The 144,179-nt window shown below is 43.1% G+C and overlaps 1 protein-coding gene across 2 annotated transcripts; it reads right to left on the bottom strand.

Moving 5' to 3' along the window:
* Window positions 1–46,900: 46,900 nt before the first annotated feature.
* On the bottom strand, window positions 46,901–119,156 carry ralba (v-ral simian leukemia viral oncogene homolog Ba (ras related)). 2 transcript variants are annotated; one of them, XM_078227921.1, is made up of 6 exons: window positions 80,805–80,867; window positions 80,232–80,266; window positions 79,608–79,772; window positions 73,716–73,924; window positions 50,989–51,166; window positions 46,901–48,901 (listed from the first exon to the last, which is right to left on the bottom strand). In XM_078227921.1, exons 3-6 carry the CDS (start codon window positions 79,719–79,721, stop codon window positions 48,782–48,784), a joined length of 621 nt encoding a protein of 206 aa, XP_078084047.1. In that variant the 5' UTR covers window positions 79,722–79,772; window positions 80,232–80,266; window positions 80,805–80,867; the 3' UTR covers window positions 46,901–48,781. The 2 variants fall into 2 exon arrangements, with proteins under 2 accessions (XP_078084047.1, XP_078084046.1); XM_078227920.1 differs by lacking the exons at window positions 80,232–80,266; window positions 80,805–80,867 and adding an exon at window positions 119,020–119,156.
* Between the last annotated feature and the right edge of the window lie 25,023 nt (window positions 119,157–144,179).

Genomic DNA, 144,179 nt, shown 5'->3' with positions numbered 1-144,179 from the left:
GTGGCAACACAGGTGTGAGATGTGGTTGGGACACAATTCACCCCAATTCAAATTCGTCACCTTCACACAATCCCACAAACAGCACCCGTTCTCAGCAAAAGTTTATTGATTTTCTTGAATCACCTGGAAGCATTTGAAGCTTTTTAATGTTGACAAAAAAAACTAAAACTCTCCTGTCCACTCTCTGTCAGTGTTGGAGTGTAAGAAATGTTCCGATGTTGGAGTGCGGAGCACAGAACCGTGCGGCAATACAAGCATGCATATGTCAAGCACCAGTTTACTGACCAGGGAATGATAGCGAGTACCTCTAGTCACTCAATTGAACTCTCATTCTTTGAATGTGTCACTCATTGACGGGGTATGTGTTGTTAAACAGTGCCATCATTTTTATTCTTTGGCATTGGTGTAAGGTGTGTTGTACTCGCTGAGCCAAATCTGAACAAGTGCATTTCCGACACTACAAGTGTCCAGGGTGCTTGAATTTCTACACTGTCAGGGAGCTACGATGCTCCCTTTTGGCTGCTTTTGGGATGTGCAGTGTGTGGCAGCCAGCTTGTGCATGGCAGACTTCCATGGACAGATAGTTTGTGATGTTGATTGAGGGAGAGATGTTGGCCAGGACTGTGGGGATAACTCCACTCCCCACCCTCCGCACCACCACCCCTACTCTTGTATAAGGTGCCCTGTAAGGTCTTTCGTGTCTACTGGCATGCAGACGGGGCATCCAATCCACAGTGGGTGGCAACGCTGCACGCCCTCAGTGGACTTTTGTGACAGTTTTGATTTTGCACTTGAAAGTCCTGGTGTAGAAATTGAAACCACAAATCTTCGATGCGAAAAATTCACTCCCCCAACCTATCGTAGAATGATTGCAACACAGAAGAAGGCCATTTAGCCCACCTTATCTGTGACAGATCTCTGTGAAAGCAACACAGCGAGTTCCACTTCCCTGCTTTTTCCCTGAAGGCCTGAAAACCACGATCATAGAATCCCTACAGTGCAGAAGGAGGCCATTCGGCCCATCGAGTCTGCACCAACCACAATCCCACCCAGGCCCTATTCCCGTAACCTTACTTATTTACCCTGCTAATCCCCCCGACAGTAGGGTCAATTTATCATGGCCAATCAACCTAACCCACAACATCTTTGGACTGTGGGAGGAAACCAGAGCACCCGGAGGAAACCCACACATACACAGGAAGAACATGCAAACTCCACACAGACAGTGACCCAAGCCTGGAATTGAACCCAGGTCCCTGGTGCTGTGAGGCAGCAGTGCTAATCACTGTGCCGCAGTGCCGCCCAGATGGAATCTGCCTGCAATGTACTTTCAGGTAGTGCATTCCTGTTCCTAAACACTTAAAAATCTTAAAACTCTGGTACTTTGATTCTGTTGGTTCTTTGATAAGATCAACTGTTTAGTTGGGTTAATTTGAAGGGTAAACATTTAAGTATCTTTCAAGCGTAAGGAGAGTAAAAGCAAACTCTCCTAGGGGGAGAAGCTGCTGTAGTCTGGGTTGCTAATTAAGACAGCCAGTTAAATAAACTGGCTATGACTGGTTCCTGAAGCAGGAAAGGCAAAGAGTATTAAAAACAAGGCCCAAATATTTAGCTTGGAGGGGTCAAACCATGATCAGGCAGGGGACAAGGCTAGCCCATTGCACTGGGGGTATGCTACACCTGCGATCATGGTTTGCCTAAGCTAGGGTAGAGTAAAGGATCAGGGTAGCCAATGAGGTTAAACCAAGGTTTGACCTGATCCAATTTTTCAAAGCCATCTCGGCCTTTTGGCTAAGATGAAGCATTAGATCAAATCCAGGAGGAGGTGCAATACCTCGTCCTGTCAGCTTGGGTCTTGTTCAATAAAGGGATATTTGGAAAGTCAAAACGCAATCCATCAGAGTCAGCATGGTTTTATAAAGGGTAAACCATGTTTGACTAATTTGCTAGCGTTCTTTGAAGATGTAGCTAGTAAAGTGGATAATGAGGACCCTGCAGATGTAGTGTATCTTGTGACAATACTGTGCCTTTAAGAAATGTATTTTAATCATGTTTCTCTACAGGATGTTTCGAGCAGTCCCTGGCATTTTGTCGGAGTTGTTTTGTCTGCAGCCGGTGTCCTCTATTGTTACTGAAGATCCTAGAATCCCTACAGTGCAGAAGGAGCCCACTCAGACCACTGAGCCTGCACTGACAACAATCCCACCTAGGACCCATCCCCGCAGCCCCCCATATTTACCCTGCTTGTCCCCTTGACACTAAGGGGCAATTTAGCATGGCTAATCCACCTAACCTTTCAAGATTATTTATCAGTGTCACATTAACACTGCAATGAAGTTACTGTGAAAATCCCCTGTTCGCCACACTCCAGCGTCTGTTCGGGTACACTGAGGGAGAATTTAGCAAGGCCAATGCACCTAACCAGCACATCTTTCGGACTTGTGGGAGGAAACCGGAGCATCCAGAGGAAACCCACACAGACACAGGGAGAATGTGTAGACTCTGCACAGACAGTGACCCAAGCCAGGAATCGAGCCTGGGTCCCTGGCGCTGTGAGGCAGCAGTGCTAACCACTGTGCCACCGTGCCGCCCAGTATAACTGATACCATGTTTATTTTAATCTGAACTAATGCAGTGTTCTGTTGTTTTACTGTTCCTTTGGGATTGCAGAGTAGAGCTTGATTAGGATAACTGATAGGTCAGGTAAAATGACTGGGGACAGCTAGGCTTTCACAGCCTCATGCTGTTTTCAGATGCAGTGTGGAGTTGAGAGAGAGAAATGTCTCTTTCTTTCCCCTCTGTGGAGTTGGAGATTCTGCTGTTGGAGTGTTGCCGTTCTGAAAGCTGCAGAGAGAGAGGTATCCTTTCCTGTCTCTAACGTCTGAAGACTGGAAACTGTTAGAGTGTAGGTTTACTTCTCTTTTTCACTGCCTTGAGGATATATCCTTCTCTGAAAACTGCTGGTTGGATTTCTGTCCATAGGTGTTAAAATCTGGAAACCTAGTATCATGTGAACTCGTTTATTTTAGTGTTAACTAATTCTGAAGAAGAGCGCATATCTATGGGGTATTGCTTTTAAATTGGAACAACAGAGATAGCTAGCTGTTAAGGATTATAATGTATCATGTTTAAGTCTTGTAATTGGTACAAGTTATGCTAATTATTTTTGATATATTTTCACTGTGTTCTTAAATAAACTTTGTTTGATGAAAGCTTCCTAGTAGGTCACTTGAACAGTACCTAGAGTGGAACAACTTATGCCCACCAATGCCAAACTCAACTGTAAGCCAGGTCTAGGCTAACTTCATAAAACACCTTGGAGTTTCTGGCATTATCAACCTGGACTTCCAGAAGGCATTTGATAAGATGCCACACAAAAGGTTAGTACACAAGGTAAGATTCCATGGGGCTGGGGTTAATGTAGTAGCTTGGATAGAAGATTGGCTGACCAACAGAAAGAAGAGAGTGGGGATAAGTAGTCTTCTGGTTGCAAGCTGTAACTAGTAATTACATGGTTAATTTATATTAATTACTTGGATGCAGGGATACAAGGTATTATAGCAACATTTGAAGATCACACTAAAATAGGTGGGAAAGCAAGTTGCAAGAAGAAATAAGAAATTTACAAATTAATATGGATAAGTTAGGTGAGTGGGTCAAAATTTGGCAGATGGAATTTAATGTGGATAAGTGTGAGGTTACCCATTTTGGTTGGAGGAATAAAAAGGCAACATATTATCTAAATAGAGAGAAACTTAAAATTGCTTCAGTGCAGAGGGATCTGGGTGTCTTTGTGCATTAATCGCTAAAAGTTAGTATGCAGGTGCAGCAGGTAATACCGAAGGCAAATGGAATTTTGGCTTTCATTGCTAATGGAATAGAGTACAAAGTAAGGAAGTGTAGTTACAACTATATAGGGCATTGGTGAGACCACATCTGGAGCACTGCAAAGTGTTGATCCCTTACTTGAGGAAGGATATAGAGGCAGTTCAGAGAAGGTTCACTCGATTAATTTCAGGGATGAAGGACTTGTCTTATGAAGAGAGATTGAGCAGTTGTGCTGGAGTTTAGAAGAATGAGAAGAGATCTAATTGCGGTATATAAGATGCTAAAGGAAATTGACAGGGTAGACATGGAGCGGATGTTTCCCCTTGTTGGACACTCTAGAATGAGAGGCCATAGTTTTAGGCTAAGGGGTGGCAGATTCAAAACAGAAATGAGGAGGAATTACTTTACTCAAAGGGTTGTGAATCTGTGGAATTCTTTACTCCAGAGTGGACACCTGAACACTAAATAAATTTAAGGAGGAGATAGATAGGTTTTTAATTAGTAGCAGGATGAAGGGTATGGAGAACTGATAGGAAGGTGGCAATGAGGCCGAGATGAGATCAGCCATGATCGTATTGAATGGCAGAATAGGCTCGAGGGGATAGATTGCCAACTCCTGCTTCGAGTTCTTATGTCCTTGCTGGGTAAAAAATGATTTTCCTCAGGCTACCTTTGATGCTTTTACTGGTCACTTTAAAATAGTGTCCTCTGGTTTTCAACCTTTCTGCCAATGGGAACAACTTTTCCCTATCAACTCTGTCCAAAGCCCCCTGTGCAATGGGCTAGCCTCGTCCTTTTGGGCTTTTGAACATTGCCATCAAGTCTCCTTTCCTCAGGGGAAGAGTCCCAGCTTCTCCAATCTATCCATTCTTATAAATGGCTGCTGCACTCGCTCTGATGCTGTCACATCATAAAGTCAGATGCCCAGAGTTGGACAGAATACTTCAGTCGAGGCCAAACCAGCGCTTAATAAAGTTTTACCTCTGATGTCTGATAATCCAGCTGGAATCTTTGAAGTGGTAGTTGGTGGAAGTTCAAGGATGAACTGGCTCAGCGTGTCTCGCTATCCACCCATCTCACTCAGCCTGCGGTGAATCAAATAAACCATCAACTTCCAGTTTCAAGTAAGGATTATTCACCCGACAGGCATTCTGTGTTGGAGGATATCACAGCGAAGACTGATCCAATATTAATCTGATGCCTACACACATGTGTTTCTGGCAGGGCCATGTGGTCCTGAGGTGCAACAACTCAGACTCATTTTTCCACTTGGCCCAGATTGGCCAACTTCACAGAGCCCAAGAGTGAAACGCTCCTTTATATCGCTCAGTGGCGGGATTTTATGCACTGTCTGTTGTAAGAGCTGACAGGCAGGTTCTGGAATGAGTTCCAAATTCTGTGCCTTAAACAAAACTTGGATTTTTATGCAGAAACCGGAATTGGCCACTTTGTACTGTGGCATGTTGTACAGAATGTAACTAAAGGGGGTAATTTATCTCTCTTCCTGTATGATTCAAAATTGATCAGGATATTAATTTAAATTTATTCTTATAAACATTGTATTCATACCTTTCGGGCCCAGATCAAAAATTCCAATGTATATAATGAAGTTAGCCTGGACCCCAACTTTATTTTGATTTTTGCATCAATGCGCGCATAAGGTGTTTCGCTCCAGGTGCGACTCACTAGGAAGCTTTTATTAAAACAAACTTTATTTAATCACATTTATAATATAGCAAAAATAATTAACATAATTTTTACCAATTGAGATATTTAAGCATAACAAGGTATAATTTTTGACTGCTAGCTATCTCTATAGTTCCAATTTAAGCAATATCCCCACAGACATAAATCCCTCTTCAGAATCAGTTAGCACAAAACATGTAGGCTTACATGACTGGTAGACTTACAGCCTTTTAGCACCTCTGGACAGAAATACAGAAAGACACATGTCTTCTGACCCCCATGCAGCAGCCTCCAGAGGAAGATCTATCTTCAAACATCAGAACTTCAGAGAAAGAGACCTATTTTCTGGCAGACCCCAATCACCAGAGAAAGAAAGGGAGAGACAGAGAGTTACTTCTCTGTAAAGAATGCTTGTTTCTATCTGTGAGCCTATCCCCATCCAGTCGCATGGTTTTCCCTGTCAATCAACATAATCAAACCCCACTCAGTAAAATCCTAGGGGAAAACACAATAAAAACCAAACTGCATTGACCTAAATTGAAGCAAACACTCCAACAATTAGGATCAATTATGCTTCTGCAGTATCAACATTTGGGATGCTGGTTATAAACAAAGCAGCACTGGGTAAATAGAACTGACTTCTCAAAACAATTCTGCATAAGAAACATGACACAAACACATTTCTTAAAGGCACAGTATCGTTGCAATATATAAAACCCAAAGTAATAAATGTTATTAAGGTTTCAACCATTTTATTCATTGACGATATTCTCTTTTAGGTATTCTGAACCCATATCAATGTGCTGTTGATGGATATACCCTGAACTATTGCACTTGTCTCACTGGGAATTGATGCTGCTATATATTCTTTATAAGGTGAATTCCTTGTGCTACTATCTAAATGAATTGTATCATAATGTGTAAAGCTATGGTTGCTGAATGGCTGGGATTGTTCTGGAGGCTCCAGGAATTAAATATGAATCCCTAGATCACTAGTACGATTAGGCCACGAGATAATAAATGTTTTTTTTCATGAGTTAGAACAATATTGGAGACAGGTACAAAGGCTGTTTGACCCGACAGTCAAGTGTCATTCAGTTGGGTAATGGAGCATTTATTCACTTCCCGATGGGTATGGGCTGAGTGTCTGGTTTCAGGATGGGTGTGCCAAGCAAACAATGGCGGGGAGGTTGGAGGTGAGAGATCAAGTGATGAAACCTCTTGGAATACATCTAATCAGAGTAGATAATTTATGTAACACAGGTAAATGTAGTGAGCTGCACCTTATTTGATTTGATTTATTATTGCCACATGTATTGGGATATAATGAAAAATATTGTTTCTTGCGTGCTATGCAGACAAAACATACCATTCATAGAGTATATAGAGGAGAAGGAAAAGAGTGAGTGCAGAATGTAGTGTTACAGTCATAGCTAGGATGTAGAAAAAGATCAACCTAATATAAGGTAGGTCCATTCAAAAGTCTGATGACAGCAGGGAAGAAACTGTTCTTGAGTCGGTTGGTACGTGATCTCAGACTTCTGTGTCTTTTTCCTGACGGAAGATGGTGGAAGAGAGTATGTCCAGGTATGTGGGGTCCTTGATTATGCTGGCTGTTTTTCCGAGGCAGCGGGAAGTGTAGACAGAGTCAATGGATGGGAAGCTGGTTTGCATGATGGACTTGATTGGAATTAATCATGTATTTCACTGTTGATTGGTGCATTGTTGCCTAATCATAGTTAGTGTATGTTATTTTGCTTCAACATATAGACAAGTACAAATCACTGCAGTCAGCTGATGTGCACCTCCACCTCATAATATTTGACTCAAACCTATAAACTGGTCCAAATCAAATTGAACTACTTCCATAAAATCTATCCATTTTACTGAAAAATACAGGTAGAAATGCGTTTTGAGGTAATAATATTTCAGGTTTAATTAACATTGAATGTCACCAACAACACTTATGGCACCAACCTGTTACATGGTGTAAAGCCTCGAAGGAATTCTTGATAACAGTCCATTTACCGCAGTGTTAGGATTATCTAAAAAAAAAGCACAGATGTCCTATCAAGATAAAATTACTAAACAACCTATGCCTCAGGTGGTCTCGCTTGATAAGAAGTTTGCTCCATCTGTCTTAGTAGATTAAGTTGCTTCCTGTAAACCAGCCAATCTTCTATCCACGCCAATATATTACCCCCTAAATCATATTTTTCATATTTATTATACTGCACCTTTCACGGTGGCACAGTGGTTAGCACTGCTGCCTCACAGTGCCAGGGACCCAGGTTCAATTCCCGGCTTGGGTCACTGTCTGTGTGGAGTCTGCATGTTCTCCCTGTGTCTGTGTGGGTTTCCTCCGGGTGCTCTAGTTTCCTCCTACAGTCCAAAGATGTGCAGGTTAGGTGCATTGGCCATGCTAAATTCTCCCTCAGTGTACCCGAACAGGTGCCGGAGTGTGGCGACTGGGGGATTTTCACAGTAACTTCATTGCAGCATTAATGTAAGCCTTACTAATAAATAAGCTTTAAAAATCTTTAGTGTCATTTTTGCATCATGCTGAAATTATCGGGTAGCCCCAGAGTTCAGACCCATTCCAACTCCAGAGAGAAACAGTTTTGAGACTCCCTGAAGAAGATTAGCCTGGCATTGCACCAGTTTGTCACCATACAAACTGAGACTCCAGTGTGGGGTCAAACTGCGTTTAAAATCTCTCAAACCTGAGTGGCACTAGTTGAACTTGTTACCATTGTAGTTGCACTCTGCAAACGTTTAAGTTTAAACTACTGGAAGAGCTCCACGCAGACTGGTAGCTGCAGTATAAGTGCACCCTTAGAGCTACAAATTATAACCTTTACTCACTACTGATATGGAAAGTGTAACCCGGCTCCTGATGGAAAAAAAAAGTATTTCTACCATCGCAGTCACCTTTCTTTCCTGCTGTGTCTCACCTGCTCCTTAGCTATTGAGTCAGCAGCAGCAAGATGATTCCTGAATTACTTCAAACTCGTAAGCTCAGCACATTGTTTTAGTTATTTCTGTCTCTGTACCAGTATGAAGCACATTGAAATATTCATTATAACCATAATAATAATTGTGAATGAGATTATGACCATTCAGTTTATCCAGTGTAATTTGTCTTCAGTGTCAACCCTGGCTCAATGTCTAGCACATTCACCTCTGAGCCATAAGAACATAGGAAATAACCAGCAGTAGAACCATGAGGCCCCTTAAGCCTGATCTGTCATTCAGCTTGGTCATAGCTGAGCGTCTGCCTCAGCTGCTAGTCGAGTGAGATAGTTGTTTCACTGGGTTTAGTTTTCCAAAGTTGGTGGGGCTTTCTTAACAATTGTGTCGGCGTGGAGGGACCAGGACAGGTTGTTGGTGATCTGGACACCTAGAAACTTGAAGTTCTCGACTATTTTCACTTCAGCACCATTGAGGTAGACAGGGGCATGTCCTCCACTACGCTTTCCGAAATCGACGACTATCTCCTTCATTTAACTGACATTGAGGGAAAGATTATTGTTGTTGTACCAGTTCACCAGATTCTCTATCTCTTTCCTATACTCCACCTCGTCATTGTTTGAGATCCGACCCACTACAACGGTGTCATCAGCAAACTTGGAAGTGGAGTTGGAGATGTTCTGAGACTGTTGAAGGGAGGGCAAGAAGCTCTTCTTGGCCAATAGATTTGATAGAGGCACTCAAAATCATGAGGTGTCCACACAGAGTAGGTCGGGAAAAATGTTCCCGTTGGTGGAAGGATTGAGAAAAGGAGGGCACAGATTTAAGCTAATTGGAAAAAAAAGTAATGGCATCATGAGGTAACACATATTTTATGCAGCAAGTGGTGAGGATCTGGAGTGCACTGCCTGAGAGTGTATTTGGAGGCAAGTTCAGTTGAGGCATTTAAGAGGAAATGTGATTGTTATCTGAAAAGGAAGAATGTGCAGGGCACAGGGAGAAGGTGGAAGAGAGCCACTGGGTAGAATTTTTCCCTATCTACTCTCCAGGTCTGTCATGTATTTAAATATCTCTATCAAATCTCATCTCAGCTTTCTCTCCTCCAAGGTAAACACACCCAACTCCTCTAACCTATCTACATAACTGAAGTTCCTCACCCTGAAACCATCCTCATGAATTGTTTCTGCACTCTCTAATGCCTTCATATCCTTCCTAAAGTGTGGTGCCCAGAACTGGATGCATTCCTCCAGCTGAAGTTGAAACAGTGTTCTACACAAGTTTAATATAACTTCTTGCTTTTATTCTCAATGTCCCTATTAATAAAGATGTGGAGATGCCGGCGTTGGACTGGGGTTAATAAAGCCCAGGATGCTGCATGCTCTATTAACCTCCTTTTCAACTTATCCTGCCACCTTCAAGGATTCATGCACAAATACAGCCAGGTCCCTCTTCTCCTGCAAGCGCTTGTACTCTTTCTTTTATACTGTCTCTCCACATTCTTCCTACTAAAACAAATCACCTCATACTTCATTGCATTAGACCTCATCGTCCACTTGTCTGTCCATTCCACCAACTTGTCCAAGTCCTTCTGTTGTTCGATGCTATCCTCCTTAAATTTTGCAATACTTCAAGCTTTTGTATTGTCTACAATTTTTGAAATTTTCCCTTGTACATCAAGATCGAGGTCATTAATATATATTGGGAAGTGCTGGTAGCCTAAAACCAATTCCACTACAAACCTTCCTCCAGTTTGGTAAACATTTATTAATCACTACCCTGCTTCCTGCCATTTAGCCAATTTTGTATCCAAGTTACTGCTGTTCCTTTAATTCCATGAGCTCTAACTTTGCTCACAAGTCTGTTGTTTAGCGCTGTATCAAATGCTTTTTGGGAGTCATAGAAACCTAGAAACATAGAAAACTACAGCACAAAACAGGCCTTCGGCCCCACAAGTTGTGCCGAACATATCCCTACAGATCCATATACATCAGATCAATTACATTCAACCCTCTCTGTTACCTTATCGAAAAACCCAGCAAATTCATAGAATCATAGAATCCCTACAGTACAGAAGGAGGCCATTTGGCCCTTCGAGATCTGTACTGACCACATCCCACGCAGGCCCCATTTCCCGCAACCCCACATATTGACCCCGCTAATCCCCCTCAAACTAGGGTCAATTTAGCATGTCCAATCGACCTAACCCGCACATCTTTGGATTGTGGGAGGAAACCAGAGCACCCGGAGGAAACCCACCCAGACACGGGGAGAATGCACAAACTCCGCACAGACAGTGACGCAAGGCCAGAATTGAACCCAGGTCCCTGGTGCTGTGAAGCAGCAGTGCTAACCACTGTGCCCCCGTGCCGCTCACATAAATTTGCTTTCTCTGACTGGGAATCGAACCCGGGCCACGGTGGGTGAGAGCGCCGAATCCTAACCACTAGACCACCAGGGAAGTTAAAATTTGTTAAACATAATTTGCCCTTAACAACTCCATGCTAGCTTTCCTTAATGGACCCGCATTTGCCAAAGTGACTATTAATCCTGTCTTGAATTTCTAGAAGCTTTAACAGAGGTTAAACTGGGTGGCCTGTAGTTGCTGGGCTTATCTTTACACCTTTTTTGAACAAGGGAGTAACTTTTAAATTTCTCCAATCCTCTGGCACCACCTCTGAGTCTGAGGCAAACTGGAAAATTATGGCCTTGACCTGCAACACATTGCATTCCTTGGTAAAGACAGATAAAAAGTTTTTACTAACTTAGCCATGTCCTCCCAACCCGTACAGCCACCCACACAGCCCCCCCCCCACCCACACCCCCGCCTCCATTCATAAATCCCCTTTTTCATTGCCAATCACTCCCACACTTCCTTTTACCACCCTTCTATTATTTATGTGCCTACAGAGGACTTTTGATTCCCTTTCATGTTAGCTGCCAGTCTCTTCTCATACTCTATCTTTACTTCCCATATTGGATTTTCAATTCTCCTCTGAACCTTCGATATTCAGCATTATCTACCTGACATCTGTCATAAGGACACTTCTTTACTGCTTCATCTTAATCTCTACCTCCTTCGCCATCCATAGAAAATTATTAATTTGCATTTTTGATGTATAAATACCCTAAGAACTTTTGTGGTGCTGTTTCGTGCGTGCTCCCATAACCTTTGCTCATTCAAAATGCAAACTCACAAGTTTAAGATGGGTTCCAAGATGATGAATAATAATTTAATTAATACTTTTCTTCCAGCCTAATACATGTATGGAAAAAATGAATGAAATCAGTAGGTTGCTTTAATGACACCCTTCATGTATTATTTAAAAGTGTAGCTTTGAAAAAAAAATTAGTGTGGTTGAAATGTGTTGTTAGCTGATAATCTTGTGGTTGGACGTGACTTTAGAACCTGGTCTAAAACATTTTGAAATCTGTTTCAAGATCAAAGTGTGACACAGGTAATGTACATGAAAAGCATATTTTAAACCCTGTGGTGGTTCACATTATGAAAGCTCAGAAGACTGTAGCTTCTTCTGTATTTTTCAAAGAAAGTCAACACTGGGAATCGTTGTAGCCCCAAATTTCCTAAACGGCTGGAAGCCTGGACTTGTGTTGTCATTGAAATTATTCAATATTTAATAGCGTGAAAGGGTAAGCTTGAGGAAACACTATCCAGTTCATTTCATCGTGCGATTTCTTTTCCATGTCCCAATGTAATCCCAGGGAATTTGGCCCTCAACGTATGGGTGGCACAGTGGTTAGCATTGCTGCCTCACAGCACCAGGGGCCTGGGTTCGATTCCCGGCTTGGGTCACCGTCTGTGTGAAGTCTGCACCTTCTCCCCGTGTCTGCGTGGGTTTCCTCCGGGGTGCTCCGGTTTCCTCCCACAGTCCGAAAGACGTGCTGGCTAGCTGCATTTGGTTGTACTAAATTCTCCCTCAGTGTACCCGAATAGGTCCCAGAGTGTGGCGACTAGGGGATTTTCACAGTAACTTCATTGCAGTGTTAATGTAAACCTACTTGTGACACTAAGAAATAAACTGAACTAAAACTAGTCTGTCTTCTATTTGATGAATGAAATGATTATGGTACAGAATTTTTTAATCATTATTGATTGGGATATGGGCGTGATTAGCAAGTCCATTATTTGTTACCCATCCCTAATTGCCCTTCAATTGAGTGGCTTGCTAGATGGCAGTTAAGGATCAACCATATTGCTGTGGGTCTGGAGTCATTTGCCAGTAACACCAGGTTAAAGTCCAACAGGTTTATTTGGTAGCACAAGCTTTCGGAGTGTCGTTTCTTCTTCAGCTGAGTAAGATTTTCTTCCTTATAGGTACAATAAATCAAATTGGGTTTGTTTTTAACAACAATCAGTGATAGTTTCATGGCCACCGACTAGTTTTAAATCCCATATTTGCTAATTTAATTTAATTTTCACCAGCTGCCATTGAAAACGTGTCACCAGACCATTAACCTGGGCTTCTGGATTAATATTCCAGTGACATGACCACCATCATTGCATAAAGAATCAGCAAATTAAACCATGGCAAGTTAAGAACTTTACAGCACAAAAACTGGCCCATTTTCCCCATTGGGTTATGCTTTGCACAAGCTCTCTCCCACTCTCCTTCATCTATCCCCATTGACAAAACATTTTAAAGTTTTAAAGTTTATTTAATAGTGTCACAAGTAGGTTTACATTAACGCTGCAATTAAGTCACTGTGAAAATCTCCTAGTCGCCACACTCCGGCACCTGTTCAGATACACTGAGGGAGAATTTAGCATGACCAATGCACCTAACCAGCACGTCTTTTGGACTGTGGGATGAAACCAGAGCACCTGAAGGAAACCCACGTCGATACAGGGAGAGCATGCAGACTCCGCACAGACAGTAAGCCAAGGTCAGAATTGAACCCGGGTCCCTGGCACTGTGAGGCAGTAGTGCTAACCATTGTGCCACCGTGCCACCCTATCTCTTTCTCTCACATATATGCATCTAGTGCTCTCTTAAATGTATTTATGCTTTCACCTTAACTCGTCCTTGTGGTGGCTAGTTTCATGTTCTAACCACTCTCTGAGTGTAGAACTTAAGTCAACATATCTGCCGATTTTGTAGGCTGGCACCATAAAATCTGGTAAGAAGTTTAACAACACCAAGTTAAAGTCCAACAGGTTTATTTGGTAGCAAAAGCCACATAAGCTTTCGGAGCTCCAAGCCCCTTCTTCAGGTGAGTGGGAATTCTGTTCACAAACAGGGCATATAAAGACACAGACTCAATTTACATGAATAATGGTTGGAATGCGAATACTTACAGCTAATCAAGTCTTTAAGATACAAACAACGTGAGTGGAGAGAGCATCAAGACAGGCTAAAAAGATGTGTATTGACACATCTTTTTAGCCTGTCTTGATGCTCTCTCCACTCACGTTGTTTGTATCTTAAAGACTTGATTAGCTGTAAGTATTCGCATTCCAACCATTATTCATGTAAATTGAGTCTGTGTCTTTATATGCCCTGTTTGTGAACAGAATTCCCTCTCACCTGAAGAAGGGGCTTGGAGCTCCGAAAGCTTGTGTGGCTTTTGCTACCAAATAAACCTGTTGGACTTTAACCTGGTGTTGTTCAACTTCTTACTGTGTTTACCCCAGTCCAACGCCGGCATCTCCACATCATGACTACCATAAAATCTACCATGAAAGCTGCTGTGAAACAGGTTCACGACTGTCTTTCAGGGATAGGGCCAGTTGTCATTATCCAATTTGACCTAAATGTGATTCCAGTCCCATCCTGTATAGCTGACTCTTAATATCCTCAGGAGAACTGGGTAATGGGTGATAAATGCTGGTCCATCAGTCCATGTCCCAAGAACAAATGCAAATGCAAATCAAAATATCTTTCTCACAATTCATAAAGTTAGCATCTGTGAAGATGGGCTTTATCAAGTAGCTCGTGATGTGCTATTAACTTATGGCCCCAGGCATTCTTTAATGCTCATCTTCACAAATTTGGATTGTACTTCTTTCATAATTCCAAAAATCAGAGTTAAACACAAGTCTTGCGTCTCTGTTCTGGCTACTGGAATGGCAAAACCGCTGAAGTAAGCATTGGGAGGAGACCTCAGATACTTCTGACTGTTAATAAGTAGAGATTATACATGGGATATTGCTCACAGTCTAATCTTGGCATGATCAATCTTCAGTGGTGTATAATTTGGTTAAGGATTGTAATACCATATTGGCAGTGAGCATGCTAAGTGTCGTGAGCTGTTAGACATACAAGGGTAGATCTTACACAAAAGCAAAAAATGCTGGAAATACTCCAGCAGGTCTAACAGTATCTGTGAAGAAAAAACAGAGTTAGCATTTCAGATAGGTGACTTTTCATCGGAACATTTCTAACAAAAGGTCATTGGCCTGCAAGGTTAGCTCTGCTTTTCAAACCTAATCAATGCAACTAGTTCTTCTAATTTAACTCTTCTAGCCCTGACATATTCAAGTGAGATCATGTTACATCCCCTCCAAAGACAATATATCCTTCCTGAGAATTAATGTCCAGAAATGAATGCTCCAGATAGGATCTAACCTGTGATTTATATATCCACAGTACACCCGCACTGCACCATGAGGGCAGAAATGGCCACCAGGACAATCTGAGAGGAAATTTAGGCTTCTGCACTGAATGAGTGAAAGCTTGATGCAGTGACCATGCCACCCATCGAAAGCTGACAGGTTCATGCCACTTTCCAGTTCAGACATCCTTTTAACCCTGTGGCATCACACTGAAGCTCACTGGCTGTGGGAGGGTAGGAGATCATCTGGCTGCCATATTGAGCTGGTTGGCAGATCAGAGAGATGGAGAGGGACTGTTCACAGAGAAGAGGAGCTGATCAGAGAGCAGTTCAGACATAGGTTATTACTGAACTGCTGTATTTATGTGTAGCCAGAAGGAGGACTGCTGCACACTCAGTGGTATAGCTGGCATTGATTGAGGTGCTGTAGCCAATAACATGAGATGTTGCTGAAAAGAAAGACATGTTGCCAAAGCTTTCAAGACATCGCCAGCTGAAAATTTGGCATTCTTGTGTTTGTCCTAATGGGTACAAGATGAACAGCTTCCACCACCATGTCTCTCTTTTCAGCAATATTGATGTTTTGTACAGCCCACGTGACTGTTTTAACATGTGTGATGCCCAGAAGACGTGATGGAAAATGGATATATATATATGTATATATATGTGTATATATATATATGTTTATATCATTCTGGCTACTTTATAAAATTATTATTTTTTAACGGACAGAAGTTTTGCATTGACTGAAGCCTGACTAGCTATGACTCACACAAAAGGGATTTCTAGCCTTCATAGAACATAGAACATTACAGTGCAGTACAGGCCCTTCGGCCCTCGATGTTGCGCCAACCAGTGGTACCAATCTAAAGCCCCTCTCATCTACACTATTCCAATATCATCCATATGTTTATCCAATAACCACTTGAACGCTCTCAACGTTGATGAGTCCACCACTGCTGCAGGCAGGGCATTCCACGCCCTTACTACTCTCTGAGTAAAGAACCTACCTCTAACATCTGTCCTATATCTCTCACCCCTCAATTTAAAGCTATGTCCCCTCGTGCTAGCCAACACCATCCGAGGAAAAAGGCTCTCACTATCCACCCTATCTAATCCTCTGATCATCTTGTATGCCTCTATTAAGTCACCTCTTAACCTTCTTCTCTCTAACAAAAACAACCTCAAGCCCCTCAGCCTTTCCTCATACGATTTTCCCACCATACCAGGCAACATCCTGGTAAATCTCCTCTGCACCATTTCCAACACTTCCACATCTTTCCTACAATACGGCGACCAGAACTGTACGCAATACTCCAAATGCGGCCGCACCAGAGTTTTGTACAGTTGCAGCATGACCTCCTGGCTCCGAAACTCAATACCTCTACCAATAAAAGCTAACACACCGTACGCCTTCTTAACAACCCTATCAACCTGGGTGCCAACTTTCAGGCATCTATGCACATGGACACAGACAGGAAACAGGAAAGACATTTTTATCCCTAAGGAGGCACTAAGGCCCCCTGTGATTGCAGAAATCAAATTCCAAGGAAATACACAAAGACCCTTTCCATTTCTAAGGCAGAGCTCTGGTCAACAGAGATGATGTGGAGATGCCAGCGTTGGATTGGGGTAAACACAGTAATAAGTCTCACAACACCAGGTTAAAGTCCAACAGGTTTATTTGGTAGCAAAAGCCACTGGCTTTCGAAGCGCTGCTCCTTCAAGAGGTGGGTCAGATCATTCTCTGGTGGGGGGGGGAGAGAGGAGGAGGTGGATCAGATGTACCTTTGGGGTGGGGGAGGGGAGTGAGGCCAGATCATTCTCCAGGTTGGGGGGGGGGGGGGAGTGATCATTCTCTGGGGAGCGGGGGGGGAGTGAGGCCAGATTGTTCTCTGGGGGGGGAAGGGGGGAGTGAGGCCAGATCGTTCTCTGGTTTGAAGGGGGGGAGGGAGGCAGGTAAAATGTATCTCTGGTGGGAGTGCAGGGGGGTCCGCTGCCACTCTGCGGGCGATCGGTGGGGGGAAGGGGGCAGGGGGCCGCCATCGGTCTGGGTAGTGCGTGAGGGGCTGGATAAGGGGGACAGTGACGTCTGTGGGGACCATCTCTCCTGATTTTCGCTCCTGGGCCGCTTTCTCCGCTGTCTGCGGCCCGGGAGCGATCTGACATGGGCGCGCTTTTCCAATTTCTTTTCTAACTGCGCATGCGCAGTTCAGAGCTCCGATCATTTCGGGCGCGCTAAGCCCTGCCCACAGCACGATTCGGACTGGCGATTTTCTTTCCAGGCTGAGTGCGTATGGGAGCGCCTGAAAGCAGATTTCAAAATCGGATTTGAATTGCGCCCAGATTCAGCACTTAGAATGAAAATGGTAAAATCAGGCCCTATGTCACATGGCTACCACCCCATCTCTAAAACTGCAAGAACCTGTAATATTGCCTCGTGGAGCTGCACATAAACAGTCTGCTATCTTCCGTCATCAGAGCAGTAGCAGAACAGAGCTCTATCCAGGTTTCCAATTGACTGGCCCTCATCTACACTGCTTTCCACTGGAATGTCTGAACCTCTGTACCAGTACCTACCACAAGACTAATTCAGCTCGACATGGATCCATTGACTCTGTCTACACTTCCCGCTGCCTCGGAAAAGCAGTCAGCATAATCAAGGACCCCACACACCCTGGACATTCTCTCTTCCGTCTTTTTCCTTCGGGAAAAAGATACAAAGGTCTGAGGTCACATACCAACTGACTCAAGAAAGCTTTTTCCCTGCTGCCGTCAGACTTTTGAATGGACCTACCATGGCCAAAATTCGTTGTGTTTAACTTGTTTCTGGAACACACTGCTCAGTTTTATACCACACTAAATGAAGGTGAGAAGCAAAAGTGAATACATGCTTTATAATTTGCAAAACACTCAGGTTCGGTAATTTATAAATAAACTGAATAAAACCTCAATTGAAACTATAGCCTGAAATCACCATTAAAGCAAACTTAGACATAAATCTAATAGAGATGTGAAATATTCCGTGGAAATGCATAGCAAGGGGAACAAGTCAAACTCCTCCCATGTGAAAGTTAGTGTACCTTGAAGAAATTTTTTTTAAATCATGTTCTCTGCAGCTATAAGCTATTTTGGTTTCATTGCTGCCGGGCCATCTGCTAGAAGTCTTTTTATTGCTCCTCCAGTGGTTCAAATGGGGTTATTTATTTTTACTCTGGGGTCTTTTATGACCTGAAATGTTAGGAGGAAGGTCATGTACTTTGGACAGATTTTTTCTTTCTAGTGAATTTTCTGTTTGGCTAGCAGTGTGAGTTTTAGAAGGGACATCAGGCGGATAAGAACTGTTTCTCTCTCTCTCCCTGGTTTTGGAAATTCTGTTTGTTCAATGAAAGCAAGGTTTCTTGCCTTCCTGGAGTAGAATATCTGCTGTCGGTGGCTTGACTCTCCCTGGTGTTCTGGGAAGCTGTTCTGACTTTGAATTGTTCTGGGTGAGTTCAAGGGCTGCTAGAAGTTACAAGGCTGAGAAGTCAGGATTTTCAATTCTCCAACTAAGGGACTCAGTTCCAGTATCACGTGAGCATTAGCCCTTGCTGTGTTAAACCTGTGGAAATGATTTTTTGTCTATGGGAATTTTTTGTTTGATTGGAACATCTTAGATATATTTATTAAGAGTTATACATTATTGTGGTGGTTTTTGTCTGTAACTGATAAAAGCTATTGCCAGTTTTCTTGCTTCACATGTTAATTATATTCTTAAATAAATTTTGTTTGATAAATTTTCCCTAGTAGGTCATTTAACATAGAAACATAGAAACATCGAAAATAGAAGAAGGAGTAGGCTATTCGGCCCTTCAAGCCTGTTCCAGCATTCATTTTGATAATGGCTGATCATCAAATTAAATATCCTGATTTCCCCCCCTTCCTCCCGTATCTTTTGCTCCCTTTAGCCCCAAGAGCTATATTTAATTCCTTCTTGAAATCATTTGAATCATCCCTGAAGTGAAACATGTCATGCTTATCCTCGCCGAATTCAAGATGCAAAACTTATGATTCAGGTGGGCTTCATAAAACACTTTGGAGTTTGTGACCTGAATTATAACACATGATTTATGGTATTGCAGAGGTATTCCTGTTACCTTACCACTACCACTTGTCAAACCCTAAGTAGACTGTAGCAGCATTTTCCTTATGTTCTGCAACTCAACCCTGAATTGCAGGATGTGGGTGGTACAATGTCAACTTGGGGCAGGCTAGCTTTCATACATGTCACGCCATGTAGCCTGAGGACTAGTTGGAGAGAGATGAAACACTTCAAGGGGTTGATCTTTCACCCTTTCAAAATGTATTAAATAATCTTTAGTAAAAGAAAGCTAGAAGCAATGAGGATTAAGTAAAATTTAATTTGAATGCAGCAATCCAGATCCTTTAAGGGAGGGAAAAACTTGCATATATGTACCAGCAATCAGGTCTCCAGTGATAATGAACTTTCAAATGCAGTGACCTAACATATGTAGGGAGATAGAAACCACTTTGTTTATAACAAGATTTCTCAAACAACAATGGTTGAAATTATTGGTTGATTACTTTTTGTGGCGTGAATTGCAAAAGGGATTTTGACTAAGACATCAGGAGAAGCACAAGACCAGCAGATACATGGGAACACCACCACCTGGATGTTCCTCTCCAAGTCACTCACCATCCTGGCTTGGAAACATGTCACCGTTCCTTCATTGGCTCAAAATCCTGGAACTCCCCCCCCTAATGGCACTGTGAGTGCACCTACACCTCATGGACTGCAGTGGTTCAAGAAGCCAACTCACCACCACCTTCTTAAGGGCAATTAGGGATGGACAATAAATGTTGATCTGGCCAGCGACGCCCACCATAGCACAAATGATTAAAAGAAAAAACTCTCCACACTTTCTTAAATATAGGCATGGGTTCAAAACAGGCAGGTGGTCTCTGAGTCTGCCAGCTCACCTGAAGGATGACAGCTTGCAAAATGCAATGCTTAATACTGCATCAAAGTGTCAGCCTAGATTACATACACAGACCTACAGTGGGACTTGAACACACAAACTCCTGTCTCAGAGGTGAGGGCATTGTTCTCCTTGCTGGGCTCAGCACAGAATCATAACGTTCTATTGTTAGCCTCAAGTTTCAAGACATCTTTTGCCAATTTGATTCCTCTCCACCAGATCGCTTCTTCCTTGCCTCTTCTGTGTTCCAGGTTGAGGTCTTGTACGAAATTCCAGGTGGTTTATTGCTATAGTAGTCATGTGACTTGCATTAATTATAAAACTAGGACATAATGAGAGTCTTTAAGAACTTAAAGAACATAAGTAAGGCCTTTCACAAGGTCCCTCATGGCAGACTGGTGCAGAAGGTGAAGTCACATGGGATCAGAGGTGAGCTGGCTGGGTGGATACAAAACTGGCTCAGTCAAAGAAGACAGAGGGTAACAGAGGAAGGGTGCATTTCTGAATGGAGGGCTGTGACAAGTGACATTCCTCAGGGATCAGTGCTGGGACCTTTGCTGTTTGTAATATATATATAAATGATTTGGAGGAAAATGTAACTGGTTTGATGACTAAGTTTGCGGACGACACAAAGGTTGGTGGATTTGCAGACAGCGATGAGGACCATCAGAGGATATAGCAGAATATAGATCAGTTGGAGACTTGGGCGGAGAGATGGCAGATGGAGTTTAATCCGGACAAGTGTGAGGTAATGCATTTTGGAAAGTATAATACAGATAGGAAATATACAGTAAATGACAGAACCCTTAAGAGTATTGATAGGCAAAGGGATCTGGGTGTACAGGTACACAGGTCACTGAAAGTGGCAATGCAGGTGGAGAAGATAGTCAAGAAGACATACAGCATACTTGCCTTCATCGGCTGGGGCACTGAGTTTAAAAATTGGCAAGTCATGTTGCAGCTTTATAAAACCTTAGTTCGGCCGCACTTGGAATATAGTGTTCAATTCTGGTTGCCACACTACCAGAAGGATGTGGAGGCTTTGGAGAGGGTACAGAAAAGATTTACCAGGATGTTGCCTGGCATGGAAGGCATTAGCTATGAGGAGGGGTTGGAGAAACTTGGTTTGTTCTCACTGGGAACGACGGAGGTTGAGGGGCGACCTGATTGAAGTCTACAAGATTATGAGAGGCATGGACAGAGTGGATAGTCAGAAGCTTTTTCTCAGGGTGAAAGAGTCAATTACTAGGGGGCACAGGTTTAAGGTGCGAGGGGCAAGGTTTAAAGGAGATGTACGAGGCAGATCTTTTACACAGAGAATAGTGGGTGCCTGGAACTCGTTGCCGGGGGAGGTACTGGAAGCGGATACGGTAGTGACTTTTAAGGGGCGTCTTGACAAATACACAAATAGGATGGGAATAGAGGGATATGGTCCCCGGAAGGGTACGGGGGTTTTAGTTAAGTCGGGCAGCATGGTCGGTGCAGGCTTGGAGGGCCGAAGGGTCTGTTCCTGTAATTTTCTTTGTTCTTTATGAGAAGTAAGAGCAGAAGAAGGTCAATCTGACCTTCAAACCTGCTCCAGTACTCAGCAAGATTATGGATGATCTTCTGTCTCAACATGGCTATCCCATTCAGTGAAGATATTTATCCTCACCTCATAAATAGTAGCCTCTTAATTCAGAGAGTGTGACTGCCTGCCCGCCCCCCCCCCCCCCCCCCCCGCCAGATCCAGATTCTCCACCCTCCCAGCATGTATCTGTTAAGCTCCTTCAGTATTTTATACGTTTCAATGAGATCACCTTTGATTATTTTAAACTTGAGAGAACACAGGCCTAACACACTCAATCTCTCCCTATAAGACAAACACTTAGAGGCGAATTTTCCCATTCCTCCCGCCACGGGAATTGTAGCAGGCGGGGAGCGGACCATGGAAAGGTCCGTTGACCCCCCCCCACTCTTCCCCCCGGGGCAGGATTTTCCGGTTTTGGGGCGAGCGGAGCAGAAAACCCCGCCCTTAGTTCCAGGAATCGGTCTAGTAAACTTACATTGCACTCTGTCTCTGGCAATTATATCATTCTTTAGGTATGAAGACAAAAACTGCGCACTGTACTCCAGGTGTGGTCTCACCAGGTCTTGTATAATTGTAGTAAGGCTTCCTTACTCTTCTACTCTGATCCCTTTATAATAAAGGCTAACATATCATTTGCTTTCCTAGTTGCTTGCTTTACGTGCCTGTTAACTTTCTATGCTTCGTGTACAAGCACATCCGGGTTCCTCTGAATGTCAACATGTTCCAGTCCCTCACACTTTAAAAAATATTCTGTTTTTCTGTTTTTCCTACCAAAGTGAATAACTTCACACTTCTCCACATTGTATACCATCTGCCACACTCTTGCCTAATTACCTGTCTAAATCCTTTAGAAACCTCTTTGCATCCTCCTTATAGCTTATTTACGCATCTAACTTATTATTTATTTATTTCATTATTACTGTCACAAGTAGGCTTACATTAACACGTAGGCTTACATTAACTCTGCAATGAAGTTACTGTGAAAATCCCCGAGTCACCACACTCCGGTGCAAGTTCGGGTACACAGAGGGAGAATTTACTATGGCCAATAGCATCGAACCAACACGTCTTTCGGACTGTGGGAGGAAACCGGAACACCCAGGGAAAACCCATGCAGACACCGGGAGAACTTGCAAACTCCACACAGACAGTGACCCAAGCCGTGAATCGAACCCAGGTCCCTGATGCTGTGTGGTTTCCTCCCACAGTCCGAAAGGCGTGTTGGTTCGATGCTATTGGCCATAGTAAATTCTCCCTCTGTGTACCCGAACTTGCACCGGAGTGTGGTGACTCGGGGATTTTCACAGTAACTTCATTGCAGAGATAATGTAAGCCTACGTGTTAATGTAAGCCTACTTGTGACAGTGCTAATCACTGTGCCACCGTGCCGTCCCTTTTTGTATCATAAGGAAGTGTGGCTGGGTTACATTCAGTCCTCTCATCTATGTCGTTGATCATAAGTTTCGAATACCGCAGACCCAAACATGTATTGTTGTAGTATCCTCCCAGTTACAGACTGACAACAATTTGTGTAATGTTCAGGCCACCAATGACCCCGTGTAGGTCCAAAAGATATAAGTGTGCCCCTTCTGGTTTCTGTGTTCCACAGCCACAGGTAGGGATATTAATCTTAATCTTAGGCTCTTCGGGGAATGTTCAGACTGAATCTGACTGTGGTTAAACTGTCTAAGATAAAACGTCACAAGTTTCCAAACTGCTGTAGAGCAAACCACAAAACAAAGGGCAATTACAAGATTGATGAAAAGCATCGGCGCCTATGAGCGGAAGCTAGGTAAATACATGAGGGGTAATGGGATAGAAAGCTCCATGGGGTTAGATGAATTAGGATGGGTGGAGGCTGATGTGGAGGATAAACAGCAACATATACCAGCCAAATGTCTTGGTCTGTGCTGTAAATGCCATGTAATTCTACTGATCGGATTCTTTGCTGTCTGTGTAGAAATTTGTCCATGACGCTGTTTACAAGTTCAACATTAAAGATATGGTTTGGAAGTTACAAAAGTGTTGAAAATGCAAATTAAAAACCTGCATTTAATTTTCCACTTGTCATTCATTTCTTGACCTATCTAAGTGAAGTTCAATTGGTATAACATCAAAGTTACATGACTGTCCTCAGCTATGTTGGGAGAGGTGGAGTGACACCTGACCACAGACCCCTAGAATAGAAAGGGGGGGGGAAAATCAGTCAGGGCTTTTATTGCTGCTCTTGTTTCTGCTGAAGTTGAGAAGTGTAAGAGTTGATTGAAACCTTTAAGATGCTGAGAGGTCTTGACAGAGTGGATGTGGAGAGGTCATTTCCCCTTGTTGGAGAATCTAGAACTAAGGGGGAAGGTTTAAAATAAGGGGTCGCTCATTTAAGGCAGAGATGAGAAGATTTTTTTCTCTCAGAGGGTTATGAGTCTTTGGAATTCTCTTCCTCAAAAGGCAGCGGAAGCAGGGTCTTTTAATATTTTTAAGCCAGAGCTAGAGAGATATTTAATTAACAAGGGATTGAAAGGTTATTGGGGTGGACAGGAATGTGGGGTTGAGGTTACAATCAGATCAGCAATGATGGAGCAGCTTGAAGGGCTGAGTGGCCTATCTCTGCTCCTAATTCGTATGTTCATGTGCGCATTATCTAAGTCTCATTGCTGGATGGCAGGTGATACAGAATCATAAAAGTGTCTAATGAGATAGTTGATGCATTGGTTTTAATTTTCCAAAACTTCACAGATTTGGTGTAGGTCCCATTAGATTGAAAGATAGCAAATGTAACTCTATTATTCAACAAGGGAGGGAGACAGAAACTACAGTTAGCCAAACATCTGTTGCAGTGAAGATATTAGTAGCTGTTATTAAAGAAGCTATAGCAGGGCACTTGGATCAGCTCAAGATAATCAGACAGAGTCAACATGGTTTTGTGAAAGGGAAATCACAACTTATTGGAGTTTTTTGAGGAAATAAGGTGCCGTAAATAAAGGGGAACTGGCAGATAAACTGTACTTAGATTTCCAGAAGGCATATGATAAAGTGCCATATCAAAGGTTATTATGGAAAATAAAAGTTCAGTAAAATAAATATAGGAGGTAACATATTGGCATGGATAGAAGATTGGCTGGCTGACAGGAAGCAGAAAATAGGCATCTCTGGGTCTTTTTCAGGTTGGCACAATGTAACGAGCGGTGTGCCACAGGGATCAGTGCTGGGGCTTCAACCTTTCACAATTGATAAATGACTTGGATGAAGGGATCGAAGGGGTGGTTGCCAAATTTGTGCAAAGATAGGTAGGAAAGTAAGTTGTGAAGTGGACATGAGGGGGTTACAAAAAGATACAGATAGGTTAAGACAGTGGGCAAAGATCTGGCAAATGGAGTATAAAGTGGGAAAGTGTGAAATTGTTTATTTTGGCAGAAAGATTAAAAAAGCATATTATCAAAATGGTGAGAGATTGTAGATCTCTGAGGTGCAAAGTGATCAGGGCGTCCTAGTGTATGAATTACAAAAGGCTACTATGCAGGTAAGGTAAAGTAAAGTTTATTTATTAGTCACAAATAAGCTTACATTGTAATGACGTTACTGTGAAAATCCCCTAGTCGCCACACTCTGGCACCTGTTCAGGCACACTGAGGGAGAATTTAGCATGGCCAATGCACTTAACCTGCACATCTTTGGACTGTGGGAGAAAACCAAAGCACCCGGAGGAAACACACACAGACACAGGGAGAATGTGCAAACTCCACATAGACAGGGACCCAAGCCAGGAATCGAACCCAGGTCCCTGGTGCCATGAGGCAGCAGTGCTAACTACTGTGCCACTGTGCCAGTGCAGCAAGTAATTAGGAAAGCTAATAGAATGTTATCATTTATTGCGAGGTGAATCAAATACAAAGTAGGGAGGTTATACTTCAATTGTTCAGGCACTCATGAGACCACATTTTGAGTACTGTGTACAGTATTAGTCAACTTATATAAGGAATGATGTAAATGCATTGGAAGCAGTTCAGAGAAGGTTTACCAGGCTAATACCGGGATAGAAACAGAAAATGCTGAATAAACTCAGCAGGTCTGGCAACATCAGTGGAGAGAGAAACAGAGTTAACATTTCGAGTTCATATGGCCCTTCTACAGAATACCTGGAATGAATGGGTTGTCTTCTGAGGAAATGTTGGACAGCCTAGACTTGTAGGTGCAGCAGTTTAGAAGAGTAAGAGGCAACTTGATTGATGCATATAAGATCCTGAGGGGATCTTGACAAGGTGAATGTGGAGGGGCTGTTTCCTCTTGTGAAAGGGGCTAGAACTAGGGGATCACTGTTTGAAAATAAGGGGTGGCCCATTTAAAATGGAGATGAGGTGAAACATTTTCACTCAGAGGGTCTTTGGAACTCTCCTCCTGAAAAGATAGTGGAAGCAGATTCTTTGGTAGATAAATTCTTGGTGAGCTAGGGAGTGATAGGTTATCAAGAGTAGACGGGATCCAGATTTGAGGTTAATATCAGATCAACCATGATCTTATTGAATGGCAGGGTAGGCTGGAGGGAATGAGTGGCCTGCACCCCCTCCTTGTTCGTATACTCAACATGTTCTGAATCCAAAAGGTATTCTGTCGAAGCCCAGCACCTAGGAGATTACACTGAATGTTGTATTATTAAACGTCATCGGGAGAGCTGCCTTGGCGGTAGTTAATAAAGGCACCACATGGCGCTGTACTGAGATGACCGTTCTGCTTCCCTTGAGATCATTAAAACTGAAGGTACTTAGGTTACCAAGTTTTCAATCTGATCCAGATCTCATTGTTTCAGATGTAAACATAATATAATAGCATTAAATTGAATCCCCATGGTGCCCTAAGGTATTGGCCCATCCTGATGCTCAACTCATAATAAACACATGTTTGTGTCATTACCCAGAAGCATAAAAAAGGGACAGCTCTTGTGAATACATTTCTTCACACTATTGATACATATTTGCAGGCCTTGTGAAGGAGAGGGTGAGATAATGTTGTGGCCTGCATGGGAATCAAATGGGCTTTAGGGTATTAGTTTCTCATATTTCGGGGTGTAGGATAACAGGATAAAAACCGCATCAGATCAGATCAGATCAGATAGAGATCCTATGCGTGTCAGAGATCACAAAAACTGCTGCTGGTTATTACAGGCCATCGTGCAAAGAAGACAGCTGCTGTAATTAACATATTTTGTGTGCGGGTTTTTTTGCACACCATTTAAATTATTTTGATTTGTTTTAATTAAAAGGTAGCAGAAAGCGATACTACCCTCTTATGTGTCCTGCGCTGTCAGCTTTTAATAATCTCCTTACTTTGCAGAGTATTGAAGAGCACATCCATCAGACAACATTGTAATCCATGAGAAAGGAAATCAGACAGATGTCAGTAACATCAAATAGGGCTTCATGTGGGAAATATGCTTTACCATTGTGCACTTGCTTGTTGGTCAAAGTAGAACATTGCCCCCTTGCATTCTCTGAAAAATTGACTTTGACCTGCTTTCTAGCTCTTACAGAGGCCACCAAAAACTCTGCTCTCTTTCACATTGCTTTCAAACTCACACCATTCCCCCTCAACCCTCTCCCTGCGACCCCATCAAATTATTTTTCCGACTTTTCAAGTCTGGATGACCCTTCGTCAGAGCTCTGACGAAGGCTCGTCCAGACTCGAAACGTTGGCTCTCCACAGATGCTGTCAGACCTGCTGAGTTTCTCCGGCATTTTCTGTTTTTGTTTCAAATTCCAGCGTCCGCAGTATTTTGCTTTCACTTCATTTTTCCTTCTTCGCGTCCATCCTGTTTTCCCTGTGTTGTGCCACAAAGTGCTTTTCCCACAGGAAGACTTTACACACTGATCAGGAATATCCAACCATTTCCTTTATAATGACTCTGCCCCTTACAAACCTCTGGTTGGGGGGGGGGGGGAATTTGAGATAATAGAAGAAAGTATTTTCATCCATCGCCCCAGCATTTCCAAACTCAAAACTCTTAAGCAAAGCTTATCGGGTCGTGCAGTGAGAACATCACTGGACGAGTAAGCCAGAGGCCCAGGCTAATCCTCTGGGGATGTGGGTTCAAATCCCATCACGGCAGCTAGTGAAATTTGAATTCAATTAATAAATCTGGAATTGAAAACTAGATTCAGTGATGGTGACCATGAAGCTACAGCTACCATTGATTGTTGTTAAACAACTACCCCCACCACACCCTGACAACAGCACCCCTCCCCCCACCCCCCCCACTCCCCATCCCGTCCCTCCCCAGTCCTAATCGGTTCACTTATAACCTTTGGAAAAGGAAATCCTTTAAGGATGTAGGAAAAATAATTTGATGGGATTGGAGGAGGAAGGGGATAGGTGTGGGGGAATAGTGGGAGTTTGAAGGCAGTGTGAAAGAGAGCAGAGTTTTCGGTGTCTTCTGAAAGTAAGAGCTAGGTAGCAAGTCAAAGTCTACTTTGGAGCGAATCTCACAAGAATCCCTATTTGATGTTATTGACATCTATCAGATTCACTTTCACATGGATTACAATGGTGTCTGATTCATGCTCCATTCAATATATAAATATTCAATATATAAGGTAAGATTTTAAAACGTATCCTTATCTGGTCTGGCCTATATGCGAATCCCGACCCACACTAATGTGGTTGACTCTGAACTACCCTCTGAAATGGTGCGGCAAACCATTCAGTTCAAGGACAATTAGAGATGGGCAATATTCCTGGCTTTGCCAGTGACACCCCATCCCATGAAAAAATAAAATTCATTCTCTCTCTGTATTAAAAAAATTCTTAGCAATTTTTCCTACCAGAGTACGCCCATATTATCTCCTCTTCCACTCCTTTATCACTTCAACTTTATTTTGTTTCACATTTACTTCAAGAAAAATATCTAGATTTTATTCAAGTTAAAGTAATAAATGGGGGGGAGGGGGAGCTGTTGTCAGGGTGTGGTGGGGGTAGTTGTTTAACAACAATCAATGGTAGCTTTAGCTTCATGGTCACCATCACTGAATCTAGAGGTGCCATCTTCAGACCATTTCTGGTTACGAACTGGACAATCTACCTTATGCTGCACTGAAAAACAATCAATACGCCTATTAATCTATTGTACATCTCTCCTCTAGTTCAGAATGATTGATGTTACCATGACTACTGTTTTTTGTCTCCTTGTAGCCTTCCTTATTTATTCAATTAATTGTACATCAATCCCAATCTCCCTTGAGGTCTTGTAGCACAGTGGCTGGCATCCCTGCCTCTAAGCCAGAAGTTCCGGGTTCAAGTTCCACCCCACGACTTGATAGACAAGGAAGGTGCATTCATAACATGGTCAAACAGGTCGAGTGTCACCCTGCAAATTCCTTCCAACTATGCCAATGGCTGGCGCTAAGAGTGGGAGAGACTCCCGGTCAGCCACTCTTGATGTGGATTGACACTCAAGCTATAAGCCCCAGGGCGACAGACCAGCGACCTGTTCTGGGAATTACTATTTATGGAAGCAGACAGAAGTCTCCCTTAGAGCACCACTGGCACGGGAAGAGAATAAGAATGAAGGCGTTTGCCATGTTTGCAACATCAAAAGATACTGAATGGAAGGGGATTTGGAAAAGCTTCTTACTTATTTAAAAATGGCTCTAAGTATCTTTAAAAACTCCCAAATAATATGTCATCTGTTGTGAATTTACAAAAAATACTTAATTAACTTTATTAAAATGTCAGTACTAAACATCAACAGCTTTTCCCATTTTCCTGCCCTACCTTTGCTCTCTGTTATGGGGTAAATTCCATGCTTTTCATTATTTTGTGGAAATGTATCATATCCCTTCAAGTCTTTTCTCCAGTTCTGTCATGAGACTGTTGTCCACTAAGGTTGGGAATCATCCCAGTAAGTTTGCCTTGTTACACATCTATAAATGGAAGTGGGTTACAAAAAGAAAAACTGCATCTTTGCTCTAGAACGGGTCTCACCGTTGATCTGAACTATGTCAGTATAAGTTTTGCTGACCTCCTGATGCACCCCACTGTAGCCAATTACCTTTTTAATAACTGCCTGACACCAAGCAGATGCTTTCAGAGCCTGATCACTCCCAAATTCTTTTTCTTCTATTTCAAAGACCTCTATCATGCGAATGGAAATCCTTTCAAGTTGTATGCATTTGCTGTTACTTGATCCTGAATGCATTATCCTACATTTATTCATGTTAAATTCTATCTGCCATATCTCACTCCCATCTATGTAATTGGACCAAGTCTCTCTGAAGATAGTCAGTCTCCTCTCAGCTTGCCCTCAAATCTCTGCCTCATCAGTAAATTTAACACCGCAGATGCCCTGGTCCACGTACTTCACAAACCCTGTCAAAAGCTCGGGGTCCCAGAATTGATTGCTATTGAAATCCATGTTACTTTTCCTCAGGGGAGAATCATAGAATTATAGAATCCCTACAGTGCAGTCGGAGGCCATTCAGCCCATCGAGCCTGCACTGACAACAATCCCACCCAGGCCCTATCCCCGTAACCCCACGTATTTACCTTGCTAATTGCCCTGACACTAAGGGACAATTTACCATAGCCAATCAACCTAACTCGCACATCTTTGGACTGTGGGAGGAAACCGGAGCACCCGGAGGAAACCTACGCAGAGATGGGGAGAACGTACAAATTCCACACAGACAGTCACCCGAGGCCAGAATTGAACCCAAGTCCCTGGTGCTGTGAGGCAGCAGTGCTAACTAGTGTGCCACCGTGCTGCCTTTAAAATTTAAGTCCATTTATTAGTGTCACAAGTAGGCTTACATTAACACTGCAATGAAGTTACTGTGAAAATTCCCTAGTTGCCACACTCCGGTGCCTGTTCGGGTACACTGAGGGAGAATTTAGCACGGCTAAAGCACCCAACCAGCATGTCTTTCAGACTGTGGGAGGAAACTGGAGCACCCGGAGGAAACCCACGCAGACACGGGGAGAACATGCAAACTGCACACAGACAGTGACCCAAGCTGGGAATCGAATCCAGGTTTCTGGTCCTGTGGGGCAACAGTGCTAACCAATGTGCCACCGTGCTGTTGATAGGGCATTATCCACTTGGCAGTGGCCTGCATGTTGTTGCGGTGCTAGTCCTCAATCTATCTAAATAGAAATCATAGAAATCATAGAAACCCTACAGTGCAGAAGGAGGCCATTCGGCCCATCGAGTCTGCACCGACCACAATCCCACCCAGGCCCTACCCCCACATATTTCCCTGCTAATCCCTCTAACCTACGCATCTTAGGACTCAAAGGGGCAATTTTTTTTAACCTGGCCAATCAACCTAGCCCGCACATCTTTGGACAGTGGGAGGAAACCGGAGCACCCGGAGGAAACCCACGCAGACACGAGGAGAATGTGCAAACTCCACACAGACAGTGACCCGAGCCGGGAATCGAACCCGGGACCCTGGAGCTGTGAAGCAGCAGTGCTAACCACTGTGCCACCGTGCCACCTGATTGATAAATAGTGTATCAATTATTTCATTAGCCTTAAGCTTCCTTACCAGTCTCATGTGACAAACATCTACACAACAGCCAAGTGACCACTACATACCGGGTAATCAACATCCAATAGCTTAGTTTACCCATTCAAAGAATTCTAGTCAGTTTCTAAGTTATGAACTGCTAGTATTAAAGCTATGACGACTGCTTTGTATGGTATATAGATCATACAAATATATATATTAAATGTTTATTTATATCAGCTGTGAAATGCTTCATGCTTTCCCCATTATGGATCACATTGAATTGTAACACTGAAATGGATTACTCAACCTGCTCTGTCCATGTTGGTGTTTATTCTAGAGAAATGAGTAGCTCAAAACCGATGAGGCTGCCGTGATCTCATTTCCCTTTATCACCCATTTACTTTCAATGCCTAACTTCTACTGATGCACCATGGAAAATATCCTTTCTGGATGTATCACAGCTTCAAGTGTCTAGGTGTCCAGATCACCAACAACCTCTCCTGGTCCCTCCACCCTGATGCTATAGTTAAGAAAACCCACCAACGCCTCGACTTTCTCATGAGGCTAAGGAAATTCAGCATGTCCACTACAACTCTCACCAACTTTTACAAATCCACCATAAAACCATCCTTTCTGGATGTATCACAGCTTGGTATGACTCCTGCTCTAACGCCATAAAAAACTACAAAGGGTCGTGAACAAAGCCCAGTCCATCACGCAAACCAGCCTCCCGTCCATTGACTCTGTCTACACTTCCTGCTGCTTCAGGAAAACAGCCAAGCCAGCATAATCAAGCACCCCACGCACCCTGAGCATACTCTCTTCCACATTCTTCCATCAGGAAAAAGATACAAAGGTCTGAGGTCACGTACCAACCGACTCAAGAACAGCTTCTTCCCTGCTGCCATCAGACTTTTGAATGAACCTACCTTATAATAAGTTCATCTTTCCCTACACCCTAGCTCTGACTGCAACACTACATTCCGCACTCGCACCTTTCTTTCTCTATGAACGGTATGCTCTATCTGTATAGTGCACAAGAAACAATACTTTTCAATGTTTACTAATACATGTGACAATAATAAATAATACTCTGCAATCATTAACTCTGCTACTGCATTCCACCAACCTTCTGCATCAAAACAGCTTCTTCTGCCCTCTATCCTAAATCTTTTACATTTCATCTTATAGCTGTAGCCCCTTATTTCAGATTACTCAATGACCGGAAACTGTCTGTTTCTACGTTCTCTGTCCCTCTGCCTTTTGAATTTTAAACGCCTCCATCAACCTTCCCATAATTTCCTTTGTTCGAATGAAAACAGTCTTGGTTTTTCAAGCTTTTCAAGTGAACACAATTTTAATATTCAAAATAAAAGTGAGAAACACAAATTATGGGCCAGATGGGTACATCTTATAATTAGCAGTCTGCTATTCTTTTAATATTGAACCTTCACTTGCCATTGTCCAGTCCTCGTGTAATTTCCCAGTATTGATGGAGCGCTGAAGAATATTAGCCATTGCATTTCCATTTTCCTCCTTGAACTCCCTGAAGATTCTTGGGTGCATTCCATTTGGGCCAGGAATTTTGTGGATCTTTAATCCTCACAGTTTCCACCTATAACTAACCTCTTCAGTGCTGTAAGTCACCTAGTCCTGTTTACCAGGGCTGGAATCTGCCTGCAGTCCCGTGTGAAGATTGATGTGAAAAATCCATTTATATCGCTGTCTTATCCTGCTCAGCTGTAACCATTTTATCCAACTTATCCTGCCATAGACCACCTGCTTTTTTTGACTTTTCATTTTAATTAATTCATTCATGAGACATGGGCATCCCTGACTGACCAGCATTTATTACTCATCCCTAATTGGTCTTGGTGATAACAACTGAGAGGCTTGCTGGGCTATTTCAGAGGGCAATTAAGAGTCAAACACATTGCTGTGGCCTTGGAGTATCACGTAGACCAGACCAGGTAAGGACGGCAGATTTACTTCCCTAAAGGACATCAGTGAACCAGATGGGTTTTTCCGACAATGGTTTCATGGTCATCATTAGATTCTTAATTCCAGATTTTTATTTTTATTGAATTCAAATTCTGCTATCTGCCATGGTGGGATTCGAACCTGGGTCCTCAGAACATTCGCTGAGTTTCTGGATTAATAGTCTAGCGATAATACCATTAGGCCATCACCTCCCCATTTTACTTCTAATGGAGTTGTGCCCACAATCTGAAGTCAAGTAACTTGCATAGATCTACATTAGTGCCTTCAGCATTACAAAGGCTTGGATTGTGTCACTTCACTTTCCCCTGATCTCGATCTCTCCAGTCCCATAACTTAAGAGCAGTGTTCCAAAATCACCTCCTTGATTCTGCTCTGCAACCTTTCCAAGATGCTTTGGTGAGGGGTTCTGATGATGGGTCACGGACTGTTTGCTCTCCAAAAAAGTTGCCAGACCTGTTTTTATGTCAGACTTGCAGCATCTGCAGTAGTTTACTTTTGCTTTGAAGACAAATGGCCTAGAATTACATACTGTGTGTTCCAAAAGGGACCTCAACAGCGACTTATGAAAGGTTAGAATAATTTGTTTTGACTAATGATCTGGTGCTTGTTTATAATTATAGTACCTTTCATAATGATAACTGGAATCTTTTGTAATAGTCATACCCACGTCTTTTACCTTTCTCTCCTTTGCTAACGGGCACACCTTCAGTATTGAATATTTGATGGGTCCTGCTCCGATAGACATAAGATAGGATATGGATAGGATTTTCCTTCACCCCTCCGACTCTGCCCTGACCCATTTCCCTGAATCAGTCATTGAAGACACGTAACAGGTCTCCAGTAGCCAAGAGTAGGGCCTGCTGTTGCCAACCAGAAATTTACCAAAGATCCTTAGACTGCACCTTTCAAACGCACAACCACTTCCATCTAGGAGGACAAGGACAGCAGATACATGGGAACACCACCACCTGCAAGTTCCCCTCCAAGCCAATCACCATCCTGTCTTGGAAATATATCACCGTTCCTTCGCAGTCGTCGGGTCAAAATCCTGGAATTCCCTCCCTAACTGCATTGTGGGTCAACCCACAGCACATGGACTGCAGCGATTCAAGGCAGCAGCTCACCACCACCTTCTCAAGGGCAAAGAGGGATGGGCAATAAATGCTGGACAGCCAGCAACACGCACGTCCCACGAATGAATAAAAAAATAAGCACTTAAAGGAGCAGAAAACCCCCAAAGAGGTTGGTATCTTTCAACACAGTCTGAAGCTTACACGGGTAAATATATGAGAATAAGATTTTCTCTCTTTCCATGCAGCCATGCCTTTAACATGGTAAAATGTCTCATGGTGTTTCACAGAAGGCAACCCCTTAAGGAGTCATTAGGATTGGAGGCCAGAAGATTGGTCAAAGAATTGCATAGAGGAGGAGAGGGGAGAAGAAGCCAAGAAGTCCAAAGCTTAGGACCTCAGCAACTGAAGGCACAGCTGCCAGTAATGGAGCTATGAAAATCAGTCATAGCTAGTTTAAACTGGTATATGATCAACTTCCACACAGTGCTAGTGACTAGGGCAGGTAAAAGGAAAATGGCCCAGGCAACCAGGGTTCTGCTTTCCTTTAGGCTTTCCAAGCAGTGGTCAGGGCAAGAACAGCCAGTGTGTTCCCAAGCCAGGAGGAGGAAAGGATACACAGGTTTAGGAAGTGAGGCAATAATTGGCCTCACTGCCAGATATTGCCCCATTCCCTATCCTACTCTGTTCTGGCTGAAGTAGCATCCAGCCTAAGCTTAAAGTTTATTGATTAGTGTCACAAGTAGGCTTACATTAACACTGCAATGAAGTTACTGTGAAAATCCCTAGTCGCCACACTCTGGCACCTGCTCGAGTACACTGAGGGAGAATTTAGCATGGCCAACGCACCTAACCTGCACGTCTCTCGGACTGTGGGAGCAAACCGGAGCACCCGGAGGAAACCCCACGCAGACACGGGGAGAACTTACAGACTCCGCACAGACAGTGACCCAAGCTGGGAATCCAACCCGAGTCCCCCCCTGGTGCTGTGAGGCAGTAGTGCTAACTTACATTGAAATTACTTTATATTAAAAATCAATTTGCTATTCATTAACCGGTTCAAATCAAATTGAATGCTAATTCTCTCCCTTATAGTGGTCACCTACTTCATAGTTTAGTATCAGCAAATGTTATAGAATTACAGTACAGGGAACTATCCTACCATATTCATTTATGAAATGAATGGATGGGAGGAACAAAACCCCTCCAATCACACTTCCCAGATAGCTTTCTCCATTTACTTTAAATAATCCATTTCATACTGGTAGTCTAGTTTCCAATCAGTGCAGCTAATTTGGGGGCACTGATATTATTAGCCTTTAATAGCCTGATACTTCAGTGCTTTCTAAAAATTAAAGTAAATTCTCGCCATCAGTTTAGTTCTCTCGCCAACAGAATAGTGAGATCTGAACCTTTGACGATTACTCTATACACTGTGTTCTTTTGATGGACATTCTCAATATTGTCAGAAATAAAGTAAAGTTTATTTATTAGTCACAAGTGGGCCTACATTAACACTGCAATGAAGTTACTGTGAAAATCCCCTAGTTTCCACACTCCGGCACCTGTTCGGGTACACGGAGGGAGAATTTAGCATGGCCCAATGCACCTAACCAGCACGTCTTTCGGACTGTGGGAGGAAACCGGAGCACCCGGAGGAAACCCACGCAAACACGGGGAGAACGTGCAAACTCCACACAGACAGTGACCCAAGACTGGAATCGAAGCTGGGCCCCTGGCGCTGTGAGGCAGCAGTGCTGACCACTGTGCCACAGTGTCACCCTTAAACTCCGCAGCATTTGATCCAATGTCCGCAGGTCCTTTCATTTTCTGATATCTTGTCCACACTCGGCTCGAGTGTTTATTCTCTGTAGTTAGCAAATTCTCCCCTTCTGAGACACTAATGAGTCAGGTGCTGCAGAGGTCATGATACTGGACTAGCAATCTAAAGGCCTGCACTATTAGACTAGCCTGACCTAAGTTCAATTCCCACCATACCAGTTTGAGAATTTGAATTTAGCATTTTAATTTCCAGGTTTTTAAAACTGGTACCAACAATCATTATCATTGGCAACAAGAGTCATCCAGATGGTAACTTTAGCTCTGTTCTCTCCACAGATGCTGTCAGACTGCTGAGTTTTTCCAGCATTTTCTGTTTTTGTTTCCGATTCCAGCATCTGCAGTAATTTGCTTTTACATTATCATTGGATTGCTTTTAGAATCCCAACTAGTGAGCCATTTCCTTTAGGTGAGGGGAATTTTCTGTCTGCTTGGTCTGACCTAGACGTGACTCCACTCCCACACAAACATGGTTCACTTCGGACTGCCCTCTGAACCAGCCTAGCAAATCACTGAAGTTGTACCAAACTGTTACAATACAAGAAGGTGGCCCACCACCTCCATCCTGAGACGGCTAAGGGAATGAAATAAATTGCCATTGATGTCCAAATTGAGAGAAATGTAAAAAATGATGCACTCATCTTGCATAATATCCGCAAGTATTCTCAACTTCAGCTTGAGGCATTTGGCTGATAGAGAGAGTGATTGAAAAAGACAATTGGTCAGTAATCTGTTGGATTCAACAAATTCAAAGATTAATGAAGCACCATCCAAGAAGGTTGAGCAGGACGATGGCCTTCGCCTGTTGTAGCACCCTTCGCTAATTGACAATCCATTGTTGGGAGGAAGGTTTAGGATTCCTGATTTATCAGACGTCTCTTCCATGATTGATCAGGGCAGGAATCCAAAGCTAGAGGCCGCGCTGTGCGGTGGTAGCATCCCTACCTCTGGACCAGTGGGGCAGCACGTTGGCACAGTGGCTAACGTCACAGCGCCAGCGACACAGGTTCAATTCCCTGCTTGGGTCATTGTCCGTGCAGAGTCTGCACGTTCTCCCCATGCCTGCGTGGGTATCCTCCGAGTATTCTGGTTTTCTCCCACAGTCCAAAAAACGTGCTGGTTAGGCACATTGGCTATGCTAAATTCTCCCTCAGTGTACCCGAACAGGCGCCAGAATGTGGTGACTAGGGGATTTTCACAGTGGCTTAATTGCAGTATTGAGGTAAGCCTACTTGTGACACTAATAAATAAACTTTAGAAAAGGTAACTCCGTGTTCGAGGCCAATGCTGGGACTTTTTGATTTGATGTATTATTTTCCCTGTATTCACATACGTGACACATATTGTTTCATGCACGCTGTACAGACAAAACAGACCGTTCATTAAGTTTTAAGAGTGTAGAATGAGTGTAAAAGATGGAATTTGAGGGTAGGCAAGAAGTCTCCTCGCTCTGGCGCGATCGTTACTGGCCACCGAAGGAGCATTCAAGAGGCTGATAATCATAGAATCCCTACAGTGCAGGAGGCAGCCATTCGGCCCATCGAGCCTGCACGAATTCCACCCAGGCCCTATCCCCATAACCCCACACATTTACCCTGACAATTCCCCCGCCCGACACTAAAGGGGCAATTTATAATGGCCGACCTAACCTGTACATCTTTGGATAATCAGTACAGGAATCTTTCCAACCTTCCCCCACTCCCCACTGGGTAAAAAAAAGCGTGGGTGTGAAGATGCACTAAAAGAATTCCAAAACCAAATAAAAAAATTCTGCCTTACCTCAGTGGGAATTTACACTTCAGTGTCTGGCAGATGTGTATAAAAGGATTATTTTTATATCAGTGCATCTTATTTCATCTCTTTTTGTTACTGATTGGTTTCACATTAAGACTATCAGTTATCAGAATGCTCAGTTTGAGCTGTGTGAATGACTTTTATGTAGAAGTACAAAGTGAACAGCCTTAGGACAACTGTCACATGAAACCTACATTATCAAGATGACAAAGACAATTTGTAACAATTTGCTTCTTCCCACATGGGTACAATTTATTCAAAAGTAGTCGTTTTCATTTCCAGTCACATATTATACTCCTGGTGACACTGGGTGAGCCGAGACGCTCCATCTGTTCAATGAGTGTAAAATTCATTACTGAAATTAAAATATACTGCTTGACAGGTACTTACATCCATTAGAATATTTAGTTTCATCTCACTGGCAGTGAGCCACCACGATACAACAGGTGTGGATAGCTGCAGTAACAGTTATCTTTCTTCTAAAACATTAAAGGGAAGATTTTTCTGGCTTTTTAAAAGCCTGAAGTTTGGAGGAGGACTGAAGCAAGTGAGAATTTCAGAGTTTTCCCTCGGGAAAGGGGACATTAGAACAGGTGAAAATTGACTTTAACAGTGAGAATAGTCTGGGTGGCGCGGTGGCACACAGTGGTTAGCACTGCTGCCTCACAGCACCAGGGACCCGGGTTCGATTCCTGGCCTCGAGTCAGTGTGTGTGGAGTTTGCACGTCCTCCCCGTGTCTGCGTGGGTTTCCTCCGGGTGCTCCAGTTTCCTCCCACAGTCTGAAAGACGTGCTGGTTAGGTGCATGGACCTGAACAGGTGCCAGCGTGTGGCGACTAGAGGAATTTCACAGGAGCTTCATTGCAGTGTTAACGTAAACCTCATTTGTGACTAATAAATAAACTAACGTTAATAGAGAGAGATGAGCACCAGCAAAATGCATTTGTAACTTTTGAAGGATCCAAGGTAGGAAGTTCAGCACTGGCATATGAAAGTTAAGCAAAAACAAGCAAGATTGTGATGGACATAGAATACCAAGAGAACGATAAGCATGGGTGCTATAAGGTGGTGTCTAATATTTAAATAGATCAGCACATTTTTTTTTGCTGCTGATTGGTTTTGCATTAAACCTGTTATCAGAATATAGAAAAATTGAATCTTTAAATCCGAAAAAATATTGTATTCTATGATTTCATTTCAGATCAAGGCCATACCTGGAGTAGTGTGTTCAGTTTTGGTCATCTTGCTATAGGAAAGATGTTATTAAACTGGAGGGAGAGCAGAAGAGATCTACAAGGACTCTGCCAGGATTCAAGGGACTGAGTTATAGGGAGAGATTGGATAGGCTAGGACTTTTTTCCCCTTTGGAGCGTAGGAGACTGAGGGGTGATCTTATAGGGTGCATAAGATCATGAGAGGCACGGATAGGGTGAATGCACTCAGTCTTTTTCCCAGGTTGGGGAATCAAGAACTAGAGGCCATAGGTTTAAGTTACGAGGGGCAAGAATTAATGGGAACCCGAGGAGCAACCCGAGGGTGGTGCATATGTGGAATGAGCTGCCAGAGGAAGTGGTTGAGGCAGGGACATTGACAACATTTAAAAGGCATTTGGATAAGAAAGGTTTAGAGGGATATGGACCAAATGCAGGCAGATGGGGTTAGCTTAAATTGGCATTTTGGTCGGCACAGACCAGTTTGGGCTGAAGGGTCTGTCTCCGTGCTGTTGATTCTATGAATAAATGCATATCATCTTCAGACCTGCCAAAAATGTTTTGTATTTTAAATGGCATATTATTTCTAGATGAAAACCAGGTTAGCACAACAAATGCTTGTGATATTTTAGGATTGCTTTAAACCACTCCTTTTAGTCTTGCAGAATTTATCCATTCCCATTCTGATCTAACCGTGATTTTAAGCTGCAGATGACAAGGAAACCTTCCTACAATCTATAGGGCTGATCTTCAAATACACAAATCAGGCTTACAATGGTGTAATTGAGGCCCAACTGCTATTTTTACCCATAAGAGGGAAGCATAGAACATAACAGCGCAGTACAGGCCCTCGATGGTGCGCCGATCTGTGAAACCAATCTAAAGCCCATCTAACCTACACTATTTCAATATCATCCATATGTTTATCCAATGACCATTTAAATGCCCTTAATGTTGGCGAGTCCACTACTGTTGCAGGCAGGGCATTCCACACCTTACTACTCTGCGTAAAGAACCTACCTCTGACATCTGTCCTATATCTATCACCCCTCAATTTAAAGCTATGTCCCCTCGTGCTAGCCATCACCATCCAAGGAAAAAGGCTCTCACTGTCCACCCCATCTAATCCTCCGATCACCTTATATGGCCTCTATTAAGTCACCTCTTAACGAAAACAGCTTCAAGTCCCTCAGCTTTTCCTCAGAAGACCTTTCCACCATACCAAGCAACATCCTGGTAAATCTCCTCTGCACCCTTTCCAATGCTTCCACATCCTTCCTATAATGCGGCGACCAGAACTGTATGCAATACTCCAAGTGCGGCCGCACCAGAGTTTTGTACAGCTGCAACATTACCTCATGGCTCGGAAACTCAATCCCTCTACCAATAAAAGCTAACACACCGTATGCCTTCTTAACAACCCTATCAACTGGGTGCCAACTTTCAGGGATCTATGCACATGGACACCAAGATCTCTCTGCTCATCCACACTACCAAATATAGAACATAGAACATAGAAAGCCACAGCACAAACAGGCCCTTCGGCCCACAAGTTGCGCCGATCACATCCCCACCTCTAGGCCTATCTATAGCCCTCAATCCCATTAAATCCCATGTACTCATCCAGAAGTCTCTTAAAAGACCCCAACGAGTTTGCCTCCACCACCACCGACGTCAGCCGATTCCACTCACCCACCACCCTCTGAGTGAAAAACTTACCCCTGACATCTCCTCTGTACCTACCCCCCAGCACCTTAAACCTGTGTCCTCTCGTAGCAACCATTTCAGCCCTTGGAAATAGCCTCTGAGAGTCTACCCTATCCAGACCTCTCAACATCTTGTAAACCTCTATCAGGTCACCTCTCATCCTTCGTCTCTCCAGGGAGAAGAGACCAAGCTCCCTCAACCTATCCTCATAAGGCATGCCCCCCAATCCAGGCAACATCCTTGTAAATCTCCTCTGCACCCTTTCAATGGCTTCAACATCTTTCCTGTAATGAGGTGACCAGAACTGCGCGCAGTACTCCAAGTGGGGTCTAACCAGGGTCCTATAAAGCTGCAGCATTATCTCCCGACTCCTAAACTCAATCCCTCGATTAATGAAGGCCAGTACGCCGTACGCCTTCTTGACCGCATCCTCCACCTGCGAGGCCGATTTAAGAGTCCTATGGACCCGGACCCCAAGGTCCTTCTGATCCTCTACACTGCTAAGAATGGTACCCTTCATATTATACTGCTGCTTCATCCCATTGGATCGGCCAAAATGGATCACCACACACTTATCCGGGTTGAAGTCCATCTGCCACTTCTCCGCCCAGTCTTGCATTCTATCTATGTCTCGCTGCAACTTCTGACATCCCTCCAAACTATCCACAACACCACCTACCTTGGTGTCGTCAGCAAACTTACCAACCCATCCCTCCACTTCCTCATCCAGGTCATTTATGAAAATGACAAACAGCAAGGGTCCCAGAACAGATCCCTGGGGCACTCCACTGGTCACTGACCTCCATGCAGAGAAAGACCCCTCCACAGCCACTCTCTGCCTTCTGCAGGCAAGCCAGTTCTGGATCCACAAGGCAACAGCCCCTTGGATCCCATGCCCTCTCACTTTCTCAAGAAGTCTTGCATGGGGGACCTTATCGAACGCCTTGCTGAAGTCCATATAGACCACATCCACCGCTCTTCCTTCGTCAATGTGTTTGGTCACATTTTCAAAGAACTCAACCAGGCTCGTAAGGCACGACCTGCCCTTGACAAAGCCGTGCTGACTACTTTTGATCATACTAAACTTCTCTAGATGATCATAAATCCTGTCTTATATCTTACCATTCGCCCAGTACTCTGTATTCCTGTTACTCCTTCCAAAGTGAATCACCTCACACTTTTCCGCATTAAACTCCATTTGCCACCTCTCAGCCCAGCTCTGCAGCTTATCTATGTCCCTCTGTAACCTGCAACATCCTTCTGCACTGTCCACAACTCCACCAACTTTAGTGTCATCCGCAAATTTACTAACCCATCCTTCTACGCCCTCATCCAGGTCATTTATAAAAATGACAAACAACAGTGGCTCCAAAACAGATCCTTGTGGTACACCACTAGTAACTGAACTTTTCCCATCAACCACCACCCTCTGTCTTCTTACAGCTCGCCAATTTCTGATCCAAACCGCTAAATCACCCTCAATCCCATGCCTCCATATCTTCTGCAATAGCTTACCGTGGGGAACCTTATCAAACGCCTTACTGAAATCCACATATACCACATCAACTGCTTTACCCTCATCCACCTCTTTGGTCACCTTCTCAAAGAACTCAATAAGGTTTGTGAGACACGACCTACTCTTCACAAAACCGTGTTGACTATCCCTAATCAAATTATTCCTTTCTAGATGATTATAAATCCTATCTCTTATAAGATAAGCAGTGATGACTAAAGCTGTTGAGATCTGGATCCAGGACGAGAAGAGTCCAGAGTGTTTAACCTGAAACTTGTCACCATTTCCTTTCTGGGCCAGGAGAAGCAAGCATGCTTCCTCCAAGCACCACAAGGTTTGGGCCTCTTCAGGACCAGGCATCCACCAACCATTCCCTGAGTAACTACAATTCCCCTACCTGAACCATCCGATAGGACTTCCCTTGAGACAGGGACCTTTCCCCTTCCGACAGGGACCTTTCCCCTTCCGATTTGAATGGTTGAGCGGTCAACTCCTACTGACTGTTTTTGAGATGCAAACATGGGCCGCAAATAAAGCCAGGCTTTTGAACACTGGTCAAGCCTCACTGCGACCCTTGCTCAACTGTATTTCCTCCCAGGATTAAAAATAATACAACCCATTTGTGCAACAGAGCCGTGGCACACAACATTTTTGCGTTTCTTTCCCAACACTCATCCAAGCTCTCTTGGACTATTTAACGACTTAACTCTTTCTACAAATTCCTATAATCATAAAAGGAATCAATTTCCCCAGCAAGATCAGTAGAGCACGCAGGCTAGATTTTACCAGCTCTTTGGAGATTGGTGAGGATTTGAAAGGCACTGCCTGAGATTAGATGGCCGATAAAGATTCCAGAATCTTCCAAAGGGGAATTAAATAAATGCAATAAGAAAACCCTTCAGGGTTATAGGGACAGAGCATGAGTGGTTCTAACTGGTCTGCTCTTCAAATCAGCCTCCTGACTCAGTGGGCTCAATGATCATTTTGTGTGCTGTATTCTACTGATGAGCACGAATTGGCTGATACCACTAACTAACATGGACTGGAAAGCAAAGCCTAGGCCATTCAATTGCCTTGTCACTCACCATCTAGGCTTGGGGGAAAGAGTTACTACTGCCAGCCTTTAAAGCTTTAGCTGAAGTAAAGTTTATTTATTAGTCACAAATAAGGCTTACATTAACACTGCAATGAAGTTACTGTGAAATTCTCCTAGTCGCCACAATTCAGCACAAGTTCGGATCAACGCACCTAACCAGCATGTCTTTCAGACTGTGGAAGGAAACCGGAGCACCCGGAAAAAAGCCACTGTGCTACCGTGCCACCACAGTAGCTGGACCTAAACATGAATCTATGACAGGAGTGGATGAAAGGTATATGGGGAAAGAGTAGGGAAAAGGGGCAGTACGGTGGCACAGTGGTTAGCACTGCTGCCTCTCAGCACCAACGACCCAAAATCGATTCCTGGCTTGGGTCAGTGTCTGTGTGGAGTTTGCATGTTCTCCCCATGTTTGCATGGATTTCTTCCGGGTGCTCCAGTTTCCACCCACAGTCCAAAAGGAGAGCTGGTTAGGTGCATTGGCTATGCTAAATTCTCCCTCAGTGCACCCAAACAGGTGACGGAGTGTGACGACTAGGGGATTTTCACAGTAACTTCATTGCAGTGTTAATGTAAGACTACTTGTAACACGAATAAACAAAAAGAAGTCACAGCCCAATACAATGGTTCAAACCATTTTTAAAAAAAGATTCACATTTAGTCACATGCTTTACCATTTCATAAACCACATTACTGGGGAAAAAAACACTTGTAATATACAACTGGCATCTTGGATAGGGATGAGTGAACAGGTGGTTTTCAAACTGAACTGTAGCTTGCAAGCCAGAATCCAACAGCATTGCACCACTCAGGATAAATGAGATTTTCCATTACAAGTCAAAAGAATTCAATTTATTGCATTGACTATTTATAGTTTATTATACATGTCAAGTTATAACATTAGAAAAATTAAAATTAACCAAAACATGCCTTAAAAACACAAGAGTACTCATTGTACATTGAGATACAGGTGAGCAAATATCCCAACTCATGCAATGAAGTTATGAGTTGTACAGTTTTAACATAATATAACAGCACCCACTGAAAGTTGGCTGCATTACAAGGGTAGTTAACATTTTAATATATACATTTAATAGCTCTTAAAACGGGAATAGGTTTGGCAAGTAGTCTATGCGGAGATCATGGTTAATTATATAATTAGACCAAAGGATTTGAAAAATGCGCAAACATATAGAATCAAAACAAAAATTGACATGCTACCAGAGTATAAATGTGCAAATATTCCTTCAAGAGTAATAAGGTTGGGAAAATCAGGGTGCAATTTGTTAAAGAGCAATTAATGCAATCGATTTTACTTGGCAGCATTTTAAAAAGTAAAATTTCACATTACAACGAGGCATATCCATGGCTAAAAGTTACAGCCAATGAATAAAATTTCCTATTAAACAAAACGCCGGTTTCTCCTCAATCTTCAAACAATGCTTTGCAGTTGGTCCCTCGAATTGAAATACTCATGATTTTGCGTATGTACTTTTGAGCTGCAAGCATTTGATTTCAAATCAGGGATATTTTAAATAGAAACAGATGGTCCAGTCACCAGTTTCAAACACATACAACTAAAACATTGCTCAGACCATTGCTAAAGGTTCAGCCTACATCTAGGCAATTTCCCCTTAAAATGTTATCGCGTCTGTTGCCTTTTAGCTTTGTTATTTCTAAGACTGAACAATTCATCATTTTGCCATGCACACTGTTCTTGAATATATAAACAAAATTGGAAGCGATTGTTCTACTGAAATCTGCAAGATGTACTATAGCCAAGTGCTTCTGGAATGTGCTCCAAGCAAAGAATTACTTTTACGTGGACCCAAAAAGCTTGTCCAGACTAGAATTTTGGCCAACACAGATCATTCAGAAAGCAACATCTGTTGGACTTCAGGTATAAAGTGTCAATATTCTGATTCTTCTATTGCATGGACCAAGAATGCCTACACCAAACTTGACAACTGCGATTAAATCAATTCATTTCATGCATGTTTATTAAGATACCTTCTTGAGAAGGAATTCTCATCCCTGTTCATTAGGCAAAAATTGAGGCCAAGGTACCCAAATAAAGAGGAGTGGTTTTGATGGCCAGTGCACCGAACAAAATGCCCTATTTGCTACTTGATTTCAGCGCAAGCTTAGAGTTAGGCGACTGATTCAAGCTGGATGTGGTTGAAAAGCAATAGACAAAAGCATGCATGGAAGTGCTTCAAGGAATAGTACACTCGGTGAATTGTTTCTGGCTAAACTAGGATTGCCCCAAATTAAGCGGGAAAAGCACAAGTTCAAATTTCATTTCTTGTAGCAAAATAAGAGATTTCAGAAGGCTTTTCTCATGACCACATAAGTCAAAGTGGTTTGGCTTTTATTACAAGTCATATCAATACGATGAAAAAACACTCATGGTTTTATTTCATTTGCTGAAAATATAATTAAAACCTAGGCCGGAAGTGTTGATACAATGATGCTTGATCACCCACAAGTGAATTGGCAAAACACACATGGTTGCCTTGAGATGCAAGAGGCTTACTGAGACAGCAAGGGCAAATCTAACAGTACTGATTGAGCCTCAAGAGAAGTCATCAGGCTGGCTTCAAAGAACAAGTACAGCGCAGGAGAACAGCACAGGAACAGGCCCTTCGGCCCTCCAAGCCTGTGCCGATCATGATGGCCCAACTAAACTAAAAGAAACCTTCTGCCCTTACTCGGACTGTATCCCTCTATTCCCTCCCTATTCATGTACCCATAAATTCATGAGCCTCTTAAAAATTGCAGCTTTCCTCCCCACAGCAAGACCAGGAGGTGCAGCAGCAAGATAAAGGCAAAAAATAAAAAAGGAAGGATGCATGGGGAAGAAAAAACAGCACGAATCTTACTAAATCAAACATTTATTCACTCCTTTTGCACCCAATGTTAAAATACTTACAGTAGACAAAAACGTATGATGAGGGTGCAGCTTCTCAGTCCAGCAATGTAGATGGAGCTTAACCAGTCATAGAATCCCTACAATGCAGAATGAAGCCATTCAGTCCATTGGGTCTACACTGACCACAATCCCACCCGGGCCCTATTCCTGTAACCCCATATATTTACCCTGCTAATCCCCTGACACTAGGGTCAATTTAGCATGGCCAACCAACCTAACCCGCACATCTTCAGACCGTGGGAGGAAACCGGAGCACCCTGAGGAAACCCATGCAGACACGGGGAGAATGTGCAAACTCCACATAGACAATGACCAGAGGCCGCAATTGAACCCAGGTCCCTGGTGCTGTGAGGCAGCAGTGCTAGCCATTGTGCCAGCCCAGTCAGGCCATAGCACCATTTCTATTTTTCACTCCAGCCATCCTGCTGACCAGAGATTTTAAATGAGGACTGAACTCATACTTAAGAATTTACCAGATTGGCCAGACTCCCTTTCTGGAGTATCTTTCCATCTATTAGGGAGAAGTGGGAAAAGTATCAGATTTTAAACAGATCCCAGGACATGAAAATAGTATTTTAGTACACTATTTTTTTTTTAAATCCTAAAATTAGTTTCAAGGAATGCTGGAGACAAGAGATTAGTCAAGTTATGCTATTGGCTTTATTCATAATTCATGTCAAAATATTTCACATTTTCATGATGACATTAGTTTTGTCTCGATCTGGAAACTTTTATTAGTTTTGTTAAGCAATGTAAACAATCTGGGTAACTATTAGTTTTTGGCAAATACAATACCACAGTTAATTACTGGCAAAGAACCCCTAACCCCTTCAGCTCAACAAAATAAATGCTGCATTAAATCACAAAGGTTCAATTAGTTACATTATCTACAACCAAAGAAAAAAAGTGAAGTTCATATTACATGCAATTTATGTTAAGGCAAATGTAGAAAAATCAATTGCTGTACTGTCCCAATAACCTAGTGTTTTAATGCATTAACTACACTAACAATCTACCTCCATCCAGAAATCGGTCTTTAAAAACACAAGTCAGTATTAACCCAAGGTTTGTACAAATCATTCACATGATACTACATAAAAACTAACACCATCCAAATCTCATTTCTTTACAAATGTCTAAAAATCAGTGCGAGATATTGGTCCATTTCACACGGGTCAACTTTGTATTCTTAAAAACATCTGAAAGAATTGGATTTTTTTTTCATTAATTTTCTGTTACCACAAGACCGTAAAGGACTTTGTAAAAAAAAACTCTGAACTCTAAACCTATGATTGCTACTGTGTTTCATGTGTGCTCAAGTCATTCACGGTATTTGCTCCTACAAATATTCAAAGTTATTTTCTTCATGCCAATGCTTTACCAAAGGGACAGACAAGCACACAGTCCAACTCCTTACTAATGTACCCGCTGATCTGCTGAGTAGACATGGAATACTCTTCAGTGCCAATGATGTGTTTGTGCATCAGATCTTGAACGCCAGCACTTTTAATACACCACATGGGAGGTAGAGAATGCAACACGATGGGCTTATGAAACAGTGAAATAGATCCCTTCACTGTCAGTTACTTATATTATTGGGCGCAAAATATCAAAACCGTGATTGGGTGGGTGGGTGAGTTGGGGGAGAAGGAGGTTGTTGTGCTAGTGAAAGGATTTGATCTAAAATAACCCACAGAGAATTTTTTTTTCAGTTGGTTAATTACACTAGATGTTTAATTTTGTGGAGAATGTACCTCCAATCTGTTACAACTTAATGAGCAAGAATAGCAGAAAATGATCATACTGTACATGGGAAATTACTTCTCTGGACTTTGTTAATGCTAGTAGTTGCTTCAATAAATCTGACTTATTAACAAGCAGCCAGAAGGCTAGGTTTTTAAATCATTCCCCTCTCCCTCCAATGAATGGCACAAGTTGAGTTTAGCTGTACTTCAAGACCACATATGGTGCTATATAAAGAGGATCAGAGTGTTCAAACTAGTTTATCAAGTGTCATTTAAACAAGGTCTTCACATTAAAAGACAAATTAAACTTTGAACACCCTGCATTATAACAGTTTCAACATGCTGCCTTTTATAAACCTGCAGTTTGCTTTTGATGCATTAGAAATCTGCCCTTTAATTACTGCCCAAACTGATTTTGAAAGGAGAGGTTATGAATAATTAGCAATTAACTGGACAAGGGAATCCAGAGATCTACATGGAAGCTGGAGGCATGTTACTGCTTGATAAGAACAGTTGCGCAAAACTAAAGGTGTCTGTAAAAAAAATGGCAAAGAAATACAAATCCTACAAGTAGGTCCAAAGGATACAGCTCACTCTATAGTTCAAGGAGCATTGCATTGGTAATGAACCTAACATTACTCAATGCTTTGAATAAACACCATTTTACTATAAAATAAACAGTGATTGATTATAAACAAATTGAGTGGCTAAATGAATGTTAAGTGCCCAAGTTCAAATTGCTGCCAATTGATCCCCCCCCCACCAAAAAATAATTAATCACAGTATGCAGCATCGTTCTCGGAAGCTCTTTTTGTTCCGGGTGCTCTTCTTCCCATTTTTGTCCTTGTTTTCTGACATTTTCTTTGCTCGAACTTCTCTCATCAGGTCAAAAAATACCTAAGGAAATCATAAATATGAATTTTATTAAAAAACAGCAATTAAAAATCCCAAAAATTGTCCATAGAACAGTACAGCACAGAACAGGCCCTTCGGCCCACGATGTTGTGCCGAGCTTTCTCTGAAACCAAGATCAAGCTATCCCACTCCCTATCATCCTGGTGTGCTCCATGTGTCTATCCAATAACCGCTTAAATGTTCCTAAAGTGTCTGACTCCACTATCACTGCAGGCAGTCCATTCCACACCCCAGCCACACTCTGCGTAAAGAACCTACCTCTGATATCCTTCCTATATCTCCCACCACGAACCCTATAGTTATGCCCCCTTGTAATAGCTCCATCCACCCGAGGAAATAGTCTTTGAACATTCACTCTATCTATCCCCTTCATCATTTTATAAACCTCTGTTACGTCTCCCCTCAGCCTCCTCCGCTCCAGAGAGAATAGCCCCAGCTCCCTCAACCTTTCCTCATAAGACCTACCCTCCAAACCAGGCAGCATCCTGGTAAATCTCCTCTGCACTCTTTCCAGCGCTTCCACATCCTTCTTATAGTGAGGTGACCAGAACTGCACACAATATTCCAAATGTGGTCTCACCAAGGTCCTGTCCAGTTGCAGCATAACCCCACGGCTCTTAAACTCCAACCCCCTGTTAATAAAAGCTAACACACTATAGGCCTTCTTCACAGCTCTATCCACTTGACTGGCAACCTTTAGAGATCTGTGGATATGGACCCTAAGATCTCTGTTCCTCCACAGTCTTCAGAACACTACCTTTGACCCTGTAATCCACATTTAAATTAGTCCTACCAAAATGAATCACCTCACATTTATCAGGGTTAAACTCCATTTGCCATTTTTCAGCCCAGCTTTGCATCCTATCCATGTCTCTTTGCAGCCTACAACAACCCTCCACCTCATCCACTACTCCACCAATCTTGGTGTCATCAGCAAATTTACTGATCCACCCTTCAGCCCCCTCCTCTAAGTCATTAATAAAAATCACAAAGAGCAGAGGACCAAGCACTGATCCCTGTGGCACTCCGCTAGCAACCTGCCTCCAGTCCGAAAATTTTCCATCCACCACCACCCTCTGTCTTCGATCAGACAGCCAGTTACCTATCCAATCAGCCAACTTTCCCTCTATCCCACACCTCCTCACTTTCATCACAAGCCGACCATGGGGGACCTTATCAAACGCCTTACTAAAATCCATGTATATGACATCAACTGCCCTACCTTCATCAACACACTTAGTTACCTCCTCAAAAAATTCTATCAAATTTGTGAGGCACGACTTGCCCTTCACGAATCCGTGCTGACTATCCCGGATTAATCCGCATCTTTCCAAATGGTCGTAAATCACATCCCTAAGGACCTTTTCCATCAATTTACCAACCACAGAAGTAAGACTAACCGGTCTATAATTACCAGGGTCATTTCTATTCCCTTTCTTAAACAGAGGAACAACATTCGCCATTCTCCAGTCCTCTGGCACCATCCCCGTGGACAGCGAGGACCCAAAGATCAAAGCCAAAGGCTCTGCAATCTCATCCCTTGCCTCCCAAAGAATCCTAGGATATATTTCATCAGGCCCAGGGGACTTATCGACCTTCAGTTTATTCAAAACTGCCAGGACATCCTCCCTCTGAACATCTATTTCCTCCAGCCTATTAGCCTGTAGCACCTTCTCTTCCTCAAAAACATGGCCCCTCTCCTTGGTGAACACTGAAGAAAAGTATTCATTCATCACCTCGCCTATCTCCACTGACTCCATACACAAGTTCCCACTACTGTCCTTGACCGGCCCTAACCCCACCCTGGTCATTCTTTTATTCCAATGCATTTCCAAAATCATACAAGCAAAATCTTCACTGAACACAAATAGTTTGTAATGTTATCACTGAAATTTAAAAATGTTGGCAATAGATAGGTTACAATATTTGATAATGTAATAATCCCTCAGCAGAATGAAATTTCAGCTGGAATTCCTGTGGAAATATTACATCCGCAGTACATTAAAATATTTCAGATTTCACCATTTTTAATATTTATATGGAGAAATTATACAAATAAAATGAATTACCTTATCTACATTGGCTCTTGTTTTAGCTGAAGTCTCAACATACTGGACGCCCCACTCTTCCGCTTTGCTCCTTGCTTCATCAACAGACACTTGCCTCCGATCTTCCAAATCGGACTTGTTACCCACTAGAAGCAAGGGAATTTTATCTTCCTCTGCTTTCACACGGAGGATTTGTTCCCTAAAAACGAAGAATCATTAATTACCTCCGTGGCTGTATTGTTGTTGTTTTTGAAATTCACCGGTACGGCCGTACGCAGCTGGAACAAGTTTAACAAATGACAATGTCTAATAAAGTGGCCCTGATGGACCATTTCAGCAGCCATCAAAATTTGCAGGAAAATAACCTCGTACCAACCAGACAGGTCCCAGATCCCTTGTGCGTGAAATCATGAGCGATGATTCTCAACAACTGCGTTAACTGGGCCTGATTGCAAATTTATTGCCCATGTGCAGAAATAATTAACTTAACAACAGTGCCTTGATTTCCAGTCAAACAGTGCAAGCACTGCTCAAGAGGGCTTTCACAATCTTTTATAGTGATCTGGAAATGTACAGACGCCACTAGGATGCCAGAGATAAAAAAAAAACCACAAGAGAGCCCAAGAGAGAGCCTTGTGCAATCAGGAGCTACAATATTTAGGAGTAAAAGTAACCACAAACTTATTTTCAGTGAAATGTGCTACTTGATTGCCAAAAACCTCAAAGCAATGTGAAACAGCAGTACAGGATGGCTAACTTTAAAAAGGGAAGAAAAATTAAACTGGGAGTGTGCTGGGCTAAGAATAATAGAATCCATACAGTGTAGAAGGAAGCCCATCAAGTTTGCACCAACAACAATCCCACCCAGGCCCTATCCCCGTAACCCCACATATTTACCCTGCTAATCCCCCTGACACTAAGGGGAAATTTACCATGGCCAATCAACCTAACCTGCACATCTTTGGACTGTGGGAGAAAACCGGAGCACCCGCAGGAAACCAACGCAGATACGGGGAGAACTCCACACAGTCACTCAAGGCCAGAATTGAACCTGGGTCCCCTGGCGCTGTGAGGTTGTAGTGAAACTCTCTTAAAAATCAGAATGAGAAGTTATTTTAAAAACGGCAGCGACTGAGATGCAGTCGAGAGAACCAACAAAATAAAAATTAAAGAGACACCAGAGAGAGGCACTCAAAAAAGAAATGAAACCTTTGTGCAGGATTGTTGGGTATAAACAGACACGACAAAAAAGATGCAAAAAAAAAAATTGTCCACTGATCAAAAAAATGCTCAAGGTCTTGAGTGATACACTTATCAAGACTGACAGGGAGGAGATCTGTACATCTTTTAAACAGGTTTGTGAGGGAGTTGGGGAGATACCAGTAAATTAGAAACAGACAAAACAGTGCCCTTTTTCAAAAAAGATGTTAAACAGAAGGTAACTGCAGACCCAGACTACTTCACTAACATGTACAACATTGGAAGTGATCAGGAGTAAATGTGATATGTACAATAATTTTGTAAACAGCAGTCAATATGGATTCAAAGAGATAAGGCCCAAAATAATGAACTTCCTTAACTTCCCTGCTGAAGAAGTGACATCCTAAGAAAACCCAAGACTCCGATCAGAGAATGAAAAAATTGGTAGCAGGAGAAAACTGGTCCTAGTTATAAGAATCGGCAGGGAGGATTTGGGAATTTTCTTTTTAGTGGGGTGCTCAATTTTTAGTATTGGAACTGTTATTGCTTTCAATTTAGATCAGAAAATTTGTTTCATCAACATAACCATACAAAGAGGTAGCTCAGGAAATTATTTATTCATTAGTGTCACAAGTAGGCTTACATTAACACTGCAATGAAGTCAGTGAAAATCCCCTAGTCGCCACACTTAGGCACCTGTTCAGGTACAATGAGGGAGAATTTAGCTTGGCCAGTGCACCTAACCAGAACACCTTTCGGACTGTGGGAGGAAACTGGAGCATCTGGAGGAAACCCATGCAGACACGGGGAGAATGTGCAGACTCCGCACAAACAGTGACCCAAGCTGGGAATTGAACCCAGGTCCTTGGCGCTGAGAGGGAGCAGCGCTAACCACTGTGCCACCAATTTGGGTAAAATATTAAGATAGGCCAGTAGCAAACGTAATTTACAGTAGTCAAATTAAAAAATGTACCATGTAGCAAAATATTTCCCACTATTGCATTTAGCATAGAAAGAAATGAGAATGTTTAATTTTACATCAAAACAGAACAAGTCCAAGACTGAAGTGTGAGTATTAACCGCAGAAACTAGGGACCGCATGATTTATAGTGTCAGAGTCAAGGCCCAACTTGTCCATGCCGCCCTTTACACCCTTAATTCCATCAAACTCTCCAACATCACTCTCGATTCCACTCTGCTCAAACAGGCCACAATTTTTCCAGCTACCCTAACAAATTACATGGTCCTTTCAATCGAATCACCCTATCCAATGAATCTCTTTTCGGGGCATGAGAAATCAAAACGAATATAATGTAATCAATAGTTGTTAGTTCATAAAAAAAATTAAAGCAAACAATCGATTTGCCTTTGGATAATTTAGCAATAAATATATAAAAATCACAGCAATTAGCACTTCACTGGTCATTCTGTATTACCTTGGACTTGCACAGCGAAATGTATAGTTCAACCTACAGCACAGAAACAACAACCTACAGCACAGAAACAAACAACCTACAGCACAGAAACAAACAACCTACAGCACAGAAACAAACAACTTGGTCCACCAGGTGTTTCTCCTAATAAAACCATCTAATCCCACTTCTATGCTATAAAATTCTCTACTGGCACACAGTTCTAAAATCGGAAACACCGAATTATTCACATTCCTGATGTCGTAAAAGTTTCAGTATGTATTTCTCAAGAGCCTGATATGTTTTTTTTCCAGCCAGGGATGTTAAATCTGAATTAGGGGAAATATACGTGACAAGATAAAACGCAATTCTAAAATTTGCTTCACTGCTCCCAAAGAAAGTCTGTTTCATCTGTAAGCAAAGGAACAGGCAGACAGCCCATTCTGAAGCCTTTGCTACACTACCACAAGATGTGCACCCTATTGTTCAGTGGCACAGTGAGTCAGTCCACAAATACACATTAGTTCTTAAACATTTAATCTGTTGTAAACAGAGGTGCACAGCATGGTAAACCACTTGTCTTACAACTGGCAATTCATTCTATAACCATGGGTGTGGTCCATTTTCCACTTGCTGACTTCTGAGAGATCATAGAGCCGTGGGTTACAATTAAACACTAGAGTGCTGCACTGCAAAGTACATAGGTCATATGTCTTTACAGAACAGATTATAGTTTCTGAACAAGAAAATGGAATTAAATGAAATCTGGATCCATATATATATATTTTTTAAAACACAAAAGGCGAGTCGCCAAGTAAAATAAAAGTCCGTTAGGGTATCCTGTATAGTGATGCAGTAAAGCACGAGAGGAGTACATGGACTTAGTCTGGAAACCATGCGAGGCCAGGTTTGATACTAGTTTTACATTGCTGATTCAAACAGTAAAAAATCTGCTACAAACATTACAGATCCATCTCAGGAATTCCTATTTCAATATGAAGTTTGAAGTATATTTCAATATGAAGGGGATTTTCACAGTAAATGCAAGTCTACTTGTGACTAATAGAGTCATAGAGGATTACACCATGGAAACAGGCCCTTCGACCCAACTTGTCCATGCCTCCCTTTTTTTAAAACCCCTAAGCTAATCCCAATTGCCCACATTTGGCCCATATTCCTCTATACCCATCTCACCCATGTAATTGTCTAAATGCTTTTTAAAAGACAAATTTGTACCCGTCTCTACTACTACCTCTGGCAGCTTGCTCTAGACACTCACCACCCTCTGTGAAAAAGTAATAAAGTTTAATAAATAAACTTTAAACATTTTCTTTTTAAAACTTTGATTTCAGGCCCACTCTTGTCCTTTTCAATAACAATCTTGTTACTAATGGAGTTATGATCACTGACTGCAAAATGCTCCCCCATTGATACTTCAACATCTTGCCCAGCTTGAAATTAAATCCAGGACTGCTCCCTCTCTTGTGGGACCTTCTACATATTGGCTTAAAGATTCTCCCGAACCGCACTAAGAATTCCACTCCCTCTAAACCTTTCACGCTATGATTACCCCAGTTAATGTTGGGGAAGTTGAAGTCCCCCACTATCACTATCCTATTACTTCCACATTTCTCCGAAATTTGCCTGCATATCTTCCCTTCTATTTCTCTCAGACTGTAAGGGGGCCTATGGGACACTCCCAGCAATGTGATTACTGCTCCTTGGTTTTTTGTTATCTCTAATTTTGGCTGTGCATATCCCCCTGCTGAACCTAACCCCTCCTCAACAGCACTAGCAAACCTCCCTGCAAGGACGCTGGTCCCATTTCAGTTCAGGTGCAACCTGTCCGCCTTGTACAGGTCCCAGCCAGATGTCTCAGAAATCTAAAGCCCTCCCTCCTGTACTATATCCCTAGTGAAGCATTCATCCGAATTAACCTCCTGGGTGGAATTTTCCGACCACACTCGCCCGAAAACTGGAAAATCCCACCCAAGGTCAACTAACCTTTGCATGGTCCGTCCCCCATGACTCAGTAAAGAGTAAAATTACTATTTTAACTGTGCAGTGTAGTTAGCACTGAGTTTTCTGTCTTTAAAGTGGAAACAATTAAAAAATAACCCTGATTTATATTGTGCCATGTATCCTAAAGACACTTCATAGTTACATAGTGCCTTATGTCCTAAAGACACTACAGATGCTTTTCACTCTAGAGGCAAACATGGTAGTTAACTTGTATGAAGACAAGTTCAGTTAGCAGCAAATCAGAAGTGACAAGTCGATCTGTTTTTGGTGGTGTGGATTTGGAGAACAAGGGGTGAATTCACTGCTTCTCAAATTGCTGTCATGTGTTTTTTTTTGCTTTTATCTAAACATCTTCATATTTAGATACCTTCATGATGTCTCCCTTCACTATTTCCTCTAATAAAATATTGTATTTGCATAGTGCTTTAAATGTATAAAACATCCCAAGCTTCTTCGCAAGAGTTTTAGGAAACAAAATATGACACCAAACCAGATAAGGAGATCAAAGGACCAAAAGCTTGGCCGAAAGAGAGCACTTTTTAAGGAGTGCCTTGTGCAGGAAACAGAGGCAGAGAAATGTCAAAAAGGAGTTCTAGAGTTTAGGGCTCGATAAGGTGAGGGATAACCTCTATAACTAATGGTCAGAATGAGTGATGAAAGCTGTATTTGAAATCAGCATGAAAGGATAGTGCACAAAGGCACACAGCAGAAAGCGAAAGAATATTTGAGAAAATGTGAACAAACACTCATTCTGTTATAGCTGTTCATGGTAGACCTACTCTTCTACAGCTGAATAAGCTCGTCGGCTATTGGAATTGCAAGTCAGATTCAAGCATGAAAGCACCTTCATTTCATTGCTATTAGAAATATACTCAGTTTGCATCCTACAACCAAATTGGCAATCCAGCAATTTATAACCTGAAATCCACACTTAGCAAGAACCCCCAAAAGAAAAGAAATAGCAGATTTGTATTTCAGTTTAACACTTTACTGGTTAACCAAAAAAAAACAAGAGGAAGAAGCACTTTTACAAGATATTAACTTTTAGATATTATACATTTTTTCTGGTGTGTGAACTGGGAAATCTGACTCTTCCTTGGTTCGATTCTTTATTCTTGCTCTCCAAGGCCACCATTATGGATCCCAGCTTCCTCCAAGGTTGTTAGTGTCCACAAGGGGATGTCACTCATCCTAGACAGCCTGGTTTACCAGCACCACAATTTGGAGCAGCTTTACTAATGGCGTACTGCTGTGCATTAGCCAGCAGAGGGCTTGCCAGTGTCAGGCAATTCTGGGTCAGCCATCAGAGTAAAAGCTTTGGCTCCTGTTTTAAAAAATGGTGCTCCAATTCACGTGCAAATAATCCTTGTAACAAAATGTTACTGGAGAAGCTGCAGAGAGAAATACAATGAAAAATGCCCGTCACCACAGAAGTAAAAACTTGATGCTTTTGGTTTCGAAAATTAAAAACTTTTCAAAGTAATAGGTGGCTGATGGGTAAAAAGTGTGTCAAATAAAGTGAACTTTCCCCAATTCATCAGACATTCCTTTTACACATCAAAAAAACATGCATTCATGCTTAACTGGAACAGTTAGTGTTTCTTAACTGTTCCATTACTGACTTAAGATATGATTCAGCACCTTGCCTCTTCTCCTGCTGCCTTCATAGTAAACCACTGCTGCCTTCATAGTAAACCAGTTCAGATTTAAAAGCTTCGTCTGGGACTGAACAGTTTATTTTTTCTTAAAAGAAAGCGAATATCCACATTGTGCATATGCAGTTTGATTATACTGGCAGTTCAATGGTCAAAAATGCTCCAATTACCAATCGCGCCAATCCATCCATTTATTACAGAATAGTGTGTTAATAAGGTTGGGTAGCTTTAAAACAGATTTTTAAAAAGCTCCTTTAGTGCATAAAGCAGGACCTTTCAGGAGCTGCAAAACCATCCAGGTTTTTTTTTTAAAAAAATGTGATGCCTTATAGCTACCATGGGGACAAAGAAAATGTAAATAGGGAGTTCCCAAAACCTCCCGAGTTATCTTTTCCATTTCTGCAGCTGACACCTTGAAATAACTAAGATCTAATCATGGACATGTCATAACCAGTCAGGATTACAAGACTGGGATAATTTGTTTAAAAAAGAGGCTCATATGTAAATACTAGCTGTAACATGTTTAGTAGGCAACATCTGTACAGAGTGGACATCGACAGACAGAAATTTGCATTCTTAATCGATTTGTAGCTGCAACATTGGTGATCCTTCAATGGTTATCTTATTTTCGCCTCTCGATACAAAAGGAGTATCAACACAAATCAATTTGCTCATGAGATCAAAGTAATAGCAAGTATTACCAGTCCCCAGAAGTGCTCAAAGTGAATAACAATGCACATATTGTTGAGTACTTAGTAATTTCTTATCAGCAGCATGGAAGCTGAATTAAGCACTTTAAGATAATGACGACATCACCAGAAGTGACACTGTTGATCGTTCAGGCAGATAACTGCGCAGAGTAGGTTTGCAGCCAGTACTGAACACATCTTAATAAAGCTCCTTAGTTTGTTGAACCTCCGTGGCCTCCAAGCATCAATCCTGTGGACATAACAAAAACTGGCGACGAGGATGTCAAACAATGCTTGCTAGCCGCCTGGGAGGAAACATAAATCGTCACAAGGTCAAGAAAAAGGGACTTCGAAAAAAAAAAGAGCTCTCTGGGTCTTCCAGACAGAATGGGCTCGGTGGGTGCCAGGAATAATTGCTCTGCCAAAGCAATTATAGAACTAGGGGTGTTCAAGAAAACAGGCAGAAGCTCGGGCTGTGCCTAGTTTTAAAAGGGAAAAGCAAGGTAGCTGCTGAAAACACGTCGCACACAGTTCCACAGGAAGAAAATAGTGGGAGCTTTGGCGCCATGGGATTCTTTGACAAACGCGAAGCAATTGGACTCCTATACAGGATGGTTTCACCATTTTGTTTTTAAAAACAAGCAAACGAAGTAGCAGAAGACACAAGGGTTCCCACGTTCATGAGCATAATGGCGAGGGGGTTGGAAACATTTAATCTCGTCATGAGTGCAGTGCAGCCAGCAAAACCAGACACCAAGACGTAGGCTGAAATAGTGGGCTTGCAAAATTTCCATGATTTGTCAAAGCGTAATTTCAGATTTCACAAATGTCATCAAGAGGGGGAAATCAATTGCACAATTTGTGGCTATATTGAAAAGGCTGCAGCGTATGAGTTTGATGTATTAAATGATACAATCCAGGACAGACCGGTCTGTGGTCTGAGAAGCGAGGCAATACAGAAATGGTTGCTAACCAAAAGTAACCTGACTTTTTTGCTGCATCAATAAAGCTGGCAGCAAAAGCAGCTTAGCAAGTTCGAATATGAGGATTCACAAAATGTCAGCTGAAGCGACATCTCAAGTTTTGAAATTCAAACTCAAAACACAGACTTCATCTGTCTTCACACATCTGTGGCATGACATTCAGCAGTGGAATACTGGTGCGAGGATATTGTATGCGGAAGTTGTGAAAAAAAGAACAGTCACATCGAGTACACATGCTGGAAGAAAATGCAAGCTTCAAGCAAAAGGCAAGAGCAGAATAAAACAACATGTCAACCGAACAAAGTGTCCATGCTCTGCAAAAAGGGCAAGAGAAACTATTCCAATCGCACTCTGAAGATGAATTGTCACTAAACATGCTAGCCATTGCTGGCGTGATGGACAGATACTGGGTCACTCCACTACCTGATGGACAGCCAGTAAAGACGGAAGTGTACACTGTGGCAGCAGTCTCATTGGTGCCAGAGATCACCTACAAAGACACGTTCCCCTGAAACCTTAAGAAAGAGTGTTGAAGATGTACTCGAGTGAAGTGGTTCCATTGGAGGGCCACATTGATGTAGCTGTACAACTAAACAGACAGATGGCAGATTTGTCCTTACACATAGCAAAAGGCAATTATCCGGCAATAATGGGTCAAACATGGTTGTAAAAGATGGGACTAAATTGGGCCGAAGTCAATCATATGACTAATGCAGAATCAGGCCGTACCAAAATCCTAAAGAAACAGTTATTTTTGACAGTGAACTGGGAAGTATGAAAGACATCTCGGTGAAGTTGATGATCAAAGAAGGGATTCAAGCAAAACGCTTGAAGGCAAGGCGAGTCCCTTTGTTATCGACCAAAGTAGAGGTGGATTTGGAACGACTGGTGAAGATGGGCGTTTTGGAACTTGTCAATATCAGCAAATGGGCTACATTATTCATACCGTTTCTTAAAAAGGATGGATCCGTAGATACTTCAAAGTCACTAAATTCAGTATTGTGTGTGTAGAACAATAGCTTCTGCCTCATTGATGACCTGTTCACAGGTGGCCAACATTTTAGCAAGATCAACCTAAACCAGGCATACCTACAAATGAATGTGCAAAAGCTTCTGATGATTGTGACACTTAAAGGGTTGTTTTAATACCAAAGATTACCATCTGGCATCACATCAATTCCGGCATTGTTCCAATGAGCAATGGACCAAATCTTGAGCAGGTTAAGTCGAGTCCAGTGTTATCCGGATGACATTCTGGTAACTGGTAAAGACAAAGAACACCTTCAGAATTTGGATACCACCCTTCAAAGATTGGAGGACTATGGACTGAGTCCATAAGGACAAACGTCCGTTTTTCCTGTCTTCAGCAGAGTATTTGGGTCAGATGAGATATGCCACAGGTGTTCACAAATCTCTTTGAAGGTCGATGTTATCACAGAGGGACCTGTACCTCAATGTTAACCAGCTGCGATCCATCCTAGGATTATTGAATTACTACACAATATTTGTTCCAAATTTGTGACTTTTAAAACTGTTGCATAACCTGCTGTATCAAAATAAAAAATGGAAATGGTTGGATCAATAACATGTCTGTGCAAGCCAAGGAGGAGCTGCTCAAATCAATAACCCTGACACATTTTGATCCATACCTGCCCCTACAGTTTGCTTCTGATGCATCTCTCTATGGTATTGAAGTGTTGGCGTCTCATTATGCTGTCAGGGGAAAAGAAATCCATTGCGTTTGTGTCCAGAACATTGAACAAAGCTGAAAGTAACCATGTAGACATTGAAAAGGAAACCTTAGGGATTATCTTTGGGATAAAAAGTTGCCAGCAATTTTTATACAGGAAGGAAACTCACTATTAACTGATTAATAACAATTTTTGGACCACGTGCAGGAATTCCATCAGTGACAGTGAGCAGAATGCAACGACGGACATTGCTGTTGTCAGCATACATGTCTATCATTAAGTATTGTCAATCACTGCCTTCAACGTAATGCAGATGGGCTTTCCCGACTATCACGACCAATAGCTCATCAACAGTTCGAGCAAGGCATTTTCTGCTTTGAACTGTCACTTCAGAACAAGTGAAGTACACGAAGAATGCTCCAATACTCTCCAAGGTAATGGACGTGGCGCTCCAAGGCAAGACCTTAGGAATAAATCCTGATGTGAAACCGTTCCACAAGCAAAGGGTGGAGTTCTCTGTACAGGCACAATGTCTCCTTTGAGAGCTGAGAGTAATCATTCTGCCTCCATTGAGATGAATGTTGAACAAATTACACGAGGGCAACTGTAGAATTGAGAGAATGAAAGAGATAGCGAGGAGCTACTTCTGGTGGCTTGGATTGGATGCAGAAATAGAGAAGGCTGGAACGTGTTCTTCTTGCATAAAGTTGCAAAAACTGTCACCGTTAGCACCGCTGCACTTTTGGGAATATCTGAAGAGGCTTGGCAATGGGGGCATCTCAATAACGCAAGACCTTCTGAAGGACACATGTTCCTAATCACAGTCGATGCTCAAAGTGGCCAGAAGTCGCCATCATCAGTAAAGACAATTGAGAGATTAGAAGAAACCTTTAGTAGAATCAGTTTCCCTGAGCAATTGGAGAGTGATAATGGACCATAATTCACCTCTCAAGAATTTTAAAGTTTTTTAAGGAGAACATAATACAACATATTAGGTCTACACCATACCATCCTGCTACGAACAGACTAGCAGAATGTTTCATGCAAATGATGAAGCACAGGATAGGCAACCAGGAAACAAAGTTCATTGACCAAACATCTGAACCAATTCCTACTGGTACAGGAATATTGCTCACTCAACAACAAAAATTTCTCCAGTATTACTGCTGAAGAAGGCATTTGACTTATCAAACCGAAATAAATCCTTAAGCAACAAGGTCAGATCGAAAGGCGGGAAAACAAAGCGAAACATTGTCTGCCGCCAAGGACAAGTGACTATGCTATAGGAGAAAAATTGGTTCCTGCCAAGATCATAGCACAAACTGGACCTGTCTCATAGACCATCCAAACCCGAGACAACGTCATCTGGAGGAGGCATACGGACCAACTGCTGGTGGGGAGAACTGATTCATAAGTAGAACCTGCAGCAAGTCCAAATCCAACTGAGCCGAGTTCTGACCTGAACCTTTCTGAAAACCTGAACCACGATGAAAGTGATTGGGGAAAACATCTCAATTGCAGTCAACTTTTAGTCACAACATTGATACCGCTCAAAACCACTGACATTCATACAAAGCTGAGGTTACAACTAGGGCCAAGAAGCAAAGGCCCACAAGAAGCAGACGCCTGAGATTTGTTGACAACCAGAGAACGACAACCTCCAAATCGCCTGACTTATCGGTCATTGTTGATTGTTCATGTTATATTTGTTTAAATCTATTGGGGATGTTTGATTTCAAGGGGGGAGGAAATGTTGTAAATGTAGTGATTTATCAGCAGCGTTGAAACTGAATTGAGCTCTTTGCATGACTGAGCATTCACCTGGGTAACTGTGCAGAGTAGAGTTGCAACCTTACTGAACACATCCCCTTAATAAAGTTCCTTACTTTGTTGAGCCTCCGTGGCCTTCTAGTATCAATCCGATGGACACAACATATGTTCAAAAGCTCAGAGCAGTTTCAATTGACTAAATTTGTACCCATATATTTTGGGGATGCGAGGGAAAACAGAAGGAAGGAAAATCACAAAAGAACCAATTCATAAGTAGAACCTGCAGTGAGTCCGATCAGGGAGGGGAATGAAATCACTGAGCCATTCATTCATTAAGGCAGTGCTCCAAACACAAAAAAGATAATGCACACAAGATTATAAAAAAGATATTAAAAATACATTTAAAAAGCACTCATTTCCTAAGGGTGTAACTTACAGAAAATGCAGGATAGATGACAAATATTTACTCATAACAAAATCAATGAGTATGAAGTTGAACTTCAATGCAACAAAGCACAATTATCATCTAGGAAAATAATCCAAATGTGTTTCCGTTTTGACGGGGACAGAGTAAAAGGAAGATTGTGTGGCACGAACAGCAGAAGATTATGTGGCAATGTTATAAAGCTGGCTCGTATCGAGTTTTCATGGGAAACTACCACATTGATATTGCAAAAGGGAAAAATTGAATAAGTTATGATAAAGACACACAGCTCAAATACACATCCTTTGCCAATAGCAAAGCCCATCTGTTTTCAGAAGCATCTTCTCAAGGATACTGTGGGATTTGGAAAATGTTAGTAATGGGGATTTAAACACACGGATAAAAAAAATTGGAAACATTATGGGGTCAGGAACCAATGTAGGTCACGATAGACAGCGTAGCAGTTGAGCAGGACTTGGTGCAGGCCAGGATATGGCATCACAGTTTTGGATCAGCTAAGTTCAGAGCATGCAGGGCGAGAGGCTGGGCAGGAGAACAGTGTGCAGGTGACAACATAGAAAATAGCAGGGGTAGGCCATTCAGCCCTTTGTGCCTGTTTCGCCATTCATTTTGATCATGGCTGATCATAAAATTCAATATCTTGGTCCTGCCTTCCCCCCCATATCCCTTGAGCTCCAAGAGCTACTTCTAATTTCTTCTTGCGGCACGGTAGCACAGTGGTTAGCACTGCTGCTTCACAGCGCCAGGGACCAGGGTTCGATTCCCAGCTTGGGTCACTGTCTGTGCGGAGTCTACACAATGTCTGAGTGGGTTTCCTCCGGGTGCTTCGGTTTTCTCCCACACTCTGAAAGACATGTTGGTTAGGTGCATTAACCCGAACAGGCGCCAGACTGTGGCGACGAGGGGAATTTCACAGTAACTTCATTGCAATGTTAATGTAAGCCTTACTTGTGACTAATAAATAAACTAACTTGAAATCACACAACAGATGAAGGTTCAGTAGCAGATGAACCAAGATGGGAGAAGAAACAGGCAATGCCATAAAGGTAGGAGCAAGCTGTCTTTATGGCGTACAGGATATGGGGCCAAAAGCTCAACTGATGCCCAGAAGTCTGGTTCAGCCTGAAATATGATCAGGGAGGGGAATGAAATCAGTAGCAATGATATGGAGTCAACAAATGAATCTCAAATCAAAATTTGTTTTATACCTATTTATTTAGAACAGATAGTTGGAGCAAAGATCAAAATTGGAGCCAATATCACACCCAAAGGCCATCGGTTCATAGAACATAGAACATAGAACATAGAACATTACAGCGCAGAACAGGCCCTTCGGCCCACGATGTTGCACCGACCAGTTAAAAAAAAAAACTGTGACCCTCCAACCTAAACCAATTTCTTTTCGTCCATGAACCTATCTACGGATCTCTTAAACGCCCCCAAACTAGGCGCATTTACTACTGATGCTGGCAGGGCATTCCAATCCCTCACCACCCTCTGGGTAAAGAACCTACCCCTGACATCGGTTCTATAACTACCCCCCCTCAATTTAAAGCCATGCCCCCTCGTGCTGGATTTCTCCATCAGAGGAAAAAGGCTATCACTATCCACCCTATCTAAACCTCTAATCATCTTATATGTTTCAATAAGATCCCCTCTTAGCCGCCGCCTTTCCAGCGAAAACAATCCCAAATCCCTCAGCCTCTCCTCATAGGATCTCCCCTCCATACCAGGCAACATCCTGGTAAACCTCCTCTGCACCCTCTCCAAAGCCTCCACATCCTTCCTGTAATGTGGGGACCAGAACTGCACACAGTACTCCAAGTGCGGCCGCACCAGAGTTGTGTACAGTTGCAACATAACGCTACGACTCCTAAATTCAATCCCCCTACCAATAAACGCCAAGACACCATATGCCTTCTTAACAACCTTATCTACTTGATTCCCAACTTTCAGGGATCTATGCACACATACACCTAGATCCCTCTGCTCCTCCACACTATTCAAAGTCCTCCCGTTAGCCCTATACTCAACACATCTGTTATTCCTACCAAAGTGAATTACCTCACACTTCTCCGCATTAAACTCCATCCGCCACCTCTCGGCCCAACTTTGCAACCTGTCTAAGTCTTCCTGCAAACTACGACACCCTTCCTCACTGTCTACCACACCACCGACTTTGGTGTCATCAGCAAATTTGCTAATCCACCCAACTATACCCTCATCCAGATCATTAATAAATATTACAAACAGCAGTGGCCCCAAAACAGATCCCTGAGGTACACCACTTGTAACCGCACTCCATGATGAATATTTACTATCAACCACCACCCTCTGTTTCCTATCCGCTAGCCAATTCCTGATCCAATTTCCTAGATCACCCCCAATCCCATACATCTGCATTTTCTGCAGAAGCCTACCATGGTGAACCTTATCAAACGCCTTACTAAAATCCATATATACCACGTCCACTGCCTTGCCCCCATCCACCTCCTTGGTCACTTTCTCAAAAAACTCAATAAGGTTAGTAAGGCACGACCTACCTGCCACAAAACCATGCTGACTATCACCTATCAATTCATTACTCTCCAAATAACTATAAATCCTATCCCTTATAATTTTTTCCAACATCTTGCCGACAACAGAAGTGAGACTCACCGGTCTATAATTCCCGGGGAAGTCTCTGTTCCCCTTCTTAAACAATGGGACAACATTCGCTAACCTCCAATCTTCTGGTACTATACCAGAGGCCAACGACGACCTGAAGATCAGAGCCAGAGGCTCTGCAATCACTTCTCTTGCCTCCCAGAGAATCCTTGGATAAATCCCATCCGGACCAGGGGATTTATCTATTTTCAGACCCTCCAGAATATCCTGCACATCCTCCTTATCAACTGTAATACTGTCTATTCTACTCCCTTGCAACCCAGTGTCCTCCTCAGCTATATTCATGTCCCCTTGCGTGAACACCGAAGAGAAATATTGGTTCAATGCTTCACCAATCTCCTCCGGTTCCACACATAACTTCCCTCTGCCATCTATAACTGGCCCTAAACTTGCCCTAACCAACCTTCTGTTCTTGACATACCTATAGAACGCCTTAGGATTCTCTTTAACCCTATCCGCCAAAGTCTTCTCATGTCCCCTTTTAGCCCTTCTAAGCTCGCTCTTCAACTCCCTCTTAGCCAATCTAAAGCTTTCTAGTGCACTACCCGAGTGCTCACGTCTCATCCGAACATAAGCCTCCTTTTTCTTTTTAACCAACAAAGAAACTTTTTTGGTGCACCACGGTTCCCTAGCCCTACCAATTCCTCCTTGCCTGACAGGGACATACCTATCACAGACTCGCAGTAGCTGCTCCTTGAAAAAACTCCACATGTCGGACGTTCCCAGTCCCTGTAATCTCCTAGTCCAACCTATGTTTCCTAATTCTCTCCTAATAGCCTCATAATTACCCTTCCCCCAGCTAAAACCACTGGCCCGAGGTTCATGCCTATCCCTTTCCATCACTAAGGTGAACGTAACCGAATTGTGGTCACTATCACCAAAATGCACACCAACTTCCAAGTCTAGCACCTGGTCTGGCTCATTTCCCAGCACCAGATCCAATATAGCCTCACCTCTAGTTGGCCTGTCTACATACTGAGTCAAAAAACCTTCCTGCACGCTTTGAACAAAAACTGACCCCTCTAACGAGCTAGAGCTATAACAATTCCAGTCAATATTAGTCAAGTTAAAATCCCCCATAACAATTGCCCTATTACTTTCACTCCTAAGCAGGATTGACTCCGCAATCCTTTCCTCAACCTCTCTAGAACTTTTAGGAGGTCTATAAAAGACTCCCAACAGGGTGACCTCTCCTCTCCTATTTCTAATCTCCGCCCATACTACCTCAACAGATAAGTCCTCATCAAACCTCCTCTCTGACACTGTGATACAATCTCTGACCAATAATGCTACCCCTCCCCCTCTTCTACCTCCTTCCCTACTTCGACTAAAACATTTGAACCCCGGGACCTGCAGCATCCATTCCTGCCCCTGCTCTATCCATGTCTCTGAAATAGCCACAACATCGAAGTCCCAGGTACTGATCCACGCTGCAAGTTCACCCACTTTATTGCGAATACTCCTGGCATTGAAGTATACACATTTCAAACCCTGCTCCACCCCACCTCTGCAATGCCGTGCATTGCAGTCCCCATCCATGCATCCCTCACTTTCAGCCCCACTACTCAGGATCCCTCCCCCCCCCCGAATCAGTTTAAACCTCCCTGCATGGCCTTAGCAAATTTACCCCCCAGGATATTGGTCCCCTTCTGATTAAGGTGTAGACCATCCTTCTCATAGAGGTCACACCTTCCCCAGTACGAGCCCCAATTGCTTAAGTACCTGAACCCCTCCCTCCTGCACCATCCCCTCAGCCATGAATTCAAACCTTCCCTCTCCCTATTCCTCTCTAAACTATCCCGTGGTACAGGCAAGAGTCCAGAGATAACCACTCTGTCAGTCTTGGCCTTTAGTTTCCACCCCAACTCCATAAATCCCTGCCTAATATCCCCTTCCCCTATCCTCCCTATGTCGTGTGTCCCCACATGTACAATAACTTGTGGTTTATCTCCCTCCCCCCTAAGAGTCCTGAATACCCTGTCAGACACATCCCGGACCCCAGCCCCTGGTAGGCAACACACCAACCCTGAGTCCCTACCTTTAGTTCCGACCCTCCTATCTGTCCCCTTAATTGTGGAGTCCCCAATCACAAGGCCCAGTCTTTTACAGCCCCTAACCACCTGAGCTTTCTCACTCGGCTCACCCCCAGAGATCTGCTCTCTATGCTCAGTTGATTCCTCCTCAACTGTAGCCTCCAGCACCGAAAACCTATTATGGAGGGGAACCGCCCCAGGGGATTGTCTTCCCGATTGCTTCTTACCCCTCCTCCTGGCATTGACCCAAGCCTCATTTCTAGGAGTTACTATTTCTCTATAACTCCTATCAACTTCCACCTCCGCCTCCCGAATTATGCGGAGTTCCTCTACCTCCCCCTCCAGCTCCTTTACACGCTCCTCCAGAAGCTGCAATCTAATGCACTTCTTACAACTAAAATCTCCTGAAACACTACTGGATTTCCTCACCACATACATCCCACAGGAGATGCAGCATACTGCCTGAACTGCCATCCCTGATGCCATTACCAGCAAGAAAAAAAGAAAACAAAAAAACTTCCCCACACTTATAATTAGGTTAGAGGAGGATGGAAGGGTGGGATCCTCTACCAGTGTAGAGGATCGGGTATCTCCTCTGCACCAATTTATAGGGCTAGGGGCCCGAGAGAAAAAAAAACTACTACTGAGGGGGAACCACCCAGGTAACTGACTTTTAAAGTTAAAATAAAAACCCTTCCCAGACTCCTTTGCTGCCCACTTCATAACCAAATTCAGCTGAAAACAAGTATATTTGGAGACATCACATCCTGTATGTCTATGAGTAATGTGATTACATGCAAATACATTTGTAATAATTCTCTCACCTACATGCTTTGAACACATTTCTGATTTGGATCAATTCCAAGGATGCTGCTTCAGCTATTAAAACAGCCAAAGTTTTAAGTGGAACAGGTCCTGTCTTTTCAATTTTAAATTTTTCACATGGAGTAATTAAAACTTCAAATTTATAGCTTGAATATCTTGATTACAATGCTTCTTTTTAATAAATGAAGACACTCATGTGCCATTATCTGGTTATGGAACATATACCTAGACATTAAGTATTTTCCTTGTGCACTCACGACTTGGTTCTGGAATTTAACAGGATGAATAATCCTTTTTGTGTTATGCAACACCACAGCTTGACTCATTAGTAGTAGCACACTTACTTCTGAGTCAGTAGTCTGTGGGGTCAAGCCACACTCTAGGAACTTGAACATAATGTAGAGGAGACTCCGGTGTATACTGAGTGTGTTGTGAAGTACTAACTTCGATGGATGTGAAAGATTCCATATTCAAAGAGGGGCAGTGGGGTTCCCCTAACCAATACCCACCTCTTAACCATCCAACTTCACAGTTCAGACAACAAGGTTATACAAATCCAGTACCCTCACTTTGCAATGGTCGCATACTATCCAAGAATCGTTAGGCTTGTTAGGAGTTTGAGACATTTTGGCTTGTTAGGAGCTGGTGACATTTTTACAGTAGAAACCCAATATAAAAATAACTTTACACTATAAAGATCCAATGCGCCGTAAATATACATCCATCCAATGTGCAATCTGCTACACAAATAGATGGTTATAAAATGGAGCTGCTAGAAAACACAGGCAGCAACAAGTATCGAAGCTTGAAGTGGACTGGTGGGAAGGACAGTATTTGATCTTGAAGTCTATAAATGTTTTCAAACATCTGTCATCTTTAGCCTGGGGCCTGATCTTAAAAAAAACTTTTTGAACTTCAATGGAGAGGACACAGTAAATCAAAGGGAGTAATTGTAGCGCCTGAAAAATCTGAAATCAATTCAGTTTTTCATTCAGGGTGTTTGCAGCAGGCAGCTTGTCAAGCTTGGCTTCCTGGACAGAGGAATCGTGCATTGCACCATGCAAATGTGTGCCAATAGGTAAAAAAAATACTGAATGTTGTCTATTGAGGGGGGTAGAGAATTGCATAGTCCTGACAGTAGTGAAAAATGTCAAGGAAAGATCGAAACAAATAAGGGCCCAAGTAGAAAACTAAAGGACTGCAAAAACCAAAAAAAAAATGGAGATGGGCAGAATGTATTCCAAAACTACTTCAAAAAAATGTAACCACTTTAGGAAAAAAGACGTGCAAAGCCATTATGCAAAGATGCGCGGGTTAGGTGGATTGACAATGCTAAATTGCCCCACAGTATCAGGGGGACTAACTAGGGTAAATGCATAGGGTTATGGGGACAGGGCCTGGGTAGGATTGTGGTCAGTGCAGACTCAATGGGCCAAATGGCCTCCTTCTGCACTGTAGGATTCTATGATTCTACTAAGAACTGCCAAACAATGCCTATTGAACACTAGTTCCAGAGGGTTGCATTTTAATGTGAGCGAGTGGACAACTTATGCTGTCCATTTCTCTATATGTAGTAAGAAGAAACACCTTTGTGAGGATTAGAAATTGTCGTCTGTAGACAGTTCCAGAGAGAGATGCAATATTATGCCTAAAGAACATTAGTCAGAGTCCTAGAGGTTTACAACATGGAAACAGGCCCTTCGGCCCAACTTGTCCATGCCACCCTTTTTTTTAAAAAAACCCCTAGCTAATCCTAATTGCCCGCATTTTGCAGAAAACTGTAAATAGGGCCCCTGTAATAGGTTTAGCAAAAAAACTTAGTGATCATCAATAAAACGTAAGACAGCAAAATATCACCCTCACTAAGCCAATCCATGTTCAAATTCTGTTTGTTTGGAATGCACCGAATCATTTTCACATTACATGGCAGCCAGAAGTCGTCCTGGTCTAATTCAGAAATCAATTCAAACTTGGCCTTAGATTGAACTCAATTTCATAGAATGATGGAAAGAAGCCATTCAGCCCTTTGAGTCTGCACTGACTTTCCATAAGATCATCCCATCCAGGCCCCTCCCATCTCTTTCCCATAACCCCATACATTTCCCACATCTAGTCCAACTAACTGGCACATCTTTGGACACTAAGAGGCAATTTTACATGGCCAATCCACCTAACCCGCACATCTTTGGACTGTGGGAGGAAACTGGAGCACCCAGAGAAAACAAGACACTGGGAAAATGTCCGTGTGCAAATGGGGAGAACGTCCGTGTGGAGTTTGCACAGTCACCCAAGGCCAGAATTGAATCCGAGTCCCAGGCACTGTGAGGCAGCAATGCTAACCACTGTGCCACTATGTCACCCATCATTGCACAGATGCTTGTGCCCCAAGCATGAAATGTCCTGTGTTTATTTGGACGTTGCAAGCACTGAACATACTCAATGGATATTATATCTATGTAAATTAATATTTTAAACACAACCAAGTATGCCAAATTATATTTCTGCTACCAGGTTCAAGAGTAGGCCATTCAGCCCATCAAGCCTGATTTGCCATTCAATATGATCAGGGCTGATCCTCTATCTCAATGCCATGTTCCTGGGATATGGGATATTCCTAAACATTATTAATTTGTAACCAATCATACACACCCAGTTCATATTGTTTAGCATTCCCAGGCTGTTACATAAAACCTTCTGTTTCAGTCTCATGTCCGTGTCCAATGCTCCACAATATAAACTGCACTCTTCTACATGGAAAGTAATTTCAGCAAATCAAACAGTCCTGCCCCATCTCACCCCTCACCACCAGACATGTATAACACATTATGGCCCATTCAGCAGCTTGTTAGAACAGCACAGGTTTGGACTTAACCATGCCTGCATTACAGAGTGAACATCAGAACAAGGAGCAGGAGTAGCCCCCCTCGAGCCTGCTCCGCCATTCAATATTATGGCTACTCTTTTCATGGACTCTACTTACCCACCCAGTCACCATAACCCTCAATTCCTTTACCATTCAAAAAAAAAATCTGTAAGTGTCTATTTCCAGAGGAGAAACAGGTTCGAGTGGCAGATTGATACTCTTTTGCAATTATCTCTGTTCAATAGATTCTACATTTATTAGATACTGCACATGCTTATGTTCAATGTCCTGAATTTTGTGACCCATGCTACTGCATGGTTCGTCTCACAGCAAACCCACCATTGCCTGTCAAAATGCATCATTTCACAATTCTCAGTATTAAACTGCATCGGCCACTGTTCTGCCCATTCTGCTAACCTACATGTCCTGCCTATTTGAGTATTGCAAACCTTTTTAGTCACTCCTCTTTATTTTTATCCTATCCAATTTGTCTACCATCTCCTTCTCCACTGTGACATCACCTTGAGGGAACACAAATACAAAGGGCTCATTTTAGTGCTACAGCGATGTTCTTTGCCTCTACAAAGAAAATCTACTCCTTGATTCGAAATCAACCCCACCATTCCATCAACTCTCTTATTATCAAGACTTTAAGGGTTCCTTTTAGGTTACCCACGAATCAGTTCTCATACACTCACCTTGCCAATCTTATTTCCTGCATCAGTCTCCCTGCATGCAGTTTGTTTTACAACTGAACATTGAACCCGACATTTACCATGAACCTTTTTCTGTTTCGTTTTAATCTCTGTATAATTAGCCAACCAGAGCACTCTAGCTTTGGATACCCTTCCAAAATACCCAAAATGAATCACACTCTGAAAAGTACTCCCATAACAAGCAGTATGTACTCAGCTTTACAAAAGGTTACATACTGGAAAGTATTCAACGTGCTCCAGTAATTTTCAATATTTTTATAAAATTATATATGCTACCAGCTCATAGCTAGAGAGGCGAGGGCAGGCAACAGGCCATGCTGAAGGAGCTGAAATCCTGAGGGAAGTAGTGCTTCACAGAAATCTGGAGAAAACAGGAGGGGCGGTCGCACAACGGTTAGCACTGCTGCCTTACAGCGCCAGGGACCCGGGTTCGATTCCCAGCTTGGGTCACTGTCTGTGTGGAGTTTGCACGTTCTCCCTGTGTCTGCGTGGGTTTCCTCCGGGTGCTCTTCCCACAGTCCAAAGATGTGCAAGTTAGGTGGATTGACTATGCTAAATTGCCCCTTAGCGTTCGGGGGACTAGCTAGGGTAAATGCATGGGGTTATGGGGATAGCGCCTGGGTGGGATTGTGGTCGGTGCAGACTCGATGGGCTGAATGGCCTCCTTCTGCATGGTTAGGAATTCTATGATTCTAAGGATGAAGTTGGTAGCAGGGTGTCACAAGCCAATGTTCCCTTTAACCTCCGTTTGCTGCTTGTTGTACTGCACGGCCCCTTTAACACTGATGCAGAGCTACACATCTTAAAGAGAACATCGCTAGTGCACTGCACAGCACATTGCCAATTTCTGCAGACACCAATCTTGAGAAAATTCTGCCACAGCCATCAAGGATTCTCCATTTATTATTCTCTCTGTCTGTATCAAATTCTCAGATCATCTCCAGAGGGCAAAATTTGCAGAAAAACATAAAACATTGCCATTTTATTTGTCTTTGAAAGCACTACATCAGAAAACGTGCAGCTCTTTTCCCTTCCAACAGCAAGTTTAGCAGTGTTCCGTATTGGTAGGCTACTTGGTTTGGACTGGTTAAACTCTTACCACTGTGCAAACTTGGAACACCCTATGCCATCTGAATTCAGGTTAAACAAGGTGTGATAATGAATGGGAACAGTGCCCTTCGTATAGGGCGAACATGTTCTGCATGTAGATTTCAGAGAAGCACCAATCCCTTCCACCAACACCTGCCAGAGACTGAAATGTGGCATGGGGATTCAACATGTCAAACATTTAAAAAAAAAAAGACCAAACATTCATTCGGAAGGCTTTCAGCACCTGAGAAAGTCACACTAAGAAACAATGGGGATCTAACTTTCAACTGAAAGTGTAATACAGTTAGGGGAAAAAAATGATCAGGAGACAATGGAGAAAAGAAAGTACAGGCACAGTTGACTGAACTGAAGAAACAAATGATCAAGAGACGTGATGAGAAGGTGGCATGTGATCTACAAAAATGGGTTAGATATGATTGGGCCTATGGTCCTTTCAATTAGATGATGCAAAAGATTGGGCAAGGATAGAAATATTCTCCTTGTCTCAACCCTCAAAAAAAACCCAAGGAAGCAGTAATTTTACACTGCTCCATGGTGCAATATGTTAGCACACAACATATTACACTTGCAAATTCAGAACTCCATAGCTAAAAAATGTTTCAAAAGTGGCAAGAAAGATAAAAGTGCTGCCCAAAATCAAATACAAAGTCAGTCACCAACAACTTACCTAAATTCTACAGTAGCTGTAAATGATTCCTGCTCAGTTATTGAAAAGACACAGAGAAAGCCCTCCCCACTGCGGAAGTAATTGTCCCGTATAGCTGCATAGTCTTCCTGTCCAGCAGTATCCAAGATGTCTATCTGGACCTCCTCACCATCCAGAACAACTTTTTTCCTATAACTGTCGGCTTTAGTAGGCTCGTAGTCTTCAACAAACTGCAAGGAAAGATTAAAAGAGCATAAAAATAGTAAATTGGACGCATTTGAAAGATTTTACCCGTCTCCATTTTAACAACATTTTCATTCCTTTTTAGGTGAAGGAGTTAGGTTGTTTGCTGGAGTACAGTTTCATGGGTACCTTTCAGCACTTCACTGCAGTGGATAGTTACACGAGCGCACCAGCAGTAGGCCAAATTTGTTTTCACCCATGCACATGCCGCTCAGATCTTTCGTAGCAAGAGCGGTATTTCTGAATTGCTTTATCAGAGGCATGAAGTTTGTTATAGCTTCCATACTGCTCCCTTAGAACAACCTGTTTATTTTGGGGAGGGCGGGGGGGCAAGAAGAGGGGGGGAGAAAGAGAGAAAATAATAATCCTAGCACCTTCCTAGACTGTGTACCTTCATTAATTGCTGCCTTAATTTAACCATAAATGGGGAGGACAGTATTCAATCCAGTTTAATTGCATGTTTTCATGTTCGATTTGGCAAAGCATGTTGCAATACATACCGACCAGCATGTTAATAATAGGGTTGAAAATACTTTGATACTTGAAGACAGTGGTGCTACTTCAAAAATAAAGCTTTATTTAACAACTTGGATTTATATAGCGCCTTTCATGTAGAAAATTGTCCCAAGTGCCAATGCTTTGCAGGAGAACAGGGGAAAACTAGGTAACAGCTTTGAAGATGTGTTTTCACAAGGTTAAAAATGGTGAAGAAAAGGCAGATACAATTTGGGGTGGATCAACAAAGCAGTACAAGATGTGGCAGCCAGAAGGCTTTACCAACAAAAAAGGTAGAATAGGAAGGGATACAAGTTAAGTGAGTAGGCAAAAGTTTGGTAAACAGAGTACAATGTGGGACACGAGAGATTTGCCACTTTGGCAGGAAGAATAGAAAAGCAGATTATTTAAATGAGAATATGCGAGGTACACAGGGATCTAGCTGTCTAGGTACGTGCATCATGTAAAGTCATCATGCCTGTACAACAGGCAATTAGGAACACAAATGGAATGTTAGTCTTTATTTCAAGGGGGATCGAGTATAAAAGTAGGAAAGTCTTGCTACAGCTGAACAGGGCAAGACTGCATCTAGAGTAGAATAATAGAATCCTACAGTGCAGGAGGCGGCCATTCGGCCCATCAAGTCTGCACCAACCACAATCCAACCTACGCCCTACCCCCATGCATTGACCTTAGCTCGTCCCCTTGACACTAAGGAGCAATTTAGCATGTCCACCTAACCCTGCACATTTTTGGACTGTGGGATGAAGCTGGAGCACCTGGGAGGAAACCCACGCAGACACGGGGAGAACATGCAAACTCCACACAGACAGTGACCCAAGCCTGGAATTGAACCCGTGTCCCTGGCACTGTGGGGCAGTAGTACGAATCACTGTGCCACCATGCCGTTCCTACACTGTACTGTGTACAGTTTTAGTCTCTTTACAGAAGGAAAGATGCATTTGCATCGGAACCAGTTCAGAGAGCATACACTAAGCTGATTCTTGGGACAAAGGGGTTGTCTTCTATTGAAAGCTAGCAGGTTGGGCCCAAATTCATCGGAGTTTAAAGGAATGAGAGATGATTTCATTGAGGCGCAATAACAATCGAGACGATTCTGAGGGGGGCTTGGCAGGGTAGATGCTGAGAGAACATTTCATTTATAAATAAGGGGAATTGACAGAGATTAGAGGGAATATTTACTCAGAGGGTCTACCAACAAAAGTTAGAATAGCAAGGGATACAAGTTAAGTGAGCAGGCAAAAGTTTTGAGTTCTATTCCACAAGAGAGTAGTGCAGGCTGGGTCATTAGATTTTTGACCCACAAAGAAGTCAAGTGTCATTGGGGACAGGCAAGCAAATTCAGATCAGCTATTATTTTACTGAATAGTGGAGAAGGCTTTGGGGGTTGGGGGGGGGGGGGGGGGGGGTTGCTGAAAGGTTTACACCTGCACCCAATTCGGACCAGAGGGCACAAAGGAAAAGAGCAAAGAATCTGTGGGATTTGAAGAGGTGATGTACAAAACTTTATCTGCTTTAGGACAGGAAGTCAATTTAGGTCAGTGAGCATAGAAATGATGGACAAGCAGGAACCTGAGACACAGGATGCAGGCAGCTTCAGTTTGGAGATTATGGAAGGTAGATGCCAGAAGGATGGCAAGAGTTTGACATTCTTTTGGGTGGCTAAAAAAACACTGATTTATTATCTGTTCTATTCCTTTTGGATGAGAAGATAATCCCTTATCCATAACACAAATTAAAATCCATTTTAGCAGAGGTTAATGGAGCATTGGACCGAGCCCATCGAGAGTGTGTTCAGTTCTTAGCATCAAAGTGTGGATATGGAGGCTTTGTAGTGGGTGCCAAGTAGAGTTAGAGTCAGTGATACTGGAGGTTAAGATGGGACTAACCAATGTGTTTAAGATAAGGAAAGAAACTTCAAACATATTAGGTAGGACTTGGAAAATGACAAATATTGGAATAATCAGCTGAATGGGGAAGAAAAAAAAAAAAGAGGGTACGGTACTAAAGAAATTTTTAGACACTATTGTGGAAGTATTAAAGGCACCAACAGGATGATTTTAAATAGAAAGTATGGCCATTCCTCACCTTCAATTGAAAAGTTCTGGACTTTAAAAATGAAAAACACTAAATTGACACTTGTAGAGTTGCTCTCAGAGAAACATCTGCTGAAAAACTATCAATTGTATACACTGCCATGCTATCATAATGTTATGCATTGTGAATGAACATAATTTTTATGCAAAGATATATATTCTCAAATCCTAAAGGATCCTATATAAATATGAGATTGGGCCATTTAAATCCAGTTGTTTGTGGGCGCATACAAAGTTGTCTCCTTAATTTCACACGAGTCATCAGGCAGACCATAACTTAGGAAATGGTACATAAATTTTTTTATGTCAGTAACAGCAGAGGGTGCTCTTCTGAAGCTGAAGCAAATCAAAGCCAAGCCAGCTTTATTCTACATTTATCTGCTACTGCCCAATGCGGACACTGGGCGAACTGTTGTGTGTGCAAACACTAGTGCCCTCCATATGCAGAAAATTCACAAAAAATGAATATCCCTCTCATAAGCCATTAACTGTTTAATTGTGACAGTATAAAGTTATATCCCAATATAGATTTTGCTGCAAGTGTGTACGAGACATGTGGCCCTATTTTACCATTGCGCCAACGTGGTAAAGTCGGGTGTGAGGCCATTAACATGATCCACGCCCATGTCCGCGCAGATGGCCACTTTACCAAAACCCGAAACGGGCGCAACGGCGATTTAAATGCATTTGCATGTATTTCAATTGAATTAATGAACTGCCCACCCAACTTTATCAGCATTTCTCCCTTAACCGTCACGTTCGCCGATCCGGAACCTGCTGAATAAAAGTCTGAATCAGGTACTCCAGCTGCTGAAGAGCGAGTTCAGAGCTTCCAACGGCTCTCTGACTCAGATCAGTGATGGGGAGGGGGGGGGGGGGGGGAAAAGAGGAGGAAGGTCAGATCATTCTCTGATTGGAGGGGGGAGGGGGGGTGAGGCGGGTCAGATGTATCTCTGGTGGGAAGGGGGGTGGGGAGGAGAGGGAGGTCCGATCGTTGTCTGGTGGTGGGGAGGGGAGGGCTGATCGTTGTCTGGTGTGGAGGGAGAAGGTGGGTCAGATGTTCCTCTGCCCGGGGGGGGGGGGGTCCGCTGCCACTCTGCGGGCGATCGGTGTGGGGATGGATAAGGGAGGCAGTGATGTGTCTGCACCAACGCTTCCAGGCCACTTTCTACGGCCCAGGAGTGATCTGACACAGACGCTCTTTTTCAAAATTTTTTTCCAACTGCGCATGCGCAGTTCAGAGCTCCAATCGTTTCGGCTGTGTTATGCCCCACCCACAGCACGAATGGGACCCACAATTTTTTTTTCAGGCTTAGTGCGTATGGGGGCACCTGAGAGCAGATTTCTAAGTCGGATCCGAATTAAGCCCAGATTCCGCACTTCGAATGAAAATGGTAAAATCAGGCCCATGGTGTATATATACTTGCTATATTCAGATTAGAAAATGTAAAGAAAAATGTCAGGCTGTGTTTATTACCAAGTAGAAATATTAAAAAGTAAATCATAATTTAAGACAGAGCTGACAACATTTAGACACTGATGGAAACAGCAGCTATCAAATGAGATAGCAGGGGGAACACTGTAGGCAGTTCCAAAACCATGTAGAGGACAGGGTTAAAGATAAAGTTACCCTTTAAGGGGAAGAGCTAACTGGGGGTGATTCAACCAGAGGTTCACCACAACTCAGGCAAGGTTGAGAAGGCCTTCTGTTACCCCTGTTATGCATGAGGGGCGGCACGGTAGCACAGTGGTTAGCACTGCTGCTTCACAGCTCCAGGGACCTGGGTTCGATTCCCAGCTTGGATCACTGTCTGTGTGGAGTTTGCACATTCTCCTCGTGTCTGCGTGGGTTTCCTCCGGTGCTCCGGTTTCCTCCCACAGTCCAAAGATGTGTGGGTTAGGTTGATTGGCCATGCTAAAATTGCCCTTAGTGTCCTGGGATGCGTAGGTTAGAGAGATTAGTGAGTAAATATGTAGGGATATGGGGGTAGTGCCTGGGTGGGATTGTGGTTGGTGCAGGCTCGATGGGCCGAATGGCCTCTTTCTGGGCTGTAGGGTTTCTAAGATTCTAAGTTATTCAAGGGAATAACTTCTCTTAAAAAAAAGGACGGTCGTTCTGCTCCAAATTTGCTGATTTCAAGGAAACAACAATCATTAGTTTGTGGAAGAAACAACACATCTGAACAGTATTGCAAACATATTAAATCTGATGTGTTCCTTGAGGTTTGTGGCAGGATGCAATTTACAGGAGCAGTCTTCGCCTCCAAAGCATGATGTATGGGTGATGGTATGCAGGAAAATTTCAGTAACAATTATATCCACTGTACAACAGCATTTCACATACATGTCAGTGTTTAGCTATGCTGAAGACACAAGGCAGGACTTGTACGCAAACTCAAAAAGGACAAAGAATCACTAATTTATGCTTCTAGCTCCCATTATAACCTAAAATGTAAAATCATTCACAACAGATTGAAGGACTAAATATATACACACACTGAAGATTTTGTTTCCTTGCTTCCCTCTGTTTCCGAATTTGTAAATTTAAAATAAAATGTCTTTCTATGCTCCTACCCAGGTAGCATGGTGGCACAGTATTTAGCACTGCTACCTCACAGCGCCAGGGACCTCAGTTCAATTCCAGCCTTGGATGACTGTCTGTGTGGAGTTGGCATGTTCTGTGTTTGCCTGGGTTTCCTCCCACAGTCCAAAGATGTGCAGGTTAGGTTGATTGGCCATGTTAAATTGCCCTTAGTGTCACGGGGATTCACAGTGTAAATACGTGGGGATAGGGCCTGGGTGGAATTGTCCATCACTGCAGGCTTGATGGGCTGAATAGCTGCCTCCTGCACTATAGGATTGTACATATTGCATGGATAAAAAGAACACGTCCCTTTATAAAAAGGGTTTAATATGTAAAGATTTGGTCTACACAGTACTTGACACTTCTACCCGAGATAACTGCCAAATTGCTGCACGTTAAACCCTCTGCATTTGCCATCCCCAACAAATAGACTGCCTTTTGAAAAAAAATATTAACTCGAAGATATTCTCTTACCTCATCATACATGAACTGCAATGTTAGTGCCGACTTGCCTACACCTCCACTGCCCACCATAATCACTTTGTGCAGTGCCAACGAGCTCTGATTCTTGTTCTTGTTAGCTGCCATGTTTAGACCAGATTGTCAAATGGATAAGCAGTACTTGATTGACAGGTTTGGCTGTGTACGAAACAAACATTTTGATCAGTTTTTAAAACATGAGAACTCCAGCTACATTAGGTCACTTTTTTCCCCCCTCAAACGACGAAACAGGAAGGGGCAGCAACATTTCAGGTATGTGAATATTCAAGTTAAGAAGCAGCACAGATTAGATTCTCTGTCACAAAATGAAACTCACTCCCTCATTTCCTCAGGACAATTTTATGTAGTCAAATATTTTGTTATAGAATAGAAACATGCTGGCATGTTATTCGTTCCAGTTAACTTGGGATTAACCATCCAAATGATGCAGTTCAGGAAACAGAAGGAATCAGCTTATCCTGGTAGCCATGCTTACTTGATCATGCAAGTATAGAAAAAAAAAATCAGATGAGTTATAATTCAGAAAAATATGAAGTTTTCAACATAAATTAAGAAAGTTGAATCGGGGCAGCAAATTCAACTTCTTCCAATATGTACCAGAGAACGGATATAGAATTTCCCATTTGATTCAGCTGTGAAAGTACAAAGAATAAAGAAGAAAATTACAGCCTGCACCGACCATGCTGCCCAACTGAACTAAAACCCCCTACCCTTCCGCGGACCATATCTCTCTATTCCCATCCTATTCATGTATTTGTCAAGATGCCCCTTATAAGTCATCATCATATCTGCTTCCACTACCTCCCCGGCAGCAAGTTCCAGGCACCCACCACCTGCTGTGTAAAAAACTATGGTTTTTCTTACGATTCAACGCACTCTTGGAATTACAATGGAAACAATCTAAAGATTGACTTTAAGGTTGTGCGTGTTCTGTTCGTTTATCAAACAGACACTAAAAACACTTCTATGCAAGCAAACTTTGAACTACAGCTTATTATACAATATGACATTTGCGTCTTTTGTTCTACAATTAATCAACACAAATTAGGTACAGTGACATATAGCACAAAATACAGAAATGTCAAGTTATTTAGAATAATTAATTGAAATGCTTATATTAATCACAATATAATTAAAATTCTTACTGCGAAAGTGAAGTCAATATTGTACCTTAGTGTCAACGTACACAAAATTGCTGGGAAGTAAACAGGGAGGCAGGGCTTAAATCAAGATCATTTCTGCGGGTAAAAATATCACGGATCACCTAGCCATAAAGAGTCTGATGTTGAAGTGTCAAGAAATGGTAAGTACATACTGGAAGAAATGACAAGTTAAATGCACCTTTGAAATTCAGTTTTTCCCCCCACTGCATTGTAAAACGGTGTTGTGATGTCTTTCACATGCGAGAAATGCTGGACCATAGATTTAAACAGCAAAGGAGTCTACACTGCTCTTCAGAAGAGCAATCTGGCTCATCCCACTCAACCCCACATCCTTATATTTTGTTTCTCCAAACAAGTATTGTTCCATTTCCCTTTTGAAGGATACCCATGAATCTACATTTACCACCCTATTCGACAGCACATTCTAAATTCTAACCACCTGCTTCATAAAGAGCTTTTCTTCCTCTGATTCTTCAGCCAATCGCAAATATTCTGGTTACCAGGTTAAAAAAAAAGGTAAAGTTGTCATGGTCCCAGATGACCATAGGCTAATGGTGATTTAACCTGAAGATCATCACCCCTCTGGTGAGGGGCAAGATTGAGAAGGCAGGGCCTTCACTTTTACTGAACCCACACTTTTACTGTTACTCTGCATCACAAACCAGCTGTCCAACCAACTGAGCTAAAATCAATCCCTTCAATTTCACCCATTGGCAAGTTTCTCCTTACTCAGTCAGAACTCACGATTTTAAACATCTTTATCAAATCTCCTCCACTTACTCAACTTTTCCAGTTTACCCACATACTGTAGGTCAGTGGTGGGCAACCTGCGACCCACATGCAGCCCATCAGGGTTCCGAGCACAGCCCAAGAGATGTTTTGTTCACTGTTTCTCCTAAAGAGTTGCCACATTCTAGCTTTAGCATTCTAATGTAGCTTTCTCCCCCACTGGTATAACTGAAGTGATATACATGCAATGCGAGGGCAAGAGAAGTGCATGTTGACCGCACATAACATTGACCAAGACCTGTGCGCTCCTCCTGCATCTAATCAAGTTTAAATACTTCTTGTTTTTAACCATTTGAAGTTGATAGCAGTTTTATTAATACATTAATGATTAAGCATTTTCTATAACTTAAGTATTCAGCATGTATTAAATCTATTCAAGGGCCATAGTTAGTGAACATGCCCATTTTCAATCTTGCAGCCCACGGAGATAAAGGAGGGCCACTCACATGGCTCACTCACTAGCCTAGGTTGCCTTTCACTGTAGGCCCATTGGAAGCATCTCCTCTGCACCCTTTCCAAAGCTATCACAACCTTTCAAAAGTCTAGTGCCCAGAATTGGACACAAAAAGTGCATGTGGGGCTGAACTAACGTTTTGTCTAGTTTTAACATATAACTAGAAGATTTTGTAATAGGATAGTTCCAAGTGAAAATTAATTGCCAGATTCATTTACTGACAAAAATCCACAGTATTGGGGCAGGGGGCGTCAGGACAATGCAAAGGAACTGAATGAAAAAGGGTTTTGGATTTTAAAAAATACTTTTCCACAACGGTCAACTGCCAAAGTCTGAGCAAAACCTATTTTGTATATTGAAAAAAAACTGAGGAACTCTAAATAAGATCTGAACAATTTCCAGCAGAGTCATAGAGGTTTACAGCATGGAAACAGGCCCTTCGGTCCAACTTGTCCATGCTGCCCTTGATTTTTTTTAAACACCTAAGCTAGTCCCAATTGCCCACATTTGGCCCATATCCCTCTATACCCAGCTTACCCATGTAACTGTCTAAATGCCTTTTAAAAGTATACCACCACTCAACTGGGTCCCAAGATGATCAGAAGGTTCATTGTCAAAGTAGAAGTGACATGAAGAGGCTGTTCTTCAGGCTCACTGAAATTAGCATGTCAGCTAAAGTGGCAACTTTACTGAATGCCTAAACATTTTTCAACCCTCGGTGACAGAAGTTTCAAATTATAACCAAATAATACAGCACAAATTTTATCGCTTCATTGGCCTTGAATTTAAATTTGAGTGATTCTTAAATTAGGAAAGTAATTTTAATGATAAGCATATTATATTGACACTTTCATAAGTGCCGCAGGGATCAGTGCTTGGTCCTCTGCTCCTTGTGATTTTTATTAATGACTTAGAGGAGGGGGCTGAAGGGTGGATCAGTAAATTTGCTGATGACACCAAGATTGGTGGAGTAGTGGATGAGATGGAGGGCTGTTGTAGGCTGCAAAGAGACATAGATAGGATGCAAAGCTGGGCTGAAAAATGGCAAATGGAGTTTAACCCTGATAAATGTGAGGTGATTCATTTTGGTAGGACTAATTTAAATGTGGATTACAGGGTCAAAGGTAGGGTTCTGAAGACTGTGGAGGAACAGAGATCTTGGGGTCCATATCCACAGATCTCTAAAGGTTGCCACTCAAGTGGATAGAGCTGTGAAGAAGGCCTATAGTGTGTTAGCTTTTATTAACAGGGGGTTGGAGTTTAAGAGCCGTGGGGTGCAACTGTACAGGACCTTGGTGAGACCACATTTGGAATATTGTGTGCAGTTCTGGTCACCTCACTATAAGAAGGATGTGGAAGCGCTGGAAAGAGTGCAGAGAAGATTTACCAGGATGCTGCCTGGTTTGGAGGGTAGGTCTTATGAAGAAAGGTTGAGGGAGCTAGGGCTGTTCTCTCTGGAGCGGAGGAGGCTGAGGGGAGACTTAATACAGGTTTATAAAATGATGAAGGGGATAGATAGAGTGAACGTTCAAAGACTATTTCCTCGGGTGGATGGAGCTATTACAAGGGGGCATAACTATAGGGTTCGTGGTGGGAGATACAGGACGGATATCAGAGGTAGGTTCTTTACGCAGAGAGTGGTTGGGGTGTGGAATGGACTGCCTGCAGCGATAGTGGAGTCAGACACTTTAGGAACATTTAAGCGGTTATTGGATAGGCACATGGAGCACACCAGGATGATAGGGAGTGGGATAGCTTGATCTTGGTTTCAGATAAAGCTCGGCACAACATCGTGGGGCGAAGGGCCTGTTCTGTGCTGTACTGTTCTATGTTCTATAATTAACAGGGTACAGAACTTCCATGCAGTAAAGAACATAGAAAATTACAGCACAGGAACAGGCCCTTCGAAAGCCTGCACCATGCTGCCTGACTGAACTAAAACCCCCTATCCTTCGGGGACCGTATCCCTCCATTTCCATCCTATTCATGTATGTGTCAAGACGCCCTTTAAAATCACTATCGTATCTGCTTCCACTACCTCCCCTGGCAGCGAATTCCAGGCACCCAACTCCCTCTGTGTAAAAATATTTGCCTCACACATCTCCTTTAAACCTTGCCCCTCGCACCTTAAACCTATGCCCCCTAATAATTGACTCCTCCACCCTGGGAATAAGCTTCTGACTATCCACTCTGTCCATGCCCCTCGTAATCTTGTAGACTTCTATCGGGTCGTCCCAGAACCTCCGCAGCAGTTCCAGTGAGAACGAACCAAGTTTCTCCAACCTCTCCTCATAGCTAATGCCCTCCATACCAGGCAACATCCTGGTAAATCTTTTCAGTACTCTCTCCAAAGCCTCCACATCCTTCTGATAGTGAGGCGACCAGAATTAAACACTACCTTCCAAGTGCGGCCTAACTAAGGTTCTATAAAGTTGCAACATGACTTGCCAATTTTTAAATTCAATGCCCCAGCCAATGAAGGTAAGCATGCCGTATGCCTCCTTGACTACCTACCTTCTTCACCTGCGTTGCCATTTTCAGTGACCTGTGTACCTGTACACCCAGATCTCTCTGCCTACTAATACTCTTAAGGATTTTATATTTCCCATCTGTATTAGACCTTCCAAAATGCATTACCTCACATTTGTCCAAATTAAACTCCAACCGATCTATATCCTGCTGTATCCTCGGATGGTTTTCATCGCTATCTGCAATTCCACCAATGTTTGTGTCGTCTGCAAACTAACTAATCAAACCAGTTACATTTTCCTCCAAATCATTTATATATATTACAAATAGCAAAGGTCTCAGCACTGATCCCCGGGGAAACGGAGTAATTCTATAGCATTATATCTGAAGTAGCAGGTTCAGTTTGCTATCGCTTCAACCCATCCCTAGGTAGGGCACTTGGGGGTTGTGACTGGGAATGAAGAGCACATGAAGCTCCGACAGTTAAAATATTCTATCGCCAGACAATCAAATAAGTCTAAAGTGTGCTGTGCTCAATATTAGAGTTTACAAGTTTTGATACAGCAGTCACGATATGCATTTCACAGCCATAAATTACTCTCCCAGGATAATGCTGTAGAAGCTACACAGGACAGGCTTAGGTTCAGCCATTTTCAATTATTTTATTAATAACCAGCTGGTTCAATGAGTCTCTCTTCATCGTAAGGTCAGAAGTTTCCTGATGACTGTACGACATTCAATACAATTTGCAACTGCTCACACAGAATATGCATCAAGACCTGGACAATATTCAGGCTTAGCCTGGCGAATGGCAAGTAATATTCCCCCCACACAAGTGCCAGGCAATGACTGTCTTTAACAAGAGAGAATCTAATTAATCATCCCTTGACATGCAATGGCATTGAACTCTAGGATTAGACATATTAAAAAGAGGCACTGGAGAACAAGGGGATCAATATCCTGGGGCTCACCACTGACCAGAAACTGAACACCAGTGATATAAATACTGTGGCTACAACAGCTGGCTCAGAGTTTGTGAATCCTGCAAGTAACACACCTCCAGATCCCCCAAAGCCTATCCACCACCATCTACAAAGCTTAACTCAGGAGTATAATGGAACACACTCCATTTGTCTGAATGAACGCAACTTCAATAACACTCAGGAAGCTCAACATCATCCAGCACAAAACAGCCCACTTGATCGTAATCATATCCACTACCTTAACCATTTACTCCCTCCTTCAGATTTGCAGTGTACTATCTACAAGAGGCACTGCTGCAACTCACCAAAGCTCCTTCAACAGCATTTGTTCTAAACCTGAGACCACCTAGAAGAACAAGGACAACAGATCCAAGCCACATATCACACTGACTTGGAACTATATCACCATTCCTTTACTGTCATGGGGGTCAAAGTCCTGTAACCCTTCCCAGCCTCACTGTGGGTGTACTTGCACCAGATGGACTGCAGCAGTTCAAGGCAGCAGCTTATCATGAGCAACAAAACGCTGGTCTTGTCAGCAAGGCCTACATCCATTGAATAGAGAAAAAAAGAACTTGCATTTATGTAGTACTTGAAATTTCATGATGCCTGAAGCACTTTACAGATAAATTACTTCTGAAGTATAATCCCTATTGGGCTGCAGGCAAATACAATGAGCGGGATTCTCCAGCAACGCTCGCTCCAAAACCAGAGAATCCCACCCTAGGTCAATGGGCCTTTGCGTGGGCCGCCCCACCGCCCACTACGATTCCCATGGTGGGCGGACAGGAGAATTCCCTCCCAATACCTCAGTTTCTGCAGACACAAGGCCTCACAAGCAGCAAATCAGATGGCCTGGTCAGTTAATCTGTATTGGTGGAGATGAATACAAGTTAGGAAAACCTCAATTCACCTTTTCTGGTAAGGATGTGGCATCTTATAGATTCACTTTAAAATAATACAAAAAAAGTGACAACTTGCACTTAAATAACACTTTTAAAATCTCATGAGCCTCACAGAAGCATCAGGTTAAGATTGACAATGAGCAAAGGGAGGTATTAGGAGGGGTGACCAGAAGTCCAAAGGAGGATGGTGTAACAAGGAATGGTGTTGGGGAGGCAGAGAAGATGAAATTTTAGAATCTAAAGTCAAAAGCCACTACTGTTCCCAGGAGCAGGCTGAGGGTAAGAGAGTGGGTTTTCTGACTGTAATTAATTATTTATTTTTTCAGTTAATTTTGGGTTTAAAATCGGAGGTTTTTTTCAAAACCGGGAGTCGGGCCAGGAGTGGCCTGGGGAAGTTTTTGGAGGGTTTAAAAAGGGCTTACCTTGGAGGTTCAGCTTCATTGTTCCTAGGAGCAGGCTGAGGGTAAGAGAGTGGGTTTTCTGACTGTAATTAATTATTTATTTTTTCAGTTAATTTTGGGTTTAAAATCGGAGGTTTTTTTCAAAACCGGAAGTCGGGCCAGGAGTGGCCTGGGGAAGTTTTTGGAGGGTTTAAAAGTGCACCAAAGTATACAGCGGGCAGCATCGTAGCGGGCAGCAGAGTGAGTGGGAAGTTGAGTGAGCTGTCAGGGCTTTGGCTCACAGGGCTTGGACGAGCAGGGGTGAGTTTTTGTTTCCTTACATTCTTATTAACTTTTCACTGTCTAGCTTGACATAAAGTGTCCAGTATGAGTGTGAATCCAGTGTGTTGTTCCCAGTGTAGGATGTGGGAGGTCCTGGAGGCATCTGGCCTCCCGGACATCCACATCTGTGAGGGGTGTGTCGAGCTGCGGTTCCTGAGGGACCGTGTTAGGGAGCTGGAACTACAGCTCGAGGATCTTAGGCTGATGAGGGAGAATGAGGAGGTGATAGACAAGAGCTATCAGGTGGTCACACCTGGGCCACGGGAGGAGACCAAGTGGGTGACGGCCAGGAAGGGTAAGGCTAGGGTGGTTGAGAGCACCCCGGTGGATTTGCCCCTGCACAACAAGTACTCCTGCTTGAGTACTGCTGGGGGGGACAGCCCGCCTGGGGGAAGCAGCAGTGGCCGTGTCTCCGCAGTGGAGTCCGGCCCTGTAACTCAGAGGGCTAAGGAAAAGAGGAGGAAGGCGGTATTAATCGGGGACTCGATGGTGAAGGGGACAGACAGGCGTTTCTGCGGAGGTAGGCGGGATTCTCGCATGGTGGTCTGCCTCCCTGGGGCCGGGATCCAGGATGTCGCTAGTCGCGTCCCGGAAATCCTGAGGTGGGAGGGAGAGGAGCCTGAGGTAGCGGTACATATTGGTACCACTGATGTGGGTAGGAAGGGAGAAGGGGTCATGAAAAGGGAGTACAGGGAATTAGGGAGACAGCTGAGAAAGAGGAAAGCAAAGGTAGTAATCTCAGGATTACTGCCTGTGCCACGGGAAGGTGAGGGCAGGAATGGAGTGAGGTGGAGGATGAATGTGTGGCTGAGGGACTGGTGCAGGGGGCAGGGATTCAGGTTCCTGGACCATTGGGACCTCTTTAGGGGCAGGGGTGATCTGTATACAAAAAACGGGTGGAACTTGAATCACACGGGGACCAATATCCTGGCCGGTAGGTTGGCTAAGGCTACTGGGGAGAATTTAAACTAGATAGGTTGGGGGGAGGGGAGCTAGAAGAGTTGACTAGGATCAAGGAACTAATTGATGGGGGGGGGAGGATGCAGGGGTAAGGGGAATTACAAAATTAATGGTAGAGGAGAGGGTGCAAGTGAATGAAGGCGGTAATTTAGATAAGGGAGTAGAGGGAGAGGGTGTTCGCGACTCATCAAAGCGGGTCCAGATAAAAGCTGGAATAAGGACACTTTGCCTGAATGCACGAAGCATTCGGAACAAGGTAAATGAGTTGATGGTGCAAATCAGCACAAGTGGGTACGATCTAGTGGCCATTACAGAAACGTGGCTGAAAGGTGACCAGGACTGGGATATGAATATCCAGGGGTATCAGGCGTTTAGGAAGAATAGACAGGAAGGAAAAGGTGGTGGGGTCGCGCTATTAATAAGAGATAATATCAGGGTAGTACTGAGGGATGACATAGGCTCTGAGGAACAAAACGTGGAATCATTATGGGTAGAGATGAGGAATAGTAGAGGGAGAAAGACACTAGTAGGTGTGGTATATAGGCCCCCAAATAATAATGTTGAGGTAGGGAGGGCTGTAAACAAGCAGATAAGGGATGCGTGTAAAAACGGAACGGCAATAATCATGGGGGACTTCAACATGCACATTGACTGGCAGACTCAAGTCGGTAAGGGTGGAATGGAGGAAGAGTTCTTAGAATGCTGTCGGGATAGTTTCCTTGAACAGCATGTTACGGAACCGACGAGGGAACGAGCTATTTTGGATCTGGTATTGTGTAACGAGGTAGGTAGAATTAAGGATCTTATTGTGAAGGACCCTCTTGAGTCTAGTGACCACAATATGGTCGAATTTCTGATTCAGATGGAAGAGGAGAAAGTTTGGTCCCAAACCAGTGTCCTCTGTTTGAACAGAGGGAAATATGATAGGATGAGGGATGAATTGGCTAAGGTAGACTGGGAGAGCAGGCTGGCAGGTAGGATAGCTGAGGAACAGTGGAGGATTTTTAAGGAGATCCTTTTCAGTTCTCAGCAATATATTCCAGCAAAAAACAAGGATTGTAAGAAAAGGGAGAACCAGCCGTGGATAACGAAGGAAATAAAGGAGAGTATTAAAATAAAAACAGCTGCGTACAGAGTGGCCAAAAATAGTGGAGAAACAAGTGATTGGGAAAAATTTAAGAAACAACAAAGAGAGACTAAGAAAGCGATAAAGAAAGGAAGGATAGACTATGAAGCTAGGCTAGCAATTAATATAAAAAATGATAGTAAAAGTTTTTATAAATATATAAAAAGGAATAGAGTGGCTAGAGTGAATGTTGGACCCTTGGAGGACGAGATGGGGGAGTTAATAGTGGGAAATGAGGATATGGCTGAGTCTTTAAATAAGTTTTTTGTGTCGGTCTTCACGGTGGAGGACACAAATAGTTTGCCAAATATTAACGATAGAGGGTTGGCAGCAGGAGAAATACTTAATACAATTAATGTTACCAGAGAGGCAGTGCTGGGTAGACTAATGGGACTGAAGGTGGACAAGTCCCCGGGTCCGGATGGAATGCATCCCAGGGTATTGAAAGAAATGTCAGAGGTAATAGTGGATGCGTTAGTGATTATTTATCAAAACTCGTTGCATTCTGGGGTAGTGCCAGTTGATTGGAAAACGGCTAATGTTACGCCGCTGTTTAAAAAAGGAAGGAGACAAAAGGCGGGTAACTATAGGCCGGTCAGCTTAACGTCTGTAGTAGGGAAAATGCTGGAATCCATTATTAAAGAGGAGATAGCAGGGCATCTGGATAGAAATGGTTCGATCAATCAGACGTAGCATGGATTCATGAGGGGAAAGTCGTGCTTGACGAACATGTTGGATTTTTATGAAGATGTGACAAGGGCGGTTGATGGAGGAGAACCGGTGTTTTTGGATTTCCAAAAGGCGTTTGATAAGGTGCCCCATAAAAGGCTGCTGAAGAAGATTAGGGCACACGGAGTTGGGGGTAGTGTGTTAAAGTGGATTGGGGACTGGCTATCTGACAGGAAGCAAAGAGTCGGAATAAATGGGTGCTTTTCCGGTTGGAGGAAGGTAACTAGTGGCGTGCCGCAGGGATCGGTACTCGGGCCGCAACTGTTTACCATTTATATAGATGATCTGGAGGAGGGGACGGAGTGTAGGGTAACGAAGTTTGCCGACGACACAAAGATAAGTGGAAAAGTGAATCGTGTGGAGGACGGAGAAGATCTGCAGAGAGATTTGGACAGGCTGAGTGAGTGGGCGAGGATATGGCAAATGGAGTATAACGTTGAGAAATGTGAGGTTATACACTTGAGGAAATAATAACAAATGGGATTACTATCTCAATGGAAACAAATTAAAACATGCTACCGTGCAAAGGGACCTGGGGGTCCTTGTGCATGAGACGCAAAAGCCCAGTCTGCAGGTACAACAGGTGATCAAGGCGGCAAATGGGATGTTGGCCTATATTGCGAGGGGGATAGAATATAAAAGCAGGGATGTCTTGATGCACCTGTACAGGGCATTGGTGAGGCCGCAGCTGGAATACTGTGTGCAGTATTGGTCCCCTTATATGAGGAAGGATATATTGGCATTGGAGGAGTGCAGAGAAGGTTCACCAGGTTGATACCGGAGATGAGGGGTTTGGATTATGAGGAGAGGCTGAGGAGATTGGGTTTGTACTCGTTGGAGTTTAGAAGGATGAGGGGGGATCTTATGGAGACTTATAAGATAATGCGGGGGCTGGATAGGGTGGAGGCGGAGAGATTCTTTCCACTTAGTAAGGAAGTTAAAACTAGAGGACACAGCCTCAAAATAAAGGGGGGTCGGTTTGGGACAGAGTTGAGGAGGAACTTCTTCTCCCAGAGGGTGGTGAATCTCTGGAATTCTCTGCCCACTGAGGTGGTGGAGGCTGCCTCGCTGAATATGTTTAAAGCGCGGATGGATGGATTCCTGATCGGTAAGGGAATTAAGGGTTATGGGGATCAGGCGGGTAAGTGGTACTGATCCACGTCAGATCAGCCATGATCTTATTGAATGGCGGGGCAGGCTCGAGGGGCTAGATGGCCTACTCCTGCTCCTATTTCTTATGTTCTTATGTTCTTACTGCCAGAGCAAAGCGATCCTAGAACATACAAGATGTGGGAATTGCACGTTTGCCTCTGGCTTTAACTTTTATAATGTAAAAACACCTCAGAGCGAAAGTAAAGCTGGTACTTCCAGTGCAATGCAGCAAAAATAAAATCAAATCAGCGCCAAAGATCATGGAATTTCAAGTGCAGATTATATTCAGCATACAGAATTTCAACAATCTTAATGTTTGCTTAAAAAGCATTGCACCAGAAGCAGGTCCACCTCCTCCACTCTTTAAAAACTGAACACGCTTCCAGATCAAATTAATTACTGGTGCATGTTTCTGCTATTATGCCCATTGGCAGGTCTTTGAAGGAGGTTCTTAAAATTAAGCAATTATGACACAGGCATCTTTTAAATTGACTAGATGTCAGGTGTAGCTCAGTTGGCATCTCTTTCACTTCTGAAGTAGAAGGTTCCACTTCAACACAAAACGTCTTGCAACGTCTGGTGTACAAAAAATTAAATGGTAAATTGATTTGTAGTGACATCCTGAAGATGTGAAAAATTTGTTTTAATGAAAAGTTGTCACCTCTGGTGTTGACTTTTCAAATACTCTCCTGAGCAGCCTCCCTTTCTCCGAAATATCCAAACCTCAGCTCTCCATATTGTATCCCTCCAACTTCTGCTCACCCAACATTCCAGTTTATTGAATTGGCTTCCAGTTCTACAACACCTCAAAGTTACAATTCTCTGCTTTAGTCTTCTCATAGCCACACACAGCTTCATACACGCACAACCCCACCCAAACTTTTCTAGAATCTCCTATTCAAGCCCCCTCTGACTGTGGCCTTATGGTCCTCCCCCTTCAACTCATCACTGGGAAAGATTTGTGAACTGGCAATATTTTTTTTAATTCATTCATGGGATATGGGCGTCACTGGCCAGCATTTATTGCCAATCCTTCGTTGCCCTTAGAGAGCAATTCAGAGGCAGCCACGTTTCTGTGGCTTTGGAATCACATGTAGGTCAGACCAGGTAAGGATGGCAGATTTCCTTCCCTAAAGGACATCACTGAACCAAATGGGTTTTACCGACAATCGACAATGGTTTTATGGTCATCAGTAGATTCTTAATTCCAGGTTTTTATTTGAATTCAAATTCTACCATCTGCCGTGGTGGGATTTGAACCCAGGCCCCAGAACATTAGCTGAGTTTCTGGATTAATAGTCTCGCGATAATAGCACGAGGCCATCTCCTCCCTATTCAAAATCAAAACATGATACAATCATCTGACCTATTGCACCTGTGCTGGCAATTACCTTCAAAGTGCAGTCCGCTGTTTTTAGTGCAAGAACACGGCAACTAATTAATGCACAGCAAGATCTAACAACAGCAATGAAATTTGGACATGCACACATTGCAAGAGGCAAATTAATCAAAATACATAAAAGTACTAATCCATCTCACAGCAAAGTTCCTGACACCCAATTAGTTGAGAAAAATTGTAAATCAGTTCTCAATCACAGAATAACTGCCAACATAGTTTCCATCTCCCCGGTAGGTCTCAGTAAAGTCGGGGTGGGTGGGATGAGTTATGGAAAAGTAAGGCCAGTTTTAATCTCCATTTAGAAAATAGGCATAATGCAGGTTTTAAAATGTCAGTACTGAAAGGCCATAGGAATGAAGATAATGCAAGGGAAATTTCAAGTCGTGCATAAACACGTATTTTAGTTCCATAACCTCATCACAAAGAGATACTACTGAAACTTTAATCACTTCATACCAAATGTTTCAACATTAGTGTGAGCCAAAAATTTAATGACCTGTTCAAGGAGACTGGAATTTCCCTGTGCCTATTGGCAGTTTTTTAAAAACGTAATGACATTCTATTTATAGAGTGCCTTTCATATCCTCAGGTGTACTGAAGTGCTTCGTCTCCAATGAATTACTTCTGAAGTGTAATCACTGTAATACAGGCAAATGCAACAGCGAAGCTGAGCAAGATAAGTTACTAAATCTTCTGGGGTTTTGCATTTCCAGGATATGGGTAAAGCCACATTTATTGCCTGACCCGAGAAGCTGGGCAGTGAGTTCTCACCTTGAACCACTGCGGCTTTGGTGATGCTGCTTACACAATGTAGCAACCTCCTCCAGCCCTCCAACATATCAGCACGCCCCCAATTCTGACTGCTTGAACAACCTTGATTTTAATTGCTCTGCCACAGGCAACCATGCCTTCAGCAGCCAATGCCCTGAAGTTGTTTCCATACCTTTCTTTCCTCCCTTTATATGCTTAAATCCTACCTCTTACCAAGTTTTCGATCTTCGTCCCCAATACCTCCTCAGATGGAGCTCAGTTTTAAATGTTGTTTGATAATGTTCCTGTGAAACACTTTCAGACATACTACTACGTTAAAGATTCAATACCTAACAAAAACTTGTATTTGTAACAAATCCCAGAATATTTAATAATGAAATGACAACATATACCCATTTCAAGCTGGTGTGAGACTTTAATGTGATAAGCATTTACAACATTACTGTCCATCATTCTCATGGCAGGGTTTGTTGTAGGAATGAGTTCATGTCTAACCAATCATGGTGAATTATTATAATACTTCCTGTGGTTGGCACAACCCTGAACCATAGTGTCTTGTTGGCAGAGGGGTTATAAATTAAATGATAGATCAAGCAAGCCACTTGTCCTAGATGGTGTCAGAATTTGAATAGTTGTACTTAGCAATATGGGATGCAAATATTCCATCTGTCTCCCTTTCTGCTCCTACCAGATCTGCTATTATGGTATGTCACATTCCTGTAATTGAGTTTTTGTATTACAGAGTTAATGCAGCAAAAGAACTATCGGATTCAGAGGTTTGTCATGCTACTGTCACGAGACTATGGCTTGGCGTTTCCAACGAGTTGCATTGAGGAATCAGGTCAGAATATCCCATACTGTTAGAGAGAAAGACACGGATGACTAATCTCTGGGCCACTACCAGCTTTAGCAATTACTTGAACTGGTTAGATAAACTCAAAGAATAGTGCCAAATTAAAATCTAGGTGCTATTCTTTGAGCTTATCTAATCAGTTCAAGTAATTGCTAAAACTGGAAGTGGCCCAGAGATTAGACATCCATCTCTCTCTCGCTCTATCAGTATGGAATATTCTGACCTGATTTTTCAATGCAGCAGATTCGCAGGGCTGGCACAGTGGTTAGCACTGCTGCCTCTAAGCTCCAGGGACCCAGGTTTGATTGCGGCCTTTGATGATTGTGTGGGGTTTGCATGTTCACCCACAGTACAAACATGGAGGTTAGGTGGATTTGCCATGGTAAATACGCGGGTTACAGGGATTGGGCAGGGGGGGGCATGCTGGGTAAGATACTCTTTCGTAGAGTCATAGCAGATTCGATGGGCTAATTGATCTCCTTCTGCACTGTAGGGATTCTATGGCTTACTCTTCAGGATCTGTGGGCTTCGCCTTCAACATAAAAGCAACATTTTAAATTAAACTATTTATAGCAGCCTAAGGGATTTGAAATAAGACAAAGCATGAGCAGAAAGTGGTAGAATGCTTCGATCAGAAACAGAAAGTGTACGAAACGAAACAGGTTTTAAGCAACTGCAGAGGCAGGAGAGTAAAGGAAGGATCTGTGAAAAGGCGAAAAGCAGAAGAAATTAAATGACAAGGCAAAGGAGATGGTAATGAGACAAGTCAAAAGGGACAAAAGATGGATCTAGAGGAAGTGTAACTGGCAATGACATTCACTATCAACAGCTGCGGTGTTAAAATAAATGGGAGCAATGGTTGTTAACTGAAATTGCTGAACTCTGTCAAAGCTGAAAGGTTGCAAAGTGCCAAATTAAAAATGAGGTGCAATTCTTTGAGTTTCTCTTAAGCTTCATTGGAAGAGGAGGAGGCCAGTGTGGGCGTGCAGCAAGAAATCAAAACCACAGCTCCTCCATGATCCTAAATGAATATTTCTCATCAGTATTTACTATTGAGAATAGCATGGATGTTAGGGAACTTGGGGAAATAAATAGTGATGTCTTGAGGAACGTACATATTACAGAAGTGGTGGTGCTGGAAGTCTTAAAGCACATCAAGGTAAATAAATCTCTGGGACCTGATGAAATGTATCCCAGGACATTGTGGGAGGTTAGGGAGGAAATTTCAGGTCCCCTAGCAGAGATGTTTGTATCATCGATAGTCACAGGTGAGGTGCCTGAAGATTGGAGGGCGGCAAATGTTGTGCCTTTGTTTAAAACGGGCTGCAGGGAAAAGCCTACAGGCCAGTTAGCCTCACATCTGTGGTGGGCAAGTTGTTGGAAGGTTTTTGAGACACAGGATCTACAGGCATTTAGAGACCCAAGGACTAATTAGGGACAGTCAGCATGGCTTTGTGAGGGTCTCATAAATTTGAGTGTGTTTTTTGAAGAGGTAACCAAGGAGGTAAATGAGGACAGTGCAGTTGATGTTGTCTACATTGACTTTAGCAAGGCCTTTGACAAGGTACCGCATGGTAGGTTGTTGCACAAGGTTAAATCTCACGAGATCCAGAGTGAGGTAGCTAAATGAATACCCGATGACAGAAGTCAGAGGATGGTTGTAGAGGGTTGTTTTTCAAACTGGAGGCCTGTGACCAGCGGTGTGCCTCAGGGATCGGTGCTGGGTCCACTGTTATTTGTCATTTATATTAATGATTTGGATGAGAATATAGGAAGCATGGTTAGTAAGTTTGCAGATGACACCAAGATTGGTGACATAGTGGACAGTGAAGGTGGTTATCTCGGATTGCAATGGGATCTTGATCAATTGGGCCAGTGGGCTGACGAATGGCAGATGGAGTTTAATTTAGATAAATGAGAGGTGATGCATTTTGGTAGATCGAACCAGAGTAGGGCTTACTCAGTTAACGGTAGCGCACTGGGGAGAGTTACAGAAAAAGAGATCTAGGGATACAGGTTCATGGCTCCTTGAAAGTGGAGGCACAGGTGGACAGAGTGCTTGGTTTCATTGGTCAGAACATTGAATAGAGGAGTTGGGACGTCTTGTTGAAGTTGTCCAAGACATTGGTAAGCCCACACTTGGAATACTGTGTGCAATTCTGGTCACCCTATTGTAGAAAGGATATTATTAAACTAGAAAGTATGCAGAAAAGATTTACTAGGATGCTACCAGGACTTGATGGTTTGAGTTATAAGGGGAGGCTGGATAGACTGGCATTTTTCTCTCTGGAGTGTAAGAGGCTAGAGGTTTATAAAATAATGAGGGGCATAGATCAGTTAGTCAAATCTTTTCCCAAAGGTAGGGGAGTCCAAACCTAGAGGGCATAGGTTTACGGTGAGAGGGGAGAGATACAAAAGGGTCCAGAGGGCAATTTTTTCCACAGAGGGTGGTGAGTGTCTGGAACAAGCCGCCAGAGGTAGTAGTAGAGGCGCGTACAATTTTGTCTTTTAAAAAGCATTTAGACAATTACATGGGTAAGATGGGTATAGAGGGATATGAGCCAAATGCAGGCATTGGGACTAGCTTCAGGGTTTTAAAACAAAAGGGGCAGCCTGGCCAAGTTGGGCCGAACAGCCTGTTTCCATGCTGTAAACCTCTGACAGTCAACCAGAAGCGCAGTCAGGCTTGTCCTACAAAGTTATCACTCAGAGTTAATTGTCCATTGCATGGGGCACCAAATTGTTAGCAGTGTATACAGTATTATTCACCATTGTTCCTAGAAAACACATCTCCAAACTCCATGGCCTGGGGCTCGGCTCCTTCTGCAACTGGATCCTAGATTTCCTAACCCACAGACCGCAATCAACATGGATAGGCAACAACACCACCTCCACGATCATCCTCAACACCCCTGTCCTCAGCCCCTTACTATACTCCTAATACACCTATGGCCAAATTCCACCCAACTCTATTTTCAAGTTTGATGACACCACCGTAGTGGATCAGATCTCAAACAATGATGAGACAGAGTACAGGAAAGAGAGATAGAGAATCTGGTGAAATGGTGCAACAATAACCTCTCCCTCTGTCAACAAAACGAAGGAGGTGGACATGCCTCTGTCTACATCAATGGGGACGAAGTAGAAATGGTCGAAAGCTTCTAGATGTCCAGATCATCAACAACTTGTCCTTGCCTCTCCATGCTGACGCTATAGTTAAGAAAGTCCATCAACTCCTCTACTTTCTCAGGTGCCTAAGGAAATTTGGCATGGCCAATACAGCTCACACCAACCTTTACAGATGCACCATAGAAAGCATTTGTTCTGGTTGTTTCACAGCTTGGTCAGGCTCCTGCTCTGTCCAAGACCGCAAGAAACAAGAAAGGGTCGTGAACAATGCAAACCAATCTCCCATCCATCGACTCTGTCTATACTTCCTGCTGCCTCGAAAAAGCAGCCAGCATAATCAAGGACCCAACATACACCAGACATATACTTCCACCTTGTTCCGTCGGGAAAAAGATAAAAGTCTGAGGTCACACACCAACCGACTCAAGAACAGTTTCTACCCTGCTGCCATCAGACTTTTGAATGTACCTACCTCTCTCTAAGTTGATCTTTTTCTACATCCTTATTATGACTGTAACACTACATTCTGCACTCTCCTTTCCTTCATTATGTACAGTATGCTTTGTCTGTATAGCACGCAAGAAACAATTTTCACTGTATACTAATACATGTGACAATAATAAATCAAATCAATATAATAAATTGAAATAAATAGATTGCAGTTTTACCCAAGAGCACTGTTTGGGGCCTTGGGTGACAGGTACAGAGGAAGTAAAAGGGGTAAGAAGTGCATCGCCTGAGAGCTTGGATGCAATGAAACCTTGGAAAAGAGGTTAGCGATGATTGAAGAATGGACCTCAAAAGGTACATATAGGAAGGTCAAGATGTCCGAAAGTATAGTCATTGTAGTAATGAAGTATAGTCATTGTAGTAATGTAGGAAACATGACAGCAATTTGTGCACAGCAAGCTCTCACAAACAGCAATATAATAATAATCAGATATTCTGCATTTTTTTGAGATGTTGATGGGGGATAAACATTGGCCAAGACACCAAGGCGACATCCCCTGCTCTACTGCGTAGTGCCATGGAATCTTATGTTAACCTGCTCTCTCCTGTGGACATCTCAACCAAAATATCGCATCTCAGACACAACTGCACTGTAACAGCCTAAACTTTGTGCTCAAATCTCCAAAATGGGACTTGAATTCTCAATTCTCTGAATCAAACAAGAATGGCACCCAGTCAACTATTGCTGACCCTCAATCTAACACAATTTATAGCACAATTTCACTCAAAGACTTTGAAGATAAATACTTGGTGCCAACATATTTGGGTATAAAAGTGAGCTCAATGCAGCTGAGGGGCTCCAATTGACACAAAAATACTAGACAAACAGGCTCTTAAGTAAAGCAAATATTCAAAAAACGTCAAATATTTACACTACAAATTGGCCTCGGAACATACCTTGCAGGATACACAAGTCATATAGTACCGACTTGCCACAAAAGCTGCTGTTAAAGCGTCTTCATTTGCAATCAATTCTTACTTAGAGTTAACTGCGGCATACCAGGGATCCGCAGGAGCAAATTTACCGAGTGAAACCTATTAGAATGACAGTTCTATTGCAGCATTATAAATATTTTCCTTAGAATTTATAATGTAAATTTACTTTAGTGTAAATGTGAACAAATAGCTTGTCAGCTATGGATGCTGTAACATTGAAAATGCACTAATTAGTACTGCAGTGAATTTCGGGCAAAGAATATTAATTTCCTGCAACAAACCTTAAACTTACCCCATCTTTAGATCAAATAGTCACAAGATCCTCTGTTCCTGATATACGTGCAGTTTCAGCCGCACCCGCTAAACTAAAAACTTTATCAGAACGGAAGTCCAGGTTTAATCTAAATATGAAAAATCCTTTGTATGCTGCACTATATGGGGCAACTGATGGAAATTTGCCAAGTACAACAAAAACCCGATCATTTACTGTGTAATTTTGTGAACAGCTGTTTCCACCACCTTGGCCACAGCAGATTCAAAATGATACAGCACTCCTACTTATAATACTTTCAATGTAAAGAAACTGCGCAGGGAGAGTTTTACAACCACTTATACACTTCCCAATTGCAGTCATGTAATGTAGAAAACACAGCAACCCAATTTATAGAATCATAGAATCCTACAGTGCAGAAGAGGCCATTCGGCCCATCGAGTCTGCTCCGACCAAAGTCCCACCAAGGCCCTATCCCCATGCATTTACCCTAGTTAGTCCCCCTGACACTAAGGAGTAATTTAGCATGGCCAATCTACCCAACCTGCACATCTTTGGAATGTGGAAGGAAACCGGAGCACCCAGAGAAAACCCACGCAGACAGTGACCCAAGCCAGGAATCGAACCCGGGTCCCTAGCGCTGTGAGGCAGCAATGTTAACCACTGTGCCACCCCATTTGTTCACAGCAAGGTCCCATAAACACCAATGGTAACAACCAGGTTGTTTTGTTTAGTGATGTTGATTTATCCCTCAATGTTGGTCAGGAGACACTGAAAAAAAAATCAGGCGGCCATTTGGCCCTTCAAGCCTACCCAGTCATTCAACATGCCCATGGCTGACAATCTCTCTCAACACCATACTCCAGCACTCCTCCCATACCCCCAGACACCTTTCGAGCCTAGAAATCTACTTCCTTCTTAAATATATTCAGTGATTTGGCCTCCACAGCATTCTTTGGCAGAGAATTCCACAGGTTCACCATCCTGTGTGTGAAGAAGTTTCTCCTCATCTGTCTAAATGGCCTACCCAACATGTGGAGACCATGACCCCTGCTAGATCCCTCAGCCAGAGGAAACAACATCTCTGCATCCAGTCTGTCCAGTCCGGTCAGAATTGCGTCAATCAGGTCTCCTCACATGTTTCTAAGTTCCAGTCACTCCAATCTTTCCTCATACTACAATGAGGAATCTAACCTTCGCTGTACTCACTCCATGGCAAGTATATCCTTTCTTAGATAAGGAGACCAAACAGTTAAGAAAAGCAGATATGAAGGCAAATCTCAGAAGTGTAAGAATAATAGTAGGGGATTTCAACTTCCCCAATGTTAATTGGGGTAGGCAAAGTGTGAAAGACTTAGAGGAGTCAGAATTCTTAAAAGTGTGCCCAGGAGAGCTTTTTAATCAAGCACGTAGAAAGTCCTACAAGCGTGGGGGGTGGTGGTTGACCTAATCTTAGAGAACGAAGCTGGGCAGGTGGTAGAGTTGTTAGTGGGGGAACCATTTCAATGATAGTGACCATGGGAAAGGACAGATGTACCGAAAATAAAGTTCTGAACTGGGGGAAGGCTGATATTAACAGGATAAGACAGGATCTGGCCAAAGTGGACTAGGAGCAGCTACTTGCAGGAAGATCCACATCAGACTCATTCAAAAAGGAAATAGAGAGAGTGTACAATGCCAACATGCTCCTGCAAAGGTAAAGAGTGGGACCAACAAGTCCAGAGAACCCTGGATGTCAAAGGATTATTCAGGATTGGCTAAGGAAAAAAAGGGAGGCTTATGGGAATTTCAGGGGCTCAAAACAGTGCGAGCCCTAGATGAGTATAGAAAATGCAAGGGTGGTTAAATAAATTAGGTGAGCAAAAAAGTGGCATGAAAAAACATTGATGGGCAAAACAAAGGAAAATCTCACGGTATTTTATAAGTATATTAAGGGCAAGAGGATAACCTGAGAAAGAGTAGGGCCCATTAGGAACCAAAGAGTCAACAGATGTAGGCGAGAGATTCAATGAGCATTTTGCTTTTCTGTTCACTATGGAGGACAAAGTATGTATAAAAAGCAGGGAGTGGGGACTGTGATATAATTGAACAGATTAGCATGGTTGGGGTGGGTGGGGAAAAAGAGAGAAGGTTTGCAGTTCTCATGCGCTTGAAATTGGATACATCTCCAGGCCCAGATGAGATGTATCCTCAGCTACTGTGCAAGACACAGGAGGAGACTGCAGAGGCTCTGATGCAACTCCTCTCTGGCCACAGGAGAAGTCATGATGTGGAGATGCCGGCGTTGGACTGGGGTAAACACAGTAAGAGTTTTAACAACACCAGGTTAAAGTCCAACAGGTTTATTTGGTAGCAAAAGCCATTAGCTTTCGGAGCGCCGCTCCTTCGTCAGATGGAGTGGAAATCTGCTCTCCTCTCCTGTATGCCTTCTCCAGCGTAGAGCAGATTTCCACTCCATCTAACGAAGGAGCAGCGCTCCGAAAGCTATTGGTATTTGCTACCAAATAAACCTGTTGAACTTTAACCTGGTGTTGTTAAAACTCTTACTGCATAGGAGAAGTGCCAGAGGACTGGACGACAGCTAATATGGTACCATTATTCAAAAAGGGAAGTGGGAAAAACCAGGTAATTACAGACCAGTGAGTCCAACATCAATGGTGTGGAAATTATTGGAAAATTCTTTGAGGAATAGAATTTATCTCCACTTGGAGAGGAAAAGATTAATCAAGGATAGTCAGAATGGCTGTCAGGGGGAGATTCTAACAGATTTGATTCAATTTTTCAAGGACATGAGCAAGTGCGCAGATGAGGGTAGTGCAGTCCAAAATACGTGCTGGTTAGTTGCATTGGCCATGGTAAATTCTCCCTCAGTATACCCACCAGTGCACCAGAGTGTGGCAACTAAGGGATTTTCACAGTAACTTCATTGCAGTGTTAATGTAAGCCTGCTTGTGACATTAATAAATGAACGAACTGCTGATGTATCTACATGGACTTCAGTAAGGCTTTTGACAAGGTCCTGCATGAGAATATATCTGTTTGTAATATATATAAATGATTTGGAGGAAAATGTAACTGGATTGATTAGTAAGTTTGTAGACAACACAAAGGTGGATTTGCGGATAGCGATGAGGACCATCAGAGGATACAGCAGGATATAGATCAGTTGGAGACTTGGGCGGAGAGATGGCAGATGGAGTTTAATCCGGACAAATGTGAAGTAATGCATTTTGGGAGGTCTAATACAGATAGGAAATATACAGTAAATGGCAGAACCCTTAAGAGTATTGATAGGCAAAGGGATCTGGGTGTGCAGGTACACAGGTCGCTGAAAGTGGCAACGCAGGTGGAGAAGGTAGTCAAGAAGGCATACAGCATGCTTGCCTTCATCGGCCGGGGTATTGAGTTTAAAAATTGGCAAGTCATGTTGCAGCTTTATAGAACCTTAGTTCGGCCGCATTTGGAATATAGTGTTCAATTCTGGTTGCCACACTACCAGAAGGATGTGGAGGCTTTGGAGAGGGTACAGAAAAGATTTACCAGGATGTTGCCTGGTATGGAGGGCATTAGCAATGAGGAGAGGTTGGAGAAACTTGGTTTGTTCTCACTGGAATGGCGGAGGTTGAGGGGAGACCTGATAGAAGTCTACAAGATTATGAGAGGCATGGACAGAATGGATAGTCAGAAGCTTTTTCCCAGGGTGGAAGAGTCAATTACTAGAGGGCATAGGTTTAAGGTGCGAGGGGCAAGTTTTAAAAGAGATGTACGAGGCAGATTTTCTACACAGAGTGGTGGGTGCCTGGAACTCATTGCCAGGGGAGGTAGTGGAAGTGGATACAGTAGTGACTTTTAAGGGGCGTCTTGACAAGTACATGAATGAGATGGGAATAGAGGGATATGGTCCCCAGAAGCATAGGGGGTTTTAGTTAAGTCAGGCAGCATGGTCGGTGCAGGCTTGGAGGGCTGAAGGGCCTGTTCCTGTGCTGTAATTTTCTTTGTTCTTTGAGAGACTGGTCAAGAGGGGAAGCGCCCATGGATCCAGAGCAATTTGGATCCAAAACAGGCTTAGCGGAAGAGACAGAGGGTAATGGTCGAAGATAGTTTTTATGACTGGAAGCCTATGCCCAGTAGTGTACCTCATGAATGGGTGCTGGGTCTCTTGTTGCTTGTACTGCGCTAATGATCAAGATGTGAACGTGAAGGATATGATCAGCAAGTTTGCAGATGACAAAAATTGGTGGTGTGGTAAACAACAAGGAGGAAAGCCTCAGATTACAGAATGATACAGACCGGCTGGTCAGATGGGCAAAACAGTAGCAAATGGAATTTAACCCTGAAAAGTGTGAGGTGATGCATTTTGGGAGGACTAACAAGGCAAGGGAGTATACAATGAATGGTAAAACACTAGGAAGTACAGAGGACCAGAGGGCCCTTGGGGTGCATGTTCAAACATTGTTGAAGGCAGCAGGACAGGTAGATAAGGATGGTTAAGAGGCCTATGGGTTACTTGCCTTTATTAGCTGAGGCATGGAATACAAGAACAGGGAGGTTACGATGGAGCTTTATAAAATACTTGTTGGGTCTCAGCTAGAATATTGTGCTCAGTGCTGATGGTCACACTATCGGAAAGATGGGATAACACTAGAAAGGGTGCAGAGGAGATTCACCAGGATGTTGCCTGGGCAACAGCATTTCAGCAATGAGGAAAGGCTGGGGTTGTTTTTAGAGCGGAGAAGGCTGGGGCGGTGGCTCATCAAGACATACAAAATTATGAGGAACATAGAAGGGTAGAAACTGTTCCCTTTGGTAGAGGGGTTAATAATCAGGGGGCATAGATTGAAGGTAAAGAGCAGGAGATTTAGAAGAGACTGGAGGAAACACCCAGAGGGTGGAGCTCTCTGCCTGAAAAGGTGGTAGAGGCAGGAACCCTCAACATTCAAGAAGCATTCAGAAGAGCATTCGAAACATCATAGCATACAAGGCTACGGACAAAGTGCTGGAAAATGGGATTAGAATATATAGGTATTTGATCGTCGGTACTGACACGATAGGCTGAAGGGCCTCTCTCTGTGCCATAAAGCTATGGGGGGGGAATTTCCGGCCACGCTCACCCTAAAACCAGAAAATCCTGCCCAAGGTCAACGGACTACCCCCCTCCTGCTACGATTCCAGTGGCAGGTGGGACAAAAAAAATTCCCCCGTGATTCTAAAACTGCACATAATGCTCCAGGTGCGGTCTCACTAAGGTGCAGTACAGCTGCAGTAAGACATCCTTGCTTTTGTACTCAAGTCCTTTTGCCATGAAGGCCAACATGCCATTTGCCTTCCTAACTGTTTGTTGTACCTGTATGCTTGCTTCCAGAGGAGAGAGAGAACTCCCCTCCTCTTGCATAAAATAGTGTCACGAGATCATTTGAAAGGTGGTCATCGGCAAACATACGCTTTGCCAGAGAGGCGGTTTTAAGGGATGAAACAAACAGACTGATTTAAACAGCGAGTTTCAGAATGTGGGGCCTGGTCAGCAGTTATACCCTCGTTACTGATCTGTCACTTTAGTGCATTACTGAGGAAGCACTCAATTGTCAGATACCATATTTCAGATGAGGTTTTAAAACCAGGCTCTTGGCTGCCTGCTCAGGTGGATACAAACAATTCCATCTATCTATGTCCTGGTGAATATTCCTTCATCTACTACCAAAAAAGGCCGATATTTTCCTCATTCCCACTCTTGCCTTTGTTTAAAAAAAAGAGAATTTTGCTGTTTAAATTAGTTGCCACACTTGCCTAATAAAAAAAGTGCATGACCTTAATTCAAAAAAGTAATTGAATAGTTTAGTGTGTTTAGGATGTCCTGAAAATGCAATTAGACAATATAAATTCATTCACTCTTAAGTAAATGAAAGTGTGACTAAGGTCCTGCCTGAAGTGGGGCAAGTCGAGCAGATAAGTAATAAAGAGTGAAAGTAAACAGCCATGGTGAAGTATGGGGTGTGAAATCTCTTTGGCGTAAACAAAACCCTGCAATCTACTAAAACAAAAAAAAAAATCAATCTCTCAAATTTCAAGCTGGCTTACTAATAATTGGCAATTTAGCAGCTATCCAACACTGCGAATTGGAATGACACATGCCCTAACCATAAACCAAGTACATCTGCACATTTTGTTTAATTACTTTGATTTCTTCTTTAATTTTTAAGTAAATATTAGAGATTTGTGCAGCAACTTACATTTATTTTACTGTTTTTAACACAGTAAGAAGTTCCAAGTCACAGAAGCAAATAAACAAAACTCGAAACCAAGCCATTTTGGGTCAAAGAATTAAGTTTTAAGAAATGTCATTGAGGAGGAGGGGGGTACGGGGGAGGGGGGGGGGGGGAGAGGAGGAGGAGGAGGAGAGAGAGAGAGAGACAGAGAGAGAGAGAAGAAATTCCAGGGTTAAGGCAGAGAATGGTCTAATGAAGAAATTCAGGGCTGCATACGAACACAGTTTTGGAGAAGCACAAACTGAGGGGCTGCAGAGCTGGTAAAGATTACACGGATAAGGAAGGGCGAGGGCATAAAGAGCTTTGAAAACAAGGATGAAAACCGAGCCAATGAAGGTCAGCAAGCACCGAGATGATGGATGAATCGGACTTGGTGTGACAAAAGCAAAGCACTGCAGATGCCAGGAAATCTGAAATCAAAACAGAAAATCTTGGAAATATTCAGCAGGTCAGGCAGTGAAGTGAAATAGAGTTAACATTTCAGGTCAATTATACACTTCAACAGAACTTGGTGCGAAGGATACAGATGAGCTCAAGTTTATAAAAGGTGCAAGATTTAAGGAAGTCACACGGCACGGGAACAGTCAAGTCTACATATAAGAGGCATGATGAGCATTTCGGATGAACAGAGGTGGAAGAGAGAAGGGTGATATTATGGAAATGGAAATAGGTGGTCTTACTGAGGGATGGGATTGTGAGGGGGGGGTGGTCAGATGTTCTTATGGTTATTCAACAGAAATTAAACGGGTTGGTTGGTGGGGGGGGGGGGGGGGGGGGGGGAGAACTGAAATTGAGCTACACGGTATCTTAGAATTTAAATCTTTGTGGCAGAGCTGCTGTTTACAAATCTGGGTGGTGTCAACCTAATACTCTACAGTTAATAGATGTGTGAACATAATTTTGTATATTTGCCATAATTTACCTGTTGGCATTGACAATGAAACATAAAAATGCATTACAGATACAGCCTCTGGAAAACAAACACTAAATGTAGTCATCATAGGTACATGATTTTCTGCCACCTCTGCATGGCCATGTTGTTGGAAAAACAATGCAGCTTTCTTTTTTGGCCTAGAATTTCAAAATCGTCACACTTGTCACCTCCCCCCCCGACAATTTACAGGGTTAGCATCACTAAACACGACCTCTAGAGTCATAACGTGTAGTGCAGATGGAGGCCATTCAGCACATCCCATCTGTGCCTATTATTAAAATTACCACTGAATCTCCTTCTGCCACCATTTTATGCAGTCCATTCCCGATCATAACTTTCTGTATTAAAATTTGCTCCCCTCCCCCCCACCCCTCCTATCACCCGCTCCCAGTTCTTAAATCAGTTATCACAATCTTGTGTCTCTGGCTATTAATCTTGCTATCAAAAGGGTTTCCTGCAGCATTCCATCTGTTTTCAAACCGCAGTAAATTAAAGAACAGAAAATGCTGCAAATACTCATCGGGTCAGGCAGTGTCTGTGGACACAGAGTTAATATTTCAGGCCTTTATGGCCTGTTGCCAGAACTGAAAGGAGTTAGAGATTAAATGAATTTTAAGCAAATACAGAGGCCGGGATTGGATGGGTGGAAGGCAGAAGAGACTGGCAGTTTGGTTTTCCAGCATCTGCAGCATTTTGCTTTCCAAAAACAAATGACAAGACATCAGTAATTATGAATAATTTTTCATAAGAGTTTCAGCTTAAATTGAAATATCATATGTATCTGCACATGGAATTTAACATTCACAAGCTAACATTCTACAAATCAAGCACTGACTTACTGCATTATAATTATCTACTCACTTAAAAATGAATGAAAAACTAACAATTAGATGTGAAGCTTTTTATCACTAATCTCTAGTAACTGCTGATGAGAATTTCAAATCATTGGGGCAGAACAAAAGGGAACGATTAATCTTCTTTTTAAATTTGTGGAAATGCTGCAAAATAAAATAGGCGGCTACCATCTGTTGACACAATGAAATCATATCCGTAACTACAAGGATGGAAAATAAAATCCTGGCACACATCATAAAATTCAGTGTACACTGGACCTCTGTACATTTTTATAACCTACACACCTAAAGTTCAGATCCACACCACCATGCGACCATGATTTTGCCTGATAACTGGGACACTGTAGTCAATGACAGTATCTTGTAACATTCCACTTTGACATCCTTGGCTAATCTCAACTTCTTAGAGGTTTACATTGGCAGATTTTTATTTTGAAACTTACTTCCCTCTCAACACTTTTGTTGTCCCAAAGCAAAATAGTTTGTTGAGATTTAATTCCCATAACTTAATATTTACTGACATATTCACCAACTCAACTTTCCTGCTTAAAAATTTCCAAGTTATATTCCAGATGCTATGGGACAAAAATACTGCTCACAGGATGTGGGCGATTTAAAATAGCATTGTGAATGGGACTACGTGACTAATAACAATTAGTTCATTAAATACAAGACCATAATGCACAATTTAGTTTTTGAAAAATTCTCAATTCACACACATGCCATGAGGTGGCTTGTACAACTGTATATTGCCAGGATTATGTACACTAGGAGTTAGTTAGCATTGCAAGTTTAAAAGAAAAGCAGGTTGACCTTTCAGGCAGAACCCTCCCCCACCCACTCTCCCCTTCTTGCTCAAGAGAAAGAAATGAGAGGAAAATCATCAGTGAGGTTGATTTAGAGGAAGTTTCAACCCTACCTCTGACCATAGAATTATTCTTCATTTCTACTACGGAATTACTGGGAAAGTCTGAGTTACCATCTAGAATTGCATTATTGATCTCATGAGACTCAATATCTCATGCAGAAATAGGACATTTCCAATCTTCACTTGCACTCTGGACAACAGACTTAAAGTAGGAAATAAAAGTATTTAATATAGCAGAGCATTTGGTTCAACTCAGGGGTTTTAAAGTTGCAATTAATAGGGAAGATTAAAAAAAGAGTGCAGGAAGCTATTTTCACCTCAAGTGCTTTTCTATTTCCCTGAACAAACATAGGATACATACAAAATGTGGCTGGAGATACATGTCCAACTACCTCCAAATCAGCCTCACATGGGACATCCTCCCATTTCTCTACCCTCCTTCAAATACCTCAGGTTTTTGCCTGGCATTTCTCTTCTGTGACGTGGCCAGGACCCATGGCTCAATGCTGTGGGGAATCAGTTCTGAATCCATGTGCTACAGCTTGCTGCTCCTCCCTCAAAACCTGGAACCTTGCAGTGACTTGCTGGGCTTTGGCACTGGTGTAATAGCGAAGTTTGCCATCCCAGGGCAAAAATTAAACAAACACTTATTTGTTCAAGTCCCATCAAAACAAAAGAACATAAGAATTAGGAGTAGGCATCGAGCCTGCTCCACTATTCAATACAATCTTGGCTGATCTCATCTTGGCCTCATCTCCAACTTCCTAGCCACAGCCATAACTCTTCATCCTGCTACCAATTAAAAACTTAACTATCTCCTCAAATTTTAGTGTCCTGGCATCCACTGCACTCTGGGGCAAAGAATTCCACAGATTCACAACCCTTGAGAAAAGTAATTCCTCCTCATTTCTGTTTTAAATGTGCCACCCCTTAGCCAAAAACTATGGCCTCTTGTTCTAGAATGTCCAACAAGGGGAAACATCCGCTCTACATGTACACTGCCAATCTCCTTAAGTATCTTCTATAGCTCAATTAGATCTCCTCTGATTCTTCTAAACTCTAGCGATATCGGCCTCAACTGTTCAACCTCTCTTCATAAGACAAATCCTTCAGCCCTGAAATCAATCTAGTGAAACCTCTCTGAACCGCTTCTAATGCATTTACATCCTTCCTCAAGCAAGGAGACCAAAAATGTGCAAAGAGAAAGTCCCACCCTTCATTTATTGTTGGTCCAGGGAAATCAGACACAAGTTAACCACGACATGCGTGTTAGGTCAGAGGCTCACCTCAGAATCAGATGTGACACGAAAGACTGGTTTAATTTCTGACTTGCTATGATGCAAATATGGTTTAATTTCTGACTTGCTATGATGCAAATATGACTAAGAGTACACAATTTTCTTGGAAGTGGTGGTCGCCGGGGGAGATGCTCAAATGAAAATACTCGTGTTGCTTTTGTTGGAGGATGACATCAGGCTTGTCTCAAAGATCGTTAAAATGCACAAGATAGGAAAGGCCCTCAAGTGGAACTTGGGTCTAGCAATCTCGTCAATCTGCTTCATAGGACTCGTCTTCACAACTTTAGTGGCAATGGTCTTAATTTAAGTGAATTTTGTAAGAATCGTATATTGCAAATTGTTTCAACGGAGGATAGTGGCCCCCAATGGATGCATTATAGACACAGGCTTAGAAATATTAACGCCACATTGCACTTCAGGATCATAAGCAGATTTTGAATAGCCTAATTTTTGGTTCCCATAGTAGTGTTAAATTGAAAATAGATCTATATACAGCAAACCCAAGGAGTTGGTTAATTCAGTTGGCCAAATGGCTAGAGTGCAGTGCAGAATATCACCATCAGCATAGGTTCAATCCCCACATCAGTTCTTGGGGACTGCCTCTTTTTGCCTTACTCTGCAGAAATATCTTGAGCTGGCGCCACAAGAACGAACTGCAACAATATATGATAATGTGCCAGTATAGTAAAAACAAACAGGGATTACTGAAATGGACCATGAAAGATAGTTGGTGTATTTTAACAAAACAATTAGACAATACTGCAGTAGTCATATTGCACTATAGAATTTCAGGTCCAACATTGGTCCTGTCTGAAAGCAGAATACTCTGAACACTGGAAATCGCAAATAGAAACAGAAAACGCTGGAAATACTCATGAGGCCAGGCAGCATCGTAGATGGAGAAACAAATAATATTTTGGGTCGATATCCTTTTATCAGAACTGGGAAAAGTTAGAGATGTAAATAGATTTTGCTCAAGGGGTGGGTGGGACAAGGACAAAAGGGAAGACTTGCAACAGGTGAAAAATAGGAGAGATCGAATGACGGGAGACTCATCATTTTCTTTATCCCTGGAGGACTGGGAGTCAGTCCTCCAGGGATAAAGAAAATGATGAGTCTGCTGCCAGTCCCCCCATTTTGTTTCTTTTCTTTGCACATTTTGGTTGTTCCTCTTATTTTTGCCTCCAGTCAGCAGCACACCTGCTCCAAGCACATCATCCTGTGTGTTTTTTTTCTGCCCCATCAGCATTTCTTCTGGCCCCTGTAAAACTGTCATTCAGAATGCTGCCTGACCTGAGTATTTCCAGCATTCTCTCTTTTAGATTATCCCTGGCTATAATCATTCACTAGGTCATCACTCAACAACTGAAAAATTAAGCAGCTGGCATTAGTGATATTAAAAAAAAAACCACCAGTAAAATTAAAAGGCACTAAACTAATTGAATTAAATGCTACAACATGCGACAAGATGCAGAAGCTGCACTGCAGACATGACCTGAAATGCTCAGCATCGAAAGCTTCCAGTCACAACTGAGGCATGAGATGACATAAATCGAGAAAAAGCAGCAGGCAGGAGAGGAGAAAGAGAGAAAGCAAACCAAGTCGCAGAGCACCCAAAAGAATTTGGTCACAATGGTATCTCTCTGGTTTCATTGTCGGGAAGTAGAAAATTTGATTAGCTCCATTTGTGGCCGAGATATCTAATAGTTAAACAATAAAGCTCACTCAGAGGGAGTTTCCTGGATTTTAACAGTGTTCTCACTGGGTATCTTAATAAAATGCACTAGCAATTGGGAGGGGTGGGAAGAAGGAAAATAATGGAAGATGGCAACATGGAAAAATGTCAAACACTTGGTATGCAGCACATCTTGATAGGAACAATAGGATCCAAGAAAGGCAACAGATCAGAAGCCATCATGGCTGTGCCAGCCAAAAAAAAGTTACCCAGTCTAATGCCATGACCCAGTTCTTGGCTTGGAGCCTTATAATGCTTCCGAGTATTTTCTTTTTTTTTAAATCCAAATTTAGGGTTTGCGCTTCTGCCACTCAGGCAGTTTCAATAGTGGTTTAACCAAAAGTCTTGGCTTAGGTACAAAAGTCAACCTACAAACAGATTTTCAAAAAACAACTCCCAGAAAAATTAATGCTTGATCCATTCCACTGTTGTGTAGTCAGCATGATATTTGACAGCAAAAGCAGACAAACTTTGAAAGGACACAAAATTCACAACTGATGGAACGTTGCCGCATGGTAGGTTGTTGCACAAAGTTAAATCTCACAGGATCCAGGGTGAGATATCTAAATGGATACAGAGGGTGGTTGAAGAGGGTTGTTTTTCAAACTGGAGGCCTGTGACCAGCGGTGTGCCTCAGGGGTCAGTGCTGGGCCCACTGTTATTTGTCATTTATGTTAATGATTTGGGTGAGAATATAGGGGGCATAGTTAATAAGTTTGCAGATGACACCAGGATTGGTGGCATAGTTGACAGTGAAGAAGGTTATCTCGGATTGCAACAGGATCTTGATCAATTGGGACAGTGGGCTGACGAATGGCAGATGGAGTTTAATTTAGGTAAATGGGAGGTGATGCATTTTGGTAGACTGAACCAGGGCAGGACTTACTCAGTTAATGGTAGGTTAATGGGGAGAGTTACAGAACAAAGAGATCTAGGGGTACATGTTCATAGCTCCTTGAAAGTGGAGTCACAGATGGACAGAGTGGTGAAGAAGGCATTCAGCATGCTTGGTTTCATCGGTCAGAACATTGAATACAGGAGTTGAGACGTCTTGTTGAAGTTGTACAAGACATTGGTAAGGCCACACTTGGAATACTGTGTACAGTTCTGGTCACCCTATTATAGAAAGGATATTATTAAATTAGAAAGAGTGCAGAAAAGATTTACGAGGATGCTACCGGGACTCGATGGTTTGAGTTATAAAGAGAGGCTGGAGAGATTGGGACTTTTTCCTCTGGAGCATAGAAGGCTGAGGGGTGATCTTATAGAGGTCTAAGAGATAATGAGGGGCACAAATCAGCTAGATAGTCAATATCTTTTCCCAGAGGTAGGGGAGTTTAAAACTAGAGGGCATAGAGATTTGAGAGGGGAGAGATACAAAACTGTCCAGAGGGGCAATTTTTTCAGAGGATGGTGAGTGTCTGGAACCAGCTGCCAGAGGTAGTAGTAGAGTTAGGTGCAATTTTGTCTTTTAAAAAGCATTTAGACAGTGGCGTGGGTAAGAGGGATATGGGCCAAATGCAGGCAATTGGGATTAGCTTCGGGGTTTTAAAAAAAAGGGCAGCATGGACAAGTTGGGCCAAAGGGCCTGTTTCCACGCTGTACACCTCTATGACTCTAATTCCTAGGTTAGCTTCACTGCAATAGTCAGAGAGGCGGATGTGATAAGGGAACAAGTCAGGCCAAATTACAATCTCACTAAATGAGAAACATGAATGGTTAAAATTCCTACAGTCACTGGGTAAAGTATCTGAAAAGATTTTTGGGCAAAATGCTCACCATTAAAAAATTTAAAAGCCAGCCTCCACAAAAGAAAAATCAGAATAATGAATAAACTCTTGGTCCACGAATCGCATACAAGTACAAGGAACGTCTATCACATACAATTCCATTTAAACTAGATGCATTCAGAAGTTTTCATATTATACTGTGCTCACACTAATTGTCTTCTTGGCCAAATCTCTATGCATACCAAGTATAGATTTGCATGACAGCTTTTTTTTTTTATTACACAGCTGTTCACACATGAACAGTACAAAACAAAGCAATAATGCTGAACCAGAATTCAGAGACTGACTGTCCTAAAGAACCAGCAATTCGGTGTGTAACAAGTGCAAACCACAATAGTTTGTCAATTCAGCTCCCAAAGGGACGGTGCAGCTGGTTAGTCATTCAACTTCAGACTTAATCTAGCCTAGGCTGATGTGATAAAATGTAGTAAGAAAACAAATAAAACAGCATTTAATTCAACTCCTTTCAGGTACGCGTTTACAAACAAACTTCCTATAGGTTGGGACTGAAGACTCTGTCACTCAAAAGAGGAGGGTGTGTTATTGCAAGTAACAACGGTCAACATGGCGCAATAAGGGTGCTCAAAAGTTGAGATTAAATGCTCGCTACAGCACAGTACTTTGTTCTGAATTTAACCCAATCCATGCCCACCCTACAGTTTATGCTGCTAAGTGTGAAGAATATTTGGCTCACAGGAGCCATATCCTCCTTGACTTTAACATTTAAAGAAAGCAGCTCACAGTCATTTGTGTCACAAAAATAAATTGTTCACTGGGTGGGGATGTCACTAGCAACGCCAGTATTTATTACCCATCCTTTAGCAGATTGTGGCGAGCTATTTTCTTGTCATGATATGTCAGAGGATAGATAGGAGTTAACCATAATGTCATGGGTCTGATGTCCAATAAAGGGGAAGGTCATAGAAACCCTACAGTGCAGAAGGAGGCCATTCAGCCTATTGAGTCTACACCAACAACAATCCCACCCAGGCCCTATCCCCGAAACCCCCACATACTTACCCTGCTAATCCCTCTAACACACACCCCTGGACACTATGGGGCAATTTAGCATGGCCAATCAACCTAACCTGCACATCTTTGGACTGTGAGCGGAAACCGGAGCACCCGGAGGAAACCCATGCAGACATGGGGAGAATGTGCAAACTCCACAGAGACAGTGACCCAAGCCGGGAATCGAACCCAGGTCCTTGGGACTGAGAGGCAGCAGTGCTAACCACTGTGCCACCCACAGGTCAACAGATTTCCTTCCCTCAAGGACAGTCGTGAACCAGATCAGAAAGTTTCATGGTAATCATTACTTTATTTGAATTCAAATCCTCAGATGCTGCGATGGAAGTTGAAGCTGCATCTGGATCATTCATCCACTTGTCTGGATTTCTAATCCAGCAATATAACCACTATGACAACGTGCCCCATTAAGTGTGTGCTGATAGCAAAATCAGCATGCCATTGCCAAACTTCACAGTGTGTCAAATAAATCAATCTTCAATTAATTCCCAGAAGTGTGGTAATAGATTACAACTATCCTAGGAACAATGTTGTTAGTGACAGGACAGGCCTCTTCCCTCAGCCAAGTCCTGAGGAATTGCAAAGAATAATCACTTGAATCAGAAGGAACATACCTCAGTGGGCTACACAAGCACTTCAGCACCAACAGCAACATTTCTCTTGATAATGTATAACAGAACCATTTCCATTCTTTGCATTTCTAATATTAATTATGTTTATCTCTAAGATGCGCAGGTTAGGTTGATTGTTAAATTGCCCCTTAATGTCAAGGGGATTAGCAGGGTAAATGCATGGGGTTATGGGGAAAGAGCCTGGGTGGAATTGTGGTCAATGCAGGCTTGATGGGTCCAATGACTTCCCTCTGCACTGTAGGGATTCTATGAATATTTGCCATTAGAAAATAAATAGGAAATTGAGAAATATGAAAAGCTTTTCTAAGAAATTACACCAATACAATGGACATGTTTCGGTATAAAAAGCTTTTGCACCAAAGGAAGATCTTCAAAATAAATACTACCCTCCATTTTCTTAGAGCATTCCCTGGACAATAATAGTGTCAAAGGGTATTGGGAGAGTGTGGGAGTTTGGTGTTGAGATAGTATGATCATGGCTGATCCTGAGTGGTGGAGCACGCTGAAAGGACCTACTCCTATTTCTATGTAATATTTAAGGCATATTCCAAGGCAGCATCTTCTACATGCTGACAGAAACCCAGAAGTTGTGCATACGTTGGAAACTTAAATAGTGTAATAAATTTGCTCAAAAAATAATAGCCTGAAGAAAGATTGGTTAAAGCCAGCTGACAAACTGAGCAAAATCAGAGTCTTGCAGCCAGGAAGGTCTAATTTTGATTCTTCATCTGTGCACAGTTAGTTGGCTTCAGCTGGAATGGCACGGAGATCTTATAAATTGGTCTCAAGATCACCAGGGCAACTGTAATCAGAAAGAGAACAGTTCCTGATCCTGACTGCCATTTACCAACACTGCTAAAGGTGTGTGCACCATGCTGCAGGCCAGCTACAGACTCATTTCAGATCAATTTATGGTTGCAGAAACCTCGCTGCTTCTATAACTACAACTTTAGTTGCATTACTCTGCTCTGTCCTCCTAAAGCAGTGATGGGCAACGTAGGCTAATGAGTGGGCTGCACTCCCCCATCGTAGAGAGCCGCAAGATTGCAAATCGGGCTTGTTCACTAACTATGACCCAGTGAATAAGATTAAACACATTTAATACACACCACATATGTTGTAATAAGTGATAGAAAATGATTATATATCAATAGAACTATCAACTTCAATTGGCAAAACAAAATAAACTTTAACCCTTTGGACCTAGAGGGAGCGCACGGCTCTCAGTCAATGGGCATGCACCTCACTTCACTAAAGTCATGCCAGGAGGAAAAAAAGCTCCCTGGATGGAAACCAACAGAATCTGGCAAACCTGTGCATGAGCAACAGTCAACAAGATGTCTCTTGGGCCGCACGTTGTCCACCACTGTCCTACAGTGTGAAAAGCTCTTTTTTAAAATTCATTTTGCAAGATATGGGCAAGGCCAGCATTTATTGTCATCTTAAGTTGTCCTTCAGAAGGTGGTGGTGAGCTGCCTTCTTGAAACACTGCAGTCCCCGAGATGCAAGTGTACCCACAGTTAGGGGGAAATTCCAGGATTTTGACTCAACGACAGTGAAGGAACAGCGATACATTTCTAAATAAGGACAGTGAGTGACATGGAGGGAGAATTGCCAGATGGTGATGTTCCCAAGTATCTTCTGCTCTTGTCCTTCTAGATGGTACCAATTGTAGGTTTGGAAGGGCTACCTCAGTGAATTCTTGCAGTGCCTCTTGTAGATGGTGCACACTGCTGCCCCTGCTCACCAGTGGTGGAGGGATTAAATGTTTATGCAACCAGGCCCAAGCACTATAAAACTGACAGGACTAGTAGGGATTTGAAGTCAAATGATTTAATATAATCCAGCATCCAGTTCAAACAAAGACCTGAAACATTGACTTTTACCCTCCTTTCTCTACAGATGCCGAGTGTTACCAGCCCCCCTCTCTTCAAATTCATAATTCTGCTGCATTTTGTAAGCCAGCATCTTCTATTTGGTTTTAACCAATCTGAACATGAGCAATCAGTCAAACAACATTCCCAATCCCCTTACAATTTCACCTTTTAAAAAAAAATCCCTGCAGGAAATGTTTTACCTCCTGACAGTGTTAACCTTTTGCTGAAGTGCAGTTGTAGTTTTACTTAGCATCTTCTGAAGAGTTACTATTCAGTGACTATTTACAAACTAATGAGTATCATATCCAAGCATAATTCTCTCCTCATCTGCCTGCATGCAGTTCCCAAATTAAGAAATCAAGAGCAGGAGCCATGTCTGATTTACCCCACACAGTCCACGAACAGAGACACCAGTCTAGCTCCTGTACCACTACTTTAATCAATAGCTAACATTTCACTAACTCCCACAGCAGCAAACAGATTTTAAAATTAATACAAAGGATAAGAATAGCTCAAGGACCAGTAAGTGATATTGCAGACAGATAGCAATCACTGGATCGGATGCATTTCACATCAGTTTACAGATGACATTAAACAGATATCCATCTTCGGATTGTTTGGCTTAAGATTACTCTGCAGCATTAAAAAATATGACTCGTTCCACACTTGCGGTGAGCTAAGATGGCCCAAGAATATACCAGTGGCAGCTAAATTCAGGCATTTGATCCTGCAAATTTTTCACAGGATGTGTGAAGTTTGACAACCTCCGAGCACATTTAACAGACCACTTTCCAATTGCTTACATATTTGAAGTAATAAAATACTGGAAATACTCAGCAGGTCAGGCAGCACCTGCGGAAAGATAAGAGTTATCCTTTCAGGTTGAGGTGACCTTTCAACAGAACAGTTCTGATGAAAGTCATCTCAACCCAAATGTTAAGTCGTGTAAAATATACATTCAAAATGGTTGTTAGAGGTCCACATTCAACCAAATAATCCTTAACATTTCACCATATACTATGTACCTCAGCCAGAAACTCAAAAATATAACAAAGATAATTGACAGGAGTATTAACTGCAGCAATACCAAGAGGTTCAATATTATTCAGGATAAAGTAGCTCACTCAATCAGAAGCCATCCATCGCATTAAACATTCACACCCTCCACCACTAGCACACTGTAGCTGTAATGTGTTTTAGCTACAGGGTACACTGCAGCAACTCTCTAAGGTTTCTCTGACAGTACCTATCAAACCAACATGCAACATTAAGGAGAAGGTCAACTAACACGCAAGAACACCACCATCTCCAGGTCACACCATCCTGAATTGGACATACATTGCCATAATAGAGTCCAATTTCTCAAGCTCTCTTCATAGCAGACTGCAGCAATTCAAGGCGGAGGCTCACGACCACCTCACACAACTGAGGGATAGACATTAAACTCCTGCCTTTCCAGCGGCACCTATTGCTCAGAAGTGTTTTCTTATTTTGAAAGATTATTGTGTCAATACCAAGACATTTAAGCAAAATGACACTTCCACAGCCTGCAAATATTCATCACTGATAGGGAACCCCAAATGAGTGTTGGACTCGTTTCAAAAAAAACCCTTTTAGGGCTGTAAGTGATGTTGACCAATTGACATGAATAATAAAGGTGCTTTTATCAGCACGGTGGCACAGTGGTTAGCAGTGCTGCCTCACAGCACCAGGGGAACCAGGTTCAATTCCCAGCTTAGGTCACTGTCTGTGCGGAGTCTGTACGTTCTCCCCATGGCTATGAGGGTTTCCTCCGGGCACTCTGGTTTTCTCCCACAGTCCAAAAGATGTGGTTAGGTGCACTGACCATGCTAAAACACTCCCTCAGTGAGAATTTTGTCATCTTAGTAGCTGCACTGGCCCCGAGTTCAATCCTCAACAGCATACCCTTCACCAGGGCTGAAAAAGGGGCAACACAGTGGTTAGCAGTGCTGTCTCACCGCACCAGGGACGCGGGTTGTGTTCCCGGCTTGGGTCACTGTCTGTGTGGAGTCTGCACTTTCTCCGTGGTCTGCGTGGGGTTTCCTCCGGGTGCTCCAGCTTCCTCCCACAGTCTAAAAAGGTGTGGCTAGGTGCATTGTCCATGCTAAATTCTCCCTCGGTGTACCCGAACTGGTGCCAGAAATGTGGCAACTTGGGGATTTTCACAGTAACTTCATTTCAACGTTAATGTAAGCCGACTTACTTGTGACACTAAATGAATAAAATAAATAATCCAAAATAAAAGCACAAGAAAAATGAGTGGGGCTTCTACTGGATTGGAAATGAGTGATGTGATTAGGAATCAAGATAAAACTTCCCAATTTATTTAGCTCGTTTTACATACTGGTTATCGTGACATAATTAGAACTTAAAAATATGTACACGACTATTAAGTTGCAAAAAGCATGGTTTAAAAAAAACCCAGTTGCCTGCGAGCAGCCCCAGAGATAAGAGACTGAGCTTGGGCAGGAACCTTTGAAAGGGAACAGTGCAACCAATCCTGCTGTGCCAGCCCTAGCCCCGCCCTCCCGGAGGGCCCATTGGCCGATTGGCGGCCAATGGCAAATCCCGATTGGTCAGCACAGCTGTCAATCACGCCTCGAATTATCACGCTAGGTTGAGCGGTCACGGTTTTTTATTCCTCCCTTTTTTCCCCCCTCTTCAAAGTAAAAATTTGTGAATTAACTGATGGAAGCGAGGACTAAAACGGCGGCGTCAGCGGAAGAGACGAAACCGGGCGGGAACAGGCGCGCGGCTACTTACGCGGAGCGCCAGCTATCCGCGGGCGGGCATTAAAGCGGCCGGGCCACTCGGTCACTCCATGGGGCTGCAGCCGCGGCCGAAGCAGACAGGAAGTGACGGCGCGCGTCCCGCCTCAAAAAGCGCCCCCCCTCTCGCTCGTGGGAGGCAGGCTGAGTGGGTGGGCGGAGAAGAAAGGTTCCGCCCCTGTCAGCACCACCCATCAAACTCCCAGCCACCCCCAGCACTGAAATATATAAAAAAAGAGGCAGAGGGTGTGGAAATAAAGACATCAGATTAACCAGCCTCTGTTTAATGAATAGACACAGCTTACATTTCAGTTTGCAAACCTTTCAAGAAGACTGTCACTGAGATCACATTACCAGTTTAACTTTATTTATTAGTGTCACAAGTAGGCTTGCATTCACACTGGTGGCACAGTGGTTAGCACTGCTGCCCCACAGCACCAGGGGACCTCCAGGGGACCTCTGGGTTCTGCATAAGATAAAGGGGCACGGTGTTACGGGTAATGTATCAGCATGGATAGAGGATTGGTTGACTAACAGAAAGCAAAGAGTGTGGGGTAAATGGGTGTTTTTTCCGGTTGGCAATCAGTGATTAGTGGTGCGCCTCAGGGATCAGTTTTGGAACCACAATTGTTTACGATTTACATAGATGATTTGGAGTTGGGGGAGCAAGTGTGTGTCGAAATTCGCAGATGATACTAAAATGAGTCAGAAGTCTCACAACACCAGGTTAAAGTCCAACAGGTTTATTTGGTAGCAAATACCATAAGCTTTCGGAGCGCTGCTCCTTCGTCAGATGGAGTGGAAATCTGCTCTCAAACAGGGCACAGAGACACAAAATCAAGTTACAGAATACTGATTAGAATGCGAATCCCTAAAGCCAGCCAGGTCTTAAAGGTACAGACAATGTGGGTGGAGGGAGCATTAAACACAGGTTAAAGAGATGTGTATTGTCTCCAGACAGAACACATCATGACTAAAATGAGTGGCAGAGCAAAGTGTGCAGAGGTCGCTGAAAGTCTGCAAAGGGATATAGATAATCTAAGTGAGTGGGCGAGGGTCTGGCAGATGGAGTACAATGTTGGTAAATGTGAGGTCATCCATTTTGGTAGGAATAACAGCAAAATGGACCATTATTTAAGTCGTAAAAATTTGCAGCATGCTGCTGTGCAGAGGGACCTGGGTGTCCTTGTGCATGAATCACAAAAAGTTGGTTTGCAGGTGCAGCAGGTAATTAAGAAGGCAAATGGAATTTTGTCCTTCATTGCTAGAGGGATGGAGTTTAAAAACAGCGAGGTTATGTTGCAGCTGTATAAGTGCTGGTGAGGCCACACCTGGAGTACTGTGTACAGATTTGGTCTCCTTACTTGAGAAAGGATGTACTGACACTGGAGGAGGTGCAGAGGAGATTCACTAGGTTGATTTCGGAGTTGAGAGGGTTGGCTTATGAGGAGAGACTGAGTAGACTGGGGCTATACTCTTTGGAATTCAGAAGAATGAGGGGAGATCTTATAGAAACATATAAGATTATGAAGGAAATAGATAAGATAGAAGCAGGGAAGTTGTTTCTACTGGTGGGTGAAAGTAGAATGAGAGGACATGGCCTCAAAATATGGGGGAGTAGATTTAGGACTGAGTTGAGGAGGAACTTCTTCACACAAAGGGTTGTGAATCTGTGGAATTCCCTGCCCAGTGAAGCAGTTGAGACTACCTCATTGAATGTTTTCAAGGCAAGAGTAGATACATTTTTGAACAGTAAAGGAATTAAGGGTTAGGGTGAGCGGGCGGGTAAGTGGAATTGAGTCCACAAAAAGATCAGCCATGATCTTATTGAATGGCGGAGCAGGCTTAAGGGGCCAGATGGCCTACTCCTGCTCCTAGTTCTTATGTTCTTATGCTCAATTGCCGGCTTGAGTCTGTCTGTGCTGAGTCTGCATGAGTTTCATCCGAGTGTTCTGGTTTTCTCCGACAGTCAATCGATGTGCCTCGGGGATCCAACACTGTGTCCAAAGTTTAACAGTAAAGAATAAAATGCCAAACATTCCTCTCACCTCCTGTCAACCATGCGCATGCCCCATCCATGCTAACCCATGTCACCTCATGCTCCCCACCCACATCCAATGGCCACTCATGCCCCACACCCACCTTCTAAAGCCCCACTCTGTGCCACAGATGCCATGGTATACTCCCCAAATAACCCCGATGCTATGTTTAGCCTGTACAGTGTAATCTTAAAGACTTGATGTGGAGATGCCGGCGTTGGACTGGGATAGGCACAGTAAGTAGTCTCACAACACCAGGTTAAAGTCCAAAAGGTTTATTTGGTATCACGAGCTTTCAGAGCGCTGCTCCCTCATCAGCGTTTATAAACATTCATGGTTTGACAAATAAAAAAGAGTGTTATACACAGTCTCAAATAAAATTGCAAATGCATTAGAACATAGAACATAGAACAGTACAGCACAGAACAGGCTCTTCGGCCCACGATGTTGTGCCGAGCTTTATCTGAAACCAAGATCAAGCTATCCCACTCCCTATCATCCTGGTGTGCTCCATGTGCCTATCCAATAACCGCTTAAATGTTCCTAAAGTGTCTGGCTCCACTATCACTGCAGGCAGTCCATTCCACACCCCAACCACTCTCTGCGTAAAGAACTTACCTCTGATATCCTTCCTATATCTCCCACCATGAACCCTATAGTTATGCCCCCTTGTAATAGGTCCATCCACCCGAGGAAATAGTCTTTGAACGTTCACTCTATCTATCCCCTCCATCATTTTATAAACCTCTATTAAGTCTCCCCTCAGCCTCCTCCGCTCCAGAGAGAACAGCCCTAGCTCCCTCAACTTTTCCTCATAAGACCTACCCTCCAAACCAGGCAGCATCCTGGTAAATCTCCTCTGCACTCTTTCCAGCGCTTCCACATCCTTCTTATAGTGAGGTGACCAGAACTGCACACAATATTCCAAATGTGGTCTCACCAAGGTCCTGTACAGTTGCGGCATAACCCCACGGCTCTTAAACTCCAACCCCCTGTTAATAAAAGCTAACACACTATAGGCCTTCTTCACAGCTCTATCCACTTGAGTGGCAACCTTTAGAGATCTGTGGATATGGACCCCAAGATCTCTCTGTTCCTCCACAGTCTTCAGAACCCTACCTTTGACCCTGTAATCCACATTTAAATTAGTCCTACCAAAATGAATCACCTCACATTTATCAGGGTTAAACTCCATTTGCCATTTTTCAGCCCAGCTTTGCATCCTATCCATGTCTCTTTGCAGCCTACAACAGCCCTCCACCTCATCCACTACTCCACCAATCTTGGTGTCATCAGCAAATTTACTGATCCACCCTTCAGCCCCCTCCTCTAAGTCATTCATAAAAATCACAAATAGCAGAGGACCAAGCACTGATCCCTGTGGCACTCCGCTAGAAACCTGCCTCCAATCCAAAAATTTTCCATCCACCACCACCCTCTGTCTTCGATCAGACAGCCAGTTACCTATCCAATCGGCCAACTTTCCCTCTATCCCACACCTCCTTACTTTCATCATAAGCCGCCTTATCAAACGCCTTACTAAAATCCATGTATACGACATCAACTGCCCTACCTTCATCAACACACTTAGTTACCTCCTCAAAAAATTCAATCAAATTTGTGAGGCACGACTTGCCCTTCACGAATCCGTGCTGACTATCCCGGATTAATCCGCATCTTTCTAAATGGTCGTAAATCCCATCCCTTAGGACCTTTTCCATCAATTTACCAACCACCGAAGTAAGACTAACCGGTCTATAATTACCAGGGTCATTTCTATTCCCTTTCATTGACAGAAGCTTTGAACTCTATTACATATAAGTATACCATTCGGTCCATCATCCCTGTGTTTGGTCTCTGAAATTCCCATTCCCTTACTCTTTCCTCATGCAACTTAAAGATTTTCTTTTGCAAATACTTGTTCAGTTTCCTTTTAAAGCTCTTACGTATCTTGCTTATACCACCAAATCTGCCAAGTATTCAACTAAGTCTCTGCAGAAACAATTCTCCTATATTTTCCCTCCTTTTTTGGTGACAATCTCATCTTCACGCCCTTTAATTACTAATTCATGGGCTGGTGGAATTGATGTTTTTCCCTATTTATCTTTTCAAAACAGTTCAAACTTTTGAACACCTCAATAAGACCTCCTCTTAGCCTGAAAAACAAAGTTCAGTTTCTGGGCCAATATTCTACCATTTGCCGAAACCATGATTTATACAGGTCTGGCATTACTGTTTTGCTTTTGTACCCAATTGCCCTTTTGATGGAATATTGGATCTCAAATGAGTTTTTACAAGTTGCCACCTTTTCTTTTTAACAAGAACTTAGATTACCTATTTTCAGATGGCCATAAATATGAAGCCTCATTATATGCAGCTTTTCCACAAAGCTGAAACTATTTTCAAAGCAGACAGTCCAAAGCTGGCTGTGGTTTGATTAATAAGATACAAGGTTTGCAAATTCCCCCTGGTTTCTCCGATTGTTCCTGTTACATAAGTGATTAATGAAATGGTCCATTTGGAAAATGCATATCAGGGAAAAGAATGGAACAGTCTAAATGCAAATTTGTATGTTTTACAAAATTAATACTCTGAGGATATTTTTATGGTGATCAATAGGTATTTTAGTTATATATCTCAAAATGATGACCAAGCTTCATTATTACTTTGATATATACCTCTGGGTGTGTCACTTTTATTGTCTTGAAAAAGAAAAAGAAAGTGACAATTAAGTATGACCCCAGAACAGGATGATACCAATCCATGATTGGAAAAATAAATTTTGTATAATTTTGAACCTTCCTTCCTATTGTTTCTCTGCTTCCAACTCTATGGTGGATTTTCCAGGACAGTCGCGGAGTATTTTCCTACCATCAGAGCCGGCTCTCGTTGGTCACCAGCTCGATCTTCTTTGTTCAGTAGAAAAGTGCAGTTTAAAAATAGTGTCAGGGACCCGGGTTCGATTCCCAGCTTGGGTCATTGTCTGTGTGGAGTCTGCACGTTCTCCCCGTGTCTGCATGGGTTTCCTCCGGGTACTCTAGTTTCCTCTCACAGTCCAAAAGGCGTGCTGATTAGGTTCATTGGCCATGCTACATTTTCCCTCAGTGTACCCGAACAGGCGCCGGAGTGTGGCGACTCAGGGATTTTCACAGTAACTTCATTGCAGTGTTAATGTAAGCCTACTTGTGACACTAATAAATAAACTTTTAAGGATAATGTTTTCAAAATACATACAGGGTTAGATTTCTGTTCCATGCCGAGAGAACCTAATACAATCTCGAATGAGACTTCTGAACACTACCCAGAATTTGGATCAAATCTGTGTATCACTCTTTTAGTATTCATGTATCTTCTGTGTCATGTCAAAGTTATGCTTTGTAAGCTGTTATCTTTAATCATTGAATGCAGACCCCGAGAGGAAAAAGATGGCAGGTCATAGAAAGAGTAGAATGCAAGCTGAGCATTTGACTGAACTATGTTGTATAATGTTTCTATAAAAAGTAACAACTTGCATTGACATAGCACCTTATCACATCTCTCAAAAATATGCCAAAGCACTTCACATAGAATGAATGCCATCACGCTGTCATGTTGTCATATGGGTCAACACAACAGCCATTTGGAACAAGAAACGTGCCACAAACAATAATAAGATGAATCACAAACTATTTTTGCTTGTGTTGATTATGAGAAGAATGCTGACCAGGACCAATCCCTGCTTTTCATCAACGTGTGACATGCTGGAAGGTATGGAGAAACAGATACCTTTGACTCACAATCAATGAAGCCATTCCCATTGGGATGAAGCTCAAACCATTGGACTACTGACATAATCAAGAGGATTAGTGAGGCAGCACCTACCATTTTGAATTGCTGCCCGCCAGTTTCTGAGGTAGAAACACGTGCTCAGTGGTTGAAAAGCAATCCCAGCTCCCTGATCTTTAACATTCATTGGGTCACTATACAGAGTACAGTTTGACATCTTGCGTGAAGCACAGACCACGCCCCCCCCCCCCCCCCCACTCCAATGATCCAGTACCCGCACCCCCTCAAATTATTAAGCTGCATTATTGCTTGAACTCAGAGACTGTGGGTGGGATTTTATGGCCTCGCGCAGACGAGACCGGAAATTGCTGTCTGAGGTTAATGGAGATTTCAATTGGCGGACCCTCACCCATGCTGATTCTGTGGCGGGCAAGGTGGTAGAGTTCTGGCCAATGTGTACCAATAACCAAGACCATGTCATATTAAAATACTTCATGATCATATTGAATGGTGGTGCAGGCTTGAAGGGCTGAATGGCCTACACCTGCACCTACTTTCTATGTTTCAATATTTTCAGTCATAGGTGTTAAACAGGCTCCACTCCCATACTGAAGACGTTGGAGGAGCAGCTCAAAGCAGTGGTAGAGAAGAAACCATTTAACAGGAGTAATTTGTTCCAACGCCCCAGCCATAATTTGGTTGATGATGTTTGTATAGGCTATTAATAAGTAATATTTGACCATACTTGAAATTTGAATTCAATAACAATCTGGAATTAAAACTCTAACCATAAAGTCATTGTCAATTGTTGTAAACACCTAACTGGTTCACCAATGTCCTTTAGGGATGGAAATCTGCCATTCTTCCCTAGTCTGGCCTACATGTGGCTCCGGGTCCACAGCAACTCAAGTGACTCTTAAATATCCTCTGAAATAGCAAACCACTCAGCTCAAGGGCAATTAGGGATGGGCAATAAATGCTGATCGGCCAGCAATGTACATATCCCATGAACTAATAAGAAAAATAGTTCTGTGAAGCTCATTGGCCACCCGAAACCACATTTCACACAAGCCATGGCAGATATGGATACTCACAATTACGAAGGAGGCCCCAATGGTGATAAACTCCGCTCTTGGTGCAATGATCTGGCTTAATTACCTGAATGTAAAATTATAACTGCTGCTCTACAACTATATCAGTGACAAGAAGGAAGAACTTGGCACATGGATAGCGGACGGCTTTAAAGATCAATGATGGTGTTGTTGACTGACACCAAACTGGTGCCAGAGTCCGAAATATGTGATAGGACCCTGCAATGAATATTTGCATCAGTCTGTCCTGCCTGCCTCCAGTGGGAGTTCCCACTATCTATATTGAAGCCTCTCTCAATATCACATCAGTGGCAATGTTGGCCTCTTTTGCTACTCATACCTCACTGTCATCCCAATCATGCAGAAAAATGTGATGGAAAGGTGACAAAAATCATGACCAACGGGTTAAAATCTTTCGTCAATTTTGCTGCAAAATTACATGCCAAACTTCAGTTATTTATTTGCCTGATCATTCTGAATTACATTTGATGAAGTGTTCAAGCTTATGTCTGGTGTTTGCCACTTCTCAAAGTTGAGGAAAATCTTGTGAAGGCATGGGATTGAACCAGGGGCGATCCACAGTCTAAAGAAACATTTCTGTTCACAGTCATGGGCGTGCTATCAAGTTTCCCTCGGTTTAACGTAGGAACAGATTTAAGCAATTCAGCCTCCCAAGACTGTTCAATTAGATCATGATTAATCTGTATCTCAACTCCATTGACCTCCCTCTGCTCCCTATCCCCTGAAAACCTTACCGAGCAAAAATCCATCTCTCTGAGCCTTGAAAGATAAATGTGAATGCTTGCAAGGACATACCTATAAGGGCAGTCTGGAACACATATAATATATCAAAGTTAAAAAGCAAAATCATCCAATTTGCGGCTATCTCTCTTTCTCCCATTGAGAAAATCATGTACCCGTTTTGATTTTGTTAATGGATATATGCAACATAGGGCCAGTACTTTTGATTTCTTATTAAAAATCACTCATCTATGCATTTAACAAGTCTTTGGAAGCTGAAGTCCCTCCACCAAAAGCCCTTTATGTAACAGCCGTACACAGAGTGCTAGCAGTTAGCAGTTTACCTCAGGGTGGGGGGAGTGTCAGAGGACCTGACACTCCCAGTTAAGTACAAGGCAAAGATTCCCTGATTGGCCCATCCAATGGATCCTTAATCAGGGAGTTCATACTCCAGTAGGCCAACCTCAATGGCCTGATTGAAGTCATTACAGCATTGTAGAAGCAAAGAATATTAAACATTGATATTGGGTCAAATATTTTCATCTAGAAAAAATAATGTGAGACTCGATGCCATACTTTCTTATATGAATTGAAATATCTAATGTTACAAACTCCCCAGAGACTGATAACCTTCAAAATAATTTCACATTCCCAGTAAAAGATGAGCAGAAAAGATTTCCTGTTTTACAACTTTTACTGTAACAAACAGACTAAAAGCAACATTGACTAAACACATCTTTTTAGGAAACTTATACTTTAAACTACGGAGCAGAAAATTTCCCTTCTAACATTAAAATGACCAAAAATGTCACGCTCCATAGTTATACGTTACACTGTCTCTTAAGTAGAAATTCAGTTCTCCCGGAAAGAGTGATTCTTAGCTCCTGAGGTTTTACTTCCACCATTTTACTTTCCTAGCCTGGTAACTTTTAACTCCATAACTGTCTTTCATAGTGAGGGTTTTCCTGGAGATTCTCCCTCTAGTACAAACTATGTAAATTTCCCATTCTCATTTTTAAAGCATCACAAATTTAGCCTTTATAATCTGAGCATGAGCCCTCACCTGCATTCCAGCATGATGAACCATAGAGACTTGCCAATTCAGTCTGCTCCCTTTATCTCTCTTAGTTCCTAGTAGACTGCCTGTCAGTGAAATTCAGAGATATATTTCAGGAGAATTATGTAACCATTCCTACAATTGTTTCTTATGCACCTTCCCCTCTCAAAACCCATCTCTAAGGCAATGTGAATCATGTGGGCCTTATATCCAGGTAGGAATGCAGATTAACAAGCCTTGAGCCCTTAACTCTATACTTTCTTGGAATTAAATAGGCAGTTTAAGGTAGAATGACTAACAACTTGACATTCTCAACACCTCACTGGGACTTTGAAGGTTAACAATCCATCCATTGTTTGCACTGAAGCTTATATCATTGGTGACAAGTGTGAACACCTTGCATTTCCTTCCAAGTAAAATGGCCTCATTTTCATTCTTAACATTCATGCTATCCAGGCTTGTTGCCAGGAGAACTCAGAACAAGTCATGTGACCCCCATCGTTCCTCCATTTTACCCTATATTAAAACAGATAAACATAAAAATCTTATGAAATCTCACAGTTGTAACAATAATGAATATTGTTAATTTCGTACCTTGTTGAATAGTTTTAAATTGCAACATAAATTTGCCTGAAGTGGGAAGTCATGTGGGATACGTTAAATAAAACACTTAAGGGTGATAAAAGCAAATTACTGCGGATGCTGGAATCTGAAACCAAAAGAGAAAATACTGGAAAATCTCAGCTGGTCTGGCAGAATCTGTAAGGAGAGAAAAGAGCTGACATTTTCCAAGTCCAGATGACCCTTTGTCAAAGCTTAAGGAGGAATTTTCTTGTTTTGCCCACCATGGGAATTGTAGCGGGCGAGGGGGGAGTGGGGGGTGGACCATGCAAAGGTCTGTTGACCTCGAGCAGTAATTTCCGGTTTTGGGGCGAGCGCAGCCGGAAAATCCCACCCTAAGGGTGCGATCTTACCTTCCATTCATGTCACGTTCCTGCTACAATAAGGTCAGAGAATTTGGCGGCCAGCCAAATCTCCGTTCACTGCAGCGGGATGGGAAAATCCCATCGGTGTGAATGGTGATAAGATTCCAGCCTTAGTTCTACATAATTTTGAAACGGTCACATTGCCCAAGAACACATTGATAATACATGAAATCACGCAAGTTAATCTGGCCATGTACTATTGAAGGATAGCTGCTAATGCTACAACCCTGCACAGGAAGCTAACTGTTGATGGCCACGAAGCAGCTAGGATCCTGTTTCCTCTTGTGCTGCTCCATCAATCGTTAACAAACTTCCTCTTTTTGATAGTTTGCTATTCTGCTGTCGTTTAGGTTTTCGAATGTAGTAAAATGTGCAGAAAACACATCTGCTGAAAAACAAAAAAAATTTGGTGATTTTCTTCGGATTGTGAAGGGAAGAAATGAAGTAATAATATTCAGAAGGGAAGGGAAACAGATGGAGTCAGTGCAAGGTCAACTCGCCAGTTTATCTCCTAGTTAATTAGCTGTCGAGGTAAGTGGCATGTTGTACAACTGTCTCTTTTAGCCTTTAAATTCCAACCTGTCCTATCCTTGTTAAGTTGTAACTGTTTATCTCTTTTGTTCTAGGTTCATCATCACAAAGCTCATGAGGACAACAAAAAACTAGGCTTATGAAAGGAAAGGCTTGCAATTATATTGGGATTTTCAAGCGCACCAGAGGTCTCAAAGCACTTCAGTCAATGAAGTGTTTCTGAAGTGCAGTCATTGCTGTTATGCAGAAAATGCAGCAGTGAATTTGCACATCGCAAACTCCCACAAACACCAATGTCATGATGACTGGATAATCTGTTCTTGCAATTTTTATTGAGGAATAAACATTGGCCAGTAACAACACCCCAACCTTTCTTCAAAATATTGCCGTGGGATCTCTCACATCCACCCGAGCTGGCAGAAGGGACCTGAGTTTAATGTCCTTTTGGAAAAACAGCACTTCCAACAGTGCAACACTCTCTCAGCACTTCACTGGAGTGTCAGCCTTTTGACAATTATATTAAGGTTCATATATTAGTGCCACAAGTACACTTACATTAACACTGCAATGAAGTTTCTGTGAAAATCCCCTAGTTGCCACACTCCGGTGCCTCGGGTACGCTGAGGGAGAATTTAGCATGGCCAACACACCTAACCAGCACGTCTTTCGGACTGTGGGAGGAAACTGGAGCACCCAAAGGAAACCCACGAGACATGGGGAGAATGTGCAGACTCCGCACAGACAGTGACCCAAGCTGGGAATCGAACCAGTGTCCCTGGCACTGTGAGGCAGTAGCGCTAACCACTGTGCCACCGTGCCGTCCCCATTGAGTATTGGATCCCATCAGATATCAATTCTTGCAAACTAAAAACATAGCTCAAATTAGGATTGCATCAACAATTTAAGCAGCCTAGAATCAATTGGGTATACCTAAACAGGTCAAAACTATCCTATACTCAGCATCAACTAAAGTTCAGCGTTGAAATCAGACAATTGCCTAATATCGTGCATGTAGGAAAGATCTTAAAAAATATTTATTCAGCTGAATAAAAGCAGAAAAAGTCTGAAACTTTATTGCAGTTCAAATAAAGTTGGTGGTTCTCCCACCCCGCTGGGCTCATTTTTAGCGCAGCAGAGTGGGGGAATCTTGCGGCCGGGCATGCGTGGGATTCGGGCATGCATTGCTGCCGTGAGTGCATCTCCCAGTGCCGGGTTTCCGGCGCCATGAGATCCACATGTGGAAATAGCAGTTAATAAAGCATGTAGTATTCTGGGCTTTATTAATAAGAGCAAACTTATACAGGACATTAGTTAGACCTTAGCTGGAATATTGTGTACAGTCCTGGGCATCACACTATGGGAAGGATCTGGTGCATTGAAGAAGAGGTTTAAAAGAATGGTTCCAGGGATGAGAAACTTCAGTTCTGAGAATAGATTGGAGAAGTGGGACTGTTCTCCTTGGAGAGGAGAAAGAAAAGAGATCTGATAAAGATGTTCAAAATCAGGAGGGGACGGAACAGCGTAGATAGGGAGAAACTGTCCCTACTTGCAAAATAATCAAGAACGAGAGGGCACAGATTTAAAGTGATTTACATAAGAAGCAAATGTGATGTGAGAAAACATTTTTTCACACAATGAGTGGTTTGGGTCAAGAATGCACTGGCTGGAATTGTGGCTAAAGCAGGTTCGATCGAGGCATTTAAGAGGTCATTAGATGGTTACTTGAATACAAACAATGTGCAGGGGAATGGGGAAAAAACAAGGGAATGGTGCTAAACCATGATGCTCATTTGGAGAGCCAGTGCAGACACGATGGGTCAAATGGCCTCTCCTGTGCCACAACAACTCAGTGACTCTGTGAAATTATTAGGAGGCATAGGTAGTGTCATTCCAGACAGGTTTAATTAATTTGACGTGTCAATATTAACTTTAGGATTCACGAGTGCAGAAGTAATAAGATCAAGCAAAACCTAAATTAAGAAATGTTCATCTCCACAGTGAATGTGTGCAATATATTCCAAGCAAATTAAGTTGATATATTATTCAGATGTACCTATATAAAGGGTAAGATTTTCCAGCTGCACTCACCACAAGGCCGGAAACTCCCACCTGAGATCAACGGACTTTGCATGGTCCACCCACCTCGATTCCCGTGCCGGACAGGACGGGAAAATTCCTCTTAAAGTAATGAAAGCTGCAAGGCAAAGGATAGGTTAAGACAGTCAATTCGCTATGGAACACAATGGTTCCTTTAACCAATACGGGATGTGTGATAAACAGTCTGTTAACTTAGCAACAGTGGTGGAGTCGACAGAAGTGTTGGTGAGCTGTCATCCTGTGAGATTCAAAGCAGTCAAGAATGAATCATGCATTTTGAAAGGTTGAATACATGTTCTGGAGCTTCACTTTATTACTTCAGGGGCAGGGGGAAAGATTGTCAAATCAGTCCTCAAGTGATTAAAGAACTTGGTGTGAAATTCATGACAGGGTAATTTTCTCCTGCTCAGAAAGAGGAACAAACATGTATTTCCTCACAAAATATTAAATGGGCTCTATGTATTTCCTCACTAACTGTCTTCCTATGTTCCTACCAGGGCGGCATGGTAGCACCATGGTTAGCACTGCTGCCTCACAGCGCCAGGGACCCAGGTTCAATTCCAGCCTTGGGTGACTGTCTGTGTGGAGTTCACACATTCTCCCGATGTCTACGTGGGTTTCCTGTGGGTGCTCCGGTTTCCTCCAACACGCCGAAGATGTGCAGGTTAGGTGGATTGACCATGCTGAATTGCCCCTTAGTGTCCCAAGATGTGTAGGTTAGATGGATTAGCAATGGGAAATGAGGAGAGGACCTGGGTAAAATACTCTGTCAGAGAGGTGGTACAGACCTGATGGGCTGAATGGCCTCTTATGTACAAAGAACAAAGAACAATACAGCACAGGAACAGGCCCTTCGGCCCTCCAAGCCCGCGCCGCTCCCTGGTCCAAACTAGACCATTCTTTTGTATCCCTCCATTCCCACTCCGTTCATATGGCTGTCTAGATAAGTCTTAAACGTTCCCAGTGTGTCCGCCTCCACCACCTTGCCTGGCAGCGCATTCCAGGCCCCCACCACCCTCTGTATAAAATATGTCCGTCTGATATCTGTGTTAAACCTCCCCTCCCCTTCACCTTGAACCTATGACCCCTCGTGAACGTCACCACCGACCTGGGGAAAAGCTTCCCACCGTTCACCCTCTCTATGCCTTTCATAATTTTATACACCTCTATTAAGTCTCCCCTCATCCTCCGTCTTTCCAGGGAGAACAACCCCAGTTGACCCAATCTCTCCTCATAACTAAGCCCCTCCATACCAGGCAACATCCTGGTAAACCTCCTCTGTACTCTCTCCAAAGCCTCCACGTTCTTCTGGTAGTGTGGCGACCAGAACTGGACGCAGTATTCCAGATGCGGCCGAACCAACGTTCTATACATCTGCAACATCAGACCCCAACTTTTATACTCTATGCCCCGTCCTATAAAGGCAAGCATGCCATATGCCTTCTTCACCACCTTCTCCACCTGTGACGTCACTTTCAAGGATCTGTGGACTTGCACACCCAGGTCCCTCTGCGTATCTACACCCTTTATGGTTCTGCCATTTATCATATAGCTCCTCCCTACATTATTTCTACCAAAATGCATCACTTCGCATTTATCTGGATTGAACTCCAGCTGCCATTTCTTTGCCCAAATTTCCAGCCTATCTATATCCTTCTGTAGCTTCTGACAATGCTCCTCACTATCTGCAAGTCCTGCCAATTTTGTGTCGTCCGCAAACTTACTGATCACCCCAGTTACACCTTCTTCCAAATCATTTATATAAATCACAAACAGCAGAGGTCCCAATACAGAGCCCTGCGGAACACCACTAGTCACAGGCCTCCAGGCGGAAAAAGACCCTTCCACTACCACCCTCTGTCTTCTGTGACCAAGCCAGTTCTCCACCCATCTAGCCACCTCCCCCTTTATCCCATGAGATCCAACCTTTTTCACCAGCCTACCATGAGGGACTTTGTCAAACGCTTTACTAAAGTCCATATAGACGACATCCACGGCCCTTCCCTCGTCAACCATTCTGGTCACTTCTTCAAAAAACTCCACCAGGTTAGTGAGGCATGACCTCACTCTCACAAAACCATGCTGACTATCGTTAATGAGTTTATTCCTTTCTAAATGCGCATACATCCTATCTCTAAGAATCTTCTCCAACAACTTCCCCACCACGGACGTCAAGCTCACCGGCCTATAATTACCCGGGTTATCCTTCCTACCCTTCTTAAATAACGGGACCACATTAGCTATCCTCCAATCCTCTGGGACCTCACCTGCGTCCAGTGACGAGACAAAGATTTGCGTCAGAGGCCCAGCGATTTCATCTCTCGTCTCCCTGAGCAGCCTTGGATAGATTCCATCAGGCCCTGGGGATTTGTCAGTCTTTAAATTCTCTAACAAACCTAACACTTCCTCCTTTGTAATGGAGATTTTCTCCAACGGTTCAACACTCCCCTCCGAGACACTCCCAGTCAACACATCCCTCTGTACTGTAGGAATTAAATATGTGGGGTTACAGGGAGAGGGCCTGGATAAAATACTCTGTCAGTGAGTCGGTACAGTCTCAATGGGCCAAATGGCCTCCTTCTGCACTCGAGGGATTCCAAGGTTCTCAGGTTTTTATAGAATCTGGAAGTCATTTGAAGCCGATTATTAAAAAAGAGTGATGCTTCAATTTCAAAGAGGGTGATAGGATTGAGAAATATCCAGTCATTGTACTTGGCGTGCAAAGTAAAGTAATCTGTCTTCAGGTCGCAATAGCAACCTGACTAAATGAGAAGTACCTGGAATTTTATAACTACAAGGATGCTGATATGGATGATGAACAGCAGTATGTAATTTACTGCATCAGCCAGTTGAAACAATTAATCTTTTGAGTGTCTATAATCATCCCTTATTGTCTTTACCTCTCGATAATCTTGGACTACCTTCCTCTTACAGTTCCTATGGCGACGTGTTTGTTAAAGCAGAATTCTGTTCCAATTTACCAAGGGAGGTGAGATTGGAAGTATTTCCTAACCCCATAATTCTGTCCTGGACTGGAATCTTAATATGGTGTAGCCATGTTTCCATGTTACTTATGTTCTCCTGTTTCCTCCCACAGTCTGAAAGACATGTTGGTTAGGTGCATTGGCCATGCTAAATTCTCCCTCCGTGTTACCCGAACAGGCGCCAGAGTGTGGTGACTAGGGTATTTTCACAGTAACTTCATTGCAATGTTAATGGAAGCCGACTTGTGACACCAATAAATAAACTTTACTTAAATCAGTGCCCTTCCGCTAAAACAAGTCAAAATGGAGCAGGAAGACCTTGCAGCACTTTTTAAAATAACATTGATAATGAACAAATCATTAATCTGTGGCCCTACCATCTGCTAGGATTTTTAGTATTGTCAGTCTTTACTATTTAGAAAGTATTCTAAAATTATTCTAAAAGCTTCCATACTTAGAAAGGAAATGACTGACAGATCCTCAGTACCCTCTGATCTCTCTCTTCTCCCCATCAGCCCCCTCTTCTTGGACCTGTTTTTGGAAAAATATCAATTGAAGGAGGTTTCAGTGCAGACACCAGCTGGGCCTCTTCACAGCAAACCTGAAACGTATGTCTTGGAATAATAGTTGCAGGTGAAAACAGGCAAGATCTCTGAAGAACCCTACTTCAGACATCATGAAGTAGACACTGAAATCTTGAGTATCTTAATCTTTACTAACAACATGTAACTATGTACATATTTGTAGCTGAAGGTACAAGTATGGAGCTGACTGCAGTCCAGGGGGAACGAGCTTACCAAAAAAATTCTAAGACCCAATTGGGCTGGAAAACAGGAGAATTTCTGATCCGTTTTTTGGGTGAGTTCAGATCTACTATCTTATCCACTTAGGGTAAAAGAAACCCCTCAAAAATGGTTTCTCGCCTGTAGGGGGAAGGGATAGGGCTTAAGTCACCCGAACACCGGCTGAGAGCAACAACGGGTGCAATTGCGCATGTGCAGGTCTCCAGCAGCAGAGGCCTGTCACTCAACCTTTGCTGCTTTCAGCCAGCCTCCCTGCCTAAGCACTGCACCCCCCCCCAAGCTACCATGCGGGCCCCCAGCCTATCGTGACCCCCTCCACCCGCCCAGACCGATCGACCCTGCGACCCCTTCCCCCTCAGACCTATCCCCTCCCTCCCTTCCCCCCGATCGCCGGCCCAACCCCTCCCCCCATGGCCAGTGCCAGGATGCCAAGCTGGCACTATCCAAGTGCTTCCCCCCTTGCCCCTGACCACCCAGACATACACAAATGGCCTCTGGTTCTACCGGCGAGGCCATCATGACCGGTCCCCGTTGCTGGCGACCAGCTGTGATTCCCACCGGAGAGAACATCTCGTGGCGAGGCCACTGAGGCAAGTGAGCCTGGACAATTGAGCCCCGGGCTCGCTAAGCACATTAAAAATAGGCGCTAATTAAATTTAAATAATTTATTCAGCCTCGCGCTGGAAGTGGGCACGAGGCTGATCACACCAGATGTCCGGTGTGGGTAAGATCACGAGAGGCAAGAAATCGGGCGCGAAACCTGATTTCTCGGCTCTCTTGTGATTTTACTGGCTCGCCCATCCATCAGCCTCCGGGGTGCAATGGTAAGATCGCCCCCTGGGACTTTACCCATTTCTGTCCATTTCTGAACTGCCTGCTTCTGGGATCATGTGCCTGCCTGTAACACTATATAGGCGGTACAGCACTCAGTCCCACATTAACCCTTTATGTACCAGACTCTACGACTAAACCTTCCCCCAAGTCATCATCCCACAGAGGTAGAGTTGCTTGAGTTTACCTCCAAGTCTTACATTGTTATAAGTCTTGTGCATTCACCTTATTGTTACAACCTTAATGCTAGTCTAACATTTTTGTTATTTACAGGATTAACATTCACAACTCCATCTAACCATTTCAAATCCTTGAAGTTAGAAGTTCAGGCAGTCTGGAAACTTTTTACACCTTGCACACCTCATTTACCATTCTGTCAGGAGAGGGGTAGCCTCTGGTGTTGTTTGTTCTTGTTGCTGGCTTGGAAGTTTGACTGGTATTTGAGTATGCTTTCACCCGTTTCTTTTTCGTTGCTTGATGGTCTGGCTGGCTTGTCGGTTCATGGTTGTTTTTACTCTTCACTGTTTCTTGCAGGATGGACAAAAATGAAATATTCAGCTTCTTGTTGGTGTTTATCCCTGTTTCTTCTCCGTTAGGCCATCTGAAAGCTCTCTGAGGCCAAAGAAAGGGCAACACAGTGGCACAGTGGTTAGTACTGCTGCCAAAGAAAGGGCAACACGGTGGCACAGTAGTTAGCACTGCTGCCTCACAGCGCCAGGGACCCGGGTTCGATTGGGTCACTGTCTCATAGAAATCATAGAAACCCTACAGTACAGAAAGAGGCCATTCAGCCCATCGAGTCTGCACCGACCACAATCCCACCCAGGCCCTACCCCCATATCCCCCCACTAATCCCTCTAACCTATGCATCTCAGGACACTAAGGGCAATTTTTAGCATGGCCAATCAACCTAACCCGCACATCTTTGGACTGTGGGAGGAAACCGGAGCACCCGGAGGAAACCCACGCAGACACGAGGAGAATGTGCAAACTCCACACAGACAGTGACCCAAGCCGGGAATCGAACCCAGGTCCCTGGAGCTGTGAAGCAGCAGTGCTAACCACTGTGCTACCGTGCCGTCTGTGCGGAGTCTGCACATTCTCCTTGTGTCTGCATGGGTTTTACTCCGGGTGCTCCGGTTTCCTCTCACAGTCCAAAGATGTGCGGGTTAGGTGGATTGGCCATGCTAAATTGGGCGTGATTTTCCGGTCTTGGGGTGAGCGTGGCCGGAAAATCCCACTCAAGGAGTCAGATATCCTTTGCTCTATAGAGTGGAGTGTCTGTCATTCAAATTCAATGATCTTGGTTCCTCACCTGACAGGACAGCCACCTGGAATAATTTGAAATTTGTGAGGTGACCATTTATCAGGATGAGGAATTGCATTCTTTGATGTCACCCAAGAAGAATGGCTGTGTGCCTTCTGGGTCTTTGGTCTCAGCCTCGTGGGTTATCTTTGTGTGGTGCTGGGGTTTGCACTTGCACAATTTACCAAAGTGTCCTTGTCTGTTGCAATGGAAGCATTGAGCTGTACTCGGTGGACACTGATCTTTCCTGTCAGGGCGTTTCACACCACAGCACTGGCAAGGTCACTCTACGAGGTGGTCAGGGATTGCTTTCCTTGATTTGGGTGGTCCCTGTATTTTTGTCACTTGATGTGATGAACTGAGGCTTGGTTACTGCCCAGTGAAGTGTTCTCTCCCTGAGGACTGTGGTGTGCACATGGCTCAGATGGTCTAATTAGCTGGATTGCCTTATTGTCTCATCTTGCAGGAGGTCAGGGAGTGAATCATCTGCAACACCCACCACAATTCTGTCTTGGGTGAGCTCAGACTGCCAATGGCCACATTCACATCCTCCTACAAACTCCATAGAGATCAGTAATGAAGGAACTGACAAATTCCCAGGGAACTGGAACTTTCTTATTAAATTTAGCTCTCTCCAATATTTTAGTGGATTTCAAGTTGAAATAGGCGTCGAAAGATTTCGAATATCATCAGATATAGAAACATACAGGATTCTGAAGGGAATAGATAAGGGGGGTTGTTTCCACTGGTGGGTGAAATTAGAACGAGGGGGCATGGCCTCAAAAAAAGGGGGAGCAGATTTGGGACTGGGTTGAGGAGGAACTTCTTCACACAAAGGGTTGTGAATCTGTGGAATTCCCTGCCCAGTGAAGCAGTTGAGACTACCTCATTGAATGTTTTTAAGGCAAGCATAGATAAATTTTTGAACAGTAAAGGAATCAAGGATTATGGTGAGCAGGCAGGTAAGTGGAGCTGAGTCCACATGCCTTAATGACTATCGGCTGGTGGCTCTGACATCCATCATTATGAATTGCTTCGAAAGGCTAGTCATGGCACTAATCAATTTCAGCCTCCTGGACTACCTGGATCCACTACAGTTTGCCTATCGCTGCAACAGGTCCACAGCAAACACCATCTCCCTGGCCCTGCACTCAACACTGGAACACCTAGATTTCAATGACACCTATGTCAGACTCCTATTTATTGACTACAACTCAACCTTCAACACCATTATTCCCATGAAAGTCATCTCCAAACTCTGTGGCCTAGGCCTCAGCACCTCCCTCTGCAACTGGATCCTGAACTTTCTACCTCACAGGCCACAATCAGTAAGGATAGGCAACAACACCTCCTCCATGATCATCTTCAACACCGGTGCCCCCCAAGGCTGTGTTCTCAGACCCCTACTATACTCCTTATACACCTATGACTGTGTGGCCAAAGTCCCCTCCAATTTGATTTTCAAGTTTGTTGATGACACCACCGTAGTGGGTCGGATCTCAAACAATGACAAGACAGAGTACAGGAATGAGATAGAGAATCTGGTGAACTGGTGCGGCAACAATAATCTCTCCCTCAATGTCAACAAAACAAAGGAGATTGTCATCGACTTCAGGAAGCATAAAGGAGAACATGCCCCTCTCTACATCAAGGGGACAAAGTAGAAAGGATCAAGAGCTTCAAGTTTTTATGTGTCCAGATCAACAACAACCTTTCCTGGTCCTCAATGCCTCTACTTTCTCAGAAGACTAAGGAAATTTGGCATGTCAGCTACGACTCTCACCAACTTTTACAGATGCACCATTCTTTCTGGCTGTATCACAGCTTGGTATGGCTCCTGCTCTGCCCAAGACCACAAGGAACTACAGAAGGTCGTGAATGTAGCCCAATCCATCACACAAACCAGCCTCCCATCCATTGACTCTGTCTACACTTCCCGCTGCCTCGGCAAGGATCCCACGCACCCTGGACATACTCTCTTCCACCTTCTTCTGTCAGGAAAAAGATACAAAAGTCTGAGGTCACGTACCAACCGACTCAAGAGCAGCTTCTTCCCTGCTGCTGTCAGACTTGTGAATGGTCCCACCTCGCACTAAGTTGATCTTTCTCTACACTCTAGCTATGACTGTAACACTACATTCTGCACTCTCTCGTTTCCTTCTCTATGAACGGTATGCTTTGTCTATATAGCGCACAAGAAACAATACTTTTCACTGTATGTTAATACATGTGACAATAATAAATCAAATCAAAATCAAAGATCAGCCATGATCTTATTGAATGGCGGAGCAGGCTTGAGGAGCCAGATGGTCTATTCCTTCTCCTAGTTCTTATGTTCTTCTGTTCTTATAAATTTGGCAGACGATTCATCAATAGTATGTCATGCAATGATGATACCTGCTATTGACCCAATCGAGTAAGAAGTGTACAAACTTGCTCTGCCTCAGATTTTTCATTTACTCCTGCAGCAATGTTGTATCTTAAAAATCTTCTCCTTCAAAGACTCCAATTCTGTGACTGGTTTGGGCCATATGCAAATCCTGGTGGAGCTGGAAAATGGGGATTTGTAATCCACTCTTTGAAGATTTTAAGAAGTGTGCTTTAAGAGATTACCAGCTTCCAAGATGGCATTGCCTACTGCTGCTGAACAAAGCATCTTCCCACAATTGCCAGATTTTGGCAGTCATTTTCAAAATGGCAGCAGTGCTCTTCTGCCTGAAGAAGAAGGGACTGCAAGGGTGGTATCAGTCGGCTAGCTGCTGGCTTTATTCATACAGTGCTATCGTGCTATGAATCGGTACTCTTGAAAGGGAACCATGGGCTTGCTGTTTGGAATGTAGACAGTTACAATGTACATGGAGTAGACAAAATTAATTATTAATGGGTTTTTTTTTGTGCTGGACTCGGGAGCCATGGATGGAGATTCAGAGTAAGAAGTTTAACAACACCAGGTTAAAGTCCAACAGGTTTATTTGGTAGCAAAAGCCACACAAGCTTTCGGAGCTCTAAGCCCCTTCTTCAGGTGAGTGGGAATTCTGTTCACAAACAGAGCTTATAAAGACACAGACTCAATTTACATGAATAATGGTTGGAATGCGAATACTTACAACTAATCAAGTCTTTAAGAAACGAAACAATGTGAGTGGAGAGAGCATCAAGACAGGCTAAAAAGATGTGTATTGTCTCCAGACAAGACAGCCAGTGAAACTCTGCAGGTCCACGCAACTGTGGGAGTTACAAATAGTGTGACATGAACCCAATATCCCGGTTGAGGCCGTCCTCGTGTGTGCGGAACTTGGCTATCACACGAGGACGGCCTCAACCGGGATATTGGGTTCATGTCACACTATTTGTAACTCCCACAGTTGCGTGGACCTGCAGAGTTTCACTGGCTGTCTTGTCTGGAGACAATACACATCTTTTTAGCCTGTCTTGATGCTCTCTCCACTCACATTGTTTCGTTTCTTAAAGACTTGATTAGTTGTAAGTATTCGCATTCCAACCATTATTCATGTAAATTGAGTCTGTGTCTTTATAAGCTCTGTTTGTGAACAGAATTCCCACTCACCTGAAGAAGGGGCTAAGAGCTCCGAAAGCTTGTGTGGCTTTTGCTACCAAATAAACCTGTTGGACTTTAACCTGGTGTTGTTAAACTTCTTACTGTGTTTACCCCAGTCCAACGCCGGCATCTCCACATGGAGATTCAGAGACAGGGATTGGGTTTGGTATTGTTTTCAGACAGTGATTCTGACTGAATAATCTTTGCCTCACCCCTGCTGTTCTTGCTGAGGCTGTATTTCCAAAGAGGATGCAATGAAGTCATCTGCTTGAGTTAAAACTTCTATCTTTCTTATTTGCTTCCAGGTTCTTCTGTCTCTGGAGCTTCTTCTTTATTTCTTTCTGGTGAATTTTTCAGCGTCTATAGCTTCAGTTAGGAGTAAGGCTGAATCCATTGAAGGTGTCCTTTCTCTCAGTTTCTCAGCATTCTTTTGATCCTGATGATGCCACTGTGTAGAATCATAGAATCCCTACAGTGCAGAAGGAGGCCATTTGGCCCATCAAGTCTGCACCGACCACAATCCCAACCAGGCCCCATCCCCTTAACACCGTCCATTTACCCTGCTAGTCCCCCTAATCCTAAGGAGCAATTTAGCATGGCCAATCAACCTAATCTGCACATCTTTGGAGTGTGGGAGGAAACCAGAGCACCCGGAGGAAACCCACGCAGATACGGGGAGAATGTGCAAACTCCACACTGACAGTGACCCGAGGCCGGAATTGAACCCGGGTCCCTGGCGCTGTGAGACAGCAGTGTTAACCACTCTGCCACCGGGCCGCCCCTGCTTCGGACACCATGAAGTAAGCTTCATAGACCAGAGTATGTTAACAGCAAGTTTTCATTAACAACTCATAACTACGTAGATATTTACAGTAGAGGGTACAGGTATGGAGCCGATTCCATCCTAGGTCTTTAGTCAACTCTGTCCATCTCTAGCCTGCCCCAGGATCTGAGTCATGTGTCTTCTTACATCACTGTGTGAGTGGTATTGCACTCAGTCTCATATTAACCCTTTATGTAACAGATCCTACTACTACAATCTCTACTGTCAAACCTTGTTTTGATTACATAGAATTTACAACACATAACCAGTCCGTTTAGCTGGCTGCAAGACTGAAAACAGAAAGTAGGGCTGAAGCGTAACTCCTCAGTGTGGTGGAAGATGGAAAATGAGATCTCACAAGGATCGGTGATGGGACAATTGCTATTCACAATTTATATCAATGATTTAAAACTTTGAGATCAAAAAGCACTGGGTTGAATTTTGTGGAGCGGGCAGAAATCCAATCGCTGAAGCCAAAAGTAGAAAGCAACCTGACTTTGGCAGGCAGAGGAAGCTGGTCAGTGTTTTGCCAGTAGACTGGGGCTGTTGATCAATTAAAGTCCAGGGCCTTGCCCAGTCAGGGGGCCGGAGGTTCAGCAGTGCCACCGCTAACGGTGGCTAGTGCAGAGGGTTGAGATCCAGGAAGAGGATTCCTTGATGGCTGAGAATCCTCAAAGAGGGTAAGTATCATTGGGGGAAGGCGGGACAAGACAGGCAAGGGGGCTCCAGTAACAGGGAGAGGGAGGTCCAGTGCTGGTGGAGACCAGAGACTAAGGGTGGAATGTTCCAGTTGCGCTAACCCCAAAACAAGAAAATCCCATCCGAGGTCATCGAACCTTTCCATGGTTTGTCCCTCGCCCACTAGATTCCCGTGGTGGGCGGGATGGGAAAATTCACCCCCAAGACTTGTGGTAACCTATAAGCAGGGTGACCACCCAGAGTCCACTAGGATGCCGCCAGGTTTCACTGGGCTGTCGCCTCATGTGATGTGCCCTCCTGACATGGGCAAAGTGTCCATGGCGGCAGGAAGTGACCCTTAACTGGCCACTTAAGCGCCTCAATTGACATAGTGCCAGCAGCTGATCTGCTACCTTTCCAGCCACTGCCAATTTGGCATGGGGGGGCCAGAAGACACCCTGATGCCATTTTGCCAGCATGTCACCAATGGACCCAGAAGATTCCAGTCAACATTTCCAAATTTGTGGTGAACACTCAAATTGAGGTGGTTGATGGCCAATGCTGAGGAGATCTGCAAGAAATTACAGGAAAACATTAACAACCTTGCAGAATGGGTGTATAATTAGCAACTGAATTTCAACATAGATAAATGTGAGGTATTATACTGTGGTGAGGTGAACAACAAGGCCACAAATTAACTGGAAAATAAAACTCCAAGCAGGTTAAAGGAGCAAAGGGACCTGGAAGCACAAAAGCGCACGGACGGAAAAATAGCAACACTGGCTAATGAGGCCATTTATAAAATAAAACCAAGCACTGGGGTTTATTTCCAGAGGGACAGAAGAGAAATTAATCTAGATGTATCGAAGCTTGGCTGGATGATATTTGGAATACCGTGTACAATTCTTGTTGCCATATTGTAAAAGGGTTTTAAAGTTAATGGAGAAGTTGGAAAAAAAATAGGATGATTACCAGGTTATACCTGGGACAGGTTGGATCTTTCCCTCTCTTGCAAAGCAGGTGGTTGATCTAAAAGACACCAGATCTATTATGAAAGATTTTAATAGAGCAAATATCAAGAGAACTTTTCCACTTGTGGAAAAGAGCAACACTGGAGACCATCAAGATGAGATGGTCACCAAGAAACATGGAGATCTTGTGGTGCAGTGTGTCCCTAGATCTAATCCAGAAGCTCTGTCCCAATCCGGGATGCAGCCAACAAGTTATATATCAACCTGCAAAATCCTTCCAATACGCCAATGAAAGGTTGGATGAGCGGGAGAGACTCCTGATCAGCCATGCTTGGTGTGGAGTGGTGTCCCTCATGCTATAAGCCACTGATGATAGGCTCGTGACCTGTTCCAGGTAAGATCTTGCTATGGGAACATCTTGTGCACCATTAGGTGTGGGAACAGGTAACAACAACAACCAAGAAATCCAACGGGGAATTCAAAAGAAACTTCTTTATGGTAAGAATGTGGAACTATAGGGGGAGATGATGGTGTTATGGTAATATCACTAGACCTGAGGCCCAGTCTAATGCTCTAGGGGCATGAGTTCAAATCCCAGCATGGCAGCTGGTAGAATCTAAGTTTAATCAGTAAAACTGAAATATTAAAATAATCTCGGTAATGATGACAATGGCAACTATCATTGGTTGTTGTAAAAACCCATCAGGTTCACTAATGCCCTTTAGGGAAGGAAATGGGTGACACGGTGGTACAGTGGTTAGCATTGCTGCCTCACAGCACCAGGGACCCAGGTTCAATTCCACCCTTGGATGTCTGTGTGGAGTTTGCACATTCTCCCCGTGTCTGCGTAGGTTTCCTCCCGGTCCTCCGGTTTTCTTCCAAGTCCAAAGATG

This window comes from Mustelus asterias, chromosome 14 (genome assembly GCF_964213995.1).
Source record: "Mustelus asterias chromosome 14, sMusAst1.hap1.1, whole genome shotgun sequence".
NCBI lineage: Eukaryota > Metazoa > Chordata > Chondrichthyes > Carcharhiniformes > Triakidae > Mustelus > Mustelus asterias.
The sequence above is the reverse complement of the archived record's forward strand: the minus strand, read 5'-3'. Positions and strand labels throughout refer to the sequence as shown.

Coding starts and splice junctions, on each gene's coding strand:
- ralba (XM_078227920.1), bottom strand. CDS start 79,721: ATGGCAGCTAACAAGAACAAGAATCAGAGCTCGTTGGCACTGCACAAA. Junction 51,167..73,715: donor ACAGCTACTGTAGAATTTAG/GTAAGTTGTTGG, acceptor CTTCGTTTTTAG/GGAACAAATCCTCCGTGTGA. Junction 48,902..50,988: donor CAAGAGCCAATGTAGATAAG/GTAATTCATTTT, acceptor TGATTTCCTTAG/GTATTTTTTGACCTGATGAG.